The 142,439-nt window shown below is 52.9% G+C and overlaps 1 protein-coding gene across 2 annotated transcripts; it reads right to left on the bottom strand.

The window, feature by feature from the left end:
- Nucleotides 1-53,102: 53,102 nt before the first annotated feature.
- Nucleotides 53,103-139,969, bottom strand: LMX1B (LIM homeobox transcription factor 1 beta). Of its 2 annotated transcripts, none has more exons than XM_024999579.2 (8): nt 139,765-139,969; nt 138,733-138,919; nt 61,985-62,217; nt 59,678-59,859; nt 59,434-59,511; nt 59,235-59,301; nt 56,866-57,030; nt 53,103-56,580 (listed from the first exon to the last, which is right to left on the bottom strand). In XM_024999579.2, the coding sequence occupies exons 1-8, from the start codon at nt 139,901-139,903 to the stop codon at nt 56,423-56,425; spliced, it is 1,209 nt and encodes a 402-aa protein (XP_024855347.1). In that variant the 5' UTR covers nt 139,904-139,969; the 3' UTR covers nt 53,103-56,422. The 2 variants fall into 2 exon arrangements, with proteins under 2 accessions (XP_024855347.1, XP_024855348.1); XM_024999580.2 differs by having other exon boundaries at nt 56,887-57,030.
- Between the last annotated feature and the right edge of the window lie 2,470 nt (nt 139,970-142,439).

Raw genomic sequence — 142,439 nt, 5'->3', positions numbered from 1 at the left:
CCCGGGTTCCAGTCTTGTTTCTGTCTCTTACATAAAATGTAGGTGTGGCTGATTTACTTAATTTTTCTAAGCCTAAGATTTCTCATCTGTGAAGTGAAGCAAAGAATAGCATTTACCTTCCAGAACTGTTGTGAGATTAAATAAAGTGATCCATGTGAGTGTTCATAAATAGCCATTATTACATTTTCTTAATGCTTGTACATTTCATCAGTTGAAAAGTATTCCTCAGTTCCATTTAATGCTTTTCCCTCTTGAATTATGCCTTTAAAAATAAGAACATTACCACCCTCTCTTCATTCTATTTGAATTTTCCTGAAATATGTTTATCTATCTTAAATCTTTCATCATTTTTAAACTTTTGATGGCTTTCTTGTAAAGCACAATTAGCCAAAGACATGGCCAAAGATGGCCACCATGAGTTCTTTCCTTCCTTATAGGCAAATGTCCCTCTACCCACCAGATGGTGGGATCTGTTTCTCCTCTTATTGAATACGGATGGCTTGTATCTTGCCTTCACCAGTTGAAAGCAGAGGAAGCAACATCATGTCAGTTCCAAATCTATCCTTTAAGGTGTCAGAAAACTTCCATTTGTGTTTGGGGGAAGCCAGTAGCCATATTGAAAGAAGTTCAGTCTATAATATTAAATGATAAAGCACACTTGAAGACAGACACAAGCACTGAGCAACCACACACGTAAGCGAAGTCTTCTTGGACTGACCAGTCCAGCCCAGTCCTCTGCAGAATACAGCTGAGTGAGTGACCCCAGTCCGTGCCTCCCTGGAGCAGAAGACCTCAGCCAAGCCCTGTTCCCACTCCTGACCCACAGACCTGTGAGAAAAGTCCCCAAAGTTCCTTTGATGTTTAAGTAAAAATAAAAGACATGTTTTTTCATTTTTACCAAGAACTTTATTGAACAATGTATTCACCTTTTGTTCCACTATCTTCTGCCATTTTTCAGGCTGCTTCATATTTCCATCATCTTACAATTTTTATTTTTTTGAGCAAAGAATCGTTCCAGGTGCCTTTTACACTCTTCCTGGGAATTGCAGTTTTTTTCCATTAAGATAATTTTGTAAAGATAAATGCAAATCTGCAGATGCAATGTTTGGTGAGTCAGAACTTCCCAGCCAAGCTACAGCAGTTTTTGCCTGGTCATTGAAGAAACATGCAGTCTTGTGTTATCTTGATGGAAGATAGTGCATTTTCTGTTGACTAATTCCGGATACTTTTTGTGAAATGCTGCTTTCAGTTGGTCTAATTGGGAGTGGTACTTGTTGAAATTAATAGTTTGGTTTTCTGGAAGGAACTCATAATAGAGGACTCCCTTCCAATCCCACCATATACACAACGTCACCTTCTCTGAATGAAGACCAACCTTTGGTGTGGTTGCTGGTGGTTCATTTCACTTGCCCCATGATCTCTTCAGTTCATACTCTACTATATTTCTGCTGGTCTAGGATGTCAGAGGGCTTCCCTGGTGACCCAGCTGTAAAGAATCCACCTACCAATGCAGGAGATGCAGGAGACTCACGTTCAATCCCTGGGTTGGGACGATCCCCTGAAGGAGGGAATGGTAACCCATTCCAGTATTCTTGCCTGGAGAATCTCATGGACAGAGGAGCCTGGTGGGCCATAGTCCATGGGGTCGCAAAGAGTTGGACATGACTGAGTTCATGGCAAATAGATGGGGAAACAATGGAAAGAGTGACAGACTTTATTTTCTTGGGCTCCAAAATCACTGCAGATGGTGACTGCAGCCATGAAATTAAAAGACGCTTACTCCTTGGAAGAAAAGTTATGACCAACCTAGATGGCATATTAAAAGGCAGAGGCATTACTTTGCTGACATAGGTCTGTCTAATCAAAGCTATGGTTTTTCCATGTGTGGATGTGAGAACTGGACCATAAAGAAAGCTGAGTCCTGAAGAATTGATCCTTTTGAACTGTGGCATTGGAGAAGACTCTTGAGAGTCCCTTGGACTGCAAGGAGATCAAACCAGTCAATTCTAAAGGAAATCAATCCTGAATATTCACTGGAAGGACTGATGCTAAAGCTAAAGCTCCAATATTTGGCCACCTGCAAAGAACTGACTCATTGTAAAAGACCCTGATGCTGGGAAAGATTGAAGGCAGGAGGAGAAGGGGACAACAGAGGATGAGATGGTTGGATGGCATCACCGACTCGATGGACATGAGTTAGAGCAAGCTCCCAGAGTTGGTGATGAACAGGGAAGCCTGGTGTACGGCAGTCCATGGGGGTCACAAAGAGTCAGACATAACTGAGTGACTGAACTGAACTGAACTGAACTGAGGAGACAGCACAAGCACTACTAGAGCTATCACAGGGCAAAAAATGGAATGAGCTTTTGGGCCAACCCTATAACAAGTCAGTGTTGCTTTAAGCCACTACATTTGGGGGTGGCTTATCACCACCAAGAGATAACTGAGCCAAGAATAGAGCTAGATTTTTCTTTTTAACTCAAATTGAAAATCTTTGTCTTTTCATAGGAGAACTGAATAATTGGAAATAATTGGTCATTTTTTTTGGGGGGGGGTGTGGCGAGACTTGCATGGTCTAGTTCCCTGACCAGAAGTCTAACTTGGCCCTCTGAAGTGAAAGTAAGAAGTAGGAACTATTATTCTCCCCATATAATGGATGATAAAACTGAGATTGAGAAATTCGACCAAGGATCCATGGCTATACAAGCAACAGGAGCAGATATAAACCAAGCAGTCAGGAGACCACCAGATAAGAGAGACCCCACAACATCAACAACTCCCATTTCTCCTAAGGTGCTGGGAAGTGGGGTTCTCTTATTCACAAATGGGTCTTAATTGAGACCACTGACATGGTGGACCACATGCAGCTTTACCAAAAAGCAGTGCTCAGAACACTCACATCTTGCGTCCCCTTGAGAGGGGTTGGTGATGGCTTCCCACCCCAGGTACTCAGAGGTCAGGGAAGATGTCCAAAATATTTCACAAATAGGCCAGGTGCAACCAGTTTGCTGCCATGGTATCTCACCCCTGCTGGCTTTGTCCTTTGAGTTCTCGTTCCCTGGGGCCACCCCCTCCTCCCACTTGGCTTTTCTATAGTTCTTTGCCCTGATCAAACCCTCTGCATTGTTCAGAAGGTGAGAGGGGAGATAATTTGAGAGAATAGCATTGAAACATGTACACTACCATATGTAAAATAGATGACCAGTGCAAGTCTGATGCATGAATCAGGGCACTCAAAGCTGGTGCACTGGGACAACCCAGAGGGATGGGGTGGGGAGGGAGGTAGGAGGGGGGTTCAGGATGGGGGGACACATGTACATCCATGGCTGATTCATGCTGACGTATGGCAAAAACCACCACAATATTGTAAAGTAATTAGTCTCCAATTAAAATAAATAAGTTAATTTAAGATAAAATTTAAAAATTTTTTTAAAGAAAAAAAAAAAAGAAATCTGGTTTCTAATGTGCAAGCTTCTGTAACCAAAATGTGGCAGCTGCTACGTTACTGCTGTTCCCCTTCTCTCTTTTTCATTGAAAATCATTTCAGTTACAGAAGAAATACATGCTTGGTGTGACAAAATCAAATAACAGAAGTCTAAAAAATAAGAAGCCAGACCCCAGTCTCACTCCAAGGTAACCACCGTTAGTAGTTATGTCCTTCAGGAATTTTGTCTACACACATAACACTCACTCGCTTTCTTTTCCTAAACTGAGATCACACCAATTTTCTAGTTGTACACATTCTTTATCAACTTAGCTATACATTGTAGGCATTTTCCCAAATGAATATCCCTCTCTATCTCACTCTTTTAAAAGCTGCATGGTATTCTGTCTACGTTTAAAATAGAGCTATCTAGTAGAAATATGAGTCACACATGTAATTTAAATTTTTCTGGTAGTCACACTGAAAAAAAGAAAATTAAGCAAGTAGAATTAATTTTGATAATATATTTTACTTAATCCAGTAGGTCCAAAATAATATCAATTCAACGTGAAAACACTACATAATTATTAATGAGATATTTTATGTTATTTTAAAATACTAAGTCTTTGAAACCCATCCTGTATATTACACTGACATCACATCTCAATTTGGACTAGTCCCATTTCAAATGCTGAGTAACCACACAGGACCGGTGGCGACCATACAGGATGGCACAGACTTTGGTCATAATTTAGCTGAGGGTTTGCTGACGGGACTAGAGATTGCTTCTACTTTTTGCTACTAGAAGCAATGTTATAGCAAACATTCTTATGCTTATCACGTTACCCAAGCATGTGATTATTTCTGTAGGATAGATTTATAGAAATGAGGTTTCTAGGTCAGAGAGTTTATGCATTTTATAGTATAATAGATATAGCTAAATTACCCACTAATAAGGCCAAACCGGTTTATACTTCCACCAACAGTACATTAGAGTGACCATTTCCTCACACTCCTGCCAAATTGGATGGCATTCCTTTAGACATTTTTTTTCATCTCTCTCTGCCCTTCTGCATCTGTAAACGAGTGCACTGCATCTCATCACACAAGGACAGATCTGTTACAAAGCTGCATTTTTTTTTTATTGGCTGCCATTTTCAGCCAGATAGAAGATGCATCTGTCTGGCTAGGTAACAGAAAACCCAGCGAATGCTGGCTCCAACAAATAGGAGTTATTTTCTCCTGTACAAAGAAGTCTGGAGAAAGGTGGCTGCTTGTAGAGGTTGGCCCAATGATCACTGATGCCTGCAACGTTCTTTCTGATTCAATATTGTTTTTTAAAATTTTATTTATTTTGGTCTGTGCTGGGTCTTCATTGCTGTGGGTGGGCTTTCTCTATCAGCAAAAAGGGGTTACTCTTTGCTGTGGTGTGCAGGCTTCTCTTTGCAGTGGCTTCTGTTGTTGTGGGGCATGGGCTTAGTTGCCCTGCAGTGTGTGGAATCTTCCTGGATCAGGAATCAGACTGGTGTCCCCAGCAGGTGGATTCTTAACCACTAGACCACCAGGGAAGTCCTAATTCAACATTCTTAGCAGGTGGGTTTTTCTTGCTTTAAGGTTACCATCTAATAGTCAACAAGGTGGCTGCCACTACTCCAGGTAACATGCCTGTACCCCAGGCAGGGAGGAGGGGAAGGTGGATGGCATGAGCTACTTCTTATCCAGATGCTACCCAGAATATTTACATGTCATTGGTCAAAATTCTGAAAGGCTATCCCAGATGCAAAGGAGGCTGGAGAAGAGAATAACAGCTTTTTTGGCTTATTGTGGAAGGTGGCAAGAGAAAATGGGATTGGCAGTGGCTGATGGGTTAGCCAAGAACAGTCCCACTACACCATCCACCCCTATAGGTAGAAGTCAGGCTTTCATGTAAAAAGTCCCACTCTTGAATTCACGGCCTCATGTTTCTGGTCCCAGTTGCAGTTACCTTTGGCTGCTCTCACCCTCTGCTCTCCTCATGCCTGCTTTGTCATTGCAGTATGCTTTGAAACCCAAGCCTCAGGGGTCCTTCTGAGTCCTAGTTGTGCCTAGGGAAGAGGAGCTTCTGGAAAGAGTGTTTGTGATTGGCAGCTTTTGACCTGGCTGCTGGTGATACCTGCCTTGGGGTCTTCATGCCCTTGTAACCCCTCTCCTTGAGTGAGACTTGCTCCTAAGGAACAGAATATGGCAGAGTGATGAGATGTCACTCCTGTGACTGGACTACAAGGACTGTGACTTTCATCTTGCTGGTGGTCTCTATTGTCTTCTCAGCTTGTACCCTTTGATGGAGCAAGCTGCCATGCTGGCGAGGCCCATGGGACAAGAAACTAGAGACAGCCTCTGGCTAACAGCCCATGAAAAACTGAATTCTGCCGACAACCACACGAGTGAGCTTGGAAGTAGATTCTTCACCAGTTGAGCCACGAGATGACTGCATCTGCAATCAACATCTTGACTGCAGCCTGTGAGAGACCCCGAATCGGAAGACCCAGGATTCCAGACCTACATGAAGCTATGCGATAACAAATGTTCTTATTTCAAGCCCCTAAATTTTGGGGTAATTTGTTATGCAACAATGCATAGCTGAGAGCGTGCTGTTAGAAGACTGCCTATTTGGGAGCAACCAACTCCTACCTCTGTATCAGCTGCCGTTCAAAACCTCTCCCCTCCTCACGCAATTGCAGGGCAAAAGCAGCTGTGATTAACAGGCAAAAGTAATTTCCAGGCATTCAGAGAGCCCAGAGCCCCATGCACACCTTTCCCATCTTTTCACATTTTCCTATGAGTTCCTGGGATTTCATCTCAGAAGAGAGGCCAGGAACGGAGGTACTCGTATTGCTCTGTGGACTCACATTTCCACAAGGAGCATCCCTGGCCTCTCTCTGCACCCCTCGCTGATTCCCCCACAAAGGAGGTGAGGCTTGATCCATGCATTTTGAGGCAGGAGCTGAGGAGGTGCCACCCAGTCCCTGCTGGGCTCTCTCGACTCCATAGACCTGCAGGGAGACTGCAGTGCTGGTTGCCCCTAACAGGGGTAGCGAAGGCTTCCCCAGAAGGCTCTGCCCCTGCAGGGGGCAGCCTGCAAGCAGAAGGGGCAATTCAGTTCAGAAGGGGCACGAGGAAGCCCTCTGGGTCACTTAGCGACATGAGGAGCGATGTAGCTGATATCAGATGGGTGTCCCTGTGCCTTATTTCTCATTGGCTCCAAGCTCAGCAGGAGAGAGAGGGGTTTTATTCGTTGTCTCCATCTCAAATCTCAATGTACATATTCACAATAATCATGCTGTTAAATGAAGATACAAAGGAAGCTGTGATAGAAAGGAAGGACCAGGCAACTGGGTCATTGCGGGTGGTGGCCACGGGGAGTTGGGACAGGGGCTGGAGCGCGTGTCTCGGGTGTGCGTTTGTGTCCCTGCTGTCAGCGGTGACTGTGTGTCTACGTTCTTGTGTCCCTCTTAGGGATCAAGGACAGTGAGTCCTGCCCCACCCCCACCTTCCAGCTCTTGTTCCTCTCCTATGGGTTCAACACGCCATAGCTGTACCTGGGAGCATTTGAACCCCGGGTGGGGTCTCCTCCCCGCTGAAGCCCGGGACTCCAGGGAGACTCTGATCCCACACAGAGGGTCTTGCCTCTCCAAAGCACCTGCTGGCCAGACCCCTGGGACTGAGCATGGTGGGGGTGAGGGCAGCGCCCCCCCACCAAGCTGCACGCCAGCTCATACCGCTTCCTGGCACCCCTAATCTCTGTTCAATGCGTGATTTTTTACGATCGATCTTATATCCGGCACAATCAGATTTATGGCTCCTGCATCTTATGAAATTACACAGATGTTGCTGCTCTGCTTCTCTCCAGGACAGTAAAAGGCAATAACATTCTTGCAGATTTCGACAGCAGGCAATTCAATAAAGGGCCATGTATATTTTATAAGTACAATAAAGACAAGGCTCTCTGCCCGCACTGCGGCCCGCCAGGGCCCAGCCCTGCACCGGGCGGCTGCCCGCGCCCCCTTCCTGTCTGTTTGTCGATCAGGCCTTTTCCACTGTCACACAGGGGACTGGGGAGATTTATCCCCTTTCTGATCCATCATTTAAGTTTGGCTCCAGGGACCCTGCAAAGGGGGCTGTTTAAAATTTAAAGGTGTTTGTGGAACTTAATACTTTCCTCCTCCTGATTTGCACTATAAAATTTTATCTATATTTTTGTTGCCCCATAAAACGTTTCTATCTTATCGGGATGACTTGTCCTTTTACGGGCAAAACCATAAATACCCGATGAGGTGCATGTTGGCGGAAGGTCTCACAGAGGAGTCCTGGGAGGAGGCGGGAGGGGGGTACCCTGCTGGGCTCTGCCACGGACACCCAGGGTGGTTGGAGAGAGTGGGGCACCATACTTCTGAGACTCAGTGTCTTCACCTGTAAGGCAAGGAGAACCAGGACTTCCTCGGTGGTCCAGTGGTTAAGAACCTGCCTTCCAATGCAGGGGATGTGGGTTCGATCCCTGGTTGAGAAGCTAAGATTCCATATGCCTGGGAGCAACTAAGCATAGGCACTGGGCAACTACTGAGCCCTGCGTACTCTGGAGCCTGCATGCCAAGACTGGAGGGAAGCTGGCCTGCAGCAACTAAGACCAAACACAGCTAAAAATAAAATAAATATATTTTAAAAGGTGAGGAGAACCATAGCACCCAGGGCTGCTGTGATTTAGGGAGACAGGGCACCAGTAGTGCTTCCTTGGTACAGGAGGGCCCTGTACAGCACAGCATGTGCAAAGGCCCAGGGGTGGGAGGTGTGGAGAGAAGGGTTCCCTCTCCAGGGCAGGGTTACAAGATGCTAGGCCAGGCTGGGAGCAAATGTCTGTGCCAGCTTGCCATTAATGTCACCCAGCCTTGACATTCTCATTTATAAGATGGAGACATGAGGTTCCCACCACATGGGGTGTTGTGTGGATTAATGAGTAATGCCTGCAAATGACTAGCTCAGTGCCCCGCAGGTAGTAACTGCTTCACATCTGTCAGGTGTGGCCATTGTTATTGCCGTCATTGTTACCAGGCAGAATTGGGACTAGGGCGAGGCAGGCGAGGTGCCCAGGGAGCAAAATGTGAAGAGGCCTCCCTCCCGGAGGGCGCAGGTGCAGGTGGGCACCTGGGATCGAAGACTCCTTATATTTTGGGCCCTTTCCTCACCCTAGCCCTGCTACCTAGATTGCTTTCATCTTGGCTGGTGGGCAGTCATGGTTGATCAGAACCAGGCCCCTTGGATTAGGGGGTATGGGAGCAGTGTTCATCTTCAATAGAACCAACACCTCCTAGAGGTCTAAGCGTTACTGGAACAAGATCAGACAAATCTAGGTGTTTCCAAGGCCAAGCCAGGCCCATCCCTTCTGTATGACACTCACTGATGCCTGCTCTGTGCCAGGTGCTTGCTGGGCTCAACAGACTCAGAGAGAAGCACGTATAAGCCCTGCCTTCAAGGGGTGCCTGGTCTAGTTGGGGGGACTGGCACATCCAGCACAAGAGGTTCAGGGGCTGTTATTATTGTTGTTCAGTTACTAAATCATGTCTGATTCTTTGCAACCCCATGGACTGCAGCATGCCAGGCTTCCCTGTCCTCCACCATCTCCCAGAGTTTGCTCAGATTCATGTGCATTGAGTCGGTGATGTTCTCTAACCATGTCATCCTCTGCCACCTCCTTCTCCTGCTCTGTCTTTGCAAGCATCAGGGTCTTTTCCAATGAGCCAGCTCTTCACATTAGGTGGCCAAAGTATTGGAGTTTCATCTTTGGCATCAGTCTTTCCAATGAATACTGGGGCTGTGGAGGGGTACAAAGGGGGAGGGCCTTCTATTCTGTCCAGGTGGCGGTGAGAGAAGTCAGGAAAGTTTTTTTTTTCCATGTGGGATCTTAGCTCTCCAACTAGGGATCGAACCCATGCCCCCTGCAGTGGAAGTGCAGAGTCTTAACCACTGGACCACCAAGGAAGTGCCAGGAAAGGTTTCTTGAAGGGGAGTCTCTCGAGCTAGAGCAAGGACAGGTAGGGGTTTGCCAGAACCGGAAGAACACTCCTCCCAGAGAGGAGCATAAACAGGGCGTGGAGTGTGGAATGCACTGACCTGCAGGAACCAAGACTGAGGTCAGTATCAGGGAGAAACCTGTGTCCCGTGAAGCTTCTGGTGGTCACAGCAGAGGTGAAGGTCCTCAGAGAACCGAAGTGTAGACAAGTTAGTCAGTACCTCCCAGAGCCTGAACTGGCCGGGTCCTGGGGCCGCTTGTAGAAGGAGTGTCCGCTGAGGCGGGGCAGGTGTCAACACAGAGCCCAAAGCCCAGAGGCGTAAGCCTGGGCAGCCTCACTGCTGCTGGTCAGGCTCACTCTTGGCTGGGGCCCTGACAGTCTGATTGAAAGGGCTCCAGCGTTTAAAGCAGTGGTTCTCAAACTTGGCTCCGTACCAGATTGATGCAGTCCTTTATCGAGTCCCTTTGGCCTCAAGAACTGGAGGGAGGGAAGCCAGATTGGCCAAAGGGTGATGCTGAGCTGTGATCTAGTTATAGCGGAGGCCTCAGCGGGGTTCCGGAGCTGGGATGGCCCTCCAGGTTAGGCAAGGAGGCGGGTCTTCAGCCTCAGCCGCAGGCGCTCATTGGCTGTGGTCCATCCCACGGGAAGGAGGCAGTCCCATTGGCCAAGGGCTGTCAACAGGCAACACTCCTGGAAGCTGAGTGAGTGAGGGCCTTGGTCCTGAGCCTCCAGGACACAGCCCCACCTGTCAGTGGGGATGGTTGGGTGCCCATCCCAATAAAACACAGGCCAGCCACCTTATACTCTACTATCAATAAAACCAGAAAATAGCATGCGTTGGTGAGGATGTGAAGAAGTTGTGGTAAAATAAACATTCGCATAAACGTTATCATCAAAACCATTGGCAGGTACACAGTTCAGTGACAGGAAGTGTGTGTATAGTGCAAAAGGGTCGTAGTTGGTAGGAATGTAAAATGGTGTGGCCATTATAGAGAACATTCTGGCAGCTCCTGAAAAAGTTAAAAATATAACTAATTAAAAAAAAACAAAAAAGAACTAATTATATGATCTAACAATTCTCCTTCTGGGTATATACCCAAATGAGTTGAAAGTAACAACTCAAAGAGATTATCTGTACACTCATGTTCATAGTAGCATTATTTACAATAGCCAAAAGATATAAGCAATGCTGGATAAACAAAAGGTACAAACTTCCAGTTATAAGATAAATACGTATGAGGAATGTAATGTACAATATGATAAGTACAATTAACATTGCCGTACATTGTACACTGTTGTACATTGTACACATTTGTACATTGTACAAAGTTGCTAAAAGAACAAAATCCTAAGAGTTCTCATCACCAGGAAAATTTTTTTTCTACTTCTTATATTTTGTATCTATATGAGATGATGGGTGTTCACAAAACTTATTGTGGTGATTATTTCCTGATGTATGCAAGTCAAATCATGATGCTATACACCTTAAACTTATACAGTGCTATATATTAATTATATCTCAATAAAATTGGAAGAAAAATAATTAAAAACCCAGACCTGGAAGTTTCAGGAGAAGCAGAGTCCTGGGCATCTTCTCCTCTGGACAATCCCCCTCTCCAAGCATGTGTTTTCCATGAGAACAATTATTTTGTGCAACTATTTTTTATCTGACCCCTTGAGCTCAGACAATGGCCAAGGGCTGGGCCGTTGGGTTCTCACAGAAGCAGGAACAGAGTTATGGAGGCAAATGGTCTGTTGGAGAGTAAGGCTGTAAAGGGGAAAGGAAGGAGAAACCTTTCTACCACAGCCTTGTGGGGCCACAGTCATTGGTTGGGGCCACCCCAAGAAGAACATGACTTTGGCATGCAAAGACTAGCATCTGGAGGCTGACAGCTAACTACCCTCCTTGCAGAAGCAGCAAGTTCTTCCTTGAAGGGGAGTCCAAGCTGTGCATCTCCACGTAGCCACAGCTGTCCACTCAAGGCAAACCAGCGAGGTCTCCTATGGGACTTAGAACTTCAGATCTAGAGACAGTAGAGTGAGGCTCTCTGGACAGCTGAAGCTGTGACATGGTCAACTCTGAAGCCCTTGGTGGCAGGTGGTCTGTCCTGTGGACATACGGCCTGAAGGGCAGGGGAGCCGGTTTGTCCTGGAAGACGAGGGTGAAGCAGGCATGCAGAGAGAAGAAATGATGATTTAGAGAGAGGAGCCCACAGCACTCCATTTGCTGGTGCCAGTTGTTCAGGCTCAGCTTACTCTGACCTTCTCTGGTTGGTGGCTCACCATGTTCTTCTCCAAGATTCTGCCAATAAATCCTCCTTTTGTTAAAACCAGTAATTTCACAAAATTACTATAACCCAGAGTTTTAGCCATTACAGGGAGAATTTTCAGGGCGTGAGGGAAAGGAGGAAAAAGCACAACAGAGGTTGTTCTGGATACAGAGAGGAAACAAGAGGCTACAGAGGAGGCACCAGAACAGCTCTGCTGAGGGCTGCCCTGCTCTCCCCTGGGTCGTCTCTTGGGAGTCATCAGGACCTTATTCAGAGTGTGGCTGGTCCTTCCTGGATTCTGGGGACTGATTAGTGAAGGGGCAGCTGGGACCACACCAGAGACTCCCAAAGGGGTCTCACCATCTCAAGCCTTGTTGTGGGGGGGGGATCATACTTTTGCTAAATGCTCATTAGCAATGTGCCAAAAAATGTGTTTCTCTGGCAGAGACTAAGCGAGCACTGAAATCTCACCATCTTTCATCAAACCCTGGAAATGGTCAAAAAAGACTTAAAAGTTAATTAAAATGGAAGTATATTAGAAAGCAACGAAGAGAATGTCCTGAGCAATAGAAACAGACAGGAATCCTTAAAGCAAGAAAACAAATGAAAGTCACACAGGAAGAAGGAGCCAGTTACGGTCACATTATGTAGCTGAAGGATCGCCTCAGACGTGAGCATCCACCAAGAGTCATCCAGCACCTGAGAACATCAGCACCACAGAAGCGTGACAGCCAGCTCCACAGATCAGGAATGTCACCTAGGAGGCAGACTGAGCAGACAGGAAAGGCCTGTCAATTAAGGACACGAGCAGGAGCATCAAAGATAAAGGAGAAAATCCCATTCTACAATAATAGGAAGTTATGAAGCCAAAATAGGCGTTTATGAAAAAGAATCAACTAGCTTATAAATAAGAGCCAGACCACTGTTGAATTTTTTTTAAGTTTGCTGAAGCATAAATGTAAATTTATAAATTTTCATTTTTCAGAAATAAATTTTCAGAAAACAGTACAGAGAGAAAAAGAGATGGAACATATGAAAGAAAAGTTGTGACATGGAGACTAGATTCAAAAGTACAAATATCTGTCTACTAGAGTTATGGAAATTGTAAGAGTGACACTCCTGCCCCCAAAGATAAATTACCTAAAAACAGATGAGACTCAAACGAACATGAGCCTTCTCATCAGCTCCACTGGATGCAAGGGAAAAAAAAGTGTAGGAATGGCTTTAATATACCAATCAGAAGTAACTTTGAATGTAGGATTCTATACCATTATTCAAATTTCAGGATGAAATAAATAAAAACATAACAGGTACATAAGAAAGCAGGAAAGATGTTATTCACAGACCCTCCGTGAGTTACTCACAGAACTAACTAAAGATGAATTCCAACAAGGAGAAAAGTGAAGTCGGAAGGAAGTTGTGGGTTATGTGAAGCAGAGGGGAGGCAACATAACACATGCTGATAATTTTTAACTAGTTATAGTAAAGAATTATTTTAAATAACAAACTGGAAGCATAATTCAAATCTAAAAGTGTGTGCATCTGTATATGTGTGTGTGTAGAAGAAAATCAGGAAAACGCCAAATTTTTTTGTCTTTCCTTTCAGTTCAGTTCAGTCGCTCAGTTGTGTCCGACGCTTTGCGAGCCCATGAATCACAGCATGCCAGGCCTCCCTGTCCATCACCAACTCCCGGAGTTCACTCAAACTCACGTCCATCGAGTCGGTGATGCCATCCAGCCATCTCATCCTCTGTCGTCCCCTTCTCCTCTTGCCCCCAATCCCTCCCAGCATCAGAGTCTTTTCCAATGAGTCAACTCTTCGCATGAGATGGCCAAAGTACTGGAGTTTCAGCTTTAGCATCATTCCTTCCAAAGAAATCCCAGGGCTGATCTCCTTCAGAATGGACTGGTTGGATCTCCTTGCAGTCCAAGGGACTTTCAAGAGTCTTCTCCAACACCACAGTTCAAAAGCATCAATTCTTCGGTGCTCAGCCTTCTTCACAGTCCAACTCTCACATCCATACATGACCACAGGAAAAACCATAGCCTTGACTAGACGGACCTTTGTTGGCAAAGTAATGTCTCTGCTTTTGAATATGCTGTCTAGGTTGGTCATAACTTTCCTTCCAAGGAATAAGCGTCTTTTAATTTCATGGCTGCAGTCACCATCTGCAGTGATTTTGGAGCCCCAAAAAATAAAGTCTGACACAGTTTCCACTGTTTCCCCATCTGTTTCTCATAAAGTGATGGGACCAGATGCCATGATCTTCATTTTCTGAAGGTGAGCTTTAAGCCAACTTTTTCATTCTCCACTTTCACTTTCATCAAGAGGCTTTTGAGTTCCTCTTCACTTTCTGCCATAAGGGTGGTGTCATCTGCATATCTGAGGTTATTGATATTTCTCCCAGTAATCTTGATTCCAGCTTGTGCTTCTTCCAGTCCAGTGTTTCTCATGATGTACTCTGCATATAAGTTAAATAAGCAGGGTGACAATATACAGCCTTGATGTACTCCTTTTCCTATTTGGAACCAGTCTGTTGTTCCATGTCCAGTTCTAACTGTTGCTTCCTGACCTGCATACAGATTTCTCAAGAGGCAGATCAGGTGGTCTGGTATTCCCATCTGTTTCAGAATTTTCCACAGTTTATTGTGATCCACACAGTCAAAGACTTTGGCATAGTCAATAAAGCAGAAATAGATGTTTTTCTGGAACTCTCTTGCTTTTTCCATGATCCAGCAGATGTTGGCAATTTGATCTCTGGTTCCTCTGCCTTTTCTAAAACCAGCTTGAACACCAGGAAGTTCACAGTTCATGTATTGCTGAAGCCTGGCTTGGAGAATTTTGAGCATTACTTTACTAGCATGTGAGATGAGTGTAATTGTGCAGTAGTTGGAGCATTCTTTGGCATTGCCTTTCTTTGGGATTGGAATGAAAACTGATCTTTTCCAGTCCTGTGGCCACTGCTGAGTTTTCCAAATTTGCTGGCATATTAAGTGCAGCACTTTCACAGCATCATCTTTCAGGATTTGAAATAGCTCAACTGGAATTCCATCACCTCCACTAGCTTTGTTCGTAGTGATGCTTTCAAAGGCCCACTTGACTTCACATTCCAGGATGTATAGACTGTTAACTTTAGGTATTTTATGAAAACACATTTAACAATGGATGTCACCTATGACTGATTCAAACTGATGTTTGGTAGGAACCAACACAATACTGTAAAGCAATTATCCTTCAATTAAAAATAAATAAATTTTAAAAAATGGGTGTCAACAATTTAAGCACAAAACAGTTTGAAAAAATAACCATTAAAAGAACAGATATAGAATGTATGACAACTTGTAGAAAAATATTTTTGATCAACAACAGAAGAAAAAAGGTGAGTGTATGAATAATGAAGAAGGTATGTTTATCAGTTATCTTTTGCTGAGTAACCAACTATTTCAAAATTTAGCAGCTTAAGACAACATCAAAACAGAATATTACGCTTGAGGATGTAACACAAAGTGAAATAAGCCAGACACAAAAAGACAAATACCACTTTCACTTACAGGAGACACATCAAGATGTCAAATTCATGCAGAAGGTAGAACGGTAGTTGCCAGGGGCTGAGGCAGGGTGGATAGGGAGTTGTTGTTGATGGATTTTGCAAGTTTTAGTTTTACAAGCTGAAAAAGTTCTAGAGATCTGATACACAAGGTGCCTATAGTTAGCACTATTGAAGCATACACTTAAAAAGGGTTAAGGTGATAAAACAGAAACCAAAGCTAAACATCAATTTACTTGGCTTCTGATTCTGATTCTGTGGATCAGCAGTTTGGGCTGGGCTCAGTGAGGCAGACTGGCTGATTTGAGGTGGGACCACTCATACATTTGCAATCAGTTGCATTATTGGCTGGGGATGGGCTGGCCTAGTATGGCTCAGATGGAAGAGTTCTAGGCTGCCCATGGAGGCTCTCATCCCCCAGCTGGCCAGCCCTGGCTTGTTCTCAGAGCAACTGCAGGCGTCCCCAGAGTGAGGGAGGGCCAGGCTCAGAATCGTCATATTGTTACCCCACTGTGCTCCACTGGTCAAGCAAGTCACAAGGACAACCCAGATTCAAGGAAAGGGAAATAGAAATCTCATGACGGAAGAAATGCAAAGTCACTTGCAAAAGATTTCTGCCATCTTCTGTTCTCCATTTGCCATGCTGTGGTAGACTGCAAAAATGGGCACAAATTATTTACATCCCTAAAAGGTCCCACAACCAGTGGGGAAGTGGGTAAGGACGTGGGACTGGAACACAGTCTGATTCCAAAGCTCTTGGACAGCAATATGTGGAGAATCCATACTGCCCTTCCTCCAGCCTCTTGAGGCTAAATATGTGCCTTCCTGGCCGCCACATGGAGTGGGAATACAAAATTCCAGCGAAACTTGACCTTTCTGGGCAGCTGCCTTTTCTTCTTTTCTATCTTCCTTTCTAAAAAAAAAGTTTTTAAATAATTTTACTCATTTATTTTTGGCTGTGCTGGGTCTTCGATGCTGTGCAGGCTTTTCTCTAGTTGCGGTGAGCAGGGCTACTCTCTAACTACAGTGTGCGGGCTTCTTACTGCGGTGGCTTCTCTTGTGGAGCACGGACTTTAGGGCATGTGTATTTCAGTAGTTCTGGCTCTCGGGCTCTAGAGCACAGGCTTAGTTGCTCCACAGCATGTGGGATCTTCCCAGATCAGGGATGGAACTCGTGTCTCCTGCATCGGCAGGCAGATTCTTCACCACTGAGCCACCGGGGAAGTCCCCAGCTGCCTTTTCTTAAGGGCCGGTTAGTTTCCTAATGGATTCTCTTTAGGAAATTCCCAGCTCAGAGTCAGATGACCTAAAGGGGAAGGAGCTTCTGATTCATACAGACAATGTGTGGAGTTTTGAGAGGTACAGGTCTAGGGGAATGGAGGAAGAAGACAGCAAAGCCAGGTAGAAATGGGAACTGAGACAAACAGGAGGGGGAGACCAAGATGGGGAAGGAAGGGGACTGAGAGAGGAAGGAAGGAAGGAAGACAGAAGTGTAGAAAGAAGAAGAGCATTTAATTGGAGAAATTGAGGAAGGAATAAAGTATGAGATACAGAGAGGGGAAAAAAAAAGAAAGGGAAAGGCAATGAGAAACAGAGGCCCAGAACTCAGAAACAGCAACAGAGAGAGACATAAAAGGACACAAAGTGAGCAAAAGAGAGAGAGAGAGCAGACAAGGAGGGAGCCGGGAGGGAGGGAGGAGAGAGTGAGAACCATCCGGAAGAAAGGGGAGAAGGAGAAAGGAAAAATGAGAAAGGGCCCAATAGGTGGAGACAGAAACTGACAGAGAAATGATAGGATGGGACCAGAGAGAGAGGCAGAGGGAAGACAGGAGCAAGCAGAAAGGCCGAGGCAAACTTTGGGGATTGAGGATACTCTGCTGTCTTCAGGGAGGAACGATCTTCCCCCATCTGCCGCTAGGACACCCCCCCACCCCCACCCCGCCCCCCAGTACCAACTAGAAATCAAAGACGGAGGTATTTGGTGCAAGTATTCCTCATTCAGAACAGAACCATTAATGTATTCTAAAAAGCTTTTTAGCTGTGGCCTGCTCTGCATGTTATTAATTTCTTTATTACAGATCTTGTTATTTTCAGAGGTCCCCGGGGACCCATTAACAACGGATTTTTATGGGAAAGAAGTCGGTTAAAGTGGTGGGAATAACTGCTCCTCAGCTCTGAGTCAGTAATCGGAGTTGCACTGAGGATAATGTAGGCTGTTTTAATTTCCAAAATAGCAACAGTTCAGACATTTAATTGCAGTTTTATGCCCTTTTTTCATGCTGCCGAGTGTAAAATATGTGACCAGTAATATATAAACGGCTAACCACTGAACCACAGACTGCCCAGGGTGTCGCATCTCTCCTGGAAAGGGGAGCAGAGAGGAAGGAAGGAAAGAAAAATGGAAAAGTGGAAGGAAAGGAAGGAGGAAGGGAAAAAAGAAGACCTTAGGGGCGGTTCGCTGAGCTCAAACCAGTATACTGGTTCAGTCCTCTCCGAATCGCCCTCTTGCATTCTCCCAGACTATCTCCAGCTCGGTCTTGTAAATTTGAAAACTTCATATTTCCCTCCTTTTTTCCCCTGCTGCCTCAACGTCCCCCACAAACACGCTGTGAGCACCATCTTAGGTGACCACAAATGACCAGGTACACCAGCGAGATAAGCTTGGCTGGCCTCAGAAGTTCTCCTTCCCTGCGGACCTTTAGACACGCCAATGAAATGCACGTAATGAATGCACCAATGAAAACGCATGCAACATTCAAACGCACCAATGAAATCCCCTTGTGCTATTTCTTGTCTACGCCCCCCCACCCCCATCACATCCCGGATAAAGGCACTCGCCCCGAGTCCTCACTGGTACTGACCTCCCTGGGCACTCCTCAAATGTGATATAATCTCGGCCTATAGTTACTTCATCTCTCAGTTCAGTTCGGTTGCTCAGTCCTGTCCGATTCTTTGTGATCCCATGGACTGCAGCACACCAGGCCTCCCAGTCCATCACCAACTCCTGGAGCTTGCTCAAACTCATGTCCATTGAGTCGGTGATGCCATCCAGCCATCTCATCCTTTGTCGTCCCTGTCTCCTCACGCCTTCAATCTTTCCCAGCTCAGGGTCTTTTCAAATGAGTCAGTTCTTCGCATCAGGTGGCCAAAGTACTGGAGTTTCAGCTTCAGCATTAGTCCTTCCAATGAATATTCAGGGCTGATTTCCTTTAGGACTGGTTGGATCTCCTTGCAGTCCAAGGGACCCTCAAGAGTTCAACACCATGGTTCAAAAGCATCAATTTTTCAGTGCTCAGTAAATATACTGTTTTCCTGAGCTGCTCACATGTCCTCTCTTGTGGCAGCGCCTGACTGACCATCACCTAAAAGAACACAGAACCATCCCCTAGCGTGGTGGCTGACATCTAGGAGATCTTTTCTGAGGGGATCCTGTGATGGTGGGTGTGTGGTGCCAAGTGAGGCTCAGCAAGCTACCGGCAATCGCAGGGTCTATGGAATTGAAAAGCTGCTTGTCCCAGTGCCACCGGAGCCTAACAGGCCGTCTCTTTGGAGCTGCCCTGGCACCTGCAGGGCGCTCCTGCTGCCCAGCAAGGACTGTCCTTGGAGTCTGATCCCTTGTACCCTCCTCTCCCCCGCGGCACCCCCGTCCCCGCCACCCTGTCCCCTGAGCCGGGAAGACACCCAGGACCTCTGGGGGCCGCAGCTTCCCAGGTGACTCTCAGCCCCCTTGCAGGCCCAGCCAGGGATGGCGAAGCCAAGGCATTTCGGGAGCTGTGGCTCCAGGGAAACGGGTAACTGTTTGGAAGTGGGATGGGTCTTGGCGTCGCAGTGTGGCCTCCAGAAGTCCCTGGTCATGGCCCAGTCTGGTCCTACGAGGCCTGAATCCGGGGACCATCCCAGGGTAGCTTGAACGCTGAGTCCTGCAGTCCCTACTGCTCAGTCATAGCCGGGGCACCTGCCCTCAGGCCCGGGCCCTCCTGGTCTGCTGGTTAGGCCTTCCCTTGCCCACCAGACCGCCCTCCTGGGGCTGTAGGTCCCCATGTTGAAGAGGAGGTTTGAAAGAGGGTTACCATCAGGCCCCATTTGGGCCTGCTGTTCTTATGAGACTAGTGGCCTGACAATCCTTTTGTTTGTAATCCAGGGTGTTTTCCGCAGGTAGAAATACTTCTTTGATTGTGAGGTAGAATTTACTGTAATGTTGTTCAGTTGTGTCCGACCCATGGACTGCAGCACGCCAGGCTTGCCTGACCCCCACCTGGGGTTTGCTCAAACTCATGTCATGTCCATTGAGTCGGGGATGCCGTCCAACCATCTAGTCCTCTGTCGTCCGCTTCTTCTGCATTCAATCTTTCCCAGAATCAGGGTTTTTTCTAATGAGTCAGCTCTTTGCATCAGGTGGCCAGAGTATTGGAGCTTCAGCATCAGTCCTTGCGATGAATATTCAGGGTTGATTTCCTTTAGGATTGACTGGTTTGATCTCCTTGCAGTCCAAGGGACTCTCAAGAGTCTTTCTTCAGTGCTCAGCCTTCTTTATGGTCTAGCTCTCACATCCGTACATGACTACTGGAAAAACCAGTTGCTCTGTTAATATAATACTAGATTTTGGGGGAGCAGAGCAATACAGGACAGAATGCAGAGATATGGTGGTAGCTCTGTTCCAGGAAGAACTCCTCTATCTCAATCCTTTTAGGCATTTAGGGGGAGGCCAGTTTCTTCCTGAGTCTTCTGGGCCTTGATTGTTTTCAGCTGGAAATAATCCACATATCAAAGACATATTGTGGCATGGTAAATTTTGTCCCCCTACCACCCCGTTGTAGTAATTTCCTTGAATAAATTCTGCTTTACCATCAAAAAAAAAAAAAAAAAAGGCTACTTTTCCCTTGGGCATCACCAGCCTCCCTTTCTTTTCCAATCCTTTCTCCCATGGGTTGGCAGACCCCAACCATGTAAGCCCTTCTAATCTGTAAGCACCAGGAGAGCTGATATTGCACTAGTTCCCAAACCTAATACAGTGTCTGGCACATGGTGAAGATCGTCTGAGTGGATGACAGGCATTTTAATTTTTCTCTTTGGTTCCTGCCATTTGTTGTTGGAGAACAACTCTCCAGTGTTCTCAATTTTACACAGTACCAATTGAGGGAGTTTGTGCCTAAGCTATGCATTAACCCCTTTCCCTGAGAATTGCCTCTTGACACCCAGGGGAGGGCACCCAGCCTGTGTTTTACTGCATGACTTGTGACCTTGGGCATAGCCATTGGACCAGGTATGGATATATGACCCAAGCTGAGCCAATCAGATTTTCTTTTCATGCCTTTTGGAGATTTGGCAGCAAATCGGTCTCAATGATAATTTGCATATTTATAAGCTGTAGAGCCATTATATTCCCTGCATTGGAAAATTCTATTGTTTGCTTGGTTAAGCTATGAACATCTCTCCTAGAATCTCCTTCTAGGGTAGAGTTGACTAAAAGAAGAATTGGGAAGTGAAGTGAAGGTGCAGTCACTGCCATTATTCTCTGATGGTCTTTGTGGTTAAAAATGGTGACAGACAGATGCTAAGGTATCCATTGGGTCTCAATCTATCCTTCTTCTCTGTTCCACAACCTGTGTTTCTTCCTGTTCACCAAGAGCAGTAATAGCAACATGAGATACTTAGCAATGGGCTCATAGGGCAGGTAGCTACCCAGAGGCAACAGTATCCCACAGACCTCCTACAAGCCCTATTTTGTATTCCCACTTCAGGGGCTCCATATGCTTGGCCTCCTAGATTCCACCCAAGTCAAAGCTTCAGGCATATTGTTTAGTGACTTTGCCTCTGACCTTCTAATTCCCCCTCTAGACTTGCACTTCCCTAGCTCCATCCACAATTGTGTCAGGCCTAATCCCTATAATAAATTCATATCCTATAACGCTCACAGTGGGCTTTGCCTCCCTGACTGAGCCCTGACCGATACAGTTATTAGTAGTGGCGATGCTTCCAGGGGACCAGAAATGTAAGGATGGGAATCTGACATTGGTTGTCTGAGTAGATTTAGAGGCATTAAAGACACTGTTTTCAGGAGTAAAGGGGACATCGATGGTCCATAGCATATACTGGTGAAGCTGTTATTAAATTATCACCTTTAGACCCCTGGAGTCAAAGCCTAAAGAACCCGAGACTGACCAAATAGCTACCCATGCAACATTTCAGTGGCAATAAAGGGTATAAAGACTGTGGGGTGGGTATAAGAATATAAGGACTGTGGTTGAGAAGATTTGGAGGAAAAGGGTGATGCGCCTGCTGCTACTGCTGCTGCTAAGTCGCTTCAGTCGTGTCCGACTCTGTGCGACCCCATAGATGGCAGCCCACCAGGCTCCCCCATCCCTGGGATTCTCCAGGCAAGAACACGGGAGTGGGTTGCCATTTCCTTCTCCAATGCATGAAAGTGAAAAGTGAAAGTGAAGTCGCTCAGTCGTGCCCGACCCTCAGCGACCCCATGGACTGCAGCCCACCAGGCTCCTCCGTCCATGGGATTTTCCAGGCAAGAGCACTGGAGTGGGGTGCCATTGCCTTCTCCGGTGATGCGCCTAGGACTTTTAATTCCCAAATCAAGATCTGGGTCAAGATCCAGAAAACATCTGTGTCTATCCTGAAAGAAACTCTTTATCTCCTAGAGCTGCAGGTTGAGATTTCTGAAAACCAAACCCAAAGGCTATTCATGTGGATGACTGAAGGATAATGTCAACTAAATACACACCCTGGAAGTTCTCTTATTAGAGGGCTTTGATTGAGATGCTGTGGGAGCCTAGAAACCGGAATGGAGAGACTGGGCATAATCTGATGAACCTGAGAGTTGTGACTTCCCAACACTTACCCACCCTTTTGCCAGTGGGAGCATCCCATCCTCCCCTTCTGAGGAGGTTACTTTCCTGGTACCTGGAAAAACTCTAGTGGCCCCTCTTGAGGTGATATTCTTGCTGGGGAAAGGTGATTTCCTTAAGACTTGCCCCCCCCCCCCCCAGCCACATTGCTTCTAGATCTTTTACCAGAATCAAAACATGGCAAGCTTCAGGGGGTCAGGTACAAAGCATGACTCATGAAGAGACTTTGCGTGCTCAGTTGCATCTGACTCTTTGTGACCCCATGGACTGTACCACATCAGTTCCTTGTCTGTGGAATTTTCCAGGCAAGAATACTGGAATGGGATTCCATTTCCTACTCTAGCTGATCTTCCCAACCCAGGGATTGAACCTGAAACTCCCAAATCTCCTTCATTGGCAGGCAGATTCTTTAGCACTGAGCCACCAGGGAAGCCCAACATTATATACCAAAGATTTGCAAGATGTCTTCAACTTGTATCAGTGTAGGAGTGGAACCAAATGTTGTTGGATCATGATGGAAGAAGTATAATGTTGGAGCTTTTGGTTTATACAAATCAAATAAGACCATAGAAGGCTGCCCATTAATTTCAGTCCTAGGGACACCTCAATCAACCAGCCAGCTATGTGGTGATAGGTTGTTTACTGTGGACCACTCCCAACATGGAAGGGGCAGCACTTCATCCTCACTAGAGAAGACACTCTGGTTGTGGATTTGCCTTTCCTCTTACAATGCTTCTTTTACCATTAGTGCCTTATTTACTGTCATGGTATACTCCACAGCATTGCTTCTGGCCAGATAACTCATTTTACAGCAAATTAAGTGGCAACAGGCTTATGACTTATGGTATCCACTGATCTTATCATGTTCTCCACTACTCTGTAGCAGCTGGCTTGATAAAACAATGAAATGACGTTTTGAAAACTCAATTATGACACCAGATGAGTGTAATGCTTGCAGACTCAAGGCAGAATCTTTCAGGTTGTGGTATATGCACTGAATCATTGTGACCAACGTGTGGTATCATTTGTAAACAGGATTCAAGGTCTTGGAATAAAAGAGCAGAAATGGGGCTGGTTTCTCTCACCACTATCTAAATAGTCCAATAACCATTGAAATGATCATTGGCTTTTATTCTATTAATATGCTGTATTACATTGATTGGGGCTTCCCTGGTGGCTCAGAAGTTAAAGCGTCTGCTTCCAATGCGGGAGACCCAGGTTTGATCCCTGGGTCCAGAAGATCCCCTGGAGAAGGAAATGGTAACCCACTCTGGTATTCTTGCCTGAAGAATCCAATGGACAGAGGATCCTGGTAGGCTACAGTCCACGGGGTCGCAAAGAGTCAGACACGACTGAGTGACTTCACTCACTTCACTCACTCACTCATTACATTGATTGATTTTCATATGTTGAACCAACCTTGCATTCCCTCAATAAATCCGACATGGTCATGGTGTCTAATCCTTTTTTTTTTTAAGTATTTATTTATGTATTTTTGGTTGTACTGGGTCTTCGTTGCTGCAAGTTGTGGTGAGCCAGGGCTACTCTTCGGAGAAGGCAATGGCACCCCACTCCAGTACTCTTGCCTGGAAAATCCCATGGACGGAGGAGCCTGGAAGGCTGCAGTCCATGGGGTCGCTGAGGGTCAGGCATGACTGAGTAACTTCACTTTTACTTTTCACTTTCACACATTGGAGAAGGAAATGGCAACCCACTCCAGTGTTCTTGCCTGGAGAATCCCAGGGACGGGGGAGCCTGGTGGGCTGCTGTCTATGGGGTCGCACAGAGTCGGACACGACTGAAGCGACTTAGCAGGGCTACTCTTTGCTGTGACGCATGGGCTTCTCATTGTGGTGGCTTCTTGTGCAGCAGAGCACAGGCTTTAGGCACAGGGGCTTCAGTAGCTTTAGCTCATGGGCTCAGTAGTTGCAGCAGATGGGCTCTAGGGTACTCAGGCTCTAGGGTGCACAGACTCTGTAGTTATGGCACATGGGCTTTAGTTGCTCCACAGCATGTGGAATCTTTCTGGACCAGGAATTGAACCTGTATCCCCTGCATTGGCAGGCAGATTCTTATCCACTGTACCACCAGGGAAGTCCGATAATCCTTTTTAAGTTGATAAATTTAATTTCCTAGTATTTTATTAGGGACTTTTACATGTGTGTTCATAAGGGATACTGGTCAATAGATTTTCCTGTCTGGTTTTGGACTCAAGATAATACTGGTTTTAATGGAATGAATGGGAAGTGTTTCCTCATCTTTCATGTTTTGGGTGAGTTTGTGAAGGATTTGTGTTCATTCTTTAAACATTTGGTAGAATTCACCAATGAGGCCATCTGACCTTAGGTTTTTCTTTGCCAAAAGATTTGATTACTAATTCAGTCTCTTGCTACAAGGTCTATTCAGATATTCAACATTTTTTTAAAAGCCCATTTCAGTATTCTGTGTCTTTTTAGGAATTTGTTCATTTCATTTCGATCAATTGTTCATAGTATTCCCTTATAATATTTTCTTATTTCTATAAGGTCATTAGTACTCTTTCCTCTTCAATTTCTGATTTTAGTAATTTGAGTTTACATTGGGAATGGGACTTTGAAGTGGCACCAACCCATTCTACCCCGCCCAATAGCTGCCAGGCTGCTGAGTTTTACTGTAATTGCAGTGAGAGGGCACCTGCAGAGCAAGAGAAGGAGAGATGAGAAAGTGAAAGTAAAATGTCATAAAGTTTGCTGTTCTTACTGATATCCAGCTATTAGTTTTTTTAAAATAATAATAAATGATCTCCAGATTTCTACAAACCTTTGGTTAATTTCCAGAGTTCTGAAAAAGTCGTTTCTAACAATTTTTGCCAGTGTTTTCATTACTTTTATGGAGGCCCTTAATTGTCAATTTCGCTGATGTCACCTCCCTTTTTTCTTAGGAATACATAAAATAATAGTGTTTCTTACAATTGATGACATCTTAGATTTGATAAAATATTCTAAGCATCAGCTGTAAAACACAACTACCTACCTAATGGGAATATTAAAAATAATACTAAATACTAGGCAATAAAAAAATTGATGATGGGCTGATATGTAAATTAAACATCTTAGTTCTTATATAATTATGGAAAATGATAGAGATTTAATTATTCTTGACCTTGTCACATAAGTTATTTATGTTAAGATGTAAGGGCAACTACTCAGATAAGATAAACAATATGCAAGTTGTGAGCCAATAAAATGGAAAAGGGAAAATTAATAATTCAGTGGAAGGTTGGAAAGAAGGAAGGGGCAAAGAAAAGCAGTGACGAGATACACAATTTCAAAATAGATGTTATAAATGATTTCAAACAAAATAATAATCACAATAAATGTAAATAAATTAAATTCACCCATTAAAAGATGGAGTTTTTCAGATTGGATTAGAAATTGAGCCATATATCTTATTTATAAGAGATTCAGAAAACTAAGATCATGGCATCTGGTCCCATCACTTCATGGGAAATAGATAGGAACACAGTGGAAACAGCGTCAGATTTTATTTTTCTGGGCTCCAAAATCACTGCAGATGGTGATTGCAGCCATGAAACTAAAAGACACTTACTCCTTGGAAGGAAAGTTATGACCAACCTAGATAGCATATTGAAAAGCAGAGATGTTACCTTGCCAACAAAGGTCTGTCTAGTCAAGGCTATGGTTTTTCCAGTGGTCATGTATGGATGTGAGAGTTGGACTGTGAAGAGAGCTGAGCGCCGAAGAGTTGATGCTTTTGAACTGTGGTGTTGGAGAAGACTCTTGAGAGTCCCTTGGACTGCAAGGAGATCCAACCGGTCCATTCTAAAGGAGATCAGTCCTGGGTGTTCATTGGAAGGACTGATGTTGAAGCTGAAACTCCAATCCTTTGGCCACCTGATGCAAAGAGTTGACTCATTGGAAAAGACCCTGATGCTGGGAGGGATTGGGGGCAGGAGGAGAAGGGGACGACAGAGGATGAGAAGGCTGGATGGCATCACTGACTTGATGGACATGAATTTGAGTGAACTCTGGGAGTTGGTGATGGACAAGGAGGCCTGGCGGGCTGAGATTCACGGGGTCACAGAGTCAGACAGACTGAATGACTGAACTGAACTGAACTGAGGGGAGCCCAAATCCAGAACACTGATAAAATGCTGGTGACGATGTAGAGCAACAGGAACTTCTATTCATTGCAGGTGGGCATGCAAAATGGTACAGCTACTTTGGAAGGAAATTTGGTTGTTTCTTAGAAAACCAAATGTACTCTTGCCGTATGACCCAGCAGTCGCAGTCCTTGGTATTTACTCAAAGGAGTTAAAAACTTATGTCCACACAAAAACCTGTAGACGGATGTTCATAGCAGCTTTATTCATGATTTCCAAGATCTGGAAGCAACCAGGATGTCCTTCAGTGGGTGAATAGATAAATTGTGGTACATTCAGACAATGGAATATTATTAAATGCTAAAAAGAAATGAGCTATCAAACTATAAAAAGACAAAGAGGGGGGAGTTCCCTTGTGGTCTAATGGTGCTTTTACTGCTGTGGCCCAGCTCAATCCCTGGTGGAGGAACTAAGATCCTGCAAGCCGCACAGCATGACCAGAAAAAAAAAAAAAAAGATACAGAAGAACCTTAAGTGCATGTTTTGCTAGGTGAAAGAAGCCAATCTGAAGGGCTACATACTGTATGACTCTAACTATAGGATTTTCTGGGAAAAGGCAAAACTATGGAGACAATAGAAAGATCGGCGGTTGTCAGGGGTAAAGAGGGGCAGAGATTTTTTAAGGCAGTGAAAATACTCTGCATGATATTATAATTATGGACATAGGTCATTGTACTTTTGCCCAAATCCATAGACTATACAACACCAGAAATGAACCGTAAGACTATAACCCAACACCAAAAATGAAACCTACACTCTAGACGTGGGGTGATTTTGACACATCGATGTAGGCTCATCCCTGTTTAAAAAATAATGTCATTCTGGTGACTGATGTTGGTAATGTGTAGGGGCAAGGAGTATATGGGAAATCTGTACTTTCCTCCCAATTTTGTTGTAAACCTAAAACTTCTCTAAAAAATAAAGCCTCTTAAAAAAATCAGGAAAGAAATATTGGGAATAGGGATGGGGGAAAAGGGAATACATTTGACACTTGTGTAAGAAAACTCCACCGAGCCCACTGGGGGATACAGAAATAAGCAAACAGTTTCTGCTCTTACAAAGCGTACATTCTAGTGGAGGGTGCAGGCAAAAACAAACCAATTTATAATATGTCAGTTCTAAAAAGAAAAAAGGGCAGGAGGAGTGCTGTGTGTGTGCTACTTTACGCAGGGGTCAGGGAAGGCCTGCCTGGTTAGTTGCTTGAACAAAACCTGAGGTTGTGAAAGAGTGAACTTAGTGGGATAAGGGAGTTCCAGGCCGAGGGAATAAAAAACGGCAAGTGGAACCATCTTTTATATATTGTATATTTAAAATAGATACATTATCAGAACTAATAAGATAATTTGGCAAGGTTGTCAGATACAAGACAAATATACAAAAACCACTGGGGTTCCTGTACAGTGGTAGCAACCAATTAGGACACAGAATGTGAAAAGGATAAAGATTTTATTCACAATGGTAACAAAAATAAAGATAACTATGATTAAAAATAATAGAATATATATAAGACCTATGTATACCATAAATTGTACATTTTTATTGATATAATAAAATCTGGGGCTTCCCTGGTGGCTCAGATGGTAAAGAATCTGCCTGCAGTGCAGGAGATTTGGGTTTGATCCCTGGGTTTAGAAGATCCCTTGGAGAAGGGAATAAAATCTGGTAACATCTACTAAAAAATATTTCAACATGTAGGTTATGTTTATGAATGGAAAACCTCTGTATTTTAAAGATAGAAAGCCTCTACAAATTAATATAGAAATTAAATGGAATTCCACACAACATGGTAAATCAACTATACGTCAATTTAAAGAAAAAGGAAAAGAAAAAGAAATTAAATGGAATTTAATACACAGCAAGGTTTTTAAAAGGAACTTGGTAAACTGATCTTAAAATTCCTATGAGGATAAAGGCCAAAAATATTCAAAACAACATTGAGGAGGAAGAACAAGGGGACAAGGAGATACTTCAGTTCAGTTCAGTTGCTCAGTTGTGTCCAACTCTTTGCGACCTCATGAATCGCAGCACACTAGGCCTCCCTGTCCATCACCAACTCCCGGAGTTCACTCAAACTCACGTCCATCAGGTCGGTGATGCCATCCAGCCATCTCATCCTCTGTCATCCCCTTTTCCTCCTGCCCCCAATCCCTCCCAGCATCGAGTCTTTTCCAATGAGTCAACTCTTCGCATGAGGTGGCCAAAGTACTGGAGTTTCAGCTTTAGCATCATTCCTTCCAAAGAACACCCAGGGCTGATCTCCTTTAGAATGGACTGGTTGGATTTCCTTGCAGTCCAAGGGACTCTCAAGAGACTTCTCCAACACCACAGTTCAAAAGCATCAACTCTTTGGTGCTCAGCTTTCTTCACAGTCCAACTCTCACATCCATACATGACCACTGGAAAAAGCATAGCCTTGACTAGACTTAGCCACATTTATTAGAATGACAGTAGCTGGTGAAACAAATCTCAACATATTTAATGCTCAAATACGATAAAACTTTATTTCTGGCTTGTTTGAAACCCAAATCAGATATTCCTGATCAGTGGGCAGCTCTACTTCAAGCAGCAATTTGTAAACCAGGCATCTTCCATTTGACTTTCATTTTTCAAGGTTATCATATATGTTTGCATCAAACTATATATGTTGGCAGAAGGGGAAACAGCAAATGAAGGATCATGCATGGGCGGTTTTATAAGCAGTAATAGAAACGGTATATATTGTTTCCACTCACATCACTGGCCAGAATTCACCTACCTACTTGCAAGAGGGCCTTGTAAAAGGGTAACTGTGAGATAGAGCCCAGCTGTGGTCACAAGAAATAAGAAAAAAGAGTTGTGGCAAAGAGTGAGCCAGTCTTTGTCACATCTGCCATATATCAAGATTTCTTATACAGATATAATCATCAAAACTGTAGTGGCACAGGGATAAATGAATAGATCAATAGAACAGAAAGCAGAACCCAGAAACTGACCTACAAGTGTGTAAGAAGTCTGTATATGAGAGTGCTCACTTCACAAACCAGTGAGGAAATAGCGAACCATGTAGCATAGGGTGCTTGAACAACTGGCCATCTATATGGAAGCCAAAAGAAAATAATATATGAATATTAATACATATATTGTTGTTCAGTTCTAAGTCCTGTCCAACTCCTTGCAACCCCATGAACTGCAGCACCCCAGGCTTCCCTATCCTTCACTGTCTCCCAGAGCTTGCTCAAACTCATGTCTATTGGATCAGTGACGCGATCTAACCATCTCACCCTCTGTCGTCCCCTTCTCCTCAATCTTTCCCAGCATCAGGGTCTTCTCCAATGAGTCGGCTTTTCACATGAGGTGGCCAAAGTACTGGAGCTTCAGCTTCAGCATCAGTCCTTCCAGTGACTATTCAGGGTTGATGTAAGGCCATATGTAAAAATCTAGGTGACCTGAAGGGTAAATGTAAAAAAGCAAACTAAAATAACTGTTAAGTCTTAGAGAATATCTAATGGTGTTGTTTAGGAAAGATTTCTTAAACATGGGAAAGAGAGAGGAGAACCAACCATGAAGGAAGAGAGGGATTAATTTGTCTTTTCTGCTCCGTTGTTTTGCCTGTTCCTGTGCCAAAACCACCATTTACAAAGACATCCTAAATTTAAAGTATTTAAAAACCACAAAGTGGGAGAAAACAGTTTCAAAATTAAAAAGCTATAAGGATTAATATTCAGATTACGTAAAATAACTTCTTCAATTCAATAAGATAAAAACAACCAAAAGAAAAGCAGACAAAGGACACGGACAGCTAGTATACAAAGGAGAAAATGGAATTCCCCATAAAAAAGAAAAAGATGCTCAACTTCGTTAATAATTGGGGAAACACACCAAAAAGATCATTAAGACACTGTATCATGTCCATCAAATGGGCATACATTTAAAAGTCTGGTAGTATCAAGTATGTATTAATAAAGATGTAGGGGAAAGACTTGCACACTGCTGGTGGGAGGGCAAATTAATGCAATGACTTTGGAGAGTAATTTGAAAACACAAATTGACAATCTACATACCTCAGGACCCAGCAATGCCACTCCCTGGTATATTAATCAGAGACATTTGGTTCTTTTACACAAAGAGATATTCACAAGGATGCTCGTTGCATAAGAAATATGCACTACTGTACGTATGTACCACTGTATGTCTATTAGTGGAGGAAATACATTACGGTGTTTTCATACAACGGGTTACTCTTCCTCAGGTAAAATGAACGGACCCGGGCTACATGTATCAACATGAACAAATCTCAGAACATAATGTTGAATGAAAACAAGTTGAGAATGCTTCCATTTATGTAAATATGTACATAGTGGTATGTGACAACTTATTTAAATATTAAAAATATATAACACTGTATTTTAATGGATACCTCTATAGTAAAAAGTATAAAAATGTGGCTGGCAGGATACACACCAATTTGTAATAATAGTTACCTATAGGTTAGTAGTAGTGAAGAAAGTAATGAAAATGGATCAAGAGGAGGGCAAAATCAGATAGAAGTAATACTATGAAGAAACCTTTTTTAAATTAACTAATTACTTTTGGCTGCACTGGGTCTTCCTTGCAGCATGTGAACTTTCTCTAGTTGCAGCAACTGGGGGACTACTCTCCACCTGCAGTGTGGGGGCTTCTCATTGCTGTGGCTTCTCTTGAGGCGCACAAGCTTAGCTGCCCTGTGGCATGTGGAATCTTCTCAGACTACAGATCAAACCTGTGTCCCCTGCACTGGCAGGCGGATTCTTTACCACTGGACCACCAGGGAAGTCCAACAGCAAAATCTCCATAATTGCTAAATATGAATGATGAGCAGAAGGTTGTCATTATATTATTCTATTCTTTCATATGTATGAAATATTTTATATTTTAAAATTTAATAAAATAATTGTTTAGAATCCCAGGGAAGGAGTCTAATTGGCGTATCCTGAGTCAGCTGCCCACTTCTGGATCAATCAGTTGAGTCATGGTAGAATATGGCAGCTTTTGTTATAAGCCATGTATTTAGTAGGGGGCTGGGGATGGAGGTAGTATCCTTGAGAGGGGAGCTGCACAGACAGAACCAAAGATACCCACTGAGTATTGGTCCTAAGGGCATAAGCAGCCAAGGTGTATGGGAAATTAACCAGGGTACAGATTATAACCCTCTATGAGCTTCTTTCTGGAGAAGGCAAATGGCAACCCACTCCAGTACTCTTGCCTGGAAAATCCCATGGATGGAGGAGCCTGGTAGGCTGCAGTCTATGGGGTCGCTAAGAGTCGGACATGATTGAGCGACTTCACTTTCACTTTTCACTTTCACGCATTGGAGAAGGAAATGGCAACCCACTCCAGTGTTCTTGCCTGGAGAATCCCAGGGACTGCGGAGCCTGGTGGGCTGTCATCTATGGGGTCGCACAGAGTCGGACGCGACTGAAGCGATTTAGCAGCCCCAGCAGCAGCATGAGCTTCTTTCAGGGCTCAAACCAAGACCTACTGAGTCAGAATTTTCAGGCATGCACATTTCAAAAAATCCATCCTATTTGTTCTGATGGGAAACCTTAGATAAAGAAAGTCACCTAAGACCTTGCATTCAAACTACCATGTTGAATCCCCTGGTCTGGGTGAGTGGGCCTTTTTCCACTAGGTAAAATAGGGATTTCTTCCCTCTGAGAGTCAGCCTGTGGACAAAGGAAAGATCGTGCACAAGTGGACAGGTTTCTAGGAAAGCCCCACTTCCTGGCTTCATCCTTCAGTAAGCAATACCCTTGGCCTGAACCACTCACATTGGTTCCTCTGGGGTTGGCATTAGGAGGTTGGATAGTGAGGAGAGGAACTTGAACTTCCCCTAGAGGCCAAAAGTGTTAATGCTGGTGATTCTCTAAAGCCTCTTTGCATGGTTTAAAATAACAATAGTAGAAAACAATGACTTGCTAAGTACTGGACACGGGGCAGAAATGATTCGTCCAGAGTCCCTAAGCTAGGGGTCGGCAAAGTCAGGATTCAAGCTCAGGTCTGTCCGACTCCCAGATCCAAGCCACAGGGAATCTTGGGTCACTGACACTTCTTCAGAGTGTGGTGCCCACTGGCCTTCCCTCCTTACTGCCAGCTCTGATGAGTATTCTCCTCTCCAAGCACAGGTGGGAGCACCAGCTGCTGGTGGTGACAATGCTGTCAGTGGCTTCACGCCCTTATTGTTGCCCTCCCTGCATGGTATTCCCTGAGTATCCTTTCTATCAAACCATCTATATAGCAAGTCCTCATGGATCTTGAGGGTTCTGCAGAATGTACAATCCCGTTAGTTTGTTTCCTCTCATCTTCCCCATTCCACTGTGTACTCCCAAACGTGGGCACTAATTTACTCTTCTCTGTATCCCTAGTTGATGAGCAGAATGAGGGGATGAGTGAATACAGGAATGAGTGAATGAATCAATGGTACTGGCGATGGCAAGTAAATGCAGCAAAGCAGAGAAGGGGGAGATGCAGGTGCCTGCAACCATAGTAACCATGATGTTGCTGTGTGATAGTCCTAAGAAGATGGTAACCATGGCAACACTGATGGTGAGGCCTGTTTAGACAGAGGGCTTAGTACTGCCTGCTGTCCATGCCAAGCCTGACCCACTCAGTGAGACGACGAGTACAAGTAGCAACTGTTGTCCTGTTCCCTGTTGTAAACCCCCGCGGAGGGCTGAGTTTCACAGTGGTCACACCCTCTTCCTGAGTGGTCCATGGGACTCTAGAAACACCGGGATTGGGGGCAAGGAGGTCCAGCCTGCCTGGATGTGGGATGTATGTCCACAGGCAAGGAGAAGTCAGATGGGCAAATGGATAAGGTGTGATTTGCGCTAAGGGCATTCTTGTTTGTGTGTGTGCCAGGGAAGTGTCTGCTGAGAGTGTGGTAGGGGAAGGGGGACAGTCCCATATATGTGCCTGGGGCACGGCCAGATGTGCAGAGGGCTAAGTGTTTGGGAAGGGGGAGTTAGTCTGCCACGTGTGTGGCCGCAGCGCGGTGTTTCTGGGAGGTGCGCCATGGAGTGTGTGTGTGTGTGTGTGTGTGCGCGCGCGCGTGCGTGTGTGCGCTCTTGCACTAGCTTGAGCTCCGTCGTGGGGGGCAGGGTTCTGGCGCCGCGGGGCGGGGACCCTCGGCCCCACAGCGTACCGGGCCCCGAGGTGGGGGTGCTCCGCCCATCCATCACCCGGAGCGCAGCGAGCGAGGCGGATATCACAGTGTCACGGCGGCTCGGCTCGCAGATCTTATCCTCTTCATTTCCGCCTGAACCGAGCCCGCCCGCACTGGCTCCCTGAAGGCTCCATCCATCATGGGGTGTGGGGAGGGGGAAAGATGGGGGCTGGACGGGGGGTGAGGGGGTGGCGAGGGGAGGGAGGGGCCGGCGGGAACCAGAAGTGCCATCGGACACCCGAGAAAGGCAACATCAAGACAAGTTGGGGGAGTGGGGCTTATCTGGGTTTGCTATTCCACGTGGGGGAGGGGATGCTCCCTCGGCCTTGGCGGGGATGAGGGACAGTGACCAGACAGCCCTAGCCTGGAACCCTTGCAGGTTGCTCCCTGAAGGCTCCCCGGATCCCGGGTGCCCGGCCTCACTCTCCCACGATGGGGGCGGTTGGGAGGAGGGGAGCGTGTCTCCGCCCCAGCCCTGCGAAGGGTGGGGGGGGTGTGTCAAGCGTGGGGCCGCACCTGGACCCTCCGGGGTGACCTCGGGCCGGGGCGGCGCAGGCGGGGGCGGACGCCCCGAAGGGAGGCCTTATTTCATTTCCCCGCACTGCTGAAGTTTCTGCGAAGTGTCTCTCTCACCTCTTTAAATTTTACGGCGCTTGGCTTGTGGCCGCCGGCCCCGCCCCGGGGAGGAAGCGGGTGCGGAGTCGGGGAGCCTACCAGGCCAAGGGGTGACTCCACCCGGCGGGGCGCGGGTCAGGCCCAGGGCGCCGGACTCTGCGGGGCGGCCAGCCTGAGACTGCCCCCCGCCCGGACTCTGGTTCCCCGGGGCCTTCTCGGAGGAGGTGGGGGGTCCGGATTGTCCGGGCCCAGGGGTGGGGTTTGCCTGTAGCTTCGGGCCTGGCCCCGCCCCCTTTCCGGGCTCCTTCACCCACCACACCTCCCTCCTCTGGCTCCTAGCTAATGTCGGGGTGTCTGGGGGCGGAGGAAGGTACTGGAAGAGGGAACCAGAGGAGCAGAAATGGATACCAACTTTGGGGCCCCAGCGGCCTTGCCAAATGTCACTCCAGCTTCCCTGGTGCCCCGAAGTCCGGATCTGGGTCAGGTACAGTCTGCAGATGAGGCAGGCAGGCACGCTCCGGTCCCTGATGGCCTGGCACCTGTCTGGGGATCAGGTTGGGGGCTGAGGATGAAAGGAGGGGCTGGGGAGGTAGGTGGGCTCCCACCCTTCTCTCAGGAGCCTGACAGGACTCCTCACCAGGTTCAGGTCCGGTGGGGGTGTGGGGGAGGACGGGCGGGAGTCTTGCCCTGGAGTGCATGAGGGAGAAAAGGAGGTGAGTGGGACAGAAGAGGAGCTCGAGGGAGAGGAGCTCGAGGGAGGCGTGGAATATCGGAGGATCCCATAGACAACCAGCCAGTTAGGGTAGAGGAATGGTTTGAACACAGTTAGGTCTGACTCCAGAGCCCCTTTCTAAGAGTAATCATTACCTTGGTTTCTCTACAATCTACTTCTTATTAATACGGCCCAGGCTAGGCAATCAAGCAGCCCCAGACACAACTTTGTGACTAGCACATAACCAGAAGGAAACACAGCTCCAAACAGAAATTTGGCTTGCCTGGCCTGGCAGGGAGAGACTCCAGCTGCCCAGATTGCCCCTTGTGGGGGGCAGGGGGGGCCTCTGGGACACCAGGGTTCAGAGCAGGGGGTGGGGGGTGGGGGCAGAAGGGCAGCTGGAACTGCCCACCTGGTGGTTGAAGCTGCTGAAGAAGGCTCTGAAATGAGTTTTTTTCTGCACTGACCTAGAGAGGACATGTCCTGCCTAGCACACTCCAGGGAGCTCAACCAGCAGCCTGGGGAAAATTGGTCATCTCTACACGACCTGGCAAGGGTCCGTTACAGCCGCCCCTCCCCTGCTCCCACACCTGCTCCTGGCTAACACTCCTGTTTTGCACACTCCTCACAACCAATCTCTCACCAAGTCCTCTGGATTTGTCCTTCTACACGTCTCTCAAATCTGTCCCCTCTCTCTTATCCCTGCCACCTCAGTCATCGTCCTTCTTACTGTGGTCTCTCCTTGTGTTATCGCAACAAGCTCGTATCCATCCTCGATACTGTCATGACAATAGGGCCCTGTCCTACCCTTGGAAAACCCTGTAAGGGCTGTCCGCTGCTCCCAGGATCAAGGCAAAGTTCACAGCATCCAGTTCAAGGCTGCCTTTCCTGCCTCCCTCATCTCGTTTTACTAAAGTGACCTTGCTCCTTCGTGCTTCTGAGTCTAGTGTGTGTAGTTCCTTCTGCCTGGAATGTCCTTCTCTCCCTTCTGTACTGGGCTAAAATTTTGTCACCCCAGGCCCAGTGCAAATACCCGTGCTCTGGGAAGACTTCCTGGAGGAAATGCCTCTTCTGTGCTCTCATGGCTTCTGTGCTTTCTTGTCCCCTAATTGTAATTAGCTGTTCGGGTCTGTCTGGGTCTTGCACTAGACGGATTGCTCACTGAGGGCAGGACCTTCACTTCGCACAGGAGCCTGAGAACCTGGAAGGAGGAGGCAGGAAGGGATCGCTGACAAATGAAGAAGGGGAACCAGTATTGTTTGGGACCTAGCACCAGGCCGCCCCAGCCTGTTTCTGAACTTCTTTGGACCTGGGACCCTTAGTCCATGATAACTGAGGTATGGGTGAGGAGAAAGGGGCTGGCCAGTGGCATTGTGGGCTTGCATGAACATTATTCCTTCACATAAATTCTCTTTCCTCTAAATCCCTCTCACACTGCCCCCAAGGCTGGAGAAGACCCACCTGTAATGAAGACTCAAGATTCAGAAATGTTCCACTCTCGGCCTGTGGCTTTCGCATTTCATCCCTTTTGGTGACTGGTTGTCATGGAAACCCGAGTGCAGGAAGCTCCTGCTGGCTCCCTTCCCAGGGTGGGAGCTGCGGGCTTAGCGCCCTATGTAGACTCTGGTTGAGCTGCTGCCTAACTGGCAGCTGGTGCTAGATGGCTGGAGCCTGAGTGCTCTGGGCCAGACTGGGCCTCATCGTCCCTTCATCAGTACAAGTTAAGGGCTTCCCTGGTGGCTCAGATGGTAAAGCGTCTGCCTACATTGCAGGAGACCTGGGTTTGATCCCTGGGTCGGGAAGATCCTCTGGAGAAGGAAATGGCAAACCACTCCAGTACTCTTGCCTGGACGGAGGAGCCTGGTAGGCTACAGTCCATGAGGTTGCAAAGAGTCGGACATGACTGAGTGACTTCACTTCACTTCACTTCAATAGAAGTTTGTGGGTTTATCCCAGAGTGTTGGCATGAGCCTGCCCCATGCACTTCAAGGCTGCAACCCTATAAACATGTTTCTAGGGGACCAGCAACCCCCTAGATAAACTCAGGTTCAGGTTCTGGACTGAGACAGCATGGGTCTTAGTCTTGACTCTGCCACTGGTTGGGTTGGCTCTGTAGTCTTGAGCAAGACATTTGATTTTCTGAGCCTCAGTTCCCTCATCTGTAAAATGGGGATAATAATAGCATCATGGGATTTCCACTTTTGGCAAGATGGTGAACTGGTACTCTGAAAGGCCCTTCCACTAAAATACAACTAGATTCTGCATGAATTACAAAAATAAAGCAGAATGGACCATTGTTTTTAATGAATGCATTGGTGGGTTTGTTAGAAAGTAAGGGAAATCTCTAAGGACTGAACATTGTCTGCCAAGAAAAACTTAACAAGGCAATGGGGAGCTAAAACTAAAGCATGACGTTGTTACTAACAGGGAAACAGGAAAGTTAAGCTAAATGTTGAGATAAGCACTGTGATAGGCAAATTAAGTTTAGGGCCGAGGCGAGGTGAAAGAACTTAACTTGAAATGCCTGCATTGTGTCAGGGTCTCTTAAAGGTGGCTAAAGCAATTTCAGGTTAATAGCAGCCCCAACTAAATGCAAATGCCTTCAGTAGGAATGCACCTCCAATTTAGGCCCTCAGGATTCCCATAGATTAAATTAAAAATGAGCTAACAATCAGTGATGACCTACAAGGAAACAAGCCACTGTGAGTGTTAGTCAGCAATACAATAAACAATATGCTGAGACAATACGCCCTTCCTCAAATATTTAAAAATATTAAATATTTTTAAAAATCCAGCTATATGTTGTCTGCGAAAGTTACTCCTAAAAACACAAGGACAGTAAAAGGCTGAAAATAAAGATATCCAAAATGATACATGAGGAAAAGTATCAACCAAAGGAAAGTTGGAGTGGCTTCATTAGTATCAAAAAATAGTCATCAGGTTAAATATTATTATAAGAGATAAAGAGAGTTCCTAATAATGATTAAAGTTTTAATGAACTTGAAAGATAAAACAATTCAACTCATAAAATAACCTCAAAATATACAAGGGAAAAATGAATAGAACTACAGAGAACAATGGATAAATCCATGACTGTTATGGAAGATTTCAACATATCTCGTAAAGTTCTTGATATGTCAAGTAAAGAAAAAAATTACGATATAGAAGATTTTAACTACATTATTTAAAAACTTGAACAAATAGATGTAGATAAAATCCTAAATCCAACAATTAGAGAATACACAGGGTTTCATCCATACATGGGAAATGCATAAAAAGTGACTACATGCTAGAACATAATACAATTCTCAATACATTATAATAATCTGGTATCATACAGATCATATTTCTGTAACCTATAATGCAACTAGATTAAAAGTCAATGATAAAACAATGCATAAAAATATTTCCATGTGTTTTTAAATTAGAAAAAAAATCACACTGGAAAAGTTTAAAGTCCTTATGAATGAAAATATTGCATAGCAAAACTTTTGTAATGCAGTGTAAGTGGTAAGTTTGAGGGAAATTTAAAGCCTTACATGCTTATATTTTTAAAAAAGAAAGCTGAAAATTAGCTAAGCATCCAACTTAACAAAAATAGAAAAAAAAATAAAAGAACTCAATGAAAGTAGACGAAAGAACATCATAAGTTAATAAAATAGAAAAATACAGGTACAGTAGAAGGAATCAACAAGGCCAAAATTAGTTCTTTGAAAGACTAATACAGTAGATAAACGTCTGACAAAGTTTAAAAAGAATTTTTTAAAAGGCATAGATCAATAATATTAAGGATGAGAAAGGAAATATTGCTACAGCTAGAGCAAAGATTTAAAAGAGAATGTACAGCTTTGTATTAATAAATTTAAAAATAGGTAAAATGCACAAATTCTTTGAAACACATGACTTACCAAAATCAGCTTAAGAAGAAAAAAAAAATCCTGAATAGTCTTATAATCACTAAACATAGTTGAATAAGTTGTTAGTCCCACATAGAAAACATTAAGCCCAGGTGATTTCAAACATTTGAAGAACAGAAATTACAATTTTATGCAAATTCTTTCAGAGAATAGAAAAGAAGGAACACTCATCAGTTCACTTTGAGAAACCAGTATAACTTTATTACCCAAACCAGGACAACCTCATTCGTGTACCTAAATGCAAAAATCAAGAAAGAGTAGAAGACTGAGTCCAACAAAATATTTTAAAATCATGACCAAATTGGGTTTATACAATAAATGTAAGGAGTGGTTTAACACTAATATATGTCATATATTAATACAGTATTATTGTTATTATCATATTATAATGTTATATATAATAGATACTTATTACATATTAGTATGTATTATATTGGAGAAGGCAATGGCACCCCACTCCAGCACTCTTGCCCGGAAAATCCCATGGATGGAGGAGCCTGGTAGGCTGCAGTCTATGGGGTTGCTAAGAGTCGGACACGACTGAGCGACTTCACTTTCACTTTTCACTTTCATGCATTGGAGAAGGAAATGGCAACCCACTCCAGTGTTCTTGCCTGGAGAATCCCAGGGACGGGGGAGCCAGAGTCGGATGCGACTGAAGCGATTTAGCAGCAGCAGCATGTATTATATAGTCTATAATGATATTAATGTATATAGAATTGTAAATATGTGCAGTGACATTAACAGGTTAAAGAAGGAAATCTATGGAGAAAGATCATTTAATCACAATCAACATTCTTTCATGATTAAAATTCTTACCTTCCTAGGAATATAAGGGAATTTTCTTAATTTGGAAAATCTAGCAAAATCATACTTATTAATAAAAGGTAAAAAGCATTATACTTAACAAAACAAGCTAAGAATCTTAATATCCCCCTAATCAACATTTTAGTGAAGGTCCTAGCCAATGTGTTTAATATTTAAAAAGAGCAAGAAAGAGAAGAAAAGGAAGGAAAGAAGAATGATTAGAAAGAAACAAAGCTATCACTTCTAGGTGAGATGATTATCTACATTAAAACAATCCAAAATGATATACCAAGAGGTTATTAGGATTAATGAATTTTCAAGGTGGCAGAATATAAAGATAATATTCAAAATAAAATTGCTCATTTCTATACTTGTTTATAAAACAATTCAGAAAAAGACAACATTTAGGATAGCAACAGAAAGTAAGGGATCTGAAAACAAATCTAATCAAAGATGTGCAAGACCTGTTGCAGAAAATGATATAACTTTACTGAAAGACATCAAAGAAGACCAATAAACAGGGAGATTTATCTTGTTCGGGACTTCCCAGGTGGCTCAGTGGTAAAGAATTCGCCTGCCAATGCGGGAGACACGGGTTCTATCCCTGGGTCAGGAAGATCCCCTGGAGAAGGAAATGACAACCCACTCCAGTATTCTTGCCTGAGAATTATCCTATGGACAGAGGAGACTGGCGGGCTATAGCCCATGGAATGGTAGAATCATGACTTAGCAACTAAACAGCAGCAGTTATTCTGTTTAAGGAGAGAAGGACTCATCGTCCATATTTTATCAATTCTCCCATATCGATCTACAGAGTGATTGTCATTTCAATCAAAACCCTAATAAAATTTTTTTTTAAATTTATTTTTATTTTTTTTAATTTTTTAAGCTGTACCTTGAAGCATGTGAGATCTTAGTTCCCAACCAGGGAATCAAACCTCTGCCCGCTTCAGTGGAAGTGCAGAGTCCTAACCACTGGACTGCCCAAGGATTCTTCCCAGTAGAATTTTTAAAAATACTTTACTAACTGACTGTAAAATCTAAGTGGAAGACCAAAAACCCAAGACTATCTGTATACTCCTGAAGAAGAAATGGTGGTTAAACATGCCTAAATTAGGGTTAGGGTTAGGGTTAGGGTTAGAGTGGAAACAGTGTCAGATTTTATTTTGGGGGGCTCCAACATCACTGCAGATGGTGATTGCAGCCATGAAATTAAAAGGCGCTTACTCCTTGGAAGGAAAGTTATGACCAACCTAGATAGTGTATTGAAAAGCAGAGATATTACTTTGCCAACAAAGGTCCGTCTAGTCAAGGCTATGGTTTTATCCAATGGTCATGTATTGATGTGAGAGTTGGACTGTGAAGGAAGCTGAGCACTGAAGAATTGATGCTTTTGAACTGTGGTATTGGAGAAGACTCTTGAGAGTCCCTTGGACTGCAAGGAGATCCAACCAGTCCATCCTAAAGGAGATCAGTCCTGGGTGTTCATTGGAAGGACTAATGCTGAAGCTGAAACTCCAATACTTGGGCCACCTCATGCAAAGAGTTGACTCATTGGAAAAAACCCTGATGCTTGGAGGGATTGGGAGCAGGAGGAGAAGGGGACGACAGAGGATAAGATGGCTGGATGGCATCACCAACTCGATGGACATGAGTTTGGGTGGACTCAGGCAGTTGGTGATGGACAGGGAGGCCTGGCGTGCTGCAGTTCATGGGGTCGCAAAGAGTCAGACACGACTGAGTGACTTTCACAGCTTTCTTTATGGTCCAATCTCTCACATCCATACATGACTACTTGAAAAACCATAGCTTTGACTAAACAGACTTTTGTTGGTTAAGTAATGTCTGCTTTTTAATATACTGTCTAGGTTTGTCATAGCTTTTCATCCAAGGATCAAGCATTTTTAAATTTCATAGCTGCAGTCACCATCTGCAGTGATTTTGGAGCCCAAGAAAGTGAAGTCTTATCACTGTTTCCATTGTTTCCCCATCTATTTGCCATGAAGTGATGGGACTGGATGCCATGATCTTAGTTTTTTGAATGTTGAGTTTTAAGCCAGCTTTTTCACTCTCCTCTTTCACTTTCATCAAGAGGCTCTTTAGTTCCTCTTTGTTTTCTGCCATAAGGGTGGTGTCATCTGCATATCTGAGGTTATTGATATTTCTCCCGGCAGTCTTGATTCCAGCTTGTACTTCATCCATTCTGGCATTTCGAATGATGTACTCTGCATATAAGTTAAATAAACAAGCTGACAAGATATAGCCTTGATGTACTCCTTTCCCAATTTGGAACCAGTCCGTTGTTCCATGTCTGGTTCTAACTGCCTTCTTCTTGACCTGAATACAGATTTCTCAGGAGGCAGGCAAGGTGGTCTGGTATTCCCATCTCTTGAGAAATTTTCCACAGTTTGTTGTGATCCACACAGTCAAAGGCTTTGGCATAGTCAATAAAGCAGAAATAGATGTTTTTCTGGAATTCTCTTGCTTTTTCTATGATCCAATGGATGTTGGCAATTTGATCTCTGGTTCCTCTGCCTTTTCTGGATTTAGTTCAGGTTGAACATCTGAAAGTTCTTGGTTCACATACTATTGAAGCCTAGCTTGGATAATTTTGAGCATTACTTTGCTAGAATATGAAGTGAAGTGAAGTGAATTGAAGTTGCTCAGTCGTGTCCGACTCTTTGCGACCCCGTGGACTGTAGCCTACCAGGCTTCTCAGTCCATGGAATTTTCCAGGCATGAGTACTGGAGTGGGTTGCCATTTCCTTCTCCAGGGGATCTTCCCAACCCAGGGATCGAACCCTGGTCTCCCACATTGTAGGCAGATGCTTTACCCTCTGAGCCACCAGATGAGTGCAATTGTGTGGTAGTTTGAACATTCTTTGGCATTGACTTTCTTTGGGATTGGAATGACAACTGACCTTTTTCTGTCCTGTGGCCACTACTGAGTTTTCCAAATTTGCTGGCATATTGCATGCAACACTTTCACAGCATCATCTTTTAGGATTTGAAATAGCCCAGCTGGAATTCTATCACCTCCACTAGCTTTGTTCATAGTGATGCTTCCTAAGGCCCACTTGACTTCGGATTCCAGGGTGTCTGGCTCTAGGTGAGTGATTACACCATTGTGGTTATCTGGGTCATGAAGATCTTTTTTGTACAGTTCTCCTGTATATTCTTGCTGCCTCTTCTTAATATCTTCTGCTTCTGTTAGGTCCATACCATTTCTGTCCTTTATTGAGCCCATCTTTGCATGAAATGTTCCCGTGGTATTTCTAATTTTCTTGAAGAAATCTCTAGTTTTCCCATTCTATTGTTTTCCTCTATTTCTTTGCATTGATCACTTGGAAGGCTTTCTTATCTCTCCTTGCTATTCTTTGGAACTCTGCATTCAGATGGATATATTAAAGACCTTCTATTCCATAATTAAAGACCTTCTATTCCATAAGCTAGAAGAAGTTATTTGTAGCACATATAACTAGCAAAGAATTTGTATCTAGAATAGAGTTCTTACAAACAACCCTAGAAATAAATACACCAAAGACAAACAACCCAAAAGAAAATTGAGTAAAAGACATAAGCATGTATATCCCAAAGGAAAACACACCGATGTAGAATGCACATCTGAAAAGATGCTCAGCCTCGCTAATAGTAGATCCTTTGGGGCAGATCAAAACGGGTAAGTCATGTCAAGGATGTGGAGCAATGACAGCTCGTCTTAATTGCGGTTGGAAGTGTAAACCGTAAAGTCACCGGGGGAACACTTTCTGACAAGCTGACCCCGTGCATATCCCGGCAGCCCAGCAACTCCCCACCAGGCTATGCTCTTGAAAGACTCTAGGGTGTGTGCATTAGGACTCGTGTAGATGGACACTCATTGTAGCACTGTTTATTTTAATGAAAGATTGGAAAAACCCAAGTATCTGCAATAGGAGAATTAATAAACGGAATATTGTATAGCAATGAACAATGGCCACATGCAGTAATATGGATGGATGTTGGCAGCAATATTGTATTAAACATGGAACTAGTAGGAGACTATGCATAGTGTACTGCTAGTATAAAATTCAAAAACATAAAAAACAAAAAAAATATAATTTTATGGAATCAGGAATTAGTTTTTTTTTTTTTTAAGCAAGGCAATGATAAACACAAAATACAAAATAGTGGTTATCTTTGGGATGAGGTGTAGAGAAAGTTGGCTGGAATACACAGGAAGGCTCAGTGGTCCTGGGTATGTCCTAGCTTCTCTGTTTGGTAATGCCCTAGTTGGGTTCATAGGTATTTATCTTATTACACTTCACAACTTATATCAGTTATAGGTTTTGTGTATATATAAAATATAACAAAAGGAAAAATGAAATCCAGTTATATATTAAAAAAATAAGGAATAACAATGACAAAAAAAACCCCACCAAAGATTGTAAAATAAAGGGCTGGACACAGACAAAGATATTAACAGAATGGGAAAGACTAGAGATCTCTGCAAGAAAATTAGAGATAACAAGGGAATATTTCATGCAAAGATGGGCTCAATAAAGGACAGAAATGGTATGGACCTAACAGAAGCAGAAGATATTAAGAAGAGGCAGCAAGAATACACAGAAGAACTGTACAAAAAAGATCTTCACGACCCAGATAATCATGATGGTGTGATCACTCACACTCACCTAGAGCCAGACATCCTGGAATGTGAAGTCAAGTGGGCCTTAGGAAGCATCACTATGAACAAAGCTAGTGGAGGTGATGGAATTCCAGTTGAGCTATTTCAAATCCAAAAAAATGATGCTGTGAAAGTGTTGCACTCAATATGTCAGCAAATTTGGAAAACTCAGCAGTGGCCACAGGACTGGAAAAGATCAGTTTTCATTCCAATGCCAAAGAATGCTCAAACTACCGCATGATCGCACTCATCTCACACGCTAGTAAAGTAATGCTCAAAGTTCTCTAAGCCAGGCTTCAGCAATACATGAACTGTGAACTTCCAGATGTTCAAGCTGGTTTTAGAAAAGGCAGAGCAACTAGAGATCAAATTGCCAACATCCTCTGGATCATCGAAAAAGCAAGAGAGTTTCAGAAAAACATCTATTTCTGCTTTATTGACTATGCCAAAACCTTTGACTGTGTGGATCACAATAAACTGTGGAAAATTCTGAAGGAGATGGGAAACCAGACCACCTGACCTGCCTCTTGAGAAACCTATATGCAGGTCAGGAAGCAACAGTTAGAACTGGACATGGAACAACAGACTGGTTCCAAATAGGAAAAGGAGTACATCAAGGCTGTATATTATCACCCTGCTTATTTAACTTATATACAGAGTACATCATGAGAAACGCTGGGCTGGAAGAAGCAAAAGCTGGAATCAAGATTGCTGGGAGAAATATCAATAACCTCAGATATGCAGATGACACCACCCTTATGGCAGAAAGTGAAGAAGAATTAAAGAGCCTCTTGATGAAAGTAAAAGAGGAGAGTGAAAAAGTTGGCTTAAAGCTCAACATTCAGAAAACGAAGATCATGGCATCTGGTCTCATCATTTCAAGGCAAATAGATGGGGAAACAGTGGAAACAGTGTCAGACTTCATTTTGGGGGGCTCCCAAATCACTGCAGATGGTGATTGCAGCCATGAAATTAAGAGACGCTTACTCCTTGGAAGGAAAGTTATGACCAACCTAGACAGCATATTAAAAAGCAGAGACATTACTTTGTCAACAAAGGTCCGTCTAGTCAAGGTTATTGTTTTTCCAGTGGTCATGTATGGTTGTGAGAGTTGGACTGTAAAGAAGGCTGAGAGCCAAAGAATTGATGCTTTTGAACTGTGGTGTTGGAGAAGACTCTTGAGAGTCCCTTGGGCTGCAAGGAGATCCAACCAGTCCATCCTAAAGGAGATCAGTCCTGGGTGTTCATTGGAAGGACTGATGGTCCTTCATTGGAAGGACTGATTGAAGCTGAAACTCCAATACTTTGGCCACCTGATGTGAAGAACTGACTCATTTGAAAAGACCCTGATGCTGGGAGGGATTGAGGGCAGGAGGAGAAGGGGACAATAGAGGATGAGATGGTTGGATGGCATCACCGACTAAATGGACATGGGTTTGGGTAGAGTCCGGCAGTTGGTGATGGACAGGGAGGCCTGGCGTGCTGTGTTCATGGGGTCGCAAAGAGTCAGACACAACTGAGCGACTGAACTGAACTGAACTGAAAGTACACACACACACACACACACATGTAGAATGTAGGGGTACCAGCATTATTATCAATGTAGAATTCAAGACCAAAAGCATTAAACAGAACAAAGAGGAACATTAGCTAATGAAGAAAGTTACATTTCCTGGGAAAGATAATCATAAACTTTATTGTATCAAGCAACACAGCGGCCAACTAATATAAAGTAAAAACTGCAGGGGAAAAACCTCAGTAGTTTGTCTTAATGGTCTTCCTGCTCAGTGGGAGGAGAGTCCGCCCTGCCATGGTGCTGCCGGCCAGGCCCACTCCTGAGCAGGCGGCTTTGAGGAGTCACCACAGGTGCCCACCTTCCCGAGGGATTTGCGAAGGGTTCAGGGAGTATGGCCAGGCTCCCAGGGATCCCCGTCCAGCCTCCAGCTCAGCTCCTGTATCTGCTTCTCTACTGGCCTCCCCAGTGGATGACCCCTACTTCTTCCTGCTTCTTCTCCTGACCTGCCTGATGTTCATCAACTTTCTAGGTTCCTAGTCTAGACTGGCTGTGTGAATTTAGTAAGTGGCTGCACCACTCTGAGCTCTGCTGTTCCCTTCTGGACAGCATGAGGCAATGATGCACAGGCAGAAGTCCTGTCTGTGATAGACGGGGCCAGCCATGAGAGGGAGGGTGGCTTCTGGCTGGCAGTCTCCCTTTCTCCCTGCTTCTCTTGTCCTGGCCTGTCTGAGCCAACCTGCTGGCCAGCACCTGGGAGGCAGCTTAGGACCGGCCACACCTCACAGCCCTGCTGTTGAGTCCTCACTCCTGTTGTCCTGGGATGCAGCTTCCACCGCTGTCTCTCTGGCCATTCCATTGCACTCCTTGGCTTGGAGCCTGGTCTGGTGAAGTCTGCCCCACCCCCCTCAGAAAGGCAGAGTTGCATAATCTTTGGGGCTTTTCCTGTCTGTCCTGGTCTTCCTTGTAGGCAGAGTTGCTTGTTTACACTGGTGAGTTGCTCTCAGGATCTGCCACTCACCAGCTTTGTGAAGTTGAACAGGCTCCACCTGTCATAGCCTCAGCATGTTCATCTGTAAAATGGGGATGATAATACTTTGAGTGAAAAGGCAATGAGATCATATCTAGAGGCATTGGCCTATGATAACTACTCAGGACTCAGCAGCTATCATTATTCTGGTTATCATCACTGTTAGCATTATGACTTATTGTTGGCAGAGTATTTTTATAAGCAAAAAAGACCTGACGTAGTAAGTTGCTTTCTTCCAGAGTTGCAGCTTCACTTTGCTTTGCAGAGCAGGTTTCTGCTCATGTCACAGTCACTCTGTTTGTGGACATTTTTCTGATGGGTATAACTTGATTATTTGCTCATTAGTAACTCGGCACCAGTAATTCACTTTTTCAGTTGAACGCTGTTGCTTATGAAGTACCCCCACTGCCTGGCCCTGCGGCACAGCCTCCCAGTTCCAGCTGTGGGTGAACCAGAGAGGATTCCCTTCCGTGTGTGTGGGACCAGAGGGGACCAGGCAGGTACTTGTGGCCAAGACCTCAGATGACATAGCTACCAACATCCCTGTAACTTGTGCCTTGAGGCTCAGGCCTGGCTGACTGGCAGGGACAAGCTCCCACTGACTGTGCCCCAATGCCTCTTCTGGAATGGCCCTGGAGGCCCAGGTGTCTGTTAGTCTCAGAGCATGGGGGAAGGAAGGCTGGTATCACAGGAAGCCCAGCTCCTGGAAGCTTCCCTGTCATGCCAGGCCCCATGCGAGAGCTTTACACTGTAGCTTTAATGGGTAGGTGGGGCCTTACCAGTGTCAGTGCCAAAGACCACCCCATATCCACCTCTTTCAACGGCTTCCCTGGTGGTTCAGATGGTAAAGAATCTGCCTGCAATGTAGGAGACTGAAGTTTGATCCCTGGGTTGGGAAGATCCCCTGGAGAAGGGAATGGCAACCCACTCCAGTATTCTGGCCTGGAGAATGCCATGGACAGAGGAGCCTGGTGGACAGTCCTTGGGGTCACAAAGAGTTGGGCTTAGCTGAGCAACAAACACTTTGACTTTTCAAGGCCCTTAGGCCCCTCTTGGTTCAGTGTTCTGGGCTGAGTTAGCTTCCGGGCTAGGCAGAGGGAGGGGTATCCATGAATAGTCAGCCCCACTGTTTGAACTCCTGGTTCACTTGCTCATGTGACCCTCACGATGGCTCTGTACTTATCCTTCGGTTCACAAAGGAACCAAGGCTGGGGGTGGTTAAGTGACTTGCCCAAGGTCACGTGGCCAGCGAGTGGCAGAGCTAGGACTGGAACTTGACAACATTGCTCTCACTTCCCATTCTCTGAAGCTGGACAGGGTGGGGTCCCCTCAGACACCACAGCCCCAGGCACCCACCAGAACAGTTGCCCCCTCATTGGTAGACCACAGGGACTGAAATGATCAGAATGAGATACTGACCCTCACATCCGGGGCCCCCAAACGTGACCTGCATCCTATGTTCTGGAAGCACACAAGGGTCACTGCATACTGAGGGTGGAGCTGGATCTTGCCCTGGTGAGGGGGTCCCCTTCGTGTGCCTGGAAACGAGGCTTTCCTGGGTCCTGAAGGAGGGGTGCAGGGGAAGGGGCCCAGCGGGGCAGCGGGGTGCTTGCCAGTCCTCCCCTCTCCCCTGTGCGCCTCCCTCTGGGCTCAGGGAGGGCTGATTCCCCAGGAGCCAGGGCGCTGAGGATAGCAGCTCCCTGAGCCTTAGTTTCCTTATCAACAAAATGGGGGTAGTGCCAGAAGGTGCCTCGCAGGTGAGTGTGAAGAGTCAGACAGACAAGGCTGGGAATCTCTGAAGCAAGAAGATGCTGCTCTTCCCCCTCCCTTTCCCCTCATTTTCCTCCTCCTCTGTCTCTGTCACTGCCCCAGCTCTGGTTCAAATCCCAGTTCTGCCATTTCCGAGCTGTGCTGGCCTCAGGAGTGTTTCTTAACATCTCTTAGCCTACTTTCTTGTTCTATAAAATTAGAATGCTGAAGAATGTGTGGTATCGTCCATGTAAAGCTCTCGCATGGGGCTTGGCATGCAGAAACGTCCCAGAAGGAGAGTTTCTTCCCTCCTCCCTTCTCTGGCCATGATCTGAAGCTGCATCATCTCTTGAGCCTAACCCGTGTTTCAGCTCTCACCTGCCTGACTCCCGGTCGCCACCTCGTGGCCTGATGGATGACTGCAGGTTCAGAAGAAAAATTCAAATGAGCTTCCAGTATGTTTGGGGGATTTCCTATTCAATAGCAAAGTACCCCTAAGGGACGTAAGAAATGAAAGCAGGGTGCTGCCCACAGAAAGGCGCCTGGATATTCTGTGCAGACAGGAGGGACAGGATCTGCGTGAGGGACTCCTGCCCTTTCTTGCTGTTTAATAGATTCTGTGCTAGGAACTTCCTAAGCTTCATTCCATGGTTGATTTGGCTTCGATTGGGATGAGAGTTTTTCAAATGAAGCGATAGGGGTTTCTGGAACCATGGCAGGGCACATCATGGTCTCCAAGGAATTAAAAGTTATATCTTCTTTATCGAAGGAATGGGTCCAGAGGTTTTTTGTTTTTATGATTCCTCTTTAGGCCACAAATAGGCTACTCTGGTGGCTCAGTGGTAAAGAATCTGCCTGCAATGCAGGAGACATGGGTTCGATCCCTGAGTGATGCAGATCCCCTGGAGGAGGGCATGGCAACCCACTCCAATATTCTTACCTGGAAAATCCCACAGACAGAGGAGCCTTGCAGGCTACAGTCCATGGGATCGCAAAAGAGTCAGACACGACTGAAGTGACTGAGCACACATGCCACATATAGGTACTTCACATATGCCCTCTCTATTATTCAAACATGCTCGCTTTATTCTTAGCTAAATCAAGAGCGTGGGATGTGTCAGGCATCCTCCCGCTGCCAAGGGCCTGATTGCCCCTGGCATGCCCAGCGAGGGCATCTCACCTCCTGCCATCTCTGGCCTTAGGACCCTGGGTGTGCCCTGTCTCAGTGGTCCCTCTGCAGTTCCCACCTCTGAGCACTTGTGCTGTCCCCTCCTCCAGGAGGCTTCCCCTGATTCCCCAGGCACAGCCCATGAGCCCCCCTCCCCCAGCTTTGAGGCCTCGATGCTTCTCTCCGAGCTCCTTCTTATCTTCTTCCCAGATGGGCATGGGTCCTGGGAGGGTCTGCCATGCAAAGGATGAAGACCAAAAGGGATGAGCAATCTGGGGGCTGTCTCCAAGCCCCAGGGGCTGCCCTGCAGTCAAAGCCATACATAGAGTTCCCTGTCCATCCATCAGTGCCCAGGGTCAAGGTCTGCCTGGCATGGGGTCTGGAACACTCAGAGGCCAAAGAGAGCATCTGAGGAGAGCAGCGTTGGCCTGGCAGAGTGAGAGGAACTGCAGAAAGCAGAGACTTCACTGTCAAGTGGACATGGCGATTGTTCCCGCCCCATGGGGCTTCGAGGGGAAAGCGGAACAAGACATGTGAGGCTCAGCACAATGTGGGGTTCATGGCGAACACCCCCAGTGGCTGCACCCAGAGCAGTGAGTGGAGCCCCTCAGTCACCTAATTCTCTGCTTCAGTGCCCGTCGAACCTTTTAGCAGGTCAGCCATGGGCAGGCTGGGCAACTGCATTGCCTGAGCCCGAGGGGTGCCCCTCTCATCCTGCTGGGGGACTGAGGCCGCTCTCCTTCAGACCACCCTCCTAATGCCTGTTGCACCATGCGTCTCACCACCACCTGTCCCAGTAGATTCGCATTCCACCTAGCTGTTGCCCAGACCTCACCCACTCTAGTCCAGGCCTCACACCCAAAGTTTTTTCAGGGAAGGCGGCAGTGGTGAGCTCCAGAGGTAGGACCTGGCTGGGCCTCACACCCTTCAGGACCAGCTTTGTAAGGTGGGCTCAGAATCATATTCCTCTTCTGGGACCACCCCTCTCCTCGACTCTAGACCCTCTCCAACCTCAGGTTCCTGGGAAGAATCACCCTGGAGCAAGTTACTGCTCTCCAAGCCTCAGTTTTCTCATCTGTATAATGGGATAAGAGCTGTTCTGGATTGTGAGGGTCGGTAGGCTGAAGTCTATCTCTGGCAGTGGCACGGACTTGGCTAGAATCGGTCCTCTGAAAGAGGGGCCTGGAGAAAGACCTTGTCTCACACGCTCTCGTCTCCAGATCAGGCCTACATTTCCTCCATCTCCCCTGACTTCACGTTCTGGGCTTGGGGGAGAAGACAGGCAGGAGAGAGGGGAGCAGTGGATTAGCACAGCCCACTGTCCACCCCCCACCCAAACATGTTTTAGTGACAGGATTTTAAATGATTGCTGTCAGCGAGAGAGCTGTCAGCTCACTGCTGGGGGGTGGGATGGGGGAGGGGTCTGGGAGGTGCCTCTCGCAGAAGCCCAGGCCTGGGATGTGGATGGAAGACCCAAGTTAGTCCTGCCTCCATGCTGCTGCAGTCTGGACCAAGTGACTCAATTTCTCTGAGCCTCAGTGAGGCCATTCGGAAGGGAAGAGTTTCCTGGGTCCCTGGGCCTGACCTTGGAGGACCAGGTTGCAGGACCAGAGTGCGGGCTTGGGGAGGCAGCCGGGGTGATGTCCAGGCCATGGGTTTGCAGCTGAACCTGGTTTTGAGCCATGCTTTTGCTGCCCCTTTTTAGCTTTGTCATACCAAGCTGGTCATGTCCTCCTTCTGAGCCTTGGGTTTCCCTTCTGAAAGTGGAACCTTGGGGGAGGAAATGAACAAGCCCAGAAGCCCCTGGGGCTGCGAGTCACCCAAGGCTGCAGGAGAAGGTGGGGTGCGGCCTTCCCCAGGGGGTGCTGTGCCCGTGGGCAGAGAAAGAGGGGCTCCAGATGCTCTCAGGTGCTCCTGGCTGTGGGAACGGGGAAAGGGCTGAGAAGGAGCAGCCAGACAAGGTGGGCAGGAGGACTTCAGGTCTGCGGGCTTGGGGCCTCCTGGATACACAGCCAGGCAGAGATGTACAATGATACACCCAGGAGTGGATGCGCAAACGTCTTCACCTACGCACAGACACAAGTCTGAGACTCCGGACTCCATAGGCAGATCTAGACAGCCAGCCGCACACCAGACACTGATCACCTGCAGACACCCAGCTTCCTGCACAACCTACCCAGGCAAACCAACCCACGGAGCCATCATCAACACGTGCTTGCACGTGTACACACACTGGTATTCCCCAAGGTACTCTAGGGAACCTCAAGACCTCAAGGAATATACTTTGAGAACCAAATTCCTTGAGTCTTTGCCATCTCCACACACCACCCGACCCCACCCTAACCACCATCTCCCCTGGATCCCAGGGCCACCATCTCCCCTGGATCCAGCCTCGAGCCATTGTGATTCCTCAGGATTTGGCCTCAGCTTCATTCTCACTGTCGCAGTCCCCTGAGTGATCTCACCCACCTTGTGTCTCAGTGACCAGCTACTGGTTGTTCAACACCTGGGTGCTCAGGTCTGGCCCCTTTGAGGCTCAGCCCTGCCCCTGACAGCTCATGGATGCCCCAGAGACCGTCAGCTCCCTGTGCCCCAGATCAGAGTGCTCCAGGGACCCCCATCCCGGCTATCCAGTAACTCGATGTTGCCTTCACTCCCCTCTCTCACAGAATCTCCAGGATTTCCTTCCTTCTTTCTCCTGTTACCACCCTAGTCAGAGCCGTCATCATCTGTCGCCTAGGTGACCCATTGACTCCCATCTTTGTCCAGTCCACCTGACCTACTTGGATCCATTCTCCACGCAGCAGCAAGACCATGGACGGTCTGGCTTTGCCTCTGGCCTCATGCTTCTCCCCCAGCCCCAAACTTAGCTATTCTTGCAGTTTAGGAGAGTCACAAGATTCTGCCTGCACCTGAGGTGTTTGCATAAGCTTCAAGAACTTGCAGACACTCCTCCTCCTCCTCACCCAGTCCCCCTGCACCAGCTAACTTCCCATCTCAGCTTAATATGCAGATTCTTCCAGGAAGCCTTCCATGATGCTCCGTCCTTCCAGATGAGGTTGGGTACCCCTGTAACAAGGCTGAGCTCACATCACATTGTCTACCTCCGTGAGGCAGAGACCAATCTCAGTTCTCAGCCTAGTGGCTGGCACTTAAGGGCCCCCTGTGGTGGTTGGTTGAGTGTGTTGGGGAAAGGGATGATTGAAACGGGAGGGAGGCATTTGTTTCAAGGATGGTGATGGGTCGGGGTTGGGACAGGATGAGGATGGGGAGGTGACGATTATAGGATGGAACAAGGGAATGTGTTGGGCAAGACCAGGGACCCCAGGCTCTCCCTTCCTGACCTGCTGACCCTGGCGCCCACTGAGAAATCTGCTGGCATCTCAGGCAGGACTGGCTCAGGCCCCGCACAGCCCCTCCCCCCAAGGAGAGGCACCACAGGCGTGTACAGGTTGGTTTATTTACAAATATACTGATGTCTCGTCTTTTTCTGTTGTTTCCATTTTCTGCTTTCGTGGGAAGAGGCAGAAGGTGAGAGTGGAGGGCAGGGTGGGGGTGGTGATGTGGTAAACGCTAATAAATAATTTAACAATGACAAGTTATTAAATAAAATGTGTCTGGGGATGGCGGGTGGACAGTGAGAGTCTGTACAAGGAGAACAGGAATGGCCGGCGGCCGGGGCCCCACACCTGGCTGGGCTGGGCTCCCGTGGGACCCCGGTGGGGCAGCCATGGCAGAGAGGCCTACAGGCAGTGGCGCCGTCCAAGGGCCAAAGGTTCGAGGGTCCCTTCTGCTTCCCCAGCCCCCAGGCGGCGTGTCTGTGAATGTGGGTCTGTGAGCCTTCGTGTGTGTCTAGCTGTGTGTGTGTGTGTGTGGCTGTGTGCGCGTCTGTGAGCGTGGCCCTCCCCCTTGCCCGCAGGGCAGAGTGAGCCCCAGAGCTGCAGGTTCTCAAAGACGGGAGGTGAGAGTCTCACCCCAGGTGGTGCCCAGAGTTCAGGCTTGGGCCGGGCAGAGGTCAGCCAATTCTCCTTCCCCCGAACCTCACTGCCAGGGCCTGCTCATCTGGACATGGTGGACTCCCCACATCACCGCCTCCAGGAAGCCTCCCGAGATGCCCAGCCCACTGGCACTGGCCACTTCTCTATAGGCTCTGCTGGGCCCGTGGTCTGACCTTTAGAACCAGTGTCCCTCTGTGTGGCCTCCCTGGAGGGCTCCACAGCGGAGGTGGTAACACTCCCTGTGTTACCAGGGGCAGCTCCCTTCCTCCCTCTGAGCCTCAGCTTTCCGAAAGGGAAGCAGAACTCCACTTTCCTCTGACACTTCCCCCCCCAACCCCTCACTTTCTCCCTCTTCCTCCAGAGAATAGTCTGTCACGTCCCCCTCCCCTGGCTTCCCACCCAGGCACCATGTGATGGTGGTCCCACATCACAGCAGGGGTGGGGGTGGTCCTGGCCACTCACCTCCCCCGCCCCAGGTCAAGGCTCTGCTTTCCTACATGAAGTGGACAGAACCCAGTCATCTCAACTCACCCCAACCCCAGCAAGCCTGACTGGTCCCATGTGCTTCTGCTGGGCAGCCTTCTCTGAGCCTCAGGTTCCTCATCTGAGAAATGGATCCCCAACAATGTCTGGAAAGGCTTGGGACAGAATGTGTATGTCTCTCCTCCCAGGAGAGAGGTCCTCAAACGGGGCCCTACATCTTGCTTATCTGTGTCCCGACACCCAGCCCAGGGTTGGGCAGCGTGGTTATCAGAGCCTGGGGGAAGCCGCAGTAGCACGAAGGAGTTAACCTAAACCAGCTGACGGGGTGTCTCTGGCACAGGGAGCTGAGGACCCTCTGGCTTCGACAACCTGCAGGTCATCGGCATGTGTGCCCTGTACCAGCTCCTGGCAGGGGGCAGTGTCATGGCAGAGGCAGAGCGCAGGTTGGACTTGGGGTTTATGAGGCCCAGGGCGGGGGCAAGTCTACTAAGAGGAGTCATGTCCCCCAACCCGGAGGCCATTCACCAGGCACAGAGGATGAGGAGCTGGCGTGGTGCCCCTTTTCTGTGCTCCGGCTCTCTTCCTGACTAGCTGAGAGGCCTGTCCCTGCCCCTCTCCTGGCCCAGTTTTCCAGCCGCGCAGTAACGGGCAGACTAGTTGATCCATTCCTGAGGTTTCTTTCAACATAGAGTCTGGGAGAGAAGGGCCAGGTCTACTGGGCAGGGAGCATCTGCCCCAGACCTGCTCCAAGTGCCCCCAGCGTGACTTGCCTATATGGGCCCAAGAGGAGAGAGGGGACCAACCCTCCAAAGGACAGAGTGGCTGCTTTAAGGGACCAGTGGAGACCCAGGACCAAGAGATGGCACAGAACCTGGGCTGGCTGAGGCTGCAGGAGGACGCGGGACGACTGAGACTGTGGAAGTTTGTGGAAGAAGAAAAGCCCGGAAGGGCCAGGCTGGCTGATGACAGTGGGCAGACTGGGTTATATCTGTTCTACACGTTTAGACGGAAAGCTGGAGCCAGCCTGGGGGGGTGGGGGTGGGGGCGGGGGAGGTCCAATTTTAAAAGGAAGAGCTGGAAAAGGAAGGGCTTTTAAAAGGAAGCTGGAAAAGCCTGGCTTTAAGAAGCGAGGACAAAGGCTGAAAAGGGACAGAGGTGAGATCAGCAGAAAAGGCAGCTGAACTTGGGGCCCCATGAAGTAGTGAGCTCCTCGTCACTGGAGGTGTGCAAGGAGAGGCAGCAGCAGTTTGGGTGAGAGCCCAGCATCAGATGGAGCGCCAAGGGGTGCTTCCGAAACACCTTCCCACCTGGAGGCTCCACCATGTGGCCTGATTCTGCCTGGTTCTGGGGCCTCTGACTGCCTAGGCAGCCCCATCCGGGCGGAGGCGAAGCTACATCTGCATCCATGTGCTCTGAGCTCACCTCCTCTGCCCTTCCTCTCGCCCCTCCTATTGCTGTCAGAGGGGGCTCCCCTGTCCCCGTCTGGCCTCCTTCCCCTTCCTGACGGGGCAGGGCTGACCCGCAGGGGCCTCTCCGTCTCTCTCAGCATGTCTAGGTACCCGTGTGCACATCCGCATGGGTGTGCCTTGAAGCGTGTATGTGTGCATGTATGTCTCCATCCCTTTGAGTCGGCCTGGGCTCAACCTTCCCGCCCCTGGCGCCCCCGTGACGCCCCCTTCCCCAGGGGAGAGCTGTGGTGGGCTTGGCGCACCTGCCAGGCTCATCCCCACTCCCGCCCCAGGCTCCAGGTAGAAGGGGTGATCCTAGGCTGGTGGGCCTGCCCCAGAGGTGGGAGGAGGTGGGCACAGTGCAGGGCACAGGGTACACAGGCTTCTCACGCCATCGTCTGGGACATGCACGGCAGCGGAGGGGCTGCCTTGATCTAGGCCTGCACCATGGAGGTGGCCTGGACACAGAGGGGACGTTTAAAAAAATAGAGAGAATTTAAGCTTCCCATAAAAGAGATTGGGAGGGGGAGGGAGGCGATGGAGGCCAAGGTGGGGCTGGGAGGTGAGTGGCTGTCGAGAGTTCTGGGTCCCTGGGGGTGACACGGTCTCTGGGGGCAGGACACAGTCCCTGCCCAGGCTCCGCCCATCTGCCTGTCTGGCTGTGCCCAGTGGGCACATTAGCCAGGCCCGGTTGGCCGAGGGGAGGGCACCGTATGGCTGTCTGCAGAGTCTGTGCGGGCGGTGGGGCTGGGGGTGGTGAGGCAGCGTCTGTGGCCAGCAATCCTCCCCTCCAGGACCCTTGCCCAAGCGTCCGTGCCGCCCGGCTGGCTCTCAGGAGGCAAAGTAGGAACTCTGCATGGAGTAGAGCCTGTCGATGGGGTTCCCCACGCGGGCCTGCAGGGAGCCCACGTCCGAGGAGCCGAGGAAGCAGTCGCTGAGGCTGGTTAAGGAGGTATCGCTGTCGATGTCGTGGAAGATGGAGTCGTTGCCTGGAGGTGGGGGAGGGGCGGCAGGCAGAGGGGGTGGGCGTCAGCACCGGGGGTTCCAGGCAGGGGGCTTCTGGGGGCCCCACTGGCCCTACAGGCCGTGTGGCTGGAGGTGAGGGAGGGAAAGGATGACTGCCAGCTGGCGGGGGTTTGGGGGGCTGCGGGTGGGGGTTTCCAGGGTACCCCCTTCCTGACAGGAGGAGGCAGGTGGGCTGATTTGGAAGGGCCTGCCAGGTCAGGCTGGGGGGGCAGGGGCGGTGCTGGGCCATGAGGGGTGGGGCAGCTTACCATAGGGGTTCATGTGGTCACCTGGCATTTGGGGTGGCGTGAGGCCCTGCTGGAAGGGGTCGCTGCTGCCGTAGGGACTCTGCTCCATGGCCACGATCTGCTGCTGTGGCGGGGCCAGCGGCGTGTAGGAGGCCATCATGCCCTCCATGCGACTGGACAGGACCTCTGGGGAGAGACCGCGCCCTCACTAACCGCCCGGGGCTGTCCTGGCCTAGAGGGGACCTCAAGATGTATCCCAGGAGTCCCCCATGGCTTCCCATCCCACACGACCCCCACCCTGCTACCCAGTCCAGGCTGCCCGCTGCCGTCCCTTTGACCTCCTCCTTCCCAGCCCCTCCCCCTGCTGAGGTTGCCCATGAGCTTCCAGGGTCGCTGAGCCTCCATATCTGACCTGACTTCACCAACCTGCCCCAGACACACACACTCCAGCGCCTCTAGAAGAACTAGTTTATCCAAAGTCAGAGGCTTCCAGCAACAGCCAGTAATGACTCATGACACGGGGGTGCACTGAGTGCCCTGCACCCGCAGCGCCAAGGTGGAGCCTGCACCTGGGCCAGCAAGGCTCAGGGAAGGAGGGCTTCCTGGAGGAAGGGGCCTTCCACCTCCATGTAACTTCAAGAACCAGCAGAGAGTTCAACCAGCCTAGCCAGGGGCAGGATGCCAGGCTGAAGGGTAACAAAGGCAGAGAAGGGAGAAACTGCCCGGTGGGAGCAGGGAGCCCAGTCCACAGGGCTGGACATGAGGGCAAGAAAAGGTCATGCCTGGGGAGAGAGATGGTTCCCTGGGGACCCGAGCTGAGTGGGGGGCAGGGTGTCCCCTGAGGCTGTAGGAAGCCAGTGGAGGGTCTTGGCTGTGGAGGGACTGTGGAGAAAGGCTGAGAGGGTGGAGGACAGAGGCAGGGCCCATCAAGAGGAGACAGGTGGGGCGAGGGGCTTGGGTCCCCATTAAGGTAAATGCAGGAAAGTCTGAGAGGGGCATGAGGGACCTGGGAGAAGAAATCACCGACTGACTGGGTGACTTAGCAGATGCAGTGCTCGTGGAACAGGACAGGTCAGAGGTGACGCCCAGGTTTCTGGTGTGGGTACTGGGTGGGTGGAGGGGGGCGTTGGGGAGCAGCAGGGGGTGTTGTATGCGTGTGGCCTGGGGACAATGGCATGAAGTACAGTGTGGGCTATGATGAGCTCAAGGGGACCTGGAAAGTTCTTGGGGAGACTGCGTCCAGGGGGCAGCTGGGAACCCCGGAGAGCAAGACAGAGCGTAGGGGCGGGCTGAGATGCCCGTGGCCATGGCAGCAGCCCCCGAAGGCTGGGCTGTCTCAGGAGAGGGGAAAGGGGACAGGACAGGAAGAGCTGGGCTCTGAGGCCACGCACAGCCCGAAGCCCCGGGTCCAGCCTGGGACACTGGTCTGGCCTCAGAGTCCTGAGCTGCCCATCAGTGCCTTGGCATCTGCCTCAGGGCACTCGTCTCCCATGGGAGCGGACAGCGGCAGCCCCCACCCCAGTCCAGCAGTCTCGGGAAACACTTGGGCCCCCCTCCAAGGCCTAGAAGGCTCCAATGGGGTCCTGCTGGGGTTCGGGAGGCCAGCCCCAGTCCAAGATGTGGAAACAGCATTTGGGCAAAGCTTAGTCCACCCTGGACTCTCAATACCCTGAAGACTTTCTCTGGAAATTTCTCTGGAGACTTCTGCTGAATTCTACATGGGCAAGAGGGTGTGTGGTCGTGTTAAAAGCACAGGTTTAGGAGCCCAACAGGAACTTCCCTGGTGGTCCAGTGGTAAAGAAACTGCCTGCCAATGCAGAAGACAGTAAGAGACTCAGGTTCGATCCCTGGGTTGGGAAGATCCCCTGGAGGAGGGCATGGCAACCCACTCCAGTATTCTTGTCTGGAGAATCCCATGGATAGAGGAGTCTGGAGGGCTACAGTCCATGCAGTTGCTGAGTCAGACACGACTGAGCAACTGAGCACGTACGCAGGAGCCCTACACTCAGGGCCAAAGCCTAGCTTTGCCCCTTACTAGCTGAGTGATCCCGCGAGTCCCTTAGTCTTCTGAGCCTCAGTCTCCTCATCTGTGAGATGGGCGATAACAATGCCCCTCCTCTTAGGGATCTGTGAGTTAAGTGAGACGGAAGCTGTTGAATGGTGAGGACCGTGCCTGGCACAGAGAGAGGGTGAATGTGGAAATTCTGTCCCCGCTCCGGGCTGCCTCCCCTGCCATTTCTCCTCCTCCTGTGTCCCGTGGTCCCCACTGCCTGTCCGTGGATCTCAGCAGGTTCCCAGGCACTGGCTCCCTGAGATCTGACCCCCGGGGCGGGAGAAATTTCCTGGGAGTCTCGTGACAGACTGAGCCCCGCGCTGGGCCCTTGGCTCACCTTGGCCCAGCCGCTGGGAGTTCTGCTGCTCCTGTTGCTGCTGATGCCGCCGTGCCAACTTCTTCATCTGCAGGAGATACGGTGCATGCCAGCCCCACCTCGGCCCCCAGGCACTCCCGCCCCACCCTCATCAGGCCCCGGTCTTCCGCCTGCCCACCCTCTCCCTTGCCCAGCAGGGTGGCTCGTGGCCGGTCCTCACCTTTGCTCTTTGGTTCTGAAACCAGACCTGGACCACACGCACGCTGAGGCCCGTCTCCGCCGCCAGCGTCTCTCGGACCTGCCCAGAGAGGGAGAAGGGTCAGGCCCGGGGGTGGGCAGGCGCCGAAGGTGGCAGGTCCGGGGGTTGGGCGGGGAGGTGCAGGGATGCCCAGGTCCCCGCAGGAGTCTGGAAAGGCAGCGGGTGTGGGGGTGTCAGCCCCCGCCCCACCCCGGCCGCCCCTCACCTTCCGGCAGGGCTTGGAGGAGACCTCGAAGGAGGCCTTGAAGGCTCTGCGCTGCTGCGTCGTGAGGATGGTCCGGGGCCGCTTAGGCCTCCGAGGGTCCTTCCCGTCGTCCCCACTGCCCTTGCTCTGGCTGCCCTGTCCCTTGGCCGGCTTCATGTCCCCATCCTCATCCTCGCTCTTCACTGTGGGGAACACGATGCAGCGGATCAGCCCGTATCCTCAGGAACCCGCTGCTGCTGGGGTCCCGTCACCTCCTGCCATCACCCAGCACGACTCCCCAGGGCCCTCAGGGTAGAGACTGCCCCCTTCCCTGGGCCACAGGCCCCGCCTCGTCTCACCTCTCACCTCCTGTCCACCCACTGCCCCACCCAGCCCGGTGTGTTCCCTTCCTCAGCAAACGGTCCTCGCGCCCTTATCTCAGCCCCCTGGGGAGACCTGAACCAAAGCCACCAGACCTGCCCTGCTGACCAGACAGGCAGAGGAGGGCACCCTGGTGAGCAGGCACGGACACACGCTGCCCACTCAGATGCACTCACGTTCAGAAGGGCAGAGAGACAGGCCCACATGGGGACAGGTTCGGGCACTGCAGAAATGTGCAGGTGCACACGTATGGCACACACATGTGTGGCTGGCACACGGAAGGGAGCACAGCTATGCTGACACTCACAGGCAGCCGATCTGCCATCAGGCCCACGGCCCTCCTGATGAGAGGAGCTGGCAGCTGTGCTCAGTCTGGCCCTGGGCTTCCCCTGACCCAACCTGCCTGGGCCCCACCTTGGCCTGTGGCCTCCGGGCCCTGGGGGACCCCAGCCCAGAATGCTGGCTTTCAGGAAAACCAGTTCCCATGGCACTAGCCCAGCATCAGCCGGGCATCAGGGCCCAGAGAGGAGGCTCTAAGGAGCTTCCAGGGACTAAGGATTGACAAGCAAAACATACACTCACACACACGTACACACAGGTGCATGCTCTGAAGCAGGGACATACAGGCATGCACACGTCTGGACACACACACACACACACACCCTTGAATGCAGAAGCATGCGTCTTCACCCAGCGACCCCATACCCACTTGCATGCCCGAGTTATGGGTCTCAGAGATGCGGGCCCCAAACAGACAGCAGAGCCTCCCCCACCCCCATGCCTCCTGCTGCCCCCAGCCCATCTTCCTCCGAGCATGAGTCCCTGCAGAGGAGGGCCTCCCTCTGAGACCCCCTTCCTAGGCCTGGCAGGAATGTGCCAATGGCACCTGGCTGGTCCCCGCTCTCCCTCAGGAGCCCAGGCAGCCTGGCCACCACGGTGCCCTGCCCAGGGGTGGGCAGAGGGACAGATGCATGGGCAGCTCATGCCCCCCTTCAAGGGCTCTGGCAGGGACACGGCTCCTTTGTGTGGGCAGGTCCTCTGACCATGGGCTCCGGGTTCCCCACAAGGGCCTGGCAGACCAGGGCACCTCCTCCCCACGCCCCCTGCTCCAGGCTGTCTTTGCCGCCCCCAGGAATGACCAGGTGCCAGCCTGCTTCCTGACTTTCTCCTCCTTAAGAACTTGTCCCTGGTTGGCCCTGCCCCTCCTGCCAGGAGCGCTCCAAACTGGCAGTCTTTGGGAGGCTGGAGCAGGGTGGAGAGGAGCCTTCACCCCAGGAAATGGAGGCTTTCCCTCCACTACCGAGGACTCCAGTCTGCCCACTGCTGAAGACTTGGGGGGGCGTGATGGAGACAGGATGCGTCGTATCAGATGCCTGTAGACTCGATGCTGGGAGAGACCCCTGTGAGGTGGGGCTGCGGTGGGGTCACAGCAAGGGAAAGGGGGACTGCTGGGCCAGAGAGCACAGGGCATGCATTCATGTGTGTGCAAAGTATAGTACCTGTGAGCACATGGATAAACGTGTAGCCAGACTTACTGCACGAGTGTGCTAGGGCATGTGTACACATGTGTGTTTACATGGGTGTGGGCTTTGGCGTGCTTGGGCATGTGAGCACATGTCTAGTGGACATGTGTCCATGTTTTTACATTCCTGGGCGTAGGTATCCACACACACATCTTATGTGCTTGTGTGTGTGCACGTACAACCACATGCACCTATCCCTGTGCGTGATCGTGTCCAGGTGCGTTTGTGGGCCTGTGGGGCCATGCACACGTGTCTGTGTGCACCCCGCATGTGAACACCTCCGTGCATGTGTGCACTGGCTGTGGGTGTGGGTGCAGTGTCTGTGTGGGGTACGGGTCCCAGGGTCAGAAGCGGGTTTCTCCTGCAGGGCGACCCTCTGCGGCATGGGTGCCAAGCCCCCCACCCGGCTCCAGCCGCAGCTCACCGGAGTCGGATTCGTCGGGGCTCACGGAGCTGAGCAGATCCTTCTCCTTCTCGTAGTCACCCTTGCACAGCAGCTGGCCCTCCTTGAGCACAAACTCGTCGCCCTTGCGTAGCTGCCGTTCACACACGCAGCAGCAGAAACAGCCCAGGTGGTACACGCACTCCAGCGCCCGCATCACGAACTCGGTGGGGGCGATCTTCTCCATGCAGCCACTGCACTTGGCCGCAAAGAGCCTGTGGGTGCACAGAAGCGGGGCATATTGGCTGGGCTCAGGGGTCCCTCCCAGAGGCACTGCCCACAGAGCACCTCTTCCTCCTGCCACCCGGAGCCACCCGGCCCAAGTGGGAGAGGCCCTCCCTGGGCACAGAGCCAGACAGTGGGAGCCCTACCCCTTGGCTGGCAGGGCCCCTGACGACCCCAAGATGGGCACTGGGCATGCTGCCCAGAGATGTCAGCTCAAGAGCCTGCCTGCTCAGAGGCACAGCGACCACTAGAGGGCAGAGTGCAGGGCCAGTCTCCACCTTCCCTGAGAGCCAGGTGGGCCCTGCCCTGAGCGGAAGGACTGGCACCCCATAGGTCCCATCCCCCGGCCCTCCAGCATCTGTGCTCCTCCTCCCTGGCCCTGCCTCTCCCCCACATCCAAGTGATCCCCATCCTTGCCCAACCCATCACCCAGCCTGGCTCCCTCCCCTCCTGCCGGAGGGGCTGCCCCAGCGTCCTCGCTGGTTTACTGCCTCTCCAACCCTTGACTCACCCTCCAGGATGAGAAACAGAGGGGTCTGTCCAAAGCACACACGTGATCACGCTGCCTCCCTGCCCCAGACTCATCCACGGCTCCCTCGTGCCCTCAGGAGAACCTCCAAGTTTCTGAGTTTGGCCTTCAGGCCCTTCACAGTCCTGCCTCCCCTCTTACCCCTCTACTCCCGGAGGCTGCTGCCTGAAGCCCTCCAGGGCACCATCACCATGGCCCTCTGGCATGCTCTTCCTCTGGCCCTTGCCTCGGCCACACCTGTTTATTTCTCATTTTAGCCTAGGACTCTCCCCCGTGAACACATAGTCACAGAACACGTGTGCAGTATCAGCCGCTCTTCCAAGCACTCTGTGTACAGAAGTGCATTTCATCCTTGCAACAACCCTACGAGGCAGGAAATATTAATCCCATTTTAGAGATAAGAAAACTGAGGTGCTGGGAGGCAGGCATGTGCTCAGGGTCACGTGGGGAGTAAATGTCCGGGGTCTGATACTGTCCGTCCGTGACAAAGAGGATCCATCTTTCATCTCGGGAGACAATGCTTGGGGTGGGGTGGGTGGGTCTTCGCGACTCTGGTGAGTGAGCACAAGGGTCTGAGCAGGACCCTGCCCTGGCCTGCACCTACTGACCGCTCCTCTCGGCTCCCCATCCCTGTCACGTGCCCTGCTCTGTGGGAACTCAGCCTCAACAACACTTTGATGGAAAAATTTATGAAGAATCAAATTATTGCTGCTGGGAGGGAATTAAAACCATTTTTCATTCCCCGCGTCCCCGGGCCACGTCTGCGGGCGCCACCTTGGGAGCACTGCGCGCATCCCATCCCTCTTTATGGCCCGCCATCACAGGCACAGATTACAGCTGCAATTCTCTACTAATCTGTTCTGGAACAGAAACGGCCATAAACGCAAGGCTCTCGGCCTGCCTCCCTTCCCGGGGCTGCCATCCACACCACCCACGGTGAGCGGGTGGGACGCAGTGGGCAAGGCCAATCCCAGCTCTGCCTGCTGCCCTGGCACTGGCCAGGGCACTCAAACTGGGGAGACCCCAGCAACCCCTGCCAGCCACCTCTAGTCTATCCAGCAGGCTCCTACTCATCCTGCAATGCCCAACTCCAACACCACCTCCTCTGGGAAGCCTTCTTTGATGCCCCAGTCTGGGGGAGGTGGCCTCCTCTATGCTCACCTCAGGCCTTAGTTCCCTCTACTGTGAAACAGGGATGTCAACAGGACTTTCCTCAAAGGCTGCTGTTGTCAGGACTCAAGGGGACTGAGCATTTAACTCAATGAATGAGTCCCGCATCAGAGTGATGGCACGTGACCCTGTCAGCTCCTAGTTCCACGGAGGTCCACCTGATCCACCAGGAGGCCTCAGTGTCTGCAAAGTCTGAAAGTAAAGGCTTGGCTCAGGCAGGCAGGACCCTACTGGCCCACACAGCACAGGGCTTCACCAGGGGAGTGTGAGCCGAAGTCAGCTCCAATTTGGCCCTCTGGCTGGAGACCTTTGTTCAGAGTGCAACCCACCCAACTGCCCATGGCGCCCTAAGCAGAGGCCCCTAGGAACCGGGCTGACCCTCCAGTTCTGCCAAGGGGCTAGGGAAGAAGCCAGGTTCGCAGAACCTGCTGCTCTGACATGGGGGACACTTCTGCCTTGCCCCTCTCACTGCCTGTCTGTCCTCCTCCCCACGCTCTACCTCCTGACCTAGAGGCCCCATGAAGGGCTGCAGCCTGGTCCCTGTGGCCCATGGGCAGATAAGTGCTGGGGCATCTCTGGGTCCACCTGGCAGGGCTGGGGCCCCGGGCCAGGTTGGCACGCCTTTGGTGGTTCCCAGAGAAGAAGCCCTCTGAGTCTAGGGGAGGGGGTGGCGGCGGTGGTGGGGGGTGACCTGCATTTGCAGGCGCTGCCACCATGCAGGCTTCGTTCAGAACAGCCGCGCTAATGCCTTGGCAGCAGGGGGTCGATTGCTACTTTCTCCAAACTCATCAACACAATCTATTATTAATACTTCTCCAAAGGCTCGGTGCCGCCATTACGGAGGCAGCGCCAGCCACTCGGGGCATCATCTGTTATCTAGATTGCAAAAACTCGGGAAATAAAACAAACCGTGCACACTTTATAAATGGAATGGGCCATCCGTTTGGTCTCCAAGCATCTTTCCACCCAATAAAACATCGGGGGGGATGCATGAAATACTTGCTCCCAATTATGGGGCTGCCTTTGTCTACCACGCCAGGGTGAGAGCTACAAACAGCGTGTGTGGAAGGGGCTCAGGCGCCAGTGGGAGCCCCTCCTTTCTGTGAGCCCCTACTCCCTCCCTGAATCCCTCCCACCACACAGGACCGGTGGAACCAGCCATTGAGAAGCAGCCCCAAGCAGAGGCGGGTGGCAATGGAATCAGATGGACTCAGGTTCAATGCCTGTTTCTGCCGCTTGCTGGCTTGTAAGTAATTTCTTCCCTCTAAGCTCACTTATCTGTATAATGGGCTCAACAACGCTGCTGGGTTCTCAGTGTGAAAATGCACTGAGTTGTCAGGTTAAAGCTGTGAGCACAAAGGGAGTGAAGCGGGGGCTGGGGAAGCCTCTCTGTGAACACTGCCTGGAAGCTGCAAATATTGACTGGAGATGCAGAATGGCTAGGGCTGAAAAGCTTGGTGCCTCCCCGCCTCCCTTCCCCTCCCGCCCCAAAGCCTGGCATGAGGGCCCGGGAAAGCAACAAGGGCCCTGGGTTTGGAGCCCTGGACTCGCTCTCCGTCCCTCCCAGCTCTGGGACCTTGGGCGAGTCTGAACCTCACTCACTTCCCTCCTCTGTAAGAGCACTGGGCTGGGGGCTCCAGATGGGTGTGCTTCTGCTTCTCACACTGGGGCTGGGAAGCCTGGATGCAGCAGGTCCTGGGGTCAGGGATGGAGGGCGCTGTGGGGTGGCTCCGAAGCTCTGGCCAAGGCAGAGTTACCTGTGGCTTCCCCTCTAACGGTTGTGCCCTCTTGGTGCCAATCTGCCTGCCCAGGCCCCTTCCCCAATCCAGAAGCTCCAAAGCTAGACAAAGACTCGTGAAAAACTTGTGGCCACATCACTTGCTACCAACCCACACAACCCTGTTCCCCGTTTTCCACATAAAGCACCTATCCTTTCCACACGCTGTCCCCACAACCGAGAAGGCCATTCCCCCCACTCCCAACCTTTGCCTGGCAAACACCTGCTAATTTGGAAGGATTTAGCTTGGGCATCCCTTCCTCCCAAAGCCCCCTCCTCCTTTCCAGTCGCAGACACACTTCATGTATTTCCAGGTACACCTTCCCAGGGCCACCTGTGTCTTAAGCACTGAGCCCAAGTCCCCACACACACTAAAGGTGAGCAGTGAATGTTTGCTGAATGACTGCTGAACCAGCCAATAGAGTGCCGTTTAGCCTGTGAGGCAGGGCAAGCTGGTCTGTGGGAGCTCCACCCACCTGCCCTGTAGAGACAAGGTTCCCTGGGAGGGGACCTGTGTGGGGAGGTGCGGGTGCTGAACCGGGCAGCTTGGTGTTCCCTCCTGTCTCCATAACTTTTCCCTGTGTGACTTTAGTCAAGACACTTTAACCTCTTTGAGCCTCAGTTTCTTCATCTGTAAAATGGGAATGATGGTACCCACCCATGGGGTTGCTGGGAGGGCTAAACCCATGTAAAGTTCTCAGCCCTCTGCTGGCATTAAAAGGCATTTCACAACTGCTGGTGTCTGCCTTTCTCCTGTTCTGTGCGAGTCCAACATGCTCTCCTGGATTATCCTTGCTGGGATCTCCCAGGAGTTCCTGGGCACAGGCTTCCTGACACAGATGCTAACCATGCTCCCTCTCATCTCCATCCTGGGCTCTGGATCCATCCTTCCAGCTTCTGTCTGGAGGCTGGAGAGAGCGCTCCTGGCTCATTCTCTGGCTGTCTCATTAGTATCATTGATCTCAATTAACATCTAGCTGCATCACCCCGTTAAGTCTTCACAGAACCCTAAAAGGAAGACACTGTTTCCATCTCTGTTTCACAGATGAGCACAGGAAGGTGCAGAGGGCAGGTTCAAAGTCACATGGCAGCATTGCCATATACTCCCTCTTTGCTCTGTGTATCCAAATGTTTCCGTTCATCAATTACCCTGGCCCTTTGCCATGCCCACGTCTGTCTGCCCTCAAGGCTCGGAACACTCCAAGTTTTTATCACTTGACATAAGCCCAGCACCTAGTAGGTGTGGCTGGGTGTGTGCACGTGTGTATGCTAAATCGCTTCAGTTGTGTCTGACCCTGTGCTACCATATAGACTGTAGCCCTCCAGGCTTCTCTGTCGGTGAGATTGTCCAGGCAAGGTGGCTGGGTGGGTTTTCCTTGAACCAAACTGAATATCTCCCCCTGCAGCAAATACACCCCCTTCCCCCAGGATCATCTGTAATTGCAGAGTAAGAAATTCCTCTTTTCAGGATATCCTTCCCTTAAAGTGTCCCAGGCTAGGACAACACATCTCCATCTCCTCTGAGCTTTCATGGGTTTATTTGTTTAATTCTCAATGTATTAAAGTCATAAAGCTAATAAACAAAACTCAAAAAACCATTTTTTTCGGGAGCATGTGAACACAGGTTACAAATCTGATTTGTTAATTTCTCTTAAACCATTGAGATGGCTCAGACGGTAAAGAATCTGCCTGCAAAGCAGGAGACTGGGGTTTGATCCCTGGGTCAGGAAGATCCCCTGGAGAAGGGAACGACAACCCACTTCAATATTCTTGCCTAGAGAATCTCATGGACAGAGGAGCCTGACAGGCTGTGGTCCCTAGAGTCACAAAGAATCAGACACAACTGAGCGACGAACACTTTCAAACCACTGATACCTGCAGAGATGCATGCAACACAGGTGATTCTTTTACCTCTCATAAAACTGGTTTCCTAATGTCCCAGGGCCCCTCCAGCCTCTCCTCATGGGTCTTCATCCCCAGCTCTTGGAGGCCACACAGCATGTACTAGGCTAGGAATCCTGGTTCTGTCATTTCCTCACACTGGAATCCCACACAAGTCCCTTCTCCTCTCTGAGCCTCAGTGACCCCATTTGTCCAGTGGGGTCACAGCTGGGCAGAGAAAGGCTTGATGAGTGCAGATCACAATCACTGTCATCGTCTATCCAAGCCTTTCCAGCACAGTTCACTCTCCTCTGCCTCCTCACCGTGCGGCCATTCCCGGACTCGTGTCACTGCACTTTACAGTTTTAGCTCTTCACTGGGTTCTCAGTCCAAGAGCTCCCAACAGTTTTAGGAGAAGTGCAAAGATCTAACCATGGCATTCAAGGCCCCACTCTACCCTGCCACACCTGGCCTTCGGCGCTCTGCTCTAGCTGCCACGCTTCTCATTGTTCCCTGAACCCAAGTCCCTTCTGGCCTCCTTAGCACCTAAAATTCCATCTGACTCTACGACCTGTTTTCTCAAACCCTTCCCTTTTTTTCTTGTTGAACTTATCTTCAGCCTTCAAGACACAATTCAAAGCATCACCTCCTCTCTGAAGCCTTCCCTGATGCCTCCAGATCCAGATATCTGTGTGTCTGAACTCCCCACTGTCTTAGAAAGAAGGAATTAATTCAATCCCCTACCCTTTGCTCTGGCATTGAGTTGGTGGTTAGTGACTATTTATCGAATGAATGAATAACCCTGGGAGAAATGAAATGGGCAGTCATTTCAAGGGAATAACAGAAGGACAAGAGAATATTGGACACTCTGCTTTTGGGGGAGTCTGAGAACACTACCAGCTAACAAGAGAAGTTGAACTTGCCCTCGTGTGCCCCCTTCACAACCACACACCGTGGAGTTCAGTGTCCCAATTTTTTATTAACAAAGTTCTCCACGTGCCTCCCGTTAGGCTGGGAGTCTTGCAGTAACACCTCCTACGCTGCATGGCACCTTCACGCATGGTACACAGGGAGAGCCCTATTGGTATAAAATGACTTCTCTGACCTTCAAGTGACTGGGCCAGGCCTGGACACCTGACTCAAGCTGGGCCAACTGGACCCTCTGTCCTGTGTCTCATCCTTCTCCTGCTTATTCAAGGGTCCTTTTAACCCCTCACCCCCAGTCCTCAGCCTTGTCCTCAGAGGTGTGGATTCCCATGACTCCAACACCAGTTATGTGGCCTTGAGTCATTTACGTTCCATCTTTGAGCCTCAGTTTCCTCTTCTGTAAAATGGGGGTGTTAATCCCTCCATTACCTGGTGATGTGAGAGGGCTAAGCCTAGGGGGTGTCTCAGGAGGTGTGTGCCCCCTCTCTCTCCCCAGTTTATGTCTCATGTGGTGTCCAAGGTAGCTCTGGAACCTCTTCTGCCCTTCAACTTCAGTCTGAAGCCCCCATCACATGGTTGGGTCTGAGTTCTCCCTGAGGTATGTGCTTCTATGAGATCCTCACCCAGGGTCACACTGGGGATCAGGCAGCTTTTGAACCTGGTTTCCCTTAGAGCAGGGGTCCCCAGCCTCCGGGATCTAGTGCCTGATGATCTCAGGTGGAGCTGATGTAGTAATACTACAAATAAAGCACACAATACATGTAGAGCACTTTAGTCATCCTGAGACCTTCCCCCGCCAACCCCTGCCTCAATCTGCGGAAGAACTGTCTTCCATGAAACCGGTTTCTGCTGCCAAAAAGGTCAGAGACCACTGCCTTAGGGCCTCTCCAGGCCCAAGTCCTACAGTCCCTGGAAGCAGTCCCTCCCCAGGGACCACAAGGCTTGGCGCTTGGAACTGAAGCCCCTCTGTCCCCACCTTCACGGATTCACCCAGCACACACCCAAGCAGGCTGACTGTGCCAGGCTTGTGCAAGACGCTTGGGGAACAGAGTCAGACCAAATCTCCACCGGTGGGAGCTGGCAGAATGCGACATGTGCTTTGATGAGGTACACTCAGCAGGCTGGGAGCGGGGCATAGAAAGGCACGCTAGCCAATCCGGAGGAGAGCTGGGGACTTCCGGGAAAAGGTGAAACGACAGTTAAAAGAACCCGGTCCTACAGGCAGAAGGAACCGTCTGAAGAGTCTCAGTCCCAGTTCTGCCTGACCTTGGGGCTCGTCACCTCTCCTGTCTCAACCTGTTTTCCAGTTTGAAAACTGGGATCACAGCCCCTGCCTCACAGGTCATCATGACCCCGTGTTGACTCCTCTGTGCCACACCTCTACAGGCTGGTGGAGGACCCCAGGTTGGACCCGCCACAGAGCACCAGGGCAGGCCCCGGGTGCTGAGTGCTCAGTAGGTGACTCCTGTCAGAATGGCTCCTGGGACTGTGGTGTCCGTCAGGGGTGAGCTGGTGTTCATAGGGGCAGAGGGGACAAGACCCTGGACACTCTCGGGGGCCGGGCTGCAGCTGCTGGCGGCTGCCTGGCCCTCGGAGGAGCTGATGGGGTGAGAGCAGGCAGAAGGAGTTGCCTGACCGCCTCCCTCCCCGACTTGTTGACATCTCCCCCACGTGCCTGCTGCGTCCTTATCATTCCGGGCGTAGCTGTTTTTTATTTTGAGACAAAAAGGGGCCTGTTGATGGGGATCCAACTCAAACCAGCTGCAAACATCTGCTTTGATGCGGCGGCGGCGGCGGCGGGCCAGGCGGGCGGCGGCGGGAGCCGCAGGCGGGGGCCCCGGTGCGCGCGTCAATCACGCGGCTGGAATGCTTGGCGGGGCCGGGAGCTGGGACCGGCGGCGGCGGCGGCGGCGGCGCGCGGGCCTCTCCGCAGCCTCGCCGCGCCGGGGCCGGGCCTGCCGCGAGGGCTGCCCCGGCGCCTCCTGCGGGCGCACAGACCCAGCTGTGCGGGGCCGCCGGCTCCACGGCCCTTTGATCCCGGCCCGGGGCGCTGTTGGGAGCCCGCAGCCCGGGGCTGGGGGTCAGGGGCCAGGGGCAGGGAGGGATGGGTCCAGCTGGGAGCCTGGGGTACCATCCGAGGGCCAGCCAGGCCGGGCCGGCACACATTCGGTGGCTCCACACACATTTGTTTGGCACCTACTACGTGCCAGGCACTGTCTGGAGGCTGGGGTAGTGCAGTGAGTCAAAGTGATGTTCTCTCCCAACCATCCACCTCCCCCACCCCGCCCCCAGCTTCCAATTTAAAGAGTGAGCGGACAGACAGGAGATACATCTCTAGCACAGTATAACAAATAGTGACAATGATGAATCACGATGAAGCAAAGAAAAGCGAAAGCAGTGGCCAGCGGGGTTAGCAAGAACAGTCTCAGGCCTTCCTGACATATCTGGGGGAATTCCCAGCAGAGGGAACAGCAAGTGCAAAGGTCCTGAGGCCTGAGTGTTATACCTGTACCTGAGGTGTTGGAGAGAAGGCAAGGAGATGATGTGGCTGGACAGGTGATCAACAGGGCAAGAGTTAGGAGGTGCAGAAGCACTGGTGGGGTTGGGGGGGGCGGGGAGGGCAAGTCACCTGGTGTTTTGGAGAGAGGGTCTTGAGCAGAGAGGGGTTGTGATCTGATTTGCATTTTAACCAGGTTCCTCAGACAGCTGTGTGGGGGCCCAGAGATGCTTTGGGAGTTCATCGCAATAATCCAGGCAAAAGATGGTGCTGGCTGAGACCAGGGAAGTTTCTGAGAAATTGCCCTCGCTGGGATGCATTTTGAAGGGAGACAGGGACACGAGAGGATGTGAGAGAAAGGATAGAGGTGTCGGTGAGTCCAAGATCAGGGGGCCTGAGCAACCAGAAGGATGGAGTTGCCACTAAATGAAATGGAGACTGAGGCAGGGTAGGGGAGGGCAGCATCAGGAGTGCGGTTCTGGACCTGTTACCCCCGAGCTGCCTTCTGATCGTCATGTGGACGTGTCCAGAGGGCAGCAGCCCATATGAATCTAGACTTCAGACAGAGATCCGGGCTGGAGGTGCCATGTGGGAGCTCCCAGTATAGACACACACATACACTCTCAGCACCTGATGACTAGTTTCTCACTTCTGGGGCTCTGACCCCTGGGGGACTAGGGGCAAGCCCCAGGAATTGTTTTCCATTTGGGGACACTGGGGCTTCTCTGGGGACCAGACCTGTCGATGGTACAGGGCAGGTGGAAGGTGAAGCATCGTGTCCTTCTGACCATGCCCCTCCACCCGCCACGTGCTTGCCCTCCAGCCAGCGCCTAGTGCGCCAGAGGTCTGCGCGCTCCAGGCCAGGCCTTTGGCTTGATGCTCTTTCCTCCCTTGTCTGCCCTTCACTGGCAAGTCCCATTCATCTGATGGCTCATTTATTTACCCATCCACCTAACATTCACTGAGTACCTACTATGAACCAAGCCAAATGGCTTACCCTCCACCTGCTCATCAACCCCTCTGAGCTGATCCCATATTGCCTTCCCCCATTCTCACTGAGTCACCAGCTCCTGGCTGTCAAATCCAGCAGCCATTATTGTTCTTATTTCTTGCTAAGATTTATTAAGTGTTTTCCTACATCCTAGGCCCTGGGCCTTATTTGCACGCAGACTCCTCCCCCATAAGACCCCTTAGACACAGGTTCTGCCACTCTTTTCACAAGAGAGGAAAGTGGTGCTTGGAGAGGGTACCACCACCTCTCAGAACCGGCAGAACTGGGTTCAAAGCTGGGACAATGGGCTCCCTGCTTGATGCCTGGACCTCCCTGTGCTCAAGGCCCTCTCTTGCCTCAGCCTCATCCTCCCTGCCCGCCACTGCACTTGCTCCATCAGCTCAGAGCTGTGGGCCTGTGACCTAGGCTGGGCCTGGGGGAGCCGAAGGTCCAGAGGGCCAACAACACAGGTGCAAGATGAGAAAGCCCACCCCATGGGATGGAGAGGCCTTTGGATTTCTCTCCAGGGTCCCGCGTGGCCAGAACAGGCCGGGCTCAAGGCTGCGTGCCTGGGAAGGGCTGAGTGATCCAGGACAGGGCCTGAGGAGGTGTAAGGTCAGCGGGGTGGGGGACAGGACCGGGGGGGGGCTGTCTTCCTGGAGAAGGGCGTTACAAAGAGTGCAAAAGACTGAATGGGGCAAGTGCAGGCTGGGATGGCAACAGGACTGTGTCTAATTCCAGAGTCTGGGCTCTGTGTAGGCAGTGGCAGAGGAGCAGAGAGGCCATTCTGAGATGGAGCGGTTGAATATAAGCAAAGGCAAGAAGAACATGGAGACCGTTTTCAAGGTTAGGGAGACAGTGGGTCAGAAAGGTTGCAGCGTAGGTGAAAAAGGAGAAGGCTCAAACCAGAGGCCTTAAATGCTGGGCTAAAGAAGAGAGAGGTCAGGTTTCTTTTGTTTCCATCTACTCGTCCTTGTATCTAGCCATCCACCCACCCACTCACATAGCCTCTCAGCCAGTTATCCATCTATCCACCCATCCCCGACCCAACCACCCTCTCAACCATCCATCCATCCATCCATCCGTCTGTCCACCCACACACATCCGTGCACCCATGCGTACATGCACCCATCCATCCACCTGCTGGGCTATCTGCCCATTTCCCATCCATCCAACTATACACACACATCCATCCATCCAACACATACTCAGGCACTCACTCTGTGCCAAATCCTATGTCACGATTCCTCCTCTTGAAAGCAGAAACTGCCTTTTAAGGCTTTACTGTAAAGCTTGTTGATTCTGTAGTTAAAGTCTCTCAATTGTGTCTGACTCTTTGCAACCCCATGGACTATATAGTCCATGGAATTCTCCAGGCCAGAATACTGGAGTGGGTAGCCGTTCCCTTCTCCAGGGGATCTTCCCAACCCAGGGATTGAACCCAGGTCTCCCACATTGCAGGCGGATTCTTTACCAGCTGAGCCACAAGGGAAGCCAGTTGATTCTGTAAGCATTTACCAAATACCCACCACGACCAAGCACCATGCTAGGGGATGAGAAATCCATGGGGATTTCACTTCCTCTCAGTGAGCTCCTGGTGTAATGGGGGACAGGGTATTCCAGGGGAAAAGAGGTCTCAGAAGGAGAAATCCCGGATACCAGTGGAGAGCCTCACAGCTGGCCGCGCTGACAGTCTGGCCCCATCGTTCGGACCCCAAGGATTTGGACTCTCTATACACAGACCACAGCATTTTAATTAGGGTTATAACAACATTGATAAACTTCCTTTGAGCAAGTGTTTTCCGGAACAAACTCCATTAAGGCAATTTAATTTTTTGAACAATTTTCTTTCTAGTGCAGTTAAATAATTTACAACTTTTTCCATTTCCATTTTTATTTTACTAAAATTATTTTCATTGAGATAAATTATTTCCCATGAAAAAATTTCAATAATGGTTTGCTCCATTGTCAGCTTTGTGCTTGTATAATACCCTACTGAGTATCAGGGTTAGACTCTTCAGTTAATTTGTAGCCAGTGACATATTTTTAGCACGGGTTGTTTCACTGCCGTCAGTTGTATTTTGTACTGCTTAATTTACCAAGTTAAATTTCCCCCCAGGCTCAGGTAGGATGGTTTTTAATGTTAGCAACAAAATTTACAAAGTTTATGACCACAGATTTTACCAGGCGGCCAATGAAAACCCGCTCAGGGTCAAAACCATGGGTCAAGACAGCCTTGTGGTGTCCTACGAGGGGGTGCGAATGTCCAGCTTCAGCTGAGATCCCACGGTTCTCCTTCTCTCTCAAAGACTATGACCCCTCCCCTGACACCTCCCTCTCCCACTTAAACTCCCAGGCTCTGATGGCACTTTCTATACTCTGGACATAAGTCTGAGTTTATCAAAACAGCCCTTAATCAAGCTGGTACCCAGTAGCCCAATCCTCAGCACAGGCCTCCAGGGGCAAGAAGAGCCATCTCCTCCCCTTTTCCCTACCCTATACTCCTCTTGATGCAGCCAGAGAGAACACTGTTGTTAGTTCAGTCACGGAGAGCCTCACTGCCCAGTCTCCTGAGGTCTGGGCCGAGTCCCCTCCTACTCCTCTCTGTCTCACACACACACCTGTGCGCTCCTGCTGTCGTTTCCGAACCACACCCTGGCATCTGTTCCCACTGTCGCTTTCAGGAACCAGGGCACCCTGTGCTCAGAGCTGCTTGGTAGGGGCCTCCCAGTGCCTCCCGACCCCCCTCGGGGCGGGAGTCCCTTTCTTAGGTTGACCCAGCTGGTTGTGTAGAGCGAGGGCTCCATGCCAGGTGAGCCTGGCTAGTAACCACCCCTGCCCTCCTGGGAGCTAAGGCCTCAGCGTTTGGGAGCCAGAGACCTGCTCTCAGCCAACGGCCCGGCTGGACTCTGCAGGGCCTGGACACGGCCACAGGGCGTGGGCAGAACCGGTCCGGGGCTGAAGGGTTTGAGCGACCTGAGAAGTGGGTGGAAGGAGCGACCGGGAAGGGGGCATCGGAAGGAGGTCGGAGGGGATTTTTTACTGGGGGAGGCGGCCCTCGGGGGTGTGGGTGGCGTTCATCCCCTCCACTCAGCCCGGGCCTCTCGCTAGGGAGGAAGAAGAGGCTCCGGGAGGCCGCCTCCGCTCCCGGGGCTCCGCGCTCGCTCGGGCGCCGCGGGCTGGTCAGGGCCCCGGTCCCCGCCGCGCGCCGCGCACCGCGCTCCGGCTCCGCCGCCCGGCCGCCCGTTTAGCGGGTAACTGATCGCCCCGCGCCCCGCCCCGGCCGCGCGCCGCCCGCCCCAGCCGCTTAATCACCGCCTGCCCGGCCGCATTAGCATAGTAATGGCCTTTAAATTGAGCCTCTTTGTTTTTTAATTAAGCTCCCAGCAGGTACAGAGAAGAGCGATTATTGAGGAAGCTGCCAGCGCTAATCGCCCGCAGTCATTTGACAATTAAAAAGCACCGGGCTTTAACCCTTTCCCCGCGCCCTCAGCCGTTCCCTCGGCAATTATAGAGCGCCGACTGTGTGCACGCCTTCCCCTTGGGGGTCCGCAGGCCCCGCCCCTAGAACTGCAGACGGACCCCCGCCCGCGTCTGGATGTAGCTAAGGGCTAGTAAACTGAGGCGCAGAGAGGGCAGGTTATCTGGGCCAACACACACAGCTCAGCCTGGGAACTGGCAAATCGGGTGCGGGAGAGAGAAATTCGGCTGCCTGGGCTTTGCGCCCAGCAATGAATGCCCTCTGCTTGGTGCACAGGCACCTTGTCAGTCGGGCGGAAATCCTCCTGCTTTAAGGCCCAGTTGGGGCACCTACCAACTCCATGGCAACAGCCCTCGCTTTGGCAATTTATTTTTCTGTTGGAGTATACTTGCTTTACAATGTTGTGTTAGTTTCTGCTATACAAGGAAGGAAATCAGCTATGTGTTAGTTGCTCAGTCGCGTCCGACTCTTCGCGACTCCAGGGACTGCCAGGGCTCCTCTGTCCATGGGATTCTCCAGGCAAGAATACTGGAGTGGGTGGCCATTCCCTTCTCCAGGGAATCTTCCTGATCCAGGGATCGAATCTGGGTCTCCCGCATTGCAGGCAGATTCTTTACTGTCTGAGCTATCAGGGAAGCCCAAATCAGCTAACCCTATACTTATACCCTCTCCCTCCTAGATCTCCCTCTCACCCACCCACCCACCTACCTCTCTGGAATTCCGAGAACACCCTCTCCCCCTGCTATTTCACCCATTCCCCAAATACCGATGTGGTGCCTACTGGTGTAAGATGCAGTGGTGGGTGCTGTGGTCAGCTGTGGACAAGCCAGAAGTGGGTTCTGCCCCACACGGACCTACAAGCCAAGAAGCGAGGCAAGTGAATAGGAAGACTGCACGATGGTCCAAGAGCCAGCCCAGGCTGGGGGCGCATCAGAGAAGGCCACTCTCTGGAAGACAGAGGTGTGAGCCAGGGAGGAAGGAGACTCGGCCAGGTGAGGACGGGAAGTGATGAACAATCCTGGCGGCAGAGGAAACTGCATGCAAAGGCCCAGAGACAGACCAGCATCAACCAGAAATAAAAGTCTCGGAGATGCAGACGGGGCAGGAGGCTTCAGAGTAGCAGGAGCCAGTGAACAGGGTCTTGGAGCCCATCGACTTTTAAAATTGGGGCTATTTTTTAAATAGTTGGATGTATTTTTGAATAGGTAGTGCAGTGCCTGTTTCACGTTCAAATGTAAAAAGAGTGTTCACTGCAGTCTCCGCCACTCTGTCCCTAGTCCCTAGCAGTGCAGGTCCCCTCCCCAGAGACCAGCCCAGTCTTCTAGTCAAGCCCCCTTCCCAAGACATCCCACACAAGGAATACACGTGCCCCTGTAGGCCCATCATTCCCCTCCTTCCATTTTTTTTTAAAGGAGGACTTGTTGGGAGTTTGGTTCAAATTTATATTTTTTACACAAACACTACACACTGTACTCCTGATATCCGTGCCCCCCCCACCCCCCCCCCCCCCCGCCATCTGCTGGAGAGAACGTCCAAGTCTTGGCCCGGAGTACCTCCTTTTACAGCTGCTGGATACTCTATTGTACGAGCAAACCCTGATTTATTTAACCCATGCCCCGTTGATGGCCTTGTGGGCCATTTAAAGGATTTTTGTCTTAATCTCAAGAGCCACGGGAAGCCATTGAAATGTGCTAAGTGGGGAGTGGCTAGAGCGATCTACATTTTTAAAAGATCATTTTGGCCCCTGAGCAGGGACCCAGGGTCGGGGGAGTTGTGGGGGGGAGCACAGAGCGGGAGCAGGGAGACCAGCTAAGAGGATCATTGTGGGTCCCTGCCAGTGAGAGGCGCAGGGGGTCTCGGCCAGGGGGCGCAGGAGTGTGAGAAGGGAGCGGATTATTCTGAGAGAGTGATGTAGGGCAGGAGACCGACTGGGCTCTGGGCTGGTGGGAGGGGCCCGGGGTGGCCTCCTTGCCCGGATCCTGCCAGATGGATCCTGCCAGATGGTGGATGCAAGAGATGGGGTTGGGGACACACAGTGGTGGATGGGGCACAGCATGAAGACGCCAGGTCTGAAGGCACCCTGGTCTCGCAGTACCAACAGCCAGCGTGTCTGATTCATCATGGGGACTGGGATCTCCCTCCACGGCAGGCTTTTGAGGACCCCCACAGCCAGCCTCGCGTCCCATCTCTGCCTGCTCTCACTTTAGACAGGCCTGCTGCTGCTGGAGCCCCGAACCCCTCTTGCTCTGAGCCAGGCTAAGGCTGTGTTTGTAGAGAGAAGGCAGCCCTGAGAACCCCGGCAGCTGGCCCCTAGAGCATGGGTGTGAGGCGGAGGGTTCTGGACAGTTTCTGCCCCCGGTCACCAACGGGGAGGGGGAACACCCTTTTCCTCTGCCCGTGGCTCCCTGGTGGGAGTGAGGGGGAAGACTCCATGTCCTGGAGCCCGCTAAACTTTTCCATGACTCAGAAGACACTCTCCCAGAGGAGCTGGGGTCAGGGCAGCCAGAGCCACCCTCTGCCCCGCTTGAACCCCATGGAAAGAGGCAGTGAGCACTGCAGACAGCTAGGGGTTAACAGTCGGCCCACCCCCATCTATCAGCCAGCATCTCCCAAACAGACAGACAGACAAGGCAGCTGTCCAAACAGGCCTGTGTACCTGGCCACAGTTGCAGAGAGGGCAGGGCAATGGCTGTTTACTCTGCTTCCCTCCCCCAACACAGTCACAGTCACACACACACACACACACACACACACACACACACACACAGAAGGCCCTCCACCCCTGCTCCTCCCACCACCCCGGAGAAGATTCCTAAATGCAACTGACCAGGAGAAAAAGATGTCCTTGATCTGGGTGGAGGGGCTCCAGGAGTGGGTGGCTGAAATGGTAGCCCGGGGCCCCACAGATGCCCGAGGCCCCACAGAACTCGGTCCCGGGCGCCCACTCTGTCCGGGAGGCTCCTGGTGATGCTGCCCAATGCCTACTTTCTGGCCCAGAGTGTTTCTCAGGATCCGGAGACTTGGAGAAGCTGGTGTGTCTGGGGAATCGCCTCCTCAGATCGCCTACCTGGGGACATGTCTGCCCAGGGTGGGCTCCACAGGGCGGGCTCTCCAGGCATCTGGGCCCCACATCAGCCCACCCTCTGCCCTGCTCCTCCAGCTCCCAGGCAGCCCCAGCCCAGCGTCCCAACCCTGATTCCTCAGAGGCCTCAAGAGAAGCTGACCTCTCTAACTGGCCTCCAGACAGGCGTCTCCAGCTCCCCGAGGCCGCCCCGAGCCAGCCTGCCCCTCCGCCTCAGCGACCCCTGGGTCCTCCCTCTCCCCTCACACCTGTCACCACTTCTGATTCATCATCAGGCTCAGTGTGGCTCTTGAGCTAACCCTCCCGATGGGGGGGTGAGTTGTTTAGTGGACTTGGTGTGGCAGGTCCCCAGGGGGCCTGGCCACCAGCATGCCACACCCTCCCCTTACTCTGCTGGTGGCCCTACTCACTCCCTCAGGTCCCCTCAAATGCCCTTTCTTTTAGGAGGTCCCCCCGCAGGGCCAGGCTCTCCCCCTGCCTCGGGACCAAGAGCGCTGTGTGCTGAGCACCTGTGTGCATGCCTGGCCCTGGGCTGCGTCCACACATTCTCTCACTTCCCCTCAATCCTGTAAGGCAGGGGAAATGACGACCCATTTCACAGATGAGGACTGAGGCCCAGAGAAGCCAATGTGCCTTGTGGCAAGCCTTGCAGCTACAAAGTTGCAGAGCCCCAAATAAGAGAGAAGGTCTGTGTGTGACTTGGCAAAGGACAAGAAGAGCCGCTGGCTTGGTAAGTGAGCAGAGCTCCTGGCGCTGCGCCTGGCAGAGGCGGGCAGTAAGAAGTGCTCGACTCTGACAAGTCCCTGTTGCGAGGTGCCCCCGGGAGAGGGGTCTGTGGATCTCATCACATCAGGTCATCACTTGACACACAGCTGGCATTACTGGGGTGGAGGGGCGATTGATAAAAGCACACACTCCGGCTTACCCTGAGTGTCCTGTGCCCTGCTTGACTGAGAGCTCAGAGAGGAAGCTCTTGTCCGGGCTCATCTTGCCAAACACGGTGCCGCAGGGACTCTGTCCTAGGCTGCGTACCCCCCACCCCACCCTCGGAGGCCAGGCCCTGGATCCCTCCTCGGCACCCCCACCCAATGTGACATCTTTACGGCACATGCCGGGCCTGCGAAGGCCTGGATGGGGTGAGGGGGGAAGGCAGGACACCTCTCAAGTAACGGATTGTAAATTCCTGGGCCCCGGCTTCCATCTCTAACAACCTCCTCCCGGGGCTCACAGCGCCTGTCCCTTCGCAGCCAATTTAAATGAGGGGTCCCAGACCTGGGCGTAAAGCATTCCAGACTCGGGAGAGGGGGCAACTATTGTTTCTCTAAGGGAAAAAATAAAATAAAATAAAATAAACTGGGTCTCTGTAGCTTCTAATGACTCTCACATGTGTTCCCGCCGAGGACAGCCCTCTACAGTGTGGGAGCCCCTCGGGGGCACAAACCCTGCTTCTCCCCAGAGTCTGGGAAGGAAGGGCCCTGATCCCCATTATAGGGTGGAAGAGACTGAAGCTGGGGGAGGCACAGAGATCCACTGGGCCCTGGTCACCACTCACAGAGGGGACCAGGGGACAGCTCGCTCAAGGTCACCAGCCGGTGCACGGACGAGCCAGGCCCCCCTCAGGCCGACAGGCCCCCCTGGGATTTGAACCACCACCCTTCCGACTCCAGAGCTGGAGACCTTTGCCCTGCTTAGCGTGGCATCCCCCCAAGGCCAGGAGCATCCACTGCCCCCTTGGAAGGGGCCTGGTCCCCACAGCCCTGCCCCGGGCAGGTCCCCTTGCAGCCTACAGCTGGGGCCTGAGAGCATCAAGGCTGGTTTTTAATGAGGAAGATGAATTTTCTTGGAAGCCCGGGTTTGGAAGGCGGGGGCAGCAGAGGCTGCGACCGAGGCTGTCCCTGCTCTTCTGGCGGGAGGGCAGTGGAGGCCTGGCCCACTGGGGGCTTTGGCTGTGGGGGGCCACTGCCCTGGGCCTGGAGGGAGCTGGCGCTGAGCGGCCTGAGCTCTCTCCTTGCGTAAGCCCACAGGATATTACACTGCCTTTGTGTGCCTGGTGACCCAGCTGCTGGTTATTGAAAAATTCCACTGCTCAGCGCAGGGCAGGCCCGCTGACCCCTCATCCCGGGACGCGCCTATCTTTCAAAAGATACGGGATTAGAGGAGCAGACCCGACCTGGAGCAAAGCCCCGTCTGGGGTGTCTGTGTTTTCGTGGCCTCTCGGGATACTGACTGGAGTGGGCTCTTGGCGCAGGATTTAATTAGTTGGAATCAGCCTGCGATTACTGCGGCGACTATTTACCCAGCCACTCTGCAGTCTGAGCCCTGCTCGGAACAAAGATGGGCCCCTCGGCCCCACTGGCCCGGCCAGGGGCCCCAGCTGAGCCCCGGCCCAGCTGCTGGGAGGGGAGGGCGGTGGGCCTGGCCAGGCCTTCCGCTGGCGCACCTCATTTAGCCAGTATTTGTGGGTTTTCGCAATGCAAAGCATCTACGTGGGGCTTTTAAAAAATTAAAGCATCTTGAGAAATTTATGGTCGATTTCCGCACGTGGCCCCCTCCCCCAGCTCATGGCTTGGTGGCAGTGGTGTAGCAGAGCTGGGTTTACCAGGGTGGGGCTGAATCCTGCCAATTCGAGGGTGAGCTGGGCAGGGACGTGGGCCCGGGATGTCTGGCTCTGGGATTGCTGGGGAGGTGTCCTCAGCCTGAGCCTCCCTCACCCCCACCTCTGCCACTGGGATGCCCCCCTGGTTATGTGTCTGTCTGTCTGTCCTGCACTCCGCACCAGACAACCACCTGGCAGCAGTGAACTTGGTAAGGGAGAAGAGATCTAAGTGCATACAAGTCTCCTGTGAGCTCAGCTTCCACCATGGAACACAGGACTCCACACATAGACACCCCTTCCTGTACACACGCTCGTGTGCATGCCTGGGTTGCATATGCCAATAGTCTACAGCGCCCCGCCATATCCACCTCCCTAAGCCTGACAACATGGATGTGTATGTTGGCACTACATGGGCACATATCCGTACACATGCACACACAGCCACTCACAGCCACTGGAACATCTGTATCCGCCCCACTCTGCCCTTCACACACACACATGAGCGTCTGCACCCCTGTGTACACACATACTGTCCACACAAATTCACATGCACACTAACCTATGCCTCCTTTTAGGCCTGCACACCACTGCATCTACAGGCTGGTCTCTGAGCATGTTCACACATTCCATTCTTGTGTATAGACGCGGATGCATGTACGTTCCCACCGGGGGGGAGACATTGTGTAGGCGTGCCTAGCTGCGGGAGGCGGTCGGGGCTGTTCCAGGAGCCTGTCCTTAGCGGGCTGTCACCAGATCGAGGGCCAGTTCTGCTGGCCTCCGTTCCGGGAGGTTGAAGCACAGGCCAGAGGTACTCTTGGGAATTCAGATCCGGGAGACCTCCCAGTGGCCAGTACCGGGAAGAGCCAGCAGGCTGGGGTCCCTGTCAGTTGGGTGGGTCCTGCGTGCTGCTCAGCAGTCTCGTGCCCAGGAGCCTGGCCCTCAGCCTCCTCTGCTGGCATCCTCCCCCTCACCGGCCTCCCTCACCTCTGCCAACGTCTAGGAGGCCTTGGGGACAGTCATCCTGGGGGCAGGAAAGTGGGCTACCCGGTTTCCAAGGGACTCTGGGCTCCCTTTCTGCCCTGCTCTACATATAGCTGAGCCCCAGCTCCAGCGCCACATGGCTTCACAAGTACATAGACACACACAGAGAGAGACACACTCATAACCCACCTACATACCTACAGATACACACATGTGGACACAGTCACACCTAAGGAGACTGAAATGCCATCTACTTGCACAGGGAACCCTGCATGAACATACAAAGGCATGCACAGGCGTCTGAAGACACAGAGTTTGCACAGACACACACAGAGGACACAAAAACCCAGGCACACACGAACACACAAGAATACAAGAGATGCTAAACAAACAAGGACACAAACAGACACGTGAAAAAGACACACCGGCCCGCACAGGTGCCCAGGGACACACTAGACATACTGGTACACACACATGCACACACACATAAATACACACTGTAGGCCCAAGTGAAGCTCTTTTTCAGGAGAAAATGTCTAGGAAGCTTTGGCTCTCCTGAAAGTAGCTACATGGTTAATGCTGGGTGGGACGTGGTCCCAACAGAGAGGGGCGTGGCCGGCCCACAGGCCAAGCTGGTGGTGGGTCCAGCCCCCCAGCTTGCTGACTGCCTCCTCTCTGCCCAGGGTTCCAACCTTCCCCATCCTCATCCCCTTGCGATTTCTGCCATCATCCCCATTTCTGCCCTCTCAGTCCAGCACTGTTTAGGCCTCCCTGCCCTCCATCTGTCACCCCTTGGCCCAGCCCCATCTCAGGCACAGGAGGTCTCAGCCCTCACAGGGACTCTGCTGTGCTTTTCTGCTGCTCCTTGCACACGTGGTCACCTCTCCACCCTTCACTCCTGCCCATCTGCTCCCTGGGGTGCCTGCCCATCTTCTCTGCTGTGCGAGCCACACTCTTCCTCCCCATCCCTGCCCTCAGCCTGCGGGGCCAGGGCTGCCCAGTGCTCGAGGTGTCTAGAGAGCCCCTTGGCTGGACTGGACCCCAGGCCTGTCACCATCTCTGACTCCATTTCTAAATGGCAAACAAGATAAACTACATCTCGGTTTTTCATCCAACGAAGCATCCATGGTGGTTTAAGAAAGGAAGAAAAATGCAAACTCGCTCTGTGGGTACAGGGAACTGGCTCCCCAAGGGCTCCTGGCTCCCACTGGGGTATCACTCCTTGCTAAGCATCACCCGAGGAGGGCCAGGGCCCTGAGAGTTGGGGGCACAGAGGTGGGGGCTTCTTTGGAGTCTGTGGGTTGTGGATTCATCTTAGCTTTGTGAGCAGGGGCTCATGACTTCACCTCCAGAGACTCAGTTTCCTCCTCTGTAAAATGGGAGGTTGTAACCTGCCTTTGCAGGGTTCTGGTGAAGATACAAGGAGAGTGTGAGTGCTGAGAGCCCAGTGCTCAGGAAGGGACTACCACACCCAGTCTAAGACCCAAGCACCCCTAATACTGAGGTTCCTGTGGGCCCCTGGCCCCAAGAAGAGCCCTGTCCCTGAGCCCCAAACTTCTTCGGCATCTCTTCCTCTCCCTCCCCATCCTAACCTGCCAGGACACTCAGCCCCACCCCTCCGCCACCTCCTCAACCTGCCACCTCTCCCCATCCCTGGCCAGCCAGGCTCCAAGGAGACTGTCCACGCCCACTGTGTCTTTCCCCACATAGCCTGGTTTCAGCTGTATCCACTTGCACCAAATACCACTCAGATAAAAACACACAACACCTTCTAGACTTAAGGGCCTCACTCATTCACGCGCGCATTCATTCCTTTAACCAGCCAGTGTTTCGTGAGCAGCTTCTATGTGCCAGGACCATGCAAGGAGCTAGACACCCTCCTCTGCCTTTTACGATTAGCCATCCCTTTTTCCTGGTAACTATGATGGCGCATGGTCTTGGTCCCCATCCCCCCACCCACATCTGCAGGTTTCTGGTTCTCCACCTGCTTTCTAAGGCCAGGACCCCCAGGGCTCTGTCCCTTTCTGATTTCGACTGTCACTGATGCCAAATGCCCTCAAGCCACCACCTCCAGTTCTGTAGCACTGACCCCTCCTTCAGGCCCCCCTCGTCCTCCCCTGGGCTCCAGATCCCTTCACCCACCTGCTTCCTGGGCTGCTTGGAGTAGGTGCCCCCAGGGCAGCACCGCCCAGTGTGTTTACACCCCAGTTCCCTCATGTGGCACATGTGCACAAAGATCTATGAACCAGGATGTTTGCTGATGTATTGTGCATGTGACAGCAAAGCACTGGCTGCAGCCCAAGGGGCTGTCAGTGGGGGAGATGGGTTAATAAATCAAGGCTCACCCATTCCCTGGACTGTTAGGTCGTGGTTACAAAGACAGAGGTAAACCCACATGCACTGACACGGCAGATGTCCTCAGCGTGCCGCCAAGTGGAGCCAGCAAAGTGCGGAGCCAGGCAGAGAAAATATGGATCCCGTAAAAAGGAAAGCCAGCCGCATGTGCACGGGACATGCTCGCGCACATGTAGGAAAGGTCTGGCATGTTCCCCATCAGTCGCTGACCTCCTCTGAGAAAGGGATGGAGGAAGGGGTGAGGACCGTCCCACTTTGCTTGGCTTACCTCTGCTTGGTTGGGATTTATTGATCAAGCAAGAAAAACTTTTATAATATAAAAAAGAAAAACAAATGCCCCAACTCCATGTGTCTTTCCCCCAAAGCTCAGTTCATCTGACCAGCTCTCCCGGAGGTGACTACTGTGTTCCCAGGGCTGAGGTCCAGAACCGCAGGCCCTTGGTCCACTCCTCTTCCTATGCTGCCCCCGTGGCACCGCTGGGGGCCCTTGTCCCCGTATGCCCTCCCTGCCAGGCCTTACACTGGCCTCCTGGCCCTCTCCGCCTCCTCTTGGCTCTTTGGGAATGAAAGTCAAAGGGTGTCAAGATGCTCAGAAGCCCACAGTCTGAGTGAGCCGCTGATGTCCTCCTCGGCCAGCCCAAGCTCTCCATCCATGTTTTTCTTTTTTTTTTAATGTTTATTTATTTGGCTGCATTGGGTCTTAGTTGCAGCATGCTTGATTTTTTGTTGCAGCATGTGGGATCTAGTTCCCCAATCAGAGATCGAACCTACGCCCACCGCCTGTGGAGTCCTAGCCACTGCACCACCAGGAAAGTCGCTGCCTATGTTTTTAATACATGAAGCACCCAGAGTGGTGCCAGCTTGGCGAAAAGGCCAGACACCTGAGCTAAGGTCCTCATGATCGCGGCCACTTCAGCGATTTCTCTTTTCCATTTCCGATTGTCCTTTTGTCCTTTCTTCCTTTGCCCTCAGCCTTCTGCCCTCTCTCTCCCTCTCCTCTCTTTCTCAAAGTGGATCTGAGGCTCCAGCCACACAAAGGTAAGCTCTCGCTGATCTGGCCCCGTTCACTTGATCGGCTTCACTCTCACAGCTACTCCACGCTCTGAAATCCCTGCCAGTCCAGCTCACTCACCGCCTATGCTCCCCACATTCCTCCTCTTGGCCTGCCCGGGGCCCCTCCAGGACTGTCAGTTGAATGCTTTCTGTCCTTCAGGACTATTCAATGGGCACTTCCTCTAGGGAGCCCACCCACGTCCCTGGCATCCTCCTGTGGGCTGTCATAACAGAGGTGGGGAGCTGAGCAGCCCGACCAGGGTTCAGATCTGGTCTCGCAAACCTCAGTTTTCCCATCTGTAAAATAGGACAACTCTAGTAGCTACCTCACAGGCTGTCAGGAGGGTTTGTGAGCTCTGATGCAAACGCTGCCTCTCCTCCCATCTCTGTTTCACCAGCACGCTGCGGCCTCTCAATGCACGGCTCCCTCTGGGCTTTGGTCAATGCTTGCATTAACCCTGGAGACAGTGGTGCCGCCCTCAGGGAGGGCCCACGCCCCTCTCATTGGGCATGTGGGGGTCTCTGTGTGGGCACACAGCTGAGATGCCCCAGGCTGGCATGAGCTGGCCCCGAGAGGAGGCAGGCTGCCCAGGGGCAGGTAGGGGGCAGCTGGTGCCTGATCTGTTCAAAGGCCAGCGATTCTCCACGCTGGTGATGGGTGGTGGGGGGTGTCGGGCAGGCCCACTCCTGCTGAACACACACCACCTGGGGAGGGGGTGGTGGGGATCAGAGACTTGGTGACCCCGCCCCTGCAGCCCAGCATGGGGGTGGGGGCGGGGGGGGTGCACCGAAGGGGCCTTTGTTTCTCTGGAAAAGAGGGGCCGCCTCCCTTCTCCAGACAGCCCTCCTGGAGCAGCCCCATTGCTGGCTGCCGCACCGCCCCAAGCTGGGTGAGCCTTTTTTTTTGCCAACACTCAGTAAATACTCAATACTGCATTAAAGCAATAAATAGTCATTTTAAGGAAACCGAGACTCAATTTAGCCACCAGAGTCAGGAGCAGCGGTTAGGAGGGCTGCGGAATGTCACCACACAGCTGGCAGCCCCGCCCCCGCCAACCCCCCACCCCGCCCCGCCCCAGGTTGAGGGGGACACTGAACAATGGGCTGTGCCAGGCTGTGCTACCCCTCCCCCATCAGGTTATGGGGGGATGGGTGACAGGGGCGGTAGTGGGGGGCGGTGGTGGTGGATGTGAGTAGGTGGGTAGGTGGGCTGGGCTCAGGCAGCCCCTGAGCTGGAGGAAGACAGAGAGGCCAAAGGGCCTGGTGGGAACACCCCCTGCCCCCAACCTGGGGATGATAATAATAATGGCACAGGAGCACCACCTGCTTCAAGAAAGCATCCTCACAGACTGGGCCCTTGCTTGGTGACAAGCACCATGCTAAGCACTGAAGAGGCAACATTTTATGTCATGCTTCATCCCCTCTAATAAGATAGAGATCTTTATCCCCATCTTTATCCCCTGTCTCCCCAAGTGGAGAAATTGAGGCTCAGAAAGGCAAATTGCTTTGGTCAAGGACTGGAACGATTCTGGACAACTTGTACATTTATTAAGCACCTAGTATAGATCCCCTGGAGAAGGGAATGGCAACCCATTCTACTAGTCTTGCCTGGAAAGTCCCATGGACAGGGAAGTCTGGCGGGATACAGTCCATGGGGTCACAAAGAGTTGGACACGACTGAGCGACTAACACCACAGGCCACGTCACGTGTTCTATCTTGTGACACACCCCCATTCTACAGACGAGGGACCTGAGCCTCCAAGTGCGGAAGGGACCGGGAAGTGATGCAGCTCAGCCCCCCGATCCACAGGAGGAAGAATGTGCTACCCCCCACTCCGAGCTGGTCCGTCTGATTGGGTCCGGGAGCGTGCTGGGCTGAGTGGGGGACTTGGGGGGGCTGGGGCCTGTGACATGGTCTCCAGAGTTATGCGGGCAAAACAAACAAGGCTCCTCTGTGCAGGGCTGGGGGATTTGTGTTCATTGCCGTGGAAACCACACAGAGCGTTGGGGTGAGGGGAGCCCGGCGGGCGCTGGAAGACCCCCACAGCCGCAGACCTGGGGCCAGCTGTGGGTGGCCTGGAGGCCGCTGGAGGCCAATGAGAGGTGGCTGGACAGGTGTCTCTTCCACCTTGTGTCTCCTGGGCTGGGTGGGAGCCAAGACCCTGGCACAGGATTCAGACCAGGTTCTGCGGGCGCTGCTGGCACAGGTGGGTGGAGGAGCCCCTTTGGTCAGGACGTGCCAAAAATACCAGGAGAGATAAGAGCAGCAACTTCTACCCACCAGGCTAAAAATAGGCCCATGCTGGGAGGCGGAGAGGCTGGGAGGGGAATTCCCCAGACAGCCTGGCCCGCTGCCCCTGCGATGTGGGTGGCCTGGTCAGGGATGAGCCCATTTCATAGGCAGGACAACCGAGGCAAAGGCGAGGATCAGGGCCCTAGTACGTAGTCTCAGAGAAGGCTCTCTCAACAGTGAGGCCTGGCTCTGTGCCAGGCACTGCCTGGCAAGTGATCTGCAGGTCTGCTTTCCTCCAAAACAAACCGGGGTGATGAGGATAACAACACTTCAGTCGTTGCCATTTACTCCACGTTCATTATCTGCCAGGCACCCTTCTCAACATCTCATGTGTTTCATCCCATTCTAGAAATGAGGAAAAAATTATCCCCACTTTACAGATGAGGAAACTGAGGCTCACAAAGCTCCCTTGCCAAAGGCACACAGCTGTGGGAAGTGACAAAGCTGGGATTCGAACCCAGGTCTCTCTGACTTCAGAGCTGTTAAACCTTATGTTGTTCCCTTGAGGTCTCTGAGTCTCAGAGAGGGGCATTCACCGGCCCCAGGTCACACAGCCACAGAGCCAGGATTGGAACCCAGGGCTTTCTGACTCCCAGGTCCAGGACCCTTCTTCAGGTCTCAAGTGGGTCACCACAGCCAGCACCGTCCTCCTTGCCAGCAGTGTGTGAACTGCGCCTGTTTGTTCTTCCCATGGGGCAGCCCTGCCCGCACCCCAGCCTCCTCCATCCATGTCTCTGAGCTGAGGATGCCAGCCTCGCCTCCTGTCCCCTGTGACACAGCCCCGCCCAGAGGCAGGCCAGGCCAGGACCTGGGGCTGCCCCCGTCTAGACACTTCTCGAAACTCTCGAGGGCCTGGCCTGGCTGGGCCCAGCAACAATGGGCCCTCTGTGCCCAGCGCAGGGCCTGCTCTAACAGGCCACCCCCCCGGCTCCCAGCCCAGCCCCAGCCCCAGCCCCACACACTTCCGCAGTACCTCCCCAGGCCCCGTGGTGCCCACCCTGGGAGCAGGCATCCTTCCCTCTGAGGGCAGGGCGTGGGAGTCGCACGGCAGCAAGACCAGGGAACTGGTTCTGCAGAATTCCCAGCGCCGTGCTCCCAGGCTGGGAGCCAGGAGGTCTCCAGGGACAGGAACCAGGCCAGACGCCATGTGCAGGCTGGGACATTTCAGTCCCTGCCGCGACGCCAAGCCAAGAGGCTCCTGGCCCCACTTTGCAGCTGGGGAAAGTGAGGCTGAAGGGAGTTCTCTGGTGAGGTCACTGGTAACTATAAATAAACGCACATTTCCTGGGCAGGTATGTTGCTGTTTAGCGGCTCAGTCGCGTCTTTGTGACCCCCGTGGACTGTAGCCCTCCAGGCTTCTCTGTCCATGGGCAAGGATACTGGAGTGGGTTGCCATTTCTTCTTCCAGGGATCTTCCCAACCCAGGTAGAGTAATTATAATTATTATTAGGCTCCCATGCCCTGAGCAGTCACTCATGCCAGGCCCCCGCTAAGCCATATCTCTCAATCATCACAGTCTCCCAACACAAGATACTAAATGAACACCATTCACCAAAACACAAACTGAGAGAGATTAAGTGACTCTCGTAAGGCCATACAGCAGGCAAGTGATAGACTGGCGGTGGTACCCAAGTCTGCCTGACTCCAGACTTCTTTAACCCACAGGGTGCTGGGGGGAGGCGCCTGTGGGTGGGGGAGGGGTGCAGGGAACCCGCAGGTACCCTCCGCACCCAGTGGGCCTAGTGTGGGGAGAGGCCTGTTTCCAGCCCTTCTGCCTCCACAATCCCCGCATTGTTGATTCATTAGGTAATTTCCCTGGAAGCACCAGCTGTTCGGAGGGTGGGGAGATGAGTGATTGAGGTGGCTGGGGGCTGCGGGGCCACCGGGCTGGGGGGCGCTGCAGGCCTGCCCGGGTGAGGGCAAAGGTCGCGCCTGGCCAGGTGTCCTCCTCCCGTCTGGGACGGCCACACCTTGCAGGAACCCCTAGGAGGGATGGGCCAGCCCCTCTTACTGGGGCCTGGCTTTTCCAGGTGCCTGCTCAGGGCCGGGCCACAGCCCCACCGCAGGCTGGTGGGCAGGGAGGAGTGGGCAGGGACCCCAACAGAGCCCCAGGCTCTGGCGGCCCAGCTGAGTTGGGACAGGCAGGGCAGAGGGATGGGCATCCCAGGGCCGCCTCTCCACAGCCTGCGGGCTGGCCCATTAAACCAGCTCCGCTGCCCAATAAACAGACAGCAACCATGTGCTGCGGCTCAGCTTCAGCGCCTCCCACCTGCCAGCCCTCTGCCCACCCGCTGGAGCTGCTCCCCGGGAGATGACCGACTGCCGCATCCCTGGGCTGCCTTGCTCAAAACCTGCCCTGATGCTGCACGAGCTCCTGGCGAGAAGCCAACAGAACTACAAAGGGAGCCCAGCTTGGGGTGTCCACACCCCCAGAGGTCACCCTGCTTGGGGTGTCCACACTGGCCTCAGAACTCACTTTGGGTGGGGTGTCCACACTGGTTGCAGAAGCCACTTTGGGTCAGGGTGTCTACACTGGCCTCAGAGATTGTCCTGTATGGAGAAGTTTTTCGACTCTTGGTTCCCGGGGCTATCTCCTTCCGAGGCTAGATCTTAGATCTTAGGTTTTCAGGGACATCAGTGGGGTCCCTTGATTGGTTCGGCTGTCCTGCTTTGACTCCATAGCACCTGCCTACTCGTCCCCTGTGATGACACCCACCGAAGGTCCCGACACTGCCTGTTTCACTGCTTGTGTCCCCATCCCAACCCGAGAATCACAGTGGGCGTGGGCCACAGCTGGCTCGCTTGGTTACAGCTGCAGCCCCGGCCCACGTGAGATGCTCAGAGAAGATGAGCGTTAGATGAAGGAAGGAAGGGACAGGTAGGTGGATCACCTGAATGCTCACACGAGCCAGGAGATCACTGTGACCTCTAGGATTTCAAGCCCTGCTATGGTGCTGTGTTCTAGACTTTGGTACATGCGCTTTACAAATTATGAACCCAGTTAACCCTCACAGTGCCCTGTGGAGCTGGGTCTTGCTACTACCTTGATTATAGACTTGATTATAGATAAGAAATCAAGGGCTTCCCTGATGGCTCAGACAGAAAGAATCTGCCTGCAGTGCAGGAGACTCGGGTTCAATCCCTGGGTCAGGAAGATCCTCTGGAGAAGAGCATGGCAACCCACTCCAGTATTCTTGCCTGGAGAATCCTATGGACAGAGGAGCCTGGAGGGCTACAGTCCATAGGGTCACAAAGAGTCAGACACGACTGAGCGACCGACTAACACCGCTACTGTAGATGAGAAAACTGAGCCACAGAGAGGTTAAGTAACTTGCCAAAGTCTCACAGCAGTCAAGCTGGGGTTTGACCCAGGCTACCTGGCTCCGGAGTCCATGCTAATTGCTTTATTATTACACTGGCCTCAGAAATTCCTTCTTGGGCAGCTCCAAGAAGGTATACACCAACCAGATAAAGTTCATATTGCCTTGGCCACACCAAGACAACCTCTAAGGTTAGTGGAGACGTTCACAGAGAGGACAGCCTCTGAAGCCAGTGTAGACCACTCCACGTAAGACGACTTCTGAGGTCAGTGTAGACACCCACCCACTGGACCATCTCTGAAGTCAGGCCAGTATCTGTAGCCAGATGACTGAGCAGGCCCCTGCACTGACCTGAATGTGGAGGAGGCTGGATGGGCCAGGGCCCGCCCTGCTTGGGTGGGGAGGAGGGGCGGGTGCCCACAGGCCTGGCTGGTCCCTGGCCCAGCTGGGGTGCAGGAGGGCCTCCGGGGGTGGGGGGGTGTGGCATGAAATTACCATTCGTCACGGAGAGGCTGATGCTGGAGGGAGCCTTCCGGGCCCAGCTGGGAGGGGGTCAGTTGGCGCCCCTGGACATGTTCCGTCCGGGCCCAGGAACCTCCTCACCACCTGCCCAGCACTGGTGGCCAGGACAGGAACCAGACAGGCCTGGGGCACGAGTCGCCTGAAGCTGTCATGCTCTGCGGGGGCAGGGGGTCCATTCAGGCCTGTGACAAGGCCCTTCTGGGACCAGACAAAAGGCACCAACAAGCTCCCAGCAACAGAGAGGGAGGAGCATGTGTGTGTGTGTGAGAGAGAGAGAGAGAGAGAGACAGCATGTGTTTGCACTCATCTATGTGTATATCTGTGTATATTTGTGTGAGTTCTGTGTGTATAAGGGAGAGGAGGCCCCAACAGACCCGCCCTCACACCCTGGCTCCAGCCCCAGGAAGCACAGCCCCTTGGCCCCCTGAAAGGCTCCTGCCAGCCCCAGGTTGGGCCGGCCTGTCCATGGTGACACACCTCTAGGTGTCTCCAGCCCCAGTAGAGACTTCCCACCCCCACCAGGAAGCGCTTGCTCCCTATTCTCCAAACTAGGCTGGAGAGGGGCAGGGGTGCTCTCTGGATTGGGATGCCTGGCCTTTCCTGCTGCAATTAATGCAAATGACTTTCCAAGGTTTTGGCTTGATAATTTGATTATTTGTTCGGCATTTATCTTAAGCAAAGTGGATGACAAATAACTGCAAACTAATGTGATAAAAACCATTTATAAAGCTGCCTGGTTCGGGGGGCCTTCCCCTAACTATTTATGACAAGGTAATAACGCTGCCGCGTGCGTCCGCCTGGCTTTAAATTGGTTACTTAGAGGCATGATGGATGAGGGGCGAGGCCACCTTCTTCTGAGGAGAGCTCCTGATTTCTGATCTCATTTCTGGGGATAATGAATTATATCTAATTAGTCCTTCCCAAATCTAATCAGGAGGTGGGAACTTGGACCAGGGGGAGGGTGCTGGTGGGCAGCAGAGAGGGCAGAGGGTCAACAGGCAAGGTGCCCCCAGGCCCCTGGAGGCCTGGCTGCCGGTGGGAGGGGGGCAAGCCAAACTGGAGGCTGGCTTGCTTCCAGATCCCCCCCTCCCCGTCCCACCCCCACCCATGCCCCTGCCCAAAGGATCTCGAGCTGACAAGTTCCGCCCTGGCTGTAGACCCTTCCCCACTCTCCCCAGACTCCAAACCTGGCAGGTGGTGCCCTTTGCAGGCTCAAGGCTCCTATCCCATTGGCCTCACCTCTCACCCCTCCCCCAACTCCTACAACCTGGCCACCCTCTCCGTAGAGACAGTCTCCTTATTCAGGCCTCCCTGACCTTTGCGCTCACGGGAGCTTTCCCTCCGTGCCTTCTGCATCTAGGACTCTGCAAGGAGGCTATCACGTCCATATCAGGTCCTGTAGCCCCCTCTTCTGAGAAGGCTTCTTCTATCCCACCATTCCTTCCCGCAAGCGAAGCTCCAAGGCCCCTGTCCACCCCTCCTCTGGACTGCTGGCCCATGCTGGACCTTGGCAGTAAATGAGAGTGGCACCCCTTCTGCTGGACCTGAACCAGGTAAAAAAGTGAGATTCGTTTCAGTCTCCCACTCACCCCTTGCAGCGAAAACAGCCTGTACTAACAGTTCATAAGCAGCCCTGGGTGCTCCCACAGTGCTCACCAAACAGCCTCAGGGGCTCCCTGGGCTGTCTTACATCTCTGTGTGTTCCACGCCTAACGCAGAGGCTGGCACACAGCGTGTCCTCACTGATTGCTTGCTGAATGAATGGATGCATTAAGATCCTCCCACTTCCAGAGTTCTGGCTCCAGGGCTGCAGGGTGTCCACGCCCCTGTGAAGTGACAAGGGCTCCACAAGGGGGACACTCTGCTGCTCTCCCTCGAGAGGCTTCTGGGATCCAAAGCCCACGGCTCGCTCTCTCTCCCATGCCCCCAGCCCTGCCCACTGCAGGCAGGCAGCCCCTGGCAACAGGTCCCTGCTGGGCAGCACAGATGAGCAGAGTTCTGTTTGCAGAGAACTGGAAGTATGGTCAGGTTTCCAAGCACGCTTTGCCTCTTCTGGGCCTTTTGTGTATCATCAAATACCTACCCAGTCTTTAAAAATGCCCTCCAGTGTTTCTTCGGCACTACCTACCGCGTCTGTGTTCTTTAACGTCGTTATTTTCCTTCACAATCAGACAGTCTCTTTTTTGGCTGCACCACGTGGCTTGAGGGATCACCGCGGACCTGGGATCGAACCTCGGCCCCAGGCAGTGAATGCACCAAGTCCTAACCACCAGACTGCCAGGGACTTCCCACAATCGGACAGTTTTTGGTCCACTTTGTCAAACTGGTCATGTCTACCTTTGTGAGAAGAAGCTTTCTTCTTACTGGTAGTAGTGCTTTCATTTTGACCACTTGTTTTACTTTGCATTTATTTAGCTTTTGGCTGTGCTGAGTCTTCATCGCTGTGGGGGCTGCTCTCTAGTTGTGGTGCGTGGGCTTCTCCTTGCAGTGGCTTCTCTTGGTGCAGAGCACGAGCTCTAGACCATGGGCTCAGTAGCTGTGGGACAAGGGCTCAGTTGCTCTGCGGCATGTGGGATCTCCCTGGATCAGGGAGGTGTCAGGGAAGCGCTTGTTTTACATTTTTTTTTAAAAGCTCAAAACAAAGTGTAATAAAGCAGTCCCTCCAAAATGCATACAAGTTATTTAAAAGCTGGCAATGGGGCCAGGTGAGTGGCTGGGAAGTGGCCAATGCCACTTCACAAGAGTGTGACTCTTTCTTCCATCAGGTGATGGGCAAGAGTTGGATCAAGGACAGAGGGCAGTTTTGGGTACCAGCACACCACATCTCCAAATGGGGCCACAGCACAGGGGAAGGTCAGAAAGTCTGGCGTCCCTCCGTCTCAGTGGTCCACCCCATCAGCCAGGGGTGATTTTACCTCCCCAGGGGACTGCAGCAATGTCTGGAGGTGTCTTGGATTGTCATGGCTGGGGAGTGGTGATATTGGCATCTCGTGGGTAGAGGCTAGGATGCTGCTGAACTTCCAGGACCATCCCCCACAACACAGAGCAACAGTGCCCAGTCCGGTGGCCTGACCAGCGGAGGGCGTGGAGGCCTCCACCCTCCTGTTGGGCACCCAAGCCCTACCTGCCCCATGTCCCTCAAGTTCCCTGAAGTGTCACATCCCTTCCTTCCCTGGCATATGACCCTCAGAAAGGCCTTCTCCAAGCAGTTTCCTTGTCGTTCGTCCTTGTCTGTTTGACACTGTGTGATGGGGAGTAGACAGCCTCCTCTGGAGGTCTTGGTCAGTATTTCACTTCATCGAAGGAGCCTCTGATGGGCAGGCACCAGGCAAGGGCTGAGGGCTTGACACCTGCCCATTTTTCATTCCTCATACAGTTCAGTTCAGTTCAGTTGCTTAGTCGTGTCTGACTCTTTGTGACCCCATGAATCGCAGCATGCTAGGCCTCCTTGCCTATCACCATCTCCCGGGGTTCACTCAAACTCACGTCCATCGAGTCAGTGATGCCATCCGGCCATTTCATCCTCTGTCATCCCCTTTTCCTCCTGCCCCCAGTCCCTCCCAGCATCAGAGACTTTTCCAATGAGTCAACTCTTTGCATGAGGTGGCCAAAGGCACCTGTAAAAACCGAGTTTGTTAACAGGAAGAGGAAAAAAAAAATCTCTCCCAACGAACTTATCAGCCTCTTGTGGTCAGACCTCAGGGATTCTCTACTCCATCCTGTTTCCCCTTCTGTCTCAGCTGCCAGGATGCTCAGAGCTCAGTGGAATTCTCTTCTAGGGAAAGTATCAGCTTGGGTGCTTAACTGACTTCCCTTGCATTCTCCAGGGAGCCGAGCCATTGCTTTTAAGAAGCTGGACGCCTTTGAGGAAGTAGCAGGTAAGCATCATAAACAAAGAGGCACAGCCCTGTCCCTGAGCAGCCAAGCCAGTCACTCTATGGATCGCTCGCCCCTCGGTATCACATTCAGTGACTGGAATGGCAGCATCCAATCTTTCGACTCTGCTAAAAACCCATGGATTGCACGCTTTGAAATGGTGGATTTTATGTGATGTGAATTATCTGTCAGACAAAACAGCAGCAAAACCATTTCCCACTGAGGCTTAGAGAAGTGACACGATTTGCCCAAAGGTTGATTCAGTCATTGAACAAATAGTTTCTGAGCAGCTCCTGTTCTGAGAATTAGGGAACAGTGAACAAAACAGCCAAACCCAGGCTTTCCTGGTGGCTCAGTGGTGAAGGGTCTGCCTGCAAATGCAGGAGACACAGGTTTGATCCCTGGTCCGAGAAGATCCCACGTGCTGCCGGGGCAGCTAAGGCCGTGCGCCACGACTACTAAGCCCGAGTTCGGGAGCCCATACACTACAACTACTGAAGCTCGCTCAGCTAGAGCCCGCGCTCCCCAACAAGAGAAGCCACCCCAGCGAGAAGTCTGCACGCCGCCGCTAGAGAGCAACCCCACTCGCCACAACTAAGGGAGACACCGCGCAGCAACCAAGACTCAGCACAGCCAGAAATAAATGAATGAATGTTTGTTGTTGTTCAGTCTCTAAGTTGTGTCCGACTCTTGGCGACCCCATGGACTGCAGCGTGCCAAGCTACCCCGTGCGTCACTATCTCCCAGAGTTTGCTCAAACTCACGTCCATTGAGTCGGTGATGCCATCCAACCGTCTCATCGTCTGCTGTCCCCTTCTCCTTCTGCCTTCAATCTTTCCCCCCAAAACAAATAATTTAAAAAAACCCAACACATAGCAAACCCCCTCTTTCTGTGCTGCTTCTGCTGTGCAGAGCTTCTCAGCTAGTCCGAGGCAAAGCCAGGATTCCTGTCTGGGATGCCAGTCATCCCTGCCTGGAACCCCCCTTCCATCTGCCTGTCTTCTCTCCCAGGATGGAATTCCCTTGCACTGGGGAGGGGACCCACAATGTCTGGCACCCTTGGCAGCCCCCTCAGCCCCATCCATCAGTGTTCCACCTTGCTCTTCAAGAGAACCAGCTGGGTGTCCGGGGCAGTGAGGGCACTTAGACCTTCCCATCAACGGGGGCCACATGCGAGCACTAGAGGGCAGGTCTGGTGAGGTCCTCAGGGCTGAGCTGGGGACACCCTCCTGGCTCTGACTCCAGGCCAGGGCATCTTTGGGAGCCCCCCAAAAGTTAACTATTCCACTACGAAAGCACAGCTTTATTCCAGTTGTGCCCACTGCTTCCCTGGCTCCTCCTGGGCCCTGCTCACAAGGTATCGTAACCCACCGTTTCACAGGGTGAAGGGACTTGTCCACGGTCACCCAGCAGGCAAAAACAGACCCAGGACTGTGTGTCACAACTGATCCTACTCTTCCACTGGCCTGCTTCGTTTCCTGGGGCATGCTCCCTGCTCGGCATCCAGAAGGCACTCAATAATTTATTAATCTGTATTTCCTTCTCCAGAGACAGCTGCTCAGGCCTTGGCACTCAGGTCCCAGGTGAGAGTGGTCATGGGGGAAGGCCTGCTTCTGGGACATGTGGCTACGGTTTGGCAAGAGCAACTCTCTCCCTCCACTGGCTACCATCCCCGGCTGTCTATCCCCACCTGGGCACCTACGACCACCCACCCACCCGTCCACTGATCATTCACACAAGCTCGATTTGGGGGCCTGCTTCGAGCCATGTAGACACCAGGCTCTCAGCACCAACAGACACCAGCTCTGCCTTCAAATTATTTGCCGTCTCTGGGGAAGACCAGTGAGTAAACAGATTGTGACAATACGAAGGATGGGGGCTGCAGTACCCCAGCCGAGGGGCAGCAAACCCAGGCGGAGTGCCGGGGAAGGCCCCTGGTTGTGGCCCTCCAGCCAAAACCTGCAGGAGGGACGGGGTTACCCAAGAGAAGGAGGCAGCAGTGGGTACGGGGTCCCAGCAGAGGGGAGGGTTTGGGAGGGTGGCATTTCAGGGGCCTGGCCAGTAGCTCAGAATGAGCACAGAGTGCAAGAGAGTGGCAGCCGGGAGGTGGGCAGGGCAGAGCCAGAGTGTTTCATGTTTTTATCCTAACAATGGAGCTGCGGGACCTCTGGGGTACGTGGTGATGGAGCTGACATTGTGGTGGAGAAGGAGGGCCCAGTTACAGCTGCCACTGTGGGTGGGTGGGTAGGCAGGGCCCAGCCCGGAGCAGGAGAGCCCAGGTACAATGGAGAGACGAGGCAGTGATGGGAGAGTGATGGGAGGTTGGAGAGAAGCGGTGTGTGTCAATCTCTCAGTCATGTCTGACTCCTTGAGACCCCATGGACTGTAGCCCACAGGGCTCCACTGCCCATGGGATTCTCCAGGCAAGAATACTGGAGTGGGTTGCCATGCCCTCCTCCAGGGGATCTTCCCGACCTAGGGAATGGACCCAGGTCTCCCGCATTGCAGGCAGATTCTTTACTGTTGGAGCTACCCCAGAGAGAGAGTTCTAGAAACGACTGGGGTCAGGTGAATGTCCAGGCCTTGATGACTGGACGCACAGGATGAGAAGTGGAGATGAGGGGTACCAAGACAATATGCTGATTTTTCAGTGTGGGAGCCTGGTGGACAGAGGGGCCATTTTTTTTAAGACAAAACAATGAACCCTGGGGGGTTAGGGGTAGGGGTAGGAGGGAGACCGATTTGGCTACAGAAGGACAGTGGGAGGCATACTTGTGATAGAATCGGTCTGTCCTTCATCCGGGGTGGTGGATTCGGAATCCGCACTAGTGATCAGACTGCCGAGAACTCACTCGAACGCAGGTAACACCGGGGAAATCGGAATGGTACTGGTGTCCATCTCCGAGTCGAGAGGCTGTACTTCAGACGTCACCACTGGGGGAAACTGAGTAAAGGGTACGAGGGATCGCTCTGTGTTATTTCTTACAACTGCCCGTGATTCTACAATTATCTCAAAATAAAAAATTAATTTTAAAATATCTACTTTAAAGAAATAAAACCCAAACCAGGGGATCAGGGGCTTGGGATGGGGGATGGGTCTCAAGCGAACTCAACTCCTAGCACAAAAGGACCCAGGCCCCATGACACCCTTGGGCCCCCTGCTCTGTTCCTGCCTTTAGGCACCCTGGCCCTGCAGCTGGTTTCGCTCTTCAGTCTTCCCTGGCCCCAGGCTGGACCGTCTCCCTCACCTGATTTGGCCTCTCCCTGGGGTTCTTTCTTCTCCATAAGCGTGTCCAGGGCCACACCTCGGCATCGTGTGCCTCCTCACTCCCCTTGTCCTCGTTGTATCCATGTGACCTGGGGTGCCACTTACCTACCCACCCCCTGGTTCCCACGGGAGGGTGTGGACGGGCAAGGACCAGCATCACTGGGAAAGTCCGGTCCCAGGCACAGACCTGAGCCCCTTCTTTTTGTGGTCTGTGCAGAGCAGGTCCGCACCGTGCCCACCTGCGTGCACAAAGTCACACACGGGCGGGAGACGTGCACAGAACCCAGCACAGCCGTGTGGCGCACACACAGAGACAGGGAGACGCACAGGGCACGCCGACCTGCGCACGCAGAGACAGTCGGTGCAGAAAGATGCGTGCACACTCACAGAGGAGCAATGGGGACCCTCCCAGGCTGCCTGCCCGTCCCCCTCCCACCTGCAGGATGGCTTCCTTGCCAGGTGCAGTTATCACGCCCCAAACAAATCCCAGCTGATAAGGACACTGCCTTTGAACCGGAGCCCTCCCCTGGGCTGTGATCAGATAAGCGCAAGGGGAAGAAAGAGAAAACCCCCTGCTCTTTCCTCAGACTCCTGCTGCGCCGCTGCTCCCCGCAGAGGAGCTGCCTGCGGGCCTGCAGCCCCTGCCCCCCCTCTCAATCATGCGAGGATCACAGGCAGGTGACAGGCCGCTCCTCCGGTTTGGGTTTCAATCCGGGGGAGCTGCAGCCTCGGGCAGCCTAGCTGGGGCCCCTTACACCTGGGTCTGATGGGCCACTGGGAGGGGGGGCTCTGTGGTGAGGACCCTGCCTCAAGGGTCTTGGCTCTCGGGGACCCCCAAGCTTCAGGCACCCTGGCTTATGGCTTTTTTTTTTTCCTCAAGGGCCCTGGTTTATAGGATTCCCCTATTTTGTGGGGTCCCCTAAGCTCCCGCCTTGGCTTCTGCAGTTTCCCGTTCAAACTACATTGCGGGATCCATCTAAGACCCTGGCTTGTAGGTCTCTGCCCCACCCCTAAGGGGGCTGGTCTGCCGGACCTGTGGGTGTGCACCTGGGCTTGTTAAACCCTTAGCTCAGGGCCTGGCTTTGTGGGTCCTCATCTCAGAGACCTGGGGAACTAGGTCCTGTTCTCTGAGGCTCTAATCTCTGAGCCTTCATCCTTCAGAAGCTGGGTCTTCAGGATCCCGTCCCCAACTCCCGCCCTGCCCCGCCCCACACAGCCAGGCACTGAGACCCAGGAGGGGCCTGGGGGAGAGGGGTCAGACGAGCAGGTTAAAGGGGCAGCGTTCCCACGGCCTGCCCGGGGCTGCGGCATAATTAGAGGTCTCAGGTGTGTGTGTGTTGCAGGGCGGGGCTGGGCTGGAAGGGCCTTCATTTTGTTTATCTTTCACAAAGACCCCCACCAGGGAGCCACTGTCCCCCTTGAGACAGCTCTGCCGCTCAGCTCCGGGTTGCCCCCAGTTCCCTGCACGCTCTCTGCACACCTGCCAGCTGCCGGCAGGACAGTAGCCCTCAGGGGTCCAGGGACCTGCATGGGGTCTGTGGCCAACAGGCTGGGGCTGCCCTGGAGCCCAGGGCGGGTCCGAAGCCTCTCCTGATCCTCCCAGCCTTCCCTCCAGGTGCCTCCCCGCTCAGCTGACTCGACAGAAAACCCCATGATTTATTTCTGCCCAGGAGCAGCCTCTGCCCAGGATACAGATGGAGGAGGATCCATCCATTCAGGCCCCAGAGGTGATGGAGAAAGGAGAGCAGAGAAGGGGAGACAGAGAGACACGCACAGATACGAGGAGAGGGGAGCAGGCCTGTCTCCGCCCTGGAGCCCCATCCGGCCCCTGTCCCCACATCTGAGTGCATCCTCCCCACCCCCGCCTCATCTGGGCCTTAGCAGACCCAATTACTTATAATAAACAATTCCGTTTATCTTTATCAGAATCATTATCTAAATTGGCTACATGACACATACTGTTCTCTAAGTGCGCCCCGGGGAGGAGGGGCCATAAAAGCCGGGTTCTGCACTCCGTAATTATCCCTCGATGGGCCATAAACCATCACACTGGTGTTTAAAATAGGTATGGTGAGCAGTTTCCCTGCCCGCGGAGGGCCGCCCAGGGCACCCACGGAAAAGGATGCGCTGGAAGTTTTGCTGCAGCCACAACTTCCAACTGCATGGTGGCTCCCAACGGGGCCCCCTCAAGAAGCCAGCGGCCACACTGCCCTGGGGACCCCCCGGGCGCGCCAGGCCAGGCCCGAGCGCTGGGCAGCCGAGCAGTCAGCCAGGAGGCCGCGCCGCAGAGCCGTGTCGGGGCTTTCCCGCTGCCTTCCTGGCGTAAGAAATGTTCTCTTTCCAGGACCGCTGGCCCTCTCTCCCCCGCCGATGCTGACTTGGGTTTTCCTCACTGTTTGCAGAAGCGCCTCCACGGCTGGCAGGGCTGGTCTCCCCCTCACTGTCCCCCGGGGAGGCGCACGTCAGCATCTCGTTCGTGATTAAAACAAAACACTGGGCTGTCCCCCAGAGCCCTGCCTGCCTCTCAGCTGATGGGTCCGCGTTGCGGCTCTGGCCTTGTCTTCCCAGAGGCCTCTGTGCCCTGTGGGTTCCAGGAGGGCTGACCAGGGTCCGTGTCCCCCACACACAGCCTGTCCCCATGGAAGCCAGGTTCTATGCTTGACCTGCTAGCACAAGCTGCTCTGACGCTTGAGCAGGGCAGAAAGCCCATTATCTGAGGCCTGGCCCTCCTGGAGACTCAGAGGTAATCAGACAAGAGCTCCTGCTGTGCAGACCAACAGGGATAAAGGCTGCTGTGAAAGAGGGGCTCCTGGTGGACCTCTGCCTGGGGACATGGAGAGAAGATGGACTGGGGCTCACCAGGCTGAGAAGAGGAAGAAAGAACACTCTCATTGGCAGACACGCAGGTGCAGACCTTTGGAGTCGAGAATGAACCTGATGTTTGAGAACAACTGAAAAAAAAAAATGTGCCTAGAACAGTGGTTCTCAGGGTGAAGTTTCCAGAACAGTGACCACAGCCTGGAGGCCTGGAACCTTATTAGAAATGCAAAATCCTCAGGCCCCACCCCCAATGTATTGGATCAGAAACCCTGGGGAAGTGTTTTAACACACTAGCTTGTTGGTAGTTTGTACAAACTATGGTTTGCGGTTATTTTAACAAGTCCTAGGCGGGGTAGCGGGGGGTGGAGGGGTGGTTCTGACACCTCATCTGGTTTGAGAACCCTGGTGCCAGAGTATACACAGGAGGGGAGTTGGCGGGGGACACAGGGAGGTATAGCAGGTGAATGCCTGTAGGGGATTCCCAGAAGGTCTCTGGAAGGGTCTTGGGTTTTAAGCGAGGGAGTGATAAAGTCAGATGACATTTTAAAAAGCATGCTTCGGGGCAGAGGGGAGCAGCTGGCAGGCAGAGGGCTGAGGCAGCTGTCCGGGGAAGGAAGAAAGAAGGAAGGCCTGGGCTGGGGGTGGCCAAGGGGACAGGGAGAAGGGCAGAGGTCTGAGTGACAGTCAGGAGGGCAGACGGCAGGGATGTAGGAGGTGAGGGAGAAGGAGGCATCAAGGAGTCTGACCTGAGCACCAGGACAAGACGACGGTTGCCTCTCATCAAAGCAGTAAAGAGGGGTCGATGGGTCAGGGTGGGGACCACGACTTCAGGGTCAGTGGTGTCTCAGGGCCCTGAAGACCCTCATGTGAGGAAGTCAAGAAGTCTGACGCTCTGTCTTGGCAGGGAGCTCCGGATTGGGAAGTTGCTGATGTGTAGAGGGGGCTAGAAGTCACGGCCCCCCTCCACCCGATTTCTCCCCATCACTATGGTCGCAGCTGCCTCACGGTCCTGTGCAGCCTGGTGGCTCCCTCCCAGGGCCTCCACTGGCCACTCAGCATCTCTCCACTGAGTCCAGCATCATCTTTAACTGGACAGTCATCCCCTTCCGCATCTGAGCCCCTGGCTGGCTGAGCCACCGCCCTGCCCATCCCTGAGCTCCTGGCTTCAAATTCATTATTTTCCCCACATTCCCTAGGCGAGGGATGATGAACATCATTTTACGGGTGAGAAGAAACTAAGACTGAGAGAGGTCAAGTCAGCGGCCCAAGGTAACACAGCAAACAAGCGAGAGGCGTTCAGATCCGAACCCAAGCCCAGCCCCCACCACCCCACCCAGACGGCACCTGTGTTCCTCCTCAAGAAGGAGTCGCAGACCTGTCCGGTCTTCCCAGGGGAGAAAGGAGCTAGTGCCCACGGTGGTGGGCAGAATCGAGGGGGGCTGGGACCTGCCTCCGAGGGAGGCATGGGAGCCTCGAGGCCTCCTTAATGTGCCCATAACTCATTCCCTGGGTTCGCTAATGTTCCTGGCTATTAGTGCTGAGCACAGCTAAGCAAACTACAAAATATTCCTCTGACTCAACAATCAATTTCCATATTGTTACAAATGGAGTCCATGCCTGCCACGGTTCATTTTTCTTCAAGGGCCTTTTTCTATTCCCCCCTCCCCCTTTCCTTCTCTTTACCCAGTACAGTGAGGAAGTCATTACCGGGCGTTATGAATTTCACAACATGCGGAAAAAACAGAAATGCATACAGCATCGCGTCAGGGCCACGTGCTGGAAAGCTGCCTTTCCCATCACCCAAGGAGCTGTCAGGGTCAGGAGAGCAGGCAGGGGAGGATGGGGATGACAGCTCCCTGGAGACAGCAGGATGGAGGGGGAGGCAGCTACTGGCTCTCTGGGGAGAGAAGTCTGTGTCCCCAGGAACTTTGCAAGTCCATTCCCAAGACTGCCCTGGACTGGCCGCTCCAAAGGACAGAGCATGGGCTTGTGAGGCTAGGCCTGAGGCTGCATGAGATCTCTGGACTTCCCTGAGAACCTGGCATCCCCATGCAGGGCCAGAATCTGGAGAGTCCCGAGCAGGCGCCCCAAGCTCTGCCTCCTCCCAATGCGGCTTCCTGAGCGAATCAGTCAGATCAGGGAACCTCCCCTACCAGGCACCTCCCCGGAGACACTGACCAGTTCTTGGACCAAGCCTCTCCACATCTATGGGTGTTTGCTTTTCCCCTCCAGTCCACCTGGTGGTCCCCTACTCTCCCAACTCACAGCCAAATTCACTCGTGCAACTGTGCAAAGCTGTTGTGCAGGGATGCTCACCGTGGCAGTGTCTGTAATAGTGAAAACCGGATACAAACCACTTGTTAATCATTAGGGGCTGGTTAAAGGGACTCTAGGAGCTTTCCCAATGTCTAAATGGGTAAAGAATCTACCTGGAATGCAGGAGACACAGGAGACGTAGGTTTGATCCCTGAGTAAGGAAGATCCCCACCCCCAGAGGAGGAAATGGCAACCCACTCCAGTATTCTTGCCTGAAAAATCCCATGGACAGAGGAGCCTGGCGGGCTACAGTCCATGGGGTCGCAAGAGTCAGACATGGCTGAGTGACTAAGCATGCATGCACGCAAAGGGACTCTGGGCCAGCGCACAGTGACGAGGGGGCATCAACAGGAAAGGAACTGCCCAGTAAGTGACAAATGCAAGCTGCCAAAGAGTGTGTGCAGCACGATTCCACCCTGTCCCAGTCTTGCATACAGAACTGAATGTAACTGTGGAGCAGTGTCCGGAGGAACTGGTCCCACCTCTAAATGAGTTGATCTCCAAGGGGAGGGGGCAGAGGGTGGGGAGAGGGCTTACACTTCTTTGTTTAGACAGTCTATATTTGACTTTTTCCTAGCATGTATCACTTTGGTGATGATAGTAATACTTTGATGATGATGATAATAATAAAGCTAAAAGGATATTTGTTCAATAGAGTAAGTTAATTTGTTCCCTCTTACCTAGACCCTCTCTGATCCAGCAAAGTAAAACGTGCTTGCCCTCTTAGCAAACCCCAAACCTTGATTTGGAGCTCTCAGGGCTGTCAGTCTGTCTGTGTCCCCCCGTAGCCCGTGACTTTGTTCATTTCACCTTAGCAACTGCAGAACCAGCACAAGGTGTGAGCATGTGCCCCGAACCCCCTGCTCCAAGGGCAGGGACCTTGCCTGCAATGTCCTGGCACTAGGGCAAGGTCTGGCATAGGGGAAGAGCTCAAGAATTATGTGTGGACTGGACCAAGAGTTTGATTCTGGGGACGCCAGCTCTAAGGGCTGGACTCTGCTCATCTCCCCAAAATGGAACCCAGCAGCCAAGAGACTTGTCTTAACAGATGTCCATACTGGCCCTGGCCTCATGGGACTGGATACTGCTGCACCTAGTCACCTGATGACTTGTCTGTGTCCCCCACTGGACTGAGTCCACGAGGGCAGACTATGCATGTAGACTGCACTCCCATGTCTTTGTCTAACATGGAATCTGGTGTAGAGTGGACTCTCAGTAAATAATATATGGATGGATAGGTGAGTGGGTGCATGGATGGATGGATGGAAGAATGGACAGAGGACAAACAGATGGACAGATGGTTAGATGGATAGGTAGGTGGTTGAGTGATTGGATGGATGGATGAACAGATGGATGGATACATAAATGGATGGATGGGCAGATGGGTAGATGGACAGGTGGGTGAGTGGGTGGGAGAATGGACAAATGAGATAAGAGGGGTCAGTATACCTTTATGCTTTTCTAGGCACTCAGACATTCCTCTCAACACCCACATTCGACTCTGGGGCCTCACCCCACATCACAGGGGAGCAAACTGAGGGTCTCTTCTTCTATTCAAAAGGAGACGAGAATTCAGCCCCATGGTTTGCCCTGGTAGCACCCCCAAGAAGCCAGGAATCTTTGGCCTCAAATGACAAGAACTGAGCCAAGATTCTAACGCTCTCTTCTGGGTCAAAAATTCTCTCAGGAGAAGTGCCTATTGGGCTCCAAGGACAGTATTACGTGCAGAACAAGCCAGGGCAAACCCTGCCTTCATGGGACTCCCATCCCAGGACTAGTGTTTCCCTAACTCTCCTCCCTCATCAGCACACCCTCCTTGAAGCAGCTGGGCACTACTGCTCCCTTCTCAAAACCCCCTCTGGACTCTGGAGTCAAATCCAATGCTTCACCATGGAATCTGAGGATTCCAAGGACAAGCCCACTTCCCCTCCAGGTCCCCTTGGAGCCATTCTCCACCAACACCATCCCCTGCCTTCCCCTCTGCGGATTCAAGGGGTCTGGGAAGCACAACTCTTCCACCTTTCAGCCTTGGGAGTGCCATCTCTGACTCAAAGAGAGTAATTGCCTTGCCTGTGGACTTTGCCTCCATGGATCACCCAGGCTGCTCTGTATGCTTGTGTAGGTTGTTCACTGAACAAGATGCTCCTGAGAGGGGTGAGTGGGTTGAAATTCAGTCTGTGTGTACCTGTGTGGAAGGGCTGGGTTAGAAGGGGTTCTGCTCCCTGCAGGGCCTCAGGACATCCCTCAAGCACAGCAGGGACCACCCCGGGTTTGGTGTCACCAGTATCCATCCCTCTCCCCAGTCAGACAAGGGCTCCCCAAGGACAGCATCCAGGTACAGGGTCCTCCCTGTGTTCCTCCACAAGGCCAACGGGGCCCAGAGGTGGTGCCAGGGAGGGGTCTGCCCAGGGTCAGGTGCTAGTTCTGGAGAAAGGTGCCAGCTCGTTGTGGCAGGGGGAGGTCTGTTTGACAGGTGGCCTCCCTGATCTGAGGAAGGCTCTTCAGCAGGACCTCCAGGGGGGTGGGGGGCAACCCAACCACATGAACACAAATCAGGAGCAAGTCAGAAGAATGCAACGAGGGCGGATGCCTGCTGCCGCCGGCAGCAGGTGGGAGAGGGGGACAGAGTGCCTCTTTGGGGGGTGACTGACAGCAGGTGGGCTGGGGGTGCAGGAGAACCCTCCAGCCCCCATCCTTGTCAGCTCTTGGCAGGGATTCCGAGGAACTCAGCTGCTGAAAGGGCCTCTCTTGATCCAGAGAATCCCAAGTGAAACCCCCTACCCGTTCTCCACCTGACTCAGGAAGATGTGCCTGGAACCGTTCGCCCTCTGCATTGAGCCCAGCTGAGCACGCATCTAAGTCACCCAGTGCCCTGCATGGTGGGTCGTGGTCCCATTTTACAGAAAGGGAATCTGAGGCCTGGGGAGGGGCACAATAGGATTCTCATTCAGTTCAGCTGAAGGGCAAAGCCACTCTCTCTCCTGCCCTGTCTCAGCGAGGGCCCTACCCCTGCCCAGGTCAAGCACCATCCCGTGATGTAGGCCGTGGAAGCAGGAAGCCTCCTGTGTAGGGAACAACTGATCCCCAAAGACAGCTGTCCTAAGGCTGCAGGGGCATCCCTACGCCAGGGAATCCAAGCAAGTTATTCTGGGGAGGGGACTAGGCTGGGGCAGGGGGAAATTACCACCTCCCTCCCCGTCCTCTGCGCCTGACCTGGTTGACCCACCATCCTCTGTAGCCCGTTAAGTTTAAATGGTGACTTGGGAGGAGGCTTCCTTCCAGTCAATCAATAGCTCGCCCAACAAACAGGTTTTTCAAAACCGCAGTTTATAGATTTCTCTCCCCATCTCATTCTTTAATCCTGACAGCTGCTGAGCTGATGGGGGAGACCCTCCAGCCGGGAAACCAGCTCTGCAGATGCCCTGCTGGCAGGACACCGAGGGCCTGGGGAGGCCCGTGCAGGCCCAAGAGCTGGCAGCCCAGTTACCTGGCAGGGCGAGATGGCTCCCACCTGGCCTCCAGATGGCCCTTTATCAGCCCAACCTCCTCTCCCCTCGGCTGCTTGGGCAGACCTGGTGGGATCACGGGCAGTGCAGTCCACTGGTCACATTTTCACCCTGGGAGTCAACCAGACCTCCTTGCAGGCCCTGGTCCTGCTCCTTCCTGGCCGTGAGACCTTGGCAAGTCACATGACCCCTCTGAGCCTTAGTTTCCTCATCTGTAAAGTGGACATAAAAGTGGTACCGATCTCATCAGGTTATTGTGACAATCCCATGAGACAGCATGGTGACTGGCATGCATTAAGTGCTCCATCATTGTTACAGAGTATTGTTTTCAGCTAATCCCAGGAGCCCTTTGCCAATAAGCACTAGGGAATGATATGGGAGCCTAATGGCATACTTTGAGATACCATGGCCCTGATCCCTGAAAAGTGCTTTACTGATGTTGTGCTTAGTCGCTCAGTTGTGTCCAACTCTTGGTGACCCCATGGACTATATGTAGCTCGCCAGGCTTCTTGGTCCATGGGGATTTTCCAGGCAAGAATACTGGAGTGGGTTGTCATGGCTTCCTCCAGAAGATATCCCCAACCCAGGGATTGAACCCAGGTCTCCTGCATTGCGGGTGGATTCTTTACCATCTGAGCTACGAGGGAAACGCAAGAATACTGGAGTGGGTAGCCTACCCCTTCTTGAGGGGACCTTTCCGACCCAGGAAGTGAACTGGGGTCTCCTGCATTGCAGGCAGATTCTTTACCAGCTGAGCTACCAGGAAAGCCCATTTTACTGACAGGTGACCATATATCCCAGGATTCCTGGGAGGGTCCTGGTGCATACCTGTGGTTCCAACACAATTATTAATAACCTCCCCTTTCACTCTGAAAGTGGCCTGATTTGGCCAATGAGTGGCTTGGTCACCTACGTTTTGTTTAGCTGTGTCAGGGTTAAACAAGATGTCACTAAGTCTGGTCCACAACCCAGGAGTAGGAATTGTACTCCCCAGTTACAGAGTAGCAACTGCAGTTCAGAAAGGGTATGTGATTTTCTCAAGGGCATACTGCTGGTGAGTGACTAAGCTAGGCTCACACTGACCCCACCGAACCGCACTGTGGGCATTCACCCCTTCTCTTGGGCTCTGTTATGAGATGCAGTTGAAGGCTCAAGGATCAAAAGCTGGTGCTTCTGGGGGCAGACAGAACCCTCGGGACCCAGTTTCTCCTGCAGCTGTCTCCACATGTACACACAGCCCCTGCAGCCCTCCTCAGGTGGGTTATGTACAGAGAGCAGATCCAGCTACCCGGAGAGCTCCCCCAAGCCAAGCACACAAGGCAGCCTGACCCAGGATAACAAGCTGTGAAGATCTTATCAGGCCCCTGATGGCTGACGCTGATGCTAGCAGGCTGTCCTCCACTGCCCACCAGGCCTCAGCCTCCTCCCCACCTGGGGAATCCTGTTTTCTTTCCTAAGTGGAACATCAGATTACTCAGGTCTGATTTCACTACTGATTGGGGCTGGGAAGGGAGGAGCTCACTTAACACTCAGCTCTAAGGACAGGGTGAGGCCAAAGCGGGGCTGCTTATCCATCACTGACTGATAGTGTCCTGTCCACACTGGAGGCCAAGAGAGTTTCAATCCATTTTCCCTTCCATCCCAGGGCAGGAGTTTTTAGGCGAGCAGGGGGCCAATGTGTTGTCAACCTCCAGCCTGGGCAGGGGAGTTGCCTGAGACGACCCACAGAAGAAGCGCTCCTTCTCCTTGTTTTCCCTGTTTTATTCATTCATTCAGCAGACCCTCCCCTGTGCCTGTGCGGTTGTGGGAGACTCTCTCTCCAAGCAACGCGAGGGCAGCAGGGGACACTGGCAGAGCCATGTGATGAGGGCTGGGGCAGCAGGGGTGCAGGCAGGGCAGCCTTGCAGGGCACTGCAGAGACCGCCAGGTTGGGGGGCGGGTGCTGACCCCGGAGCTGGGTGGTGCAGGATGAGGATGAGTGAAGTCTGCCTGGTGAGGGGAGGCGAAGCTCTTTGATGGAGAGGACGGTGTGGACCCGGGCACAGAGGCACATGGAGAGATGAGTATCTGGGGAAAGTGAGGCTTGGAGGTGAAAACTGGGCATCTGGAGTGGGGCTGAGGGGCTGGCAGTGGGACCTAAGGGGTAGGGAAACCGTGGCACCTGGTACCCAGACTTGGATCTCTCCTGAAGGTGCCAGGAGATCTTAGAAAGCCTGTAAGGAGAAGTCAGGAGTACGGGCTCTGGGCCTTTACTAGTTCATTCGTGCATTTGTTCAACACGCTTTCTGGTGTCTGGGGGTTGCCAGGCCCTGTTATAGCAACAGACAGACTATGAATAGGACTGACCCTGCCCCAGCCTGTTGGGCCTCCCAGGCTGGCTGGAGACACACGCATGCTAAGGCACTTTGGTCGTGTCCAACTCTTTGAGATCCCACAGACCAAGCCCACCAGGTTCCTCTGTCCATGGGATTTCCCAGGCAAGAATACTGGAGTGGGCTGCCATGCCCTCCTCCAGGGGATTGTCCAGACCTAGGGATTAAACCCGTGTCTCTTCTGTCTCCTGCACTGGCAGGGGGGTTCTTTACCACTAGCACCACGTGAACACAAATTGCCATGGCATTAGGTGGCATGAGACACACAAGAAAGCAATGGAGTAATATAATTAATTGTTCTAATTGTGGGGGGTGTTGGAGAGGGAAGCTTTGAGTTATACTAGTCCCCTAACAGGAATGTGTCCTCTCTAATCCTCAGTTTCCTCATCTGTAAAATGGAAATAACCATGGTCCCTGCCTCATGGAGTTGTGCGACAATGTGTGAGAAGTGCTCACCCAGGGCCTGGTCTGGAGTAGGGGTTCATGAGTGTGAGCTCTTACTGCGATGGCTTACATTTAAGAGGCCAAGAGGCTGGCAGGGCTAGTACTGTGAACAGCAGCTGTGCAGAAGATGGACTGGACACAGCAGAAACCTGGGGGAGGTGGGGGGTTAGAATCCCCCAGGAGGGAAGGACAGCCATTCCTTTCCGGAAGGTACAAAACTTCCCAAGACAGAACCCACCCACTGTGCCTGAGCCAGCAGCCCTGTGGGTTATGGGGGTAGCCTGGCATAGGGACAGAAACTAGGGTCAGCTCTGCTGAGGAGGACGAGCAGGAGGAGGAGGTGAGGAAGAGGTGGACCCCAGCTAGGAGGTGACATCTCTCCCTACGCAGGCACGCTGGCCCTGGGAAGAATGTAATACAGGGGTCTCCAAACTCTGGGCGCAGACCGGCACCTCCTGTCAGATCAGCAGTTGTGTTCGATTAGAAATAAAAGAGCACAATAAATGCGATGCTCTTATGAGCACATGCGTGCTTCGTTGCTTCAGTCGTGTTTCTTTGAGACCCTGCATACGGACTGCAGCCCACCAGGCTCCTCTGTCCATGGGACTTCCCAGGCAAGAATACTGGAGTGGGTTGCCATGCTCTTCTCCAGGCGATCTTTCTGACACACGGATTGAACCTGCATCTCCTGTGTTTCCTGCATTGCAAGAGGATTCTTTACTGCTAAGCCACCGGGAAAGCCCGTTATGGTCTTGAATCATCCCTAAACATCTCCCCCCACCACTCCTGGTCCATGGAAAAAACTGTCTCCCATGAAACTGGTCCCTGGTGCCCAAATGATTGGGGACCGCTGTACTATGAGACACATGGTCAAGAGCAGCACCTCTGAAGCTACTCACATTTCGCTTCCTGTTCTGGCCCCGCCATTACTATGGTCTCAGGCAGGTGTTGTGAAATTCCTAGAGCCTCAGTCTATGTCTCTGTGAAATGGGGATAACAATGGTACCTGCATTTCCTGGGGCTGTGACAAGACGACGTATGCCAAGTGCTCAGCACTCTGCTCGGCACACAGTGGGTGTCTGGTAAAAGGTGGCCAGATTCACTCTGCATCCCCAGCAACTGGACTCCAGGCCCACTTGTGCCAGGAAAGGGCATCTTCCAAACCAGAACATGGGGTCTGCAGGCCGCAGGAATACCAGACAGACCCTCCTGGAAGGCCTGAGGCTGAGTTCCTTCACTGCTCCCCAGGCCAGGCTGCCCGAGACACAGGAACTCAGTTCACCTGCCGTGGACCATTTCCTCGCTCACTTCCCGGCAGGCCACTTGGAAGAAATTCCTGAGCCTTTCTGGACCCTTTTCCCCAGAAGGTGTCTTAGAAAATCAAGAGCAACTGCTGGTGGACTGGCCCGAGCTGTCCTCCATGGGCGGGGCCACAGCGACACAGTGTCCTCCACAGGCATACCCCACTAATCAAGGGCAGAAGGTCCCTCGTGGCCAGAGCCTGGCCGATGGACTCACTGTCAGGAAATAAAGTGGCTCTGCTTAGGGAGGCTGCCCCAAGGAGGTGGGGGTCCTCCACCCAGCTCTGTGGACCTTGGCTTCCTCTCTGTTCCAGTCCAGCCTAGGAAAGAACCAGCACGGCCTCTAGGAACCCAGGTCTGGGACACGGAGCAGCCAGGGCCCATCCTAGCCACACCCCCACACTTAGCCTTCCCGAGCAGGCCAGGAAGGAGAGGTGCATGGGGGGCAGAACTGGGGACCGCCCTGACCCGGGACTTGGAAGTGGACACACTTGGTGAATGTGACTGAGGCCCCATGAGGACGTGTCACACCGATGACAGGCAGGTCACAAAATCACCCCTGGTCTCAAAGGCCCAGGACTGGGTGTAGCCCCTGCCCTCAGATGCAGGCCACAAAAACTGGTGGCAGTGGGAGGGCTGGCCTCTCTGACTCTGCAGCTGCTCAGAACTGAGCAGGGCAATGACCTGAAAGCCACTTGCAGAGGTCTCGGGACAAGGCCAGCAGACCATGGGGCTCAGAGGGAGCAAGAAACTGCGTGTAGGAGCAAGGAGTCACACTAGCTTCCCTGCATCTCAGTCCCAGCTCCCTACACCAGCCAACAGAGGTCTCCACCCCAAGGCAGGTAGGCACCTGGGCCCTACTCCTCAAAGGGAGCACATCCTTCAGTGGACACATCCTTAAGTGTATACAGGGTGTGATCTTTTTTTCTCTCTTCTTTCTATACATTGGGCTGTAAAAATCTGGGCCAACCCGCCACCCGCATTAACTGCGTTAAGGAGGAATTATAAAAAGAAATCAAATTTCCCATAGCATTTGAACGCCATTAAAATGCCAAACAATAAACTACCAGGCTGCAAATTAGATCAGTGGAAATATCAAACACATTGAGGTATAAAATCCATAATTGCATTTAGTGGCAGCCGTCCCTGGAGAGGCCCTGCTAAAGATCATTACAGCCCCACATATGAGAAGCTATTGACAGAAGAATAAAAATCGACAGGCCAACCAAATAAACCGCGCTGGGCTTCATTAAATATTCAGCAATGGAAATTTGACTATCTCAGGCCTCTCCCCTTGGTCCCATCCTGAGCCCTTCCCTGCCCAGCTTGGGGCTCAGCCCCTGGCCGGCCCCCAGACACCACCAGCTTGCGCAGGCAGGACCAGAGGAGGAGGGGAGTCAGGTGGGGGTGGTGGAAAGGGGGGCTGAGGCTGCAGCAATAACGGGGTGGGGGGAGGAGGCTCCACCAGGATTATTATTGTTGGGAGGGTGTTATTAGCTTTCACCCTGGAGTAGGTGGCCCTGAAGTCTTTAATTAGGTCATTACGGGGTAATTTCCAGGGAGGTTTTTAACTCCTTAGGAGCTGAAGAGCCTCCAGCTTGAGCCCAGATGCCCAGCAGGGTTTAGGGCTTGGCCCTCCCGGTGGGTAAGGAAGTGGGGAATGGTCCCCGAATCGGGGGACAGGCTTTGTTGGGGACCCCTGGGGGGGATCGGGTCCACCTTCCCTCCCTCCCCCAACCCCGACACAACAGAGGAGCCTCGCCTGCCCGACTCTGGCTGGAGGGCTCCGGATTCAGTGGGACCCTCATCAGGCAAGGCGGGACCCTAGCCCCACGGGGCTCTAGCCCACCGGGACCCCGCCCCCTGCAGGGTGTGGCTTATGGCTCTGGCCCCCGCCCCGCCCAGCCGGTCCCCGGCTCTCCTGCTGGTTCCCTGCCTTCCACTTCTTTCCCAAGGCTCTCGCCCTTCCCCTCCTCTCCTCCCGGCCCCTCCCAGTCCCTTCCTCTCCTCTCCGACGACCCTCCCTCCTCTCTCTCCCCTCCCCTCCGCACCTAGGGGCCCCCCTGCCATGTATAATGCATGCAGTGGAAGCACCCAATAGGATTAGGCACCTCCGCCCGTCTTCGCGGAGAGAAAGTTTATGTAAATGACTGATGACAGCGCTATTGTGTGAGGAATATCAATGGAGTAATTACAGTTACATCGGGCGCCCGCGCCGCCGGCCCGTGTTAATTTTTCACCGGCTCCCCCGGGAGAGATCGGAGCGCGCTCCGAAGAGCACAGCTAATAATGGGAGCTCGGAGCCGCCGCTGCGCCACGCGCCCCGAGGTCTTTCTGAGCAGACTGCTAAGCACTGGCTGTCTCCCCGGAGAGCCGAGAACAGAGATAAAATGATTAAAAACTGCCAAGCGGGCCTGGCAATCACTCGCTCCGCTGTCAGCCCCAGACAAGACAAATCTCTGCGATTTTTCTCTTCTCTTCTCTCCCTTTGTGAGCCCCCGAGCTGGGATGTGGGGGGCCGGGTGGGGTCGGGGTCAGCTCCCTGGGGTGGCCAGGCCGCCGGCGGCCGGGGCGGGGGGCAGCAGCGGCGGGAGGGTCCTGGCCTCCCCGCAGGAGGGGGTAGGGAGGGGGTGATACCGGGAGCCCTGGAGGCTCAGCCACTCTTGCAGGCCCAGCAGCCGGCCCCCCTGGCTCCTCCCAGGGAAACTGGGGGCAGGGCACACCTGTCAGGGCACACCTGTTGGGGAACCACGGGCTGGGACACACTTGTGAGGACACACCCACCGGGACACATCCGCTGGTGCACACCTGCCGTGCCCCGCCTGCCAGGGACACCCGCAGAGGCCCGCCTGGGCCTCTAGCAACTTGCCCGCCTGCCCCCTGCCTGGGCACAGGCCGTGTGACCCCTTCTCTGTATGCTTCCAGGCCCTGCGGCGCCAGCCTGGGCACTCTGGTGAAAGTCCTTGACCACAGACCCAAAGCAGACCCCTGGTCAGGGCCATGGGAGAGGAGCCAGGAGCGTCTGTCTCCTCCCAGGGTCTGGGTCTGACCTCTCCCGGTATCCACACCTTTTGGCCTGGAGCTAAGCCTGGGCTCAGCACCTGAGGAGAGAGAGGAGGGAGATGAGAGGAGGAGGGAGCAGGGGAGGAGGAAGGGGAGGAGCTGCTGACTGTTCCCACCTGGGAAGGGAGTGGGGAGTGCGCTTGCCTGCCGCTGCTGCCCGCGGCCCCAGAGTCTCATCCTTCATCACACCCCGCCCTCCACCCTCTTGACCATGATGAAGGTGAGAGTAAATTCTTGCCCACACCTGGGCTGGGCTCTCTGACCGTGGCCATGGACGTCACAGACCAGGAGGGGCCATCTGCTTCTCCACCCATCACACCCATTCCCTGTGTCCAGACACACGTGCACACAGGCGTGCACACACCAGTGCCCTCACTGACACGTGTGTCCACCCTCCCCACGCCCTGCCGTATCAGCCTACAGGGGCCAGCACTCACACCCACACATGACCTCCCCACACGCAACATGTGCACACACCCTTCCGTCATGGAAGTACTGGTGTCCACACACACTTGGAGCAGCACACCCTCCCACGCTGACACACACAGACACAGGCAGACAGGTAAAAACGTGCGTGTGCATCCTGACACCCGCGCTCACTGACATGGTGACAGGCAGGCACGCTCGGTTGCGGGCACAGAGGATTGATGTCAGGCGCACACACACCTGCAGCGCGGCACACCCAGGCACACAGCGGCCCAGGCAGGGACACACATGTGCACACACACTGACACACACACCGACACAGGCACTGTCCCTCCCTGCTGCCCGCCCTCCATATGCACTGGCATTCAGATGTGGGAGAATCAGCCAGGGTCCCCAAGGAGGCTCGGGGCTTGCCTCTCCAGATGCTGTCTGTTCCAGAGCGCTGCGCCTGCCACCCGCCACCCGCCAGCCATCAGCTCAGCTGCAGGGAGCCAGGCAGGTACTTCGGTGGTGATTAAACTATTCGGGGGATGATTTACAGCAGCGATAACCCCCTCAGATGACAAGGCACTAAAGCTCAGCGGAGGAGGAGCTGATAGCCTCCGGCCAGGGTGTTGAGACTGGGTGGTATCCACGTGGGCTGGGCCGGCCCAAGGCTGGATGGGCCTCTCCTGGACAGCATGGTTGGACAGAGCTGCCACCTCACAACCTGCCATGTGTGCACACACACAAACACCCTTGGAAACACACAGGGACACACCACCGTCACTGATGGACTCACACAGATGGATGCCAGGTATGTGCACACACACGTGGGTGTGTCCGGTGCCTGCTGACATACTGAGTCCCCACCGCAGGCCAGGAGGAGCTCAAGTCCCGTGACACGGACACAGATGCCAACACCCACCTGTGCTTACAGCCATGTGCATTCAGGTGTGCACACGTGAAAAACGCCTTGCAGGGCCCCCTCTCCATGTGTACAACTTCCTCTCTGCCCTCCCTCTGCTCCCCCTGCAATCCACAGTATCAGAGTGAATTTCATCACTCAAATACGACCAGGACACTGCCCTGCCTTGAATGCTTCCAAGGCTTCCAGTGGCCCCCAGAGTAAAGGCCAGACTCCCAGCATGGCCTTCCAAACCCTGTGTGATCTGACCTCTCTCTGCACCCCCACCACGGCCCGCCTCCAGATGCCCCAAAGCTGCTCCCCTCCTCACTTTAGCTTGATAATCCCTCAGCTCTCAGTGTGGACAGCTCTTCCTCCAGGAAGTCCTCCTCCACGCCCCCTAGTCTTGGAGAAGAGCCCTTTCCCCAGGGTCCACAATGTCCCACGCTTCTTCCATCAGAGTCTTTTCCAAACTCCTCATCTCCTGCACCTGTTCCTGGGCCGTAGGAGTGAAATGCCTCTCTCTGTCCACCACCGAGAGCCTGGCAGCCCACAGGGCAGGTACTGGCTCAGACTGCCTGGGTTCAAATCAGGCCTTGGCTCACCTCCCCTCCCTTCCCTAGGGAAGCAGCAGCCCACAGCACCAAGAGGTACAGCCCTCAGACCTGAGTCCAAACCACCCACTTCCTTAGCTGGGTGACCTCAGAGCAGCTACTTAACCTCTCTGAGCTCCAATTTCCTCAGCTGTAATGTTCTGAGACTTTCATTACTATTATTATCATTATTGTTATTACTGTTATTATTACTACTTTAAAAATAGCAGCTACCATTTCTTCATTTGCTGAAAATCCTGATTTGGGGTTTTAGATTTGCCCCATTCATAGGCAAAGGAACTTGAGTTAAATGGCAGAAAGGGATGAGACCAAGATAAGGAGCACCAGGCTCTGAAACACACTCACTCCTTTGAACCTCCAAGGTCAGGGTGCTTGGGTCGTGTCATCAGCCACGTGCACAGAATTATTGGTATGGCCGGGGCTTGCCGGCCTCTGCCTCTGCCCAAGTAGTCCCCTCACCCTGGAGCGCCCTTACTCCAGCATCTCTTCTGCCTCCAAGTGGGTTTTCAGACACACACTTCCTGTGTGTCCACTTCCGCCATACCTGCTCCCAATCTCCCCAGTCCCAAGAGTTCATACCCTCTGTGTGTGAGCCCCAGGTGACATGAGGGTGTGGGCAATGAGCAAGTGGATGACAAGCTGTTCACTAAAAGGGGAGTGGGAGGGGTGATGGAGGGGCAGGGGCTGCAGTCAGATCTGGTTGTGATGCAGCTGTGTGGCCTTGGGCAAGTTGCCTACCACATCGGAGCCTCAATCTCTTTATCTGTAAAATGGGCATGATAATCACACCGACCTGGCAGGTGTGTCAGAGGTCTTTACAGGTGTATGTGACAAGCTCAGCCAGAGCCTGGCATGTAGTGGGTGCTAGACCTTGAATCGAATTGGCCAGACCACACTGATCTAAGGGAAGGACAGCCTGGGACAGAGCAGGAAGGGAAGCGGAAGGAGGGGACACTGCTTCTCCTAACAGGCCACAGTCTTCCACGTATCCAGGCCTTGGCTCTCTCACCATTCCCTGGGCCTGGAAAGCACCCCCTCCTGCCTCTCCCAGTTCTGTCCAAATGTTCCCCGCTTAGTAAAGCTTCCCACCTCCCCGGGCAGCATTCCCTACCCCTTCCTCCAGATGCCCTTTCCCTAAGGACCCTCCCCTTGTCACAGCCCTCCATCCACAGGATTAAATGATGCCCACCATCCCCCCCGTTCCTCCACCCCCAACTCTGTCCCTGAGAGGCTGGAGTACAAGCAAGGTGGGGCCAGCTGAGTCACCTCTGCTCCTGTGCAGGGGTGGGGGTAGGGGTGGAGGCAGAAATGGGGGACCAGGCTGGCCCTGAGGAGGTGCGGGAGAGGGGAGAAAGGGAGCTAAGTCAGTCCCTGGAGGGTTCAGAGGGTGTGGACTGGCCTTCCTGTGGTTTATTTTATTAGAATTCTTATTAATAACAAAAATAACAATGACCACCACAATAGTTGTAAAAGAAACATTTCTTTGTTCTTTTTTTTTTTTTAACGTTTATACCTTGGTCTTTTTTTTTTTTAAATATTTATTTATTTGGCCGTGCCAGGTCTTAGCTGTGGCACCTGGGGTCTTCGATCTTTGCTGCGGCAGCAGGATCTTTAGTTACAGCATGTGAACTCTTAGTTGTGGCTTGTGGGATCTAGTTCCCTGATCAGGAATTGAACCTGGGCCCCCTGCACGGGGAGCTCAAAGTCTTAGCCACTGGACCACCAAGGAAGTCCCTCTATTTTTGAGTGATGAGCTTTGTGCTAAGAGCTTCACATCCTCCTATGGTTAATCTTTCCAGTGACCTGGAGGGGAGGAATAGTTGTACCCATTTTACAGTTAAGGAAACTGAGGTTCAGAAAGATCAAAGGACTCATTCAAGACAGCAGCTCATAGTCATGGCTTTAGGGAGGGCCTGGAGCCTTGTCCTCTGGGGTATCAATTAAGGGGGCTGTTGCAGTAGGTGGACAACTGAGAAATGTCATGGGGAAGGTCCCTGAGCACCTACTATGTGCCAGGCCTGCTCCTGGCACCTGTCTTCTCTTGGCTGGAACCCACCCAACTTAGTTCCTCAGGGCCCGTCTAGCTGGGTCTCCTCCATGCTGTCTGCCTCCTGGATCATGATCCCCACCCACCAGCCGCCCAAGGGCAAGACTTGCATCTGTCTTGCTCCTCAGACCTTCCCAACCCTACATGGGCCTGGCATCAAGGGGGCTCCACTCAAGATTCTGGGATGCCATTTTTGTTTTTTTCCAAACTTTTGATTTTGTATTGGGGTACAGCTGATTAACAATGTTGTGATAGTTTCAAGTAGAAAGCAAAGGGACTCAGCCATGTGTATACATATACCCATTCTCCCCCAAATTCCCCTCCCATCCAGGCTGCTATATAACATTGAGCAAAACTCCATGTGCTACACAGCTGGTCCTTGTTGGGGGACTAAGGGGACTCCTGTCCCCCTTGCTCTCCTTGGTTTTTCCTTTTAACACATTTATTTGCATTTTCCATCAGAATATGAACTCAATGGAAACAGGGACTTGAAAGCTTTAGTTCCTGCCACCTCTCCATTGATCCATTTTAAATATAGCAGTGTATACACATCCATCCTGAACTCCCTAACTATCTCTTCAGACTATCCTTCCCCCGGCAACCTGTAAGTTTGTTCTCTAAGTCTGTGAGACTGCTCCTATTTTGTAAGTAAGTTCATTTGCATCATTTCTTTTTAGATTCCATATATAAGGGATATCATACCATATTTCTCCTTCTCTGTCTGACTTACTTCACTCCGTATGGCAATCTCTAGGTTCATCCATGTTGTGGCAAATGGCATTTCCTTCCTTTTTAATGGCTGAGTAATATTACATTATTACTATATTATATACCTATATCCGGAGAAGGCAATGGCACCCCACTCCAGTACTCTTGCTTGGAAAATCCCATGAATGGAGGAGCCTGGTAGGCTGCAACCCATGGGGTCGCTAAGAGTCAGACACGACTGAAGCAACTTAGCAGCAGCAGCATACCTATATCCATGGTATAAAGGTACCGCATCTTCTTTATCCATAGAATGCCATCTTTGGAACAGATTCACCCGGGCCTCTTGGCAGAGCCCTGGCACCACTGGGCAAAGAGGCTTGCCTGGCCTTGGTCCTCCAGCACAGAGCTTTCTGAATGTACCCGCACAACCTGTCCTGCCTGCCAGCTGCTCTCCTCTGAGCTCCTCATGCTCTCCATCCCTAGACGCACAGGGCTGCGACGCTTCAGCTCAGCCTGGGTTCCAGCCCTGCCTGGAGCAGGAGTCCTTCCAGTTAGATAGGGGCAGGGAGGCTAGGCTGGGCTTCCTTCTACTCTCCCTCCCTTCCCCAAATACTCACTGAACACTTGCTCTCCTGGGACATCATGGACAGGGGCCACAGGGAGATCAGATGTCTCAGAGGCCAAATGGTGGAAAGGCTGAGCTATGCTGTATGGCCTTGGACAGCTGACGTTCCCTTTCTGTGCCTCAGTTTCTGAAATGGGAATAATAACAGACCCTGCTTCGTGCACTTGTATGGGTTTAATGAAATAGCGTGAATCCCTAACTCAGTGCCTATGCAGTATAAAGAAACAAAGTGATTACACACATAGGGGACCACACCGGGAACAGACAGCCCTCTAGGAGGAGCGGGAGGGGAAGGGTCCTGCCTACCTTCTGTCTCCTAGAGGGCATACCCGACACCCAGAAGGCTTCAGGGAGAAGGGAAGAACCCTGGCCCAGCCACAGTCCCCAGGATGGGTCATGTGTTCTCTCAACCCTCCTCAGACCCACACTTGCTCCATCTCACCACCACCTAGAGCCACCCACTAATGCCATTCCACGCAGGCCCCAGGGAGGCTGCGTACATCAAGAGGATGAGACAACCACAGCTCATTCACTCAGTACACAGAGCACCTAGCCAGGACCAGGCCCTGTGCTGGGCTTGGGGTTACCTGGGGCAGAGGTTCTCACCCCAGTGTGTACAGGCAGCCCTGGGGACCAGCTGGGAAAGCAGATTCACAGGCTTCACCCTGAGGGTTAGAGCAGGAATCTGCATGTTTATGAAGCACTGCAAGACTGACCCAAGCCTCAGTGGGGAGGAGGGAGGGGTGGAGAGCCAGGGGCACTGTGTGGCACTGATGACTCCTATGCCAGGCCTTCAGAGGACTTTTCCTGGAGAAGACAGAACGATAGAAGCCAGGGGACAGAGCCTGAAGCCACCAGTACAGACTGAGTAAGACCTGGATGTGGACAAGGGTCTGTGTGGGGAACAGCAGGTGAGCTGGTGGCTGAGCTCAGAGGATACCAGAAGAGGTAGGGTGATGACAGAGCATTAAACTGACCTAGGAAGGCTCTGAAGGCCAAGCCAGGAGGAAGAAGCCACCTGAGGACAAGCCTCGGCTCTGTGGTAGAGAGGCAGGTCTCTTTAATTCCTGCAGGCCTGGTTCCAGCTTGAGCTCTCCCAGGCCTCCATTCCAAGAGCCCAGAGCCCGAGACTCAGGGACTGGAATCAGCTACATAATTTTGCAGGGCCCAGCACAAAATGCAAATACAGGGCACTTGTTCAAAACACATTAAGAATTTCAAGAGGGTGATGGCAGAGCATTAAACTGAGTATAAGAGCTCTTCTAAGGGGAGGGCCCAGTGTGATTGAACAGTCAACGTGCCCATGAAGCTGGATCTGGCCAGCACCCAGCCAAGTGGTTCATTCTTGCTGTGTCCAGCCCAGAGTGCTCAGAATCTGGGGTTTCCAGTCACCCCAGCTCCAAGCCCCAGGCCCCCTTGACTCTCCCTTTGCCCTACCCCCTCCCCTTGGCCCTCAGTGCTGCCTCAAGTTGGCATGAACCTGTCCTGTCTCTAGTCCCTGCCACTGCCCTCGCCTCCTCCTGCCTGTCTCCAGTTTCCAATCCTGTGCAGACGCCACCAATGTCATCTCCATAAAGTGCCTCTCCAGCCCTGTCACTCCCCCATCCAATAACCTTCAATGGCTCCCTCCTGCCCGCAGGATAAATCCACACCCCATTGCATAGCTACTGGCCCCCACCTCCCTCTGCAGCCCCATGCCCCAGCAGTCCCCAGGCAGTCCCTCCAGCCAGACTCACTGTCTCAGCCCACTCTTCTCAGCCCACCACTTTAACCCCTACTGTTCCTGCTGTTAGTGCCCCTACCTGGAATGCCCTCTACAAACTCTCCAGGATAACCCTGCACACAGACTCTGTCTTGAGTGATTAACCAGACCCCTGCTCATGGCCCGTTCTCAACAACAAAAAGAGCTCACATCTACCAGTATGGTTCTCTGTATGCATCATCTCATTTAACACAACAACCTGAGAAGCTAGGCTTTTTTATTATCCCTGTTTTAGCAACAAGGGAACAGAGGCTCAGAGTAGCTGAGGAACTCACCAAAGGTCACACAGCTAGAAAGAGGCTGAGCCTGGAATCCAGGTGAGTCAGCCTAGCCATAAACTATCGCTTCATACATTCTTTCAGTACTAACTGGACACCTACTATATGCACCATGCCTTGTTCTAGCCGAGGCACAATGCACACAAAGAAGTCTGGCAAAGAGTCTGCCTGACACACATAACCAGAGCCAGGTGCCTGTTCAGACCCAACGCAAAGGACTATGGGAGCATCAGTAACAATATCAGCAAAAGCCATACACATAACCTTGACCCTTTCACCAGCTTTTGCCTTTGAATTTCATCATTACCCTGAGGCAGGTGTTTGGGTCTCAATAGACTGTGAGGGAACTGAGGCCTGAGTGCCTGCGTGCTAAGTCACTTCAGTCATGTCTGAATCTTTGCAACCCCGTGGACTGTGTAGCCTTCCAGGCTCCTCTGTCCGTAGAATTCTCCAGGAAAGAATACTGGAGTGGGTTGCCATTTCCTCCTCCAGGGGAATCTTCCCAACCCAGGGATCGAACCCAGGTCTCCTGCATGAGTAGACAAGTTCTTTACCACTAGTGCCACCTGGGAAGCCCTGGGGGAACTGAGGCACAGACAGGTAAAGCACCTAACCCAAGGTCACAAAGCCAGGAAGTGGCAGAGCCTAGGTCAAACTCCAAACCCTGCAGCTCCAAAGCACTGGCATCTTTTCTCTCTCTACCTAAGAATCTGGAGAAGTTCTTGGCCTCCCGAGGAATCAGTTCTGGGGTCACAAAATCAGAGAAAAGGCCAGCATTCCCAGGCATAAGGACTGTGCGAGCATGATTTCTGCTGAACTCCGTCCCACCCCCAGCATACCAATTTACCCAGGAGCTCTGAGAGGGTGGGGTGGTTCTGCCCCATCCTGGCCCAGTTTAGCCAGGACCTGGCTGAACAACTAAAAGGCCCCCAGCTGTGTTCCTGGTAACAAGCTGCCCAAGTGCACCCGTCTCTTACCTACCAGCCCTCCTGACTTCCTGCCGCTGAGAGGTCTCCAAACAGAGCACGTGGCTGAAGCCATGATACTCCCTGTGCCCCAGGGTGAGAGGTTTCCTTTTATAAGTTATCATTATTATTACGGTCATTACTGTTATTTTAATTTAAATCTTTGATGTTTGGGGAGATGTTTCTCTGCAGTCACCAGGGCCTGTCTGTGGAGGATGCCACCTCGATGACCGGCTTGAACTCTCACCACGTGGGACAGTTGGACCAGTGGGCGGCCTGCTCCATCTTCCTCCAGGGGTCTGCCGCTACTCACTTATCAGGCTGACATCCCACAGGGGGGCTGTCGCCCTGCCCGCCCCTCCGGCTCCAGGCCTGCCGACTGGAACCAGACCTGGAGGGGTGGGCGGGTGGGGGCACGTGGGAGGGGGCCGGGCCCTCACCGCAGGCTCCTCTGCAGTTCAAAGTGACAGGCTCAGGAGGCTGTCCCCCTTCAAAGGGCAGACAGAGCCTGCCCGGAGCTGCTGTACCGGCAGCCGGAGCCCGGAAGGCAGGGCAGGAGTCAAGGCAGCCCTGGGAGAGCTGGCAGGGCTCCCATCCACCTCTCATCTGCCAGGGAGCGGCTGGCCCCTGCTCCCCTGTCCCCTGCCCCTGAGTAGGCGGGCACACCCTGGCTGGCTGTATCTTGCAGGGCGACACTGGGAAAGCACCCTCCCTCTGGGAACCACCCTGCTGTCACTGTGTGTTTGCGAAGCACTCAGGATGGTCACGCATGATGTCAATGACAGTAACGATGAGTTAGAATGTCTGAGAAACACCACCCCAAAGCCAGGACACTGGAGCAGGGATCTCATTAGCTGCTCACTAGCTGTGTGACCCAGGGCGAGTCACTTAACTTCTCTGTGCCCTGCCTTCCCCATCTGCAAGGGGAGGCTAGGATGGGATGATGCCGTGATCACTCTGCACAAGGCTGGACACAGACATGCTCCTCCGGTCAGTTCCAAGATACGTCCTGCCTCCTGCCAGGACAGTTATTCATCCCAAGTGAGACCCACCATGAAGGCTGGTCCCAGTGCTCCCCCAACCCCGAGCCCCTCGAGGCTGAGGAATGGTCCAGTCTTGGCACCTACAGATGCTGGTGCAGCTCCATGCTGGCTGTGTGACTCTGCGGATGTGTCTTCACCTCTCTGAGCCCCAGGTCTGTCACCTGGAAATCTGGGTCAACAACTGAGCTTTTCAGAACTCTTGCTAAGATGTGGGGTGCCAAGGGCTTAGCCCTGAGCCTGGACATAACGGATGCTGCATGGGAAAACACCGCACCTCTCAGGTCAAAGTTGCAAAATGGGAGATGACAATACCTGCCCCAGGGTGGTGAGAAGATTCGATGAGCGAATCCCCATGAAACCCTTACCACAGGCAGCACACAGTGAACACTGGCCTTTAATTACAAAGTGTTCATTCAACGAATAATGTGAAGTTGGGTGCCAGGCCACCACTTGGGTACAGAACCCAAGGGGCTGGAATTTGCCTCCTATGGGATGGCTGAAAGTTTTCTCCTGCCAGAATGCCTGGGCTCCAATCCCAGTTCCACTTACTATCTGTGTGATCTTGGGTAAGTCACTCAGCTCCTCGGTGCCTCTTGCCTTATCTGAAAGTGAGATAAATAATGAGAGCACCCCTTAGAGTGCGTTCACGCTCAGTCGTTCAGGTGTCTGACTCTTTGTGGCCCTGTGGACTGCAGCCCACCAGGCTCCTCTGTCCAAGGGCTTGTCCATGGGCTTCCAGGCAGGAATATTGGAGTGGGCTGCCATTTCCTCCCCGAGGTGATCTTCATGACCCAGGGATTGAACTTGCAGCTCCTGCATCTGCAGGCAGATTCTTTACCACTAGCCACCTGGGACACCCACCCTTTAGAGCAGCACCTGACAAACCACGGCCCCTCGACAAGCATCGGCTGTGATGAGTACTGTTGCTGCTGAGGCTGTGTGCTGCTGGCCTGGGTCTGCCCATCAGCCAGCCCCCTGCAGCCAGACCCCCTTCTGCAGCTCCCAAACTTGGGAAGTGTTCGCCCCTGAGAGGCGCAACGAGTACCCTGCAGAACAGAGGCTTCTGTGGGCTTCCTCCCTGTCTGTTTCCCCAGCAGCTGGAACACTTAGGGAAAAAAAGCTCCAAGCCCACTGGGCTTGTCAAAGCGGGGCCAGATTTACTAAAACCAGGTTTGGACGGTAATTTTGCGGTCATAACAACTATTTTCTTTACATACTGCTATAGAAAGGAGAACCCCCGGCTTAAAAAAAAAAATCCTAATTGAAGACACCATTGAGCGTAAATATGCTGGAGTTTTTAATAAAAACATGATGGAGGAAAACATTCAAAGCTCAATAATCAGAAGCAATTTGCATTGTGAGCGGAGATGTGTCATTCCCACTCCCCACCCCCTTGGCTGGGCTCAGTGCGGGACCGGCAACTTTAGACCTATGGCAGAAATAATGAACAGCAGCGAGGCTCAGAGATAGCCTGAAAAATATCCTGGAAAAGAAAAACATATGCCAAAGAGTGTGGTGCAAAAGTCATATTTCATGCCTGACTTTAGAGAATGTTAATAAGGATTAGAACCATACTCCAACAGAACAACTATCAGTCAAGGCGGGTAATTAATTTTGCTTCAGATCTTTGCTTGGGAAAATGAAAGCGGGAAGTGTTACTTCACAGCACAGAGATCCCACCACACTAGAACAACTGAGAGAACTTCCAAAGCTGTGTCCTGAGCCCAGCTGAAAGAAACCTGGCTGACGCTGGCGGGATCCCCTGATCTGTTGCCATGTAGATTCAGGGATCTTTTCCGAATCGTAACAATATCAAACATTTTTACATTTCAGGATTGGTTAATAAATATGATTAAGATAACACGTCCCAAACCACATGTCCTCTGCTCGGCCTCCAACATGTGGAAGACAGATGTGTCTTCTGTGCACAGATGACCCAGCCGGCTGCTCCCCCGAGGCAGGGACCTTGGGAGACAGAGGCCCGAGAGGTCCTGGCAGCCCAGTGGCCCTCTGTGGCCTTGGCCAGGCGGCTGGCCTCCCTGTGACCTGCTGTAGAGAGGAAGGGCCAAGCCCAGGGGGTCTGGGAGTCTGACACTTGGGGGACAGAGAGATAATGGGATGTGGCACTGTGCCACCTGGCTCTTGTCCTTTGGTGTCCCAATTTAGAAGATAAAATTCCCAAGCCCACACAACCCCATGCTATCCAGAAAGCTTGCAAAATTGTAGGACCTCTAGGAACTGGAATTGTAGGACCTTTTCTCAGTGGTCTGTCTGAGGTCAACATCTGCCCACCACCTCAGTGGCCTCAGCCCAGGGGAACTGACAAGGTCACTGATAAAGCCAGAGCCTAGCCCAGGGGAACTGACAAGGTCACTGATAAAGCCAGAGCCTAGAAGAGGGTTCTAGAAGGAACTGTGGAGTTGGCACATAGACCCCTAACTAGGCAGCGGAATGAGGTTCCTGACTCTGTTTTGCTACCACTGAGATGCTGGGCTACACCTGGCTACACCTGGGCCTCATTTTCCCATTTCTACAAGGATCTTAAAGAGGCCCTCAGCTGGGATACTCTAAACCAGCCCAAGGTCCCAGTGGCAGGTGTGATCCTGTCCTCTGAGGTCCTTGGAGGCCAAGGAGAAAGCCAGGTCCTGGAGACCAGGGCAGGGAGGCCTGGGCATGCCACTGCCTACTGCAGGACTCCAGTTTTGGGGTGGGGGTGCAGCAGGCTCAGAGCCAAGGCTGGTGTGGGTAAGGACCTCTCGTACCCTGACCACCCAAGGCCCAGCCCCCAAAGCTAGTTTCTGGGCTAACCTGAGAGAGAGCCTCTGTCTTAGGTTTCTCTAAGAGCTAGGAGGGAGGAAGGAGTTTGCCCAGATCAGGCAGAAGGGTTAGGGTCCGCAGAGAGAGGAAGGGCAGTCTACCTTAGTGGTAGAATGAATGAATGAATGAGTGAATGAATGTCAGCAGAGAGGGCTTTCTGAACCCATTACAGCAGGCAGGCTGAGGATAGGGCACCTCCTGGAGAGGAAAAAGGCCACTCATGGTCCCCGGAGAAGGGGCACTATGACCTGGATGAGTCCAGCTGCCATAGGGCAGCAGTGGGAGGGTCTCCTTTGGGCATCACTCAGTTCTCGGAGACTACCCTGGAAGTCAGGCCCCACCTTAGCTGGATGTGGTCAGGACTGGCTGGTGGAAGAACCCTGTCACTGGCTGCCTCGCCTTCTTTCAGCTGTGACCCGCTGGTCAATGACTGCTCCGTTGCTGGCCACCTATCACCAGCTGAGGCCTTGGCCTCCCTGGAAGACCCCAGGCCTCTCCCCTGCCAGAGGAGCCCAGGCTAGCGGGCAGACGCTGCGAGCCCAAGGCTGGCCCGGCTGGGCTGATATGAACCATCTGCGTTGTCTTAGGCCGCCCCTCTGCCCACTGTCCCTCTGAACTCGGCCGGTTCCCGCGGGCCGTTTGATGCCTCGCAGGGTCACAGACCCCCCGCGCACAAATCACCGCCGCGGGGCTGGGGGTGGGGCGGAGGCGCTGAAACCTAATCCGCAAAGTTTGCTCTGCCGCCGGCGGCTCGCTCCTTCCCCCCGCTCGCTCGACCACCAACCCCCCTTTCCAAACAAGGCTTATTTTTCTTGCCAAAAAAACAAAGTTGGTATCAAGTGTTTCGAGGGAGAAAGTCTCTCCCCCACCCTCGGCCTGGGAGGAAGGGCCGGGGCTGGCTGCTGGCTGCAGCAGGCACTGCAGAGGGGGCTGCGGCGGAGCACCGGCGGGAGGTGAGCTCCGAATTCCCAGGCCCGCTGGTCCCCTTCCCAGCTCTGGTCGGTCCCCATGCCCTTCTTCACAGCCGCAGCCCTGGCTGTTTTTTGACCCTGCCCGGGTTCCCTGGTTGTCCCCTGCTCAGATGGGGCTCCCTCCTTGGGGCTCTCTGTCCTAGAGTGACCAGAGATGGAAGCATCGCTTCCTGCCCCTTCTCCCTCCCCATAAAACAGCCCTTGCCTGTCGCTTTTACGAGGTGACACCCTGCTCTCAGCCCGATCCTCCCAACGCTCCGGAGCCTGGGCTCGAGAGGGAGGAGACTGCGTGCAGTCAGGCGTCTTCAGAGTGCTCCCAGGGCGCAATGGGATCCCCGGGAGGCTGCCCCGGAGCACAGCCTAAGAGCTTTAAAAGGAGACCAAGGAGCTGGGTATACGAGAGACAAATTCCGCCGAAGTACCCCCCCACCCCCCACCCCCACACACACCGGTTCCATTGACTCTGGGGCTTTGGGTCTGAGATCCTAGAAGCCAGGCGGGAGGTCGCCGGCATGGTCCCCTGGAGGGGCGCTGAGCGAAGCCCTGGGGGCGCGGGGGTTTCATTTGCTGGGTGTTGGTTTTGCTTTTGGTGTTTTTCAGCCTGTGCAGCGACCCGGAGCCGTGCGCCGCGACTTCTCGTAAGCCCGCGGCTTCCCACTGCGCCCCGAGGCGAACGCCAGCGGCTGAAGTGTGCAGCCGCGCCCCCGCTGTTGGGCTGGAGATCTAGCTGGTTGCCAGAGCTCAGGCAGGGTAGCGACGTCGAGGATCCGGGGTCGGTGGACCTGGCTGGGTATGGGCGGCCCGAGCTCCTCTGAAAAGATCTGCATACTGTGGGACAGGGGTGGAGGCGGCGGTGGCGAGGATAAAGGCGCCACTGGCCCAGCGGAGAAGCAGGTTTCCGCAGGGGTTGAACAAAGGAATTCGCCCTCAGAAGAAAGGGGCCCAGCGAGTAGGCTGCGAACGGTCAACCCTGAGACTCTCAGGGGTACCAGCTTGGCGACATCAGTCCCAGGGATCTCAACGAAATCCGCACCGCGGAGGGCCCCAGCCTGGTTATCTCCCTCCGGCCTCTCCCGGCTTCTCAATCCTGCTTTACAGGGGATGATGGGCGTGTACTGCCCAATGCCACTTCTCCTGGAGAAAGGGAACAACAGACAGGACCTGTGTCCTCTGTCAACGGAGGCAAAAAAAAAAAAAAAAAAAGGCCCACCAATTTGAATCCTCTGGTCCTGGGGCCTTTGCCCCCATTTTCCAGAAGCTGACAATTGAGGCTCCCGAAAAGCATCCCCTTCCCCCACCTTTGCTGGAATGCCTGGCGGGCTCCCGAGACCCAAGCGCAACGGGAAACGAAAGGCGCCTGGGGGTGGGGTGGGGGGCACAGGGCTGGAGCCCTCCTCCTCTCTCCGCCCTCGGAAGGGGTGGAGGGGACACGGTTGTAAGGTGCTCGGCTTCTTTTCTCTGCCTGACATGAATAAGGGGATTAGGACGGCAAGTTTCCGTCGTTCACTCCGTCGGACAAAGGGCCCCGCAGTTTGAGCGGCGCAGCCTCTGATTAAACGACAGAGCCCTGTCACTCAGCACCATCCTAGGTACTTGTGTTCGTGACATAATCTTATTAGAAGATAAAACCGGCGAAAGCCTTTTCATAATGAAAAGTTACATTTAATGGCTGGACTCGCCCCCCACTCCCTCCCCGGACCCTGCTCGCCTCCCCCCCGTTGCTGTTGGATATGGCTCGCCTGTAATTGGCATTTAAAGTACCAAGTCCGGGAGAAAAACGGGGTTTAGGGTTTTTGTAATCCCCCTAAACTGTCTTTGTTAGAAATCTCCACAGATACAAGTCTGTTAAGAGTAAATATTTGTGGATTGATACAACCCCATTTCCCCCCTGCAAACCAAATCTGAAAAAAAATCCGCTCTCCCGCCGTGCTTCGGCCAGGGGCGCAGGAGGGAGGGCGCTGGGTCGCCCCGCGTGGGCGCGCGGGGAACTCGGCTATCGGGGCGCCACGCCGCCTCCAGGAGCTGAGGGACTTTGCATGTTTCTGCGGCGGGGAAAAAAGGTCTTGGACGCTTCCCCCCACCCCACCCCTCAATTTTCTATTCCCTCGATAAACAAACCTCCCGATCTCGCCGCTTTAGGGCCTGCCCGAGGGGGTCGATCGCAGGGCTTGGGGAGGGGCGAGGGCTTTGCTCAATTCCAAATGAAAACGCGAACTCTCTCCACCCGCCTCGCTCCCTTCCAGGGGGTTCAAGTGGCTCGGAGGGAAGTCCTGGGCCGCGGGAGGCCCCGCCCGGCAGGGCTCTTCGAGTCCAGCCCAGGAGAACGCCCGGAGCCGCCAAGGGCCCCCGCAACGAGAAGGAGCCCGAAGGCTGCCGCGCGGGCCCCGGGCTCCCGGCTCCAGTCCAGCCCGTCCCGGGATCGGGTTCCTTCATAAATCAGCGGCTGGGTGAAAGGGCTGCGCTTTAGAAAGGGCAGGACCGTGTGCGCGTATTAGAGCGCTCGGTTCCCAAATCCGGGCTAAACCCCTGGTGACACCGAAATTCATCAACCGCCGCTGGCGCCCCGTGGCTCGGCCAAGGATCCCGGGAACCGAGGAGCCGGTGAACCGAGGAGCTCGTGCACCTCGCTGCCCCCACTCGGGGGTAAAATAGAACGAGGAGCAGGAACTCTCCGAGAGGGGGGCCTGGAGGAGAAGGCGGGTGGAGACCACTGAGAGCCGCCCCACCTGAGCGCCGAAGGGGGGCGCTGAAGGCAGCTCTCCCGCCCCGAGAAAGGCAGTTATTCTAACCTTTTTCCTTCTCTGGCCGGGACTGGCCTTACTGGGGCATTCCGGTGGAAGAGAGCAGTGATCCACCCAACTCCACCCCTTCCAAACCTCCGGCGGTGACACTGCTCCCCCACCTCCCTCTGGGTGCTCCAGGGAGGGTCACAACGGTCCAAGATGGGAACGTAGAGCTTCCAGAACGTCAGGAGTGAAGGGGTGCAGGGTCCCTACCGCTTTGGGAGTTAGCCCCATCTGGGGAAGAATCTGCTACAGAGTCACTCTGGACTTGGGGGAAGTTATTAACTCTCCCAGCCTGGGTTTTCTCACCAATACACAGAGCTGCAGCAAAAAAGGTGAGTGTCCATCTAGACACTCAAAAAACACCCGTCGCTTTCCTTCCAGATGCACTTCTGTGGCCTGATGCTCTGGGGTTAGTACAGCTAACCTACCTTATTAGGTGTTAGTAACACCTACCCTGGCAACTGCCAGGGTCTGCTGGGAAAAACTGGGAACTTATGTGCCTTACCCACAGTAATGGGGGTCCATCCACAGGCTGCTGACTGCCTGCCTCCAAGGACCAGCTTCTGATAGCCAGCCCTGTGCCGGCTTTGGGGTTCTGCAATGGGAAAACCCCCAAACACTAGTCCAGACCCGGGTGAGAAGTAAGAGGGTGGGCATGGCTGTTCTAGGAGGTCGGTTTAGGAAGCTGCGCTCCTTGGGCCTCCCACTCAGGCAGACAATGCATTCCTGCCGGGCAGAGCGCCTCAGGCTTCCATCCCAGGCAGGCAGGCAGGAAACATACATTGACTGGATGCCGAAGGTAGGCTGGCATCTTTGGGTTTGTTTCACTTTTCCTCTGAGCAACCCAGTGAGATTGGAAAGATCATCCCTATTACACAGAGAAAGAAAACTGAAGCTCCGGAAGAGGCATCAGCTTTCCTAAATGCCCTTGGCCTGCATTACTGGGAGCCAAAGACATTCTCGAGCCCCCGTCTTAACTGCCGTCTTGCTCTTTCCTTTGAGAAACTGTGTCCCCCTCGGAGGGCCTGCCCTTTGGAGGAGGTGGCCCCAGAGCACCCTGGTCCTCTCCGTCTGCATGGGCTTGGGCAACTCCAGGCCCGGGCGGGTGCCCACACCCCGGCAGCCCAGTAACTATGGCAATCCAGGAGTCACATGACAAACAGTCACGGAGTCCCCCTTGAAAGCCAGAGGTGGGAGAGGGGAAGGGCGGTCACACCCAGCTCCTTGCCATCAGAGGTGGGCAGCATCAGCAGAGGCATTTGGGGTTGGGGGGCGCCCTGGCAGCTCGGTATTCCAGCATGCTCACTCATCTTCCTGCACCTAGCGTGCGCTGCTCTGCGGGCTCCTCACCCCGGCCCCGGTGGGCACCTCTGTTGCTCTGGACAGCCTTCAGCACCATCCCCGGCTGGCACCCACCTCACAGTTCCTGAGGAAACCTCTGACAGCATGGCCGGCCAGGAAGCAAACATCTTTGTTTCTCCTGGAACCCGATTCCAGGAACCGGGTCCCCACCCACCTCCATCACCGCCCCCAGGTCACCAAGCGCCAGGCCAGCCAGGTGCTCTGCCATCAGCCGGCACACTTGGTCCTGGTCTGGGCCTGGCTCCCGACTGAGACAAAGCCCCCTCCCTCCCCAGTGTGCGCATACACACGTCTCCTGGACCCTGAGACTCCCCTACCTCTTTTCAGGGTCCAGGGTCTACCAGGCAGATCCAGCGGCTGCCAATCAAAAAGCTGAACAGAAATGGATACAATATTGCCCTGGGAATTACAAAGGAAGGGCCTCTGCAGAAATTTATTTGTACTGATCAGGCGACCCAAAGGTAAAGGGCATCGAGGAAGTGCTGTCAGCCAGGCCTGAAACTCAAGAAAGTTGCCATTCGGAGCACAGTGGCCCGTTATACCCCTCCACTCCCAACACCGCAGTAGTTAAAGCAAACACAGGCCCTTCACTGCCCTGTCAGTTACACCTTCCCCTCAAAATTACACAAACTTTGAAAGATTTTTCTGAGAGGAGATGGATGCTTCAGGAGACTTGAGGTCAAGGCTAGGCTGTTTAAAGTATATCATTAACAAATAAACATTTACTGCAAAAAAAAGAAAATGGAGAAAAACCCTATAGGCCACCAGGGAACCAAGTCATGTTGCTTTTGGCTTCAAATGACAGGAGACATTTATGACATGAATGGAGAACACCAGCCGGCCGATGAAATGGCAAACGTCTGCCACTTTGCTTCCTCTGCCTTCGTGAATCAACTTTTTCAAATATGGTTTTCAGCCTTGCCCTCCCCTCCGTACCACCGCCTCCCCACTTCTGACTGCAGTGGCAATAAATACATATAATTTTGGTTTTGCTCTCTGCTGCCATCAGCACAGAATCTGGAGGTTGGAGAGGGCTGGGTCAGCCAGAGAGCCAAGGGCCTTGGGTCCTCCAGCACCCTCCGTTGACTGACAGCTCACAGGAACTCCTTGGATGAGTGGACCATCCCTCCTTCTTCCCTCCCCTAAAGCTGAGGCCTGATTGTGGTGTCCAACAAATTGGAAGTTATAACTCATGTCACTGAGAGTATCTTCCATCCCTCCGCCTAACTAATGCCAAAGTAGGACTGGGTGGTTGTGTGTGTATGTGTGTGTTTTCCCTTTTCTGTTTTAAAAACCTCACAGCTGCAGGATAGAGGAAGTTCCCTGGGGAAGCACTGCCAGCTCTTATGGACCAAAAAACCTCCCTGGGCTGGAAGAGCCTTCTGACTGCCTGCGCTGGTGTTTCTCACCTGAAAAACACACTGATCCCTGGATCTCTCCCACACATACCATCTCTTCGGAATCCCCCCTGCAGCCTGGGAGATGTCGGTTGAGCTTTATTTTCTGTCATTTGAATCACAAGAGCAAATGAACATGAACAGCTCTCCAAATACTAAATTATATTATTGAGTGTGCTTTTCCAAGTTATATGTAGACCCTGGAGATTCCAATGGAAAGATCTTTGATTTAGCCCAACCTCCACGCGCTGCCCCACCACCCCGCCCGCCCTGCCACAAGAAGGAATAGGCCAGGCCCACCCTGCTGCCCGCTGCCCTTCTTGACAATGCACAGTTGGCATTTGTTTTCACTCATGTAATCAGAAGCTTTTCTGCCTCTATGGAGGTTCAGGAGAGGATACTGGATCCCATGAAGTATGGAACATTTACTGAAGCTTCCTCACCCCTACTCAGGTACCCGGTGTAATCCTCACAACCTCCCTGAGAAATTATATCGTCACTTCCATTCTGTGGATGGAGAACCTCTGACTCAGAGATGGGCAGCCGCTTGGCTAAGATCACACAGCTGCTGAGTGCTGAGGCCCGGAGGTAAACCCTGAGTGTCCCACTCAGGCAAAGGGAATGGTTTTCCCAGGGGTGTCCCTCATCCTTCCTTATGGCAAGCCTAGCATACCAGCTGCCCTCTCTTTGGCATGGAATCCATGGGTGGTATGGTGTGTGGCCTCGGAGACAAGGCATTCCTTGCCATGCTGATGGTGATAAAGCAACAATAACAATTTCCAGAGTATTAACAATGTGCCAGGCAAGATGCCAGGTCCTTTGGGGCACATTATCTCCAATCCTCATAAAAATCCCAGGTAGGTATGTCCCCCATTTTACAGAAGAGGCTCAGGTAGGTGTTGGGGCTCTGTGGTCCTAAGCCTGGCTCCAAAGGACACACAGGAGGGAGCCTCACATACCCCAGAGGAGATTCTCACAGCCTGCTTCCCCCACTCGGGAAAAACCCAGCAAACAAATTAGGCTACACCAGCCCGGGGCCTGGGGAATACAGGGTGAGCCAGGAGTCAGCTGTGAATAATGCATCCGTTCAGCAGCAGAGAACTGCAGCCTCAGGAAGGCCCTTGCTTACCCTTCCGCCTGCAGCCAAGTTGCTGGGGTTAATCAAGGAGGTGCCCTCCCGGGGGCCAGAGGGTCCCTAGATTTGGGCTGGTAGAGGGAGCCCCTCAGCCCTTCCATGTCCAGGAAGAGCATTTGAGAAGTCTCTTAAGTAAGGCAAAGCGCTGGCTCTTCCTTCTAAGGAAATCCGTTTCCAGGACAGACCCACTACTCTACCCCAGGCTGTGGGTAGGGATGTCATAGCTCAAAACTAGTCTGCTGGGAGCAATGCCAGCTGGGGTACCCACTGGTGGAGGGGATGCTGCTGGTGTAACTGGCGCCCTCCTAAAGGAGGCCTCCCAAGCAGGGAGAAGCAGCCGCCAGCAAAGGCTGGGGCCTGACTTTGCTCTCCCCATGCGCCACACCCGGTGCTGGGAGGTGAGGTGAATCTCCCAGGAAGGCCCTTCCCGGTGTAAACATTTCCCAGGAAAGGAATGCGCTGGGGAAGACTGGGGTTGGGGCACTGGAGCCACAATCAGCTGGGGTAAATTTAAAAAAAAAAAAAAAAAGAAAGAAAGAAAAGAAAATCACCCCAGGATTCAGACAGCTTTTTTGGTGAAACTCAAGCAAAGCCTCGCTGCCCCACTCTCGCCGCTGTGGGGGCATCCTACCTGGGCAGGCAAGGCCCAGGGCACCGCGTGGGCTCCACGGTGGAGAGGTGAGGCCGCCCGGGCCGGCCCGGCAGCCAAAAGGCGCCGCCAGCCCTAGACGCAGAGGTGGGCGCTCAGCGCACGCAGGCTCCCGCGGGCCGCACACCGACGAGGCTCGGGTGGCCAGATCTGGGAGCTGTCTTCCAAGCGATTAGGCTCCATTTTGTGACAGATTTTTGGACTCTGCCAACGACCCTCCCCCCTTCCGGAGCCTCCTCCCGGAATTCGCCATCTCCTCGGGATAGAATGATAGAAACCCTTTCCAGACGAGCGACAGACGGCAGGAAAAGAGAGTTACATAATTCTATTTGGCTAAGCGGCAAAAGAGAAAAAAAAAAAAAAAACAAAAACAAAACCGAGGAGGTTGGTAATGTCATTTTTTAAATGTGTTCTGGGGGTGGAGGAAGGAGAGGGTGTTTGTGTTTGGAGGTTGTGGGTCTTCCCGGTTTCTAACCTGATTTTCTACCCGAAACGGAGCTCGGGCTGCCGAGGGGCCGAAGTCTGGGGCACAGCTGAACGATCGGATGCTTTTTTTCTCCCCTGAAGGAGACACCCCTCCCACACACAAAAACACGAAACTGAGAAAAAGAAGACTTCGAGTGACGCGTGAAAACGCCCAAATGTCCGTGGCTCCGCTCTCCACTTTGCAGGATCATGATGTGCGGATGGATTTTTATCAAACGTTATTAAATGCGCCCGAAGGTCAATTAATCACCCCCGTGGTGCGTAAAATAACGTTGTGCCTCTGAGTGTCCCGGATCTTTAAAATAAATCGGAAGGAGGAAGAGACGCTTAATAAAAATAGAACCTCTTTCCAAGGATCGAGCCCTTTAGCTCCTCTCAAGGCGAAGAAACAGTTTTCAAAAGTTGTTTTTTTTTTTTTTGGCGGGGGGGTGGGGGGGTGGTGTGTGTTAATTTCCCTATACCACTGACGCAGACTCTACAAAATCGAGAAGGCACATTTCTGCGCCCACTTGCCTGCATTCTCGTCTGAAAAGCATTTCGGCACAGATGCAATAAATATGCATCTGCAATCCTCAAAGAAAAAAATAAATCTTGAAATACATTTTTATTGTGCAAAGAACATCGCTTCTCAGTGAGCCCCTGCTTGCCTCTCTGCCCTTGCTCTCCCAGAGAAAAGCTGATGCGAGATACACCGGAGGATTTGTCCCCAGAATTGTCTTGATAACAACCCCTACTTCTGCCCCCTCCTCCACCGGCCAGCCTAGTGCAGATACCTGCTTGGCATTATTGGAAGAAAGAGGCGACAGGAGAGGGAGGAGGACACCATGAGAGGCATGCTGCCCACAGGACCTAGACTCTGCGCTGGAGATTCACCCGGACCCAAAATTCACTTGCAAACACACCCCTGCTGCACTGAGGGAGAAAGCTCTTAGGTACCTTTTTTTCTATTTTAAACAAATATACTTTCAGCAAAGCAATAGTTGTCTAATGCTTAATTGTTTTGTAAAATCAGGGAGTTGGCCTTTCAGCTTTAAAGGATCATCCAGCTCAAATTGTGTGACTTTACAATTCCCTGCTCTGAAGAACCAGGGGAGCACCCTCTCCTTGTTTTAAAGAAAATTGCTATGAATGACTGGAGTGTGGGGAGGAGAGGATGGGCAGATGGGTACAAGTGGCTGGAAAGAGTCTTTACAAAACGTAAAAAAAAAAAAAAAAAAAAAATTTTTTTTTTTTTTCCAAAAACTTGCACAAATGATTTGGAGGCTCATTTCCAGTTTTCTGGGCCTCCGGCCCCCATGTGTTGAGTTGTCCAGGCTGAGCTGCCCTGGGCAGTGGCACCACCAGAGCTGAGCTTGGGCAGGCAGAGCCAGAGGAGGGGTGCAGGACAGCAGGATATGTGGACTGGAGGCTGGTGAGCCCCGCTGAGGGGCCAGTCCCTGGGGCCAGCCCAAAGCCTCTGACTGCACCTAGCTCCAACTACTTTCCTCCTTTTCTTTATACTGCTCTATGCCTGCCTGTGGCTGAGCTGACTGGTGGCCTCACCTTCTTCTGGAACTAGAACCATATCAGTCCGGGGCACAGCACAAACCCCATGAATGGTAGTGTGCCTAACCCGGGATGCTCCAGAGACAGGGGCAGTCTTTGGGGACCACAGAAGAGCCGGCTCAGGACAGGGCCCCAGTTCCTGCCTGCAGATCCCCCCGGCTGGCAGGAAGAACGAGGCACAGAAAGCAGCTCCTGCTGGGCCCCTGGACCAGGGGAGCACAGAGTAGGTGCTAGTGGAGGGCTCAGCTGGGGTCTTTTGAAGTAGAACCCGATGCCCTCTCCAGGGCTCTGGCCTGCAGCTCCCCCTATTTCCAGGTCTCAGTCAAGCTGCTCCCCTTCCCATCAGGGCGTGGATTTCGGGACAGTCTCTGAGCAGAGCAGGTAGGCTGCCCTTGCTATCGATACCAAGCACTGACCGCCCTGTCTTTTCTCAGAAGCTTGGGCACACACAGCCCCTTCTGAGCGCCACACCACCTGAGCAGCCTACCCACCCCACAGCCCTATCAGAAATGGTTTTCTGGGCGTCACTGCAAAGTTCTCACAGGCACCCAGTAGTCGCTGCCCTGGGCATCCCCACACCTCTCTTCCTGCTGTTGCTCCCCTCCGCCTCCCTCTTAATCACACCGCCAGGCAAAAAACCCAGAGGGTCAAAAGAAACAAAACAAAAACCTGGATCTACTTTTATCTACCCCACGCCCCCTGCCAGACAAATCCATAGTCTCAGCTAAAAACAAAAGCCAAGCAGGTAGGGCTCAGCTCACTCTCTGGCCCCAACCCTGAGAGGCTTGGGCTGCAGGAGGCCAAAGCAGGCCAGCCCTCCCCAACATACACACATTGCAAGAAAGAGGGCCTGCTGGGGAAGGCTGACTTGGTCAGCTCCTCACCCCATGGGGAGCCCAGATTGTGGTTTGCCACCTCTTAAGGTCCTCTTCCTAGACAGCGTCTCCAGCCAACAATAATTATGTGTGCAGGATTCCCGCATGGAACGGTCTGGGGAGGGTGCACACCCTTTTCTCTCCATCGGGGACTGAAACGGCAGCAGGGAGTCTGGCAGAAAAGGGGCATGCCCGAGGGCTCCCGCGCTTTAGCACCCTGGCACTCCACCCCCTTGCTTCAGCAATCCCCAATCGACACAAACCCTGCCTTGGGGCTGGGGAAGCACACCGCTCGGGCCCGGCTCCCTACAGCACTGCTTTCGTTTGAAAAGCAATTCTCGGTCCCCAGTGCAGGCCTCCGTGAAGCTAGGCCCTGGTCCCACGACCGCAGCATCGTATCCCCCGCTCCGCTCAGGGCCCTTGTCCCACGCACTCCAACGGGAGCAGCCCAGCGCAGGTTTCCCGAACAAAAAAGATGGCAACTAGGGGCTGCCGGAGGGTCCCGGCCACCCCACCGGGGTTAGCCGGGCCGGGATGGTTCTGCCCTGGAGGGAGACGCGCAACCCGCGGAGTTCTCTCTGGAGTTGACGGGCCCAGCTGCGCGCGGGGCCGGCTGCAGGGCGTACGCGGGCCACGGCCTGGCAGAGGGGCGGCCGGGCTCGAGTGCCGGGCGGCGGCGGGGAAGGAGGAGGACGCGAGGCGCTTACTGTTGGTAGTCTTGTTTGCAGTACAGTTTCCGATCCCGGAAGTAGCAGCTGGTGGTGAGGGCTTGCTGACACGCCGCGCACTGCAAACATTCCTCGTGCCAGGACGACTCGTTGACTCGCATCAGGAAGCGGTCGGAGATGGGCCGCTGGCAGCCCTCGCACACGGCGGGATGCGGGCAGTCGGAGCCTGCAGCGCACAGGGCGAGAGCCGGGCCGTCAGCGCCGACCAGCCCAGCCCAGCGTCCCGATTGCGCTGTGCCCGCGGCCCCCGGCCCCAAAGGCGAGGGCAGCCCGGGAGCGCCGCCCGCATGCTTGCGCCTCCCCGGCCGCCGCGCCAGGGGCCGGGCAGACTCAGTGAGTTCATCCCGGTCGGCGGACTCCGGCGCCGAGAGGCCGCGCGGGCCTGGAGCCTCGGCTCGGCGCTGAGCGCTCCCCTTCTCCGGAGATCCAGCGCTCGGTGGTAATACAAGAGAGGAGGAACGAGCACGGCGCGGGGCAGCCGGCCGGGACCGAGACAGGCGAGGTGAGGGCTTAGGCGCACGCCCAATGGTGGCGTTCGCTGTCTTCTCTCCCACATCTCCCCCCAAATCTGTAATGTAGGTGACCCGGGGAACATTTCTGTCTTAGACACGGCCCTTCCCCAAGTGACCCGGCACCACTCCCAAGCTTGCCAAGGTGACTTCTTGTCTTCTCCATCATCCCTGCCACCGCCTCCTACCTCTCGCCTCCCGAGTGGCAGCTCTAGAACTGCGGCCCAGTGAGGATGGGAGGTGGCGGCTAGAGCTGTGCCTGTCCTCGCTCCTCCTAGGGGGTGTCCCTGCGTACCTCTGTCCCCTCAGGATGCCTGTCTAGGCGTGCCTCTCGTCCCTCTGGTGATCACTCCAGGAGTCTTCTCTGTGTCCCCGACACCCCCACGTTCTGCAACACCATTGCCTTTATCCGTTGGCCTGGACCCCCCGTGTCCACCTCCAGGGGCCGAGGCCCCTGTCCCCTGCCAGTAGACCACTCGGGGCGTCCCGACCTCGCACTCACCCAGCAGCACCCCCAGAGTGGCAGGCCCGGGGCGCAGGGCGTGCTCCTCCATCTTGATGCCGTCCAACATCTTCGAGCAGTCCGTCTGCCCACGGGGGAAGCACCTCTCCAGCGACTCGGGACCTGTTGCTATATCCATGGGACGCGGGGCGCGCTGCGGGCCCCGCCGGCCAGGGTGTTTGCCTCCCCGCCTGCCGGCCCGCTCGCCTCCCGCCGCCGCCGCCGCCGCCGGGGAGCCGGGGAGCCGGGGAGGCCCGGCCCCCGCGGGGTTGGAGCTGCGGCTGGGGCCGCCGGCTGCCCCCGGCGAGTGCGGAGCGGCCACTCGCTGGCCCCGGGCCCCGGCGTCGTGCGGGCGGGCCGGGGCGGCTGCAGCCCGCGCCGCGCTATCTCCCGGGGCACTCGTGGGCACGCGCGCCGGCTCCTCTGTCAGTCACCTGCCTGTCAGCCCCGCAGCCGGGCTGCACCGGCGGCGAGCGGCGGCGGCGGACGGAGCCGCGCGGGGAGGAGGAGACGGCGGCGGCGGTGCTGGTGGTGGTGGTGGTGGTGGCTGCGGCGGCGGCGGCGGCGGCGGGCGGGCGGGGGAGGGGGTGGGGGTGCAGGGGCGGCCCCGCAGGCTGAGGGGGGGCGCGCGGGCGGCGCAGCGGGGTCCCGGGCGGGGCGCAGCGGGCCGCGGGCTTCCAGGCGCGCTCCCCGCGCTACCCCAGTGCCATGGTGCGCCCGAGGAGCCGCTCGGTTTAGAGCTGTGGGGCCGGCGGCGGAGGGATACCCCGGCCGGGAGCCGCCTCACCGCTCCTCAAACTTCCTGACATTTGAACTCATTGGTGCGCCTCGTATCCCTGCGCCGGGATGAGCCGGCGACTCCACGTCAAATAGTGCCGTCGCTGCCCACCCCCCCACCTCTCCAACCCTCCCGCCCCCCGGCGGGAGGGCTCCCCGCGGCCCCCCGGCTTGAGCTCCCTGCGCTGCGCTGGGCCCCCGAGTGCGGACCCGGGCGCCCCCGGCCAGGCCGAGCGCCCCGCGGGTCCCTCGCAGAAGTTTGGGTCGCCTTCGAAACAAATCCTTCTGCCCCACCCCCTTGAAAAATTGATTTGGGAGTTGGGGAATGAAAGCTTTTCTTTCTTTCTTTTTTTTTTCTTCCCTCTTCTTGCCTTCTTTATTATTAATATTTTGTAAAGCTTCAGTGCTAAGAGGAGTGGCCCTGAGAGAGGACAGACTCTTCACGGACGGCGGGGAGAGCAGCGGCTCCACCAGGAGACGGCGCCGACCCGCAGTGGCCGCCCGAGGGAGACCCCGACCGTCGGCCGAGGTAGGTCGCACCGGGCTGAGTTGGCGTCCCCCCGCACCCGCCCCCCGCCCCCAGCCCCCAGCCACCCCCGGTGCCGGCGCCTTCCCGGATGTGGTGTGCTCCGTGGAGAGGGCTGGCTGCGGGGATCGAAGCTCGGGGACCGGCGGGCAAGAGGGAAGGGCTGCTGGCCCAGGACTTGCCAAAGCCCTGACCCGGGGTTGGGGGAGTGGGATTTGGCTCCAGATTTGGGGGTGGGGGTCCGGGAAAGCTTCAGACGTGGCAGAGAGTGGGTGGACCGGTGAGCGAAGATCTGAGAAGGGCCCCCGGGATGAAGAATGGGAACACGGGCGGGCCAGAAAGGTGAGGCCGGGCTGCAGGCGACATAGAGTTTAGAAGATGGTTAGGAGTGAGAAAGCGATAGTGCCTAGGGGTGGGGACAATTCCTGGCCTCGCAGGATTGACAATGAGTGGCAGGGGTAGAAGGTGGTGGCCCCAGGGTCGCGGAGGACGTGAGTTGGAGAGCGCGAAGGAAACCGGATTGATCGCTGGAATATAAGCTACCTTGGGTGGCTGAGGGACCCTGCTGGGGGTCAGTAGGCCATACCCGGCAGGGACAGGGCCCTGGCCAGTCTGGGCAGAGTGGGCCTCGGCACCGGGAAAGGAGAGGCCGCCGAGAATGAGCGGCCGACTCGGGCGCCCGCCCGGCCTGGCTCCCACGGGTCTGGCACCCGCACTCCGCACGCAGGCCGCTGCGTCCGGCTGCGGCGCACCGCTCCCGGGCCGGCTGTGTCTTCGGCTCCCGGGGTCCCCACGGAGGCACGGCTCGCCCGGGAGCAGGGGGGCCGACGCGGCCCGGGGGCAGGCGCAGGTTGACCCTGCGCGCCGCTGGGGGCAGCCCGGGCCCCTCCCGGAGCGGAGCAGCGGCGCGGAGCGGGGCGGGGGCGGAGGGCAAGGGAGGCGGGTCCCCTGACCCCGCTGGAGGCGAGAGGGCGGATCGGATTTGAAGCCTGCGGGAGGCTTGGTAAGAAGTGGCCCCCTGTGCCGCGGGGCCCCGCGGAGGAGCCCGGCTTTGTGGAGGATTAGAAAGCTCCCTCCCTATCCCAATACCTGCGTGTATGTCGGTGGGTATCTGCGTGTGTGTGTGTGTCTGTGCGTTTCTATGCTCCCGTCTCTGAGGCTCTGCCATGCTTGTGCACCCGTGTCTCTGTGCACATACGATTTCTCTGCGTCCCTACAAATGTCTGGGCTCCGAGTATGTGATTCTGAATCCGTGTCTGATATCCCCGCATCCGTGTGTGTTTGGATGTGAGTCTGCTGGGCCTTCTGTGTCTCCATATAGTTAGCGTTTTTGTAGGTCTTTGTGTGTGCCCCTGCGCCTGTCGCGCTATGC

This window comes from Bos taurus, chromosome 11, assembly GCF_002263795.3.
Source record: "Bos taurus isolate L1 Dominette 01449 registration number 42190680 breed Hereford chromosome 11, ARS-UCD2.0, whole genome shotgun sequence".
NCBI classification, from domain to species: Eukaryota; Metazoa; Chordata; class Mammalia; order Artiodactyla; family Bovidae; genus Bos; species Bos taurus.
Note: the sequence above shows the minus strand (reverse complement) of the source record. Positions and strands in the feature narration are given on the sequence as shown.

Excerpts from the sequence above, each read along its gene's own strand:
- LMX1B (XM_024999579.2), bottom strand. The coding sequence starts at position 139,903 with ATGGATATAGCAACAGGTCCCGAGTCGCTGGAGAGGTGCTTCCCCCGT. Across the intron at positions 138,920-139,764 it reads CACTCTGGGGGTGCTGCTGG|GCTCCGACTGCCCGCATCCC; the intron begins GTGAGTGCGAGG and ends TGTGCGCTGCAG. Across the intron at positions 59,302-59,433 it reads TTCAGAACCAAAGAGCAAAG|ATGAAGAAGTTGGCACGGCG; the intron begins GTGAGGACCGGC and ends TATCTCCTGCAG.